Raw genomic sequence first — 144,179 nt, 5'->3', positions numbered from 1 at the left:
ATAGTTATTTAATATTTTAGCAACAGTAATTAATTAGTCACTGGACTGCATGGCTGCCACCGTACCATGAAGAGGCAGCTGATGAATTAATATTTATAGAAGCCCTATGGAAAAAAAGACCATTTTCTGGAAATCTCTAGAATAGATTAGCAAGATGAAAAAAGTCCCTGCTCAAAAGAATTCTATGCTAGAAGCCTGGATACAGAGAATCCAAATTTAGTTAAGATCACACATACACACACACACATACACACCATGGATACAGGAAACAGCCACTCATGGAATCATATAGAAAGGAAAGGTTTATGATTTATGACTTATTTTCTTTGGAATTGTCCTCTCCACTCTTCTGTTTGGGAATGGGTGCTTGGGATAGGAAAAGGAGCAGGAGAAGGTGTTGTCTGGACAACCCTCTTTTGGAAGCAAAGAAGCATGAGCAAGAAGGAAGAAAAGCCATGAATAGATTGGACTTCAGTTTCCCCTGGGAGGCATCTCCCCAAGAGAGAGCAAGCTTGTTGGTAGAGACTGTCTCTGCGCTGCCCCAGCTGCTGACGTGGTGTTCACTGGCCTTGGCTCGAGCTGGGGCCCCTCTGGGATTTTGCAATAGCTCTCCCTTTTCTGGCTTTCCTGCACCAGCTGACTGTCTAAAATTGAGTCTGTAATCCTTACCGGGCCCACAAAAATGCAACTGTAAGGTGGAGATAAGTGGTCCTTGATAAGCCTTAATAGAGCTTGAAATAGCTTTAAACAAAGCAGCCATGTTAATTTTTAAGGCCTTTCAAAACACCAAGGGAAAAAACACATGCCTACATCTGCTACATAAATACATGCACACACATCGACAGAATCTGTGGGGGAGATTGATTATTTCCATCTCACTAATCACAGTCTCAAAGAGGAAACACACACACCTACTCAAAATCTTTTTTCCAAACGATATGGTTGGCCGTGTTTTCTTTTTTTTGTAATTTATTCTGAAGAAAATTCCTTCAGCTCATAGGAGGGTCTATGAGGCATCGGAGAAAAGAATTTGAAAGAAAAAGATATTTGAAAATGCAGAGGGAGAAATTCTCCTTAGAGCTCCCTTGATTATGGTTACCAAGGGAAGAGCCTCCACGCTGATGAAAAGCATCAAGAAGTGCAATTGTCTTTGGAGGAATCCGGCACCTTGGAGTTCCAAAAGATGCCATGTCCTCTCTTGCCCCCTTGTGGATACCAGAGGCCTTATTCAATAGGGAGGGGATATGTGTAAACGTATAGCTGATTCACGTTGTTATACAGCAGAAACCAACACAACATTGTAAAACAATTATCCTCCAATTTTAAAAATCTAGTCCCCACAAAGGAAAAGTGGGCAAAAGGCACAATCCTAGAGTCTGCACAAGAAAAAAAGCAAACAGTCTTATCTTTTCATTCATTCAGTATTCCGAGTGCTGGCAAATTGTTAGGTTTGGCACTCCTCCCCTCTAGAAGAAAAGCAGCTTTCCTTGCTCCAACTTAGAATGGGAAAATTACTTGAAACAAGTAATTCCAAAGGGGATGAAAAGACCAGGGACCTGATCTGAGAAATGAGGAAGGTTCCCCTAAAGGGTTTTTTTGTCTAGGGTGTTTTTGCTCAAGTTTTTTTTTTTGTTGTTGTTGTCGTTTTTGAGATATAATTGACATAAGTTTGAGCTTCTTTGCTGACTCAGATGGTAAAGAATCTGCCTGCAATGCGGGAGACCTTGGTTTGATCCTTGGGTTGGAAAGATCCCCTGGAGGAGGACATGGCAACCCATTCCAATATTCTTGCCTGGAAAATCCCATGGATGGAGGAGCCTGGTGGGCTACAGTTCATGGGGCCACAAAGTCGGACACAACTGAGCAACTAAGCACAGCACACAGCTGTGTAAGTTTAAGGTGTACAGCATAATGATTTGACTTACATCATGAAGTGATTTTCACAACCAATTTATTGAACATCCATTCATCCCATATACAAACAAAAGAAAAAATTTTTTCCTTGTGAAGAGAACTCTTAAGATTTACTCTCCTTAGGCCAGTGCCAATCTTGATTGAAGAGTTACCCTGGCTTCTTCCTGGTTCTTTAGCCCTTGTACAGTTGTTCCTGCTCTGGGTCTTTGCACATGGTAGTCCCTGGCCTAGACTGTACTTCCCACCTGTTTCACTTGACAAACTCCTATTCATCCTTCAGGTCTCAGCTACCTCAAAGAGAAATTCCTTGGCTCCCTCAAACATGACAAGTCCTCTTGTTTCTCAATCTTTTTGCACAGTATACTTTCTCAATAGTACCTATTTTGTGCTAAGCCACGTCAGTCATGTCCAACTCTTTGTGACCCCATAGACTGTAGCCCACCAGGCTCCCCTGTCCATGGGATTCTCCAGGCAGGAATACTGGAGTAGGTTGCCATTTCGTCCTTCAGGGGATCTTCCTGACCTAGGGACTGAACCTGAGTCTCTTACGAATCCTGTTTTGGCAGGCAGGTCCTTTACCACTAGCGCCACCTGGGAAGCTCACCTATTTTAACTGCAATTAATTATTAATAAAAATTTAGATGCCCTTGTTAGACTGTATACCTTAAATACATTAAAAAATATGTTAAATATTTATATATTTAATATATATTTATATATTTATCTAATATATATAATCAAATACCTATATATTAATACATATACAAATATATATGAAATGTGCTGTGTTGTACTATGCTAGTCACTCAGTCGTGTCCAACTCTGAAACCTCATGGACTGTAGCCCACCAGGCTCCAGGCTCCTCTGTCCATGAGGATTCTCCAGGCAAGAATACTGTAGTGGTTTGCCATGCCCTCCTCCAGAGGATCTTCCCAACCCAGGGATCAAACTCAGATCTCCTGCATTGCAGGTGGATTCTTTACTGTCTGAGCCACCAGGGAAGCCCAATATATTAAATATATTAAATTCTTAGTGCCACTGAACTGTATATTTAGAGTGTTTAAAATGGTATGTTTTGTTATATATAATTTACCACAATAAAATAATTCTAGTACTTCCCTGGTGGTACAGTGGATAAGAACTCGCCTGCCAATGCAGGGGACAAGGGTTCAATTCCTGTTTCTGGGAAGATCCCACATGCCACAGCTACTAAGCCCGCATGCTGCAGCTACTGAAGACTGAGCACCCTAGAGTCCATGCTCCACAACAAGAGAAGTCACCACACAACTAGAGAAAGCCTGCGTGCAGCAACAAAGACCCAGCGCAACCAAAGAATAATAAATAATTTAAAATACAATTTAAAAAAAAAGCATATACTTTAACTGCTTGGCACATAGTCAGGACAACAGCTTTTATTAGGCTCACATTGATTACCTGAAAGGTAAATAAATAGCAGCAAAGTTAGGATTCAAATCCAAGTCCATTGGATCTCCAAACCTACAACTTGAACCTCTATACCATTTTCAGTTGACCTGTATTCAATGAACAGTTTTTGAGTGAAGTAGTCCATATCTTCTTTGCCCAAGAAATTCCAATTTTATACTTGTACAATCTATGGGAAATTCAGAACACAGTTGCCTTTCCTTACTTTGATACTGTTTTTATTTTGAATTACATACATGGAGCATAGCACTGGGGTGTGTTTAACACTTAGGGCTGCTAAAGGTGGTAATCAGGCCCTGGACTAGAGTAGGAATCCTCCCCAAAGCCAGAGCTTGGTGCTTGATGCAGGCTACATAATAGCCCCAAAGAGTGTCCTGTCTTAATCCCTCAATCTCATGCATATTACTTTATATGGCAAAGGGTACTTGGCAGATGTGATTAAGTGTTTTGCTTGCAGGATCTTAGTTCCCTGACCAGGGATCAAACCTGCCATCCCTGCAGTGGAAGCAGAGTCCTAACCACTGGACTGCTGGGGAAGACCCAGATGTGATTAAGTTAAAGATCTTGAGGGACATCTCTGGTGGTCCGGTGGTTAAGAATCCACCTTTCCATGTAGGGGATGCGGGTTAGATCCCTGGTGGGGGAACTAAGATCCCACATGCCTCAGGGGGTAACTAAGCCCACGAGCCACAAGCAGAAGCCTACACTGGAAAGATCCCATGTGCTGCAACTAAGACATGATGCAACCAAATAAATAAATGTTTTTTTTTTTAAGAAAGATCTCAAGATGGGGAAGGCAGTATAACACAAAAATATATTTGGTCTTTGTCCTGGGTCCCTGGCACAGAGATCCTAAAGCCCATGCAATTTCCTGAGAGATGGGAGCATCTTTTGTTATTTGTAAGGAGCTCTTTTTGATCACTCTTGTGATGCCATGGATTAGGGCCTGCCAGCCTCCTCTGTCCATGGAATTTTCCTGGCCAGAATACTGCAGTGGGTAGCCATTTCCTTCTCCAGGGGATCTCCCCACCCCAGGGATTGACCCCAGGTCTCCCACGTTGCAGGTGGATTCTTTATGGTCTAAGCCACCAGGGAAGCCCCTTTTTAACCACACCCAAGTTAATGAGTTGACTTAGGGTCAGACTCCAGCCTCAGGATAGGGATGGTCACCAGAAAGACCAAGGGACTAGAAGGCTGTAACTTTCAGCCCAACCCAGACTTAAGGAAAGGCAGGGAAATGGTGGTAGTGCTAGTGCTCAAGCTCTATATAAAACTCTTGAATAAGATTTGATGAGCTTCTTGATGAACACATCAAGAGGTGCTGGAAATAGTATACCCAGAGAGGGTACAGTGCTCCCAGCACCCCCCTTACTTACTTTGCTCTATTTATGGATGCCATTTGGCTTTCCTGGGTTGTACCTTTCATTGCAAACTGGTGAATGGAAGTGAAGTGTTCCTCTGAGTTCTGAGAGCCGTCATAGCAAACTATCAAAGCTGAGGATGGATTTGTAAGAATCCTCTGTTTGTAACTCAGAAGTGTGGGTGACCCAGGGACCCAGTACTTGTGACTGGCATCTGACATGAAGGGCAGTCTTGTGGGACTGAGCCTTCAATCTTTGGGTCCATGCTAATTCCAAGTAGTTCAGTATCAGAACAGGACTGTAGGACATTCAGCTGGTATCTGTGGAGAACTGGAGAATTGCTTGGTGTGGGAAAATCCACACATTTTGGTGTCAGAAGTATTGTGAGTGGAGAAACTATCTTCACAAGGAGATACCCTGGATTTTCCAAGTAGGATGTACTCACACTGGTCTTTTATAAGAGATCGACATCAGAGGAAGGTGATGTGACACAAGAACCTGGGCTGGAGCACCTGGGAGGAAGGGACCCCAAGTCATGGGAGATGGATGGACACTCACTACCATAGGCTTGACACCAGCCCACCGAAACTGGTTTTGGACTTCTGACCTCCAGAACTCTAAGAGAAGGTACTTAAGTCACAGCCTTTGTGGTAACTTATTACAGCAGCAACAGAAAACCTAAACAAGAGGTGTCTGGATCTCAGACACAGGGTTCCCAGCCTTGTTCTCTATAAGCAGTCCTGACCTAAGCATTGCACAGATGCACCAGAGCTACAGGAAGCAGATGGACGGAAAGGGAGGACATCTCAGAGACAGGAATGCTGGGGACTTTGCTGATGGTCCAGTGGTTAAGACTCCAAGCTTCCACTGCAAGGGGCATGGGTTCGTTTCCTTGTCAAGGAACCAAAATCCCACATGCTGTGCAGCGTGGCAAAAAATGTATTAAAAAAAACCAAAAACAAAATATCAAAGAATCTGGAACCTTGCAAAGGAGCCAGTAGAGTGGTACCAAGTATGATTTGGGAATCCTTGGTGTCCCTGAGATTTTAAAATGAATCTGAAGTGAAAGCCATTTGCCATGTTGCTACTAAGATGCTGTCTTCATGTTAATTCTCTGCTGAGATTTGCAAAACCATGAAACAATGCCATTTTTGTTTTGGAAATTATTTTTCACAAAAATATTGCATTAACATGGAATAGTTTGCCATTTAAATACAAATATTTTAATAATTATTTGGTCTTATTGTCAACAGACGTAACTCACATGAACAAAAAACTCGTCGCTAGCAATTTAAGACCATAAAGAGCTCTGGAGACCAAAAAGGAAAATGTACCTGAAAATTTCTTGTGCCCATTTTTATAATCACATTATATATAAATAAAATCAAAATGAGATAACATTTTCTCCATGATTTTTGCACATTTGTGATTCTTTCAAGATTCTATGTTGCTCTCTTGAATATTCTGCCCATCTTTCATAAGGAGCACATGAATGTATTAAAACATTTAATAAATCTTAATTGATGAACAGATTTCCCTGGTAATGCAGTGGGTAAGACTTTTCGATCCCAAGGCAGGGGGCCCAGGTTCAGTCCCTGGTTCGGGAACTAGACCTGGTGCAGCAGAACAAAAAACACACACCACCCTATCATCAAAAAAATTCCAAAAATCTAAAAAATCTTGTCATTTTTCACCTATTGCTAAAAACTGAAGTCTGATGACTTCATTTAATGAGTCTGGAAGGTAATGGGCACTCACAAGTTGGTGCAGCCTTCATGGAGGGTAGTGTACTTTGGCACCATTTACCAGAACGGCCTAAGGCTTCCCAGCTGGCTCAGTGATCTGCCTGCAATGTGGGAGACATTCGATCCCTGGATCAGGAAACGGCAACCCACTCCAGTAGTCTTGCCTAGAAAATCCCATGGACAGAGGAGCTTGGCAGGCGATGGTGCATGGGTGAGACAGACACCACCACAATGGCTTAGTAAGTTCTCTGACTAAGCGAACTTTTCCTGGTACTTGCTCATCTGTATGCACATTTCAGATTTTAACGCAGGCACCCACTGCTGAGTCTACTTTAACCAAGAAAAGGAAAAGGGGGGAAAGACAGCTGTCATGCAGAGCCATTATACAGGCAGTGTGTCTAGGCTGTGGGAATGGCATTGCCAAGCTCCTTTCCTGGGACTGCATTTAGCATTTCAGGTAAAGAACCATTGCACTGAACTGTGAACATCTGTGATTTATATTATTTTATACCTGTTAGCAAGATTTGTCATAAGGTAATTCCACTTTATGCCATTTTAGCTTACAAAAGGTTTCAGAGGAATACTCTACTTTTAGATAGCAGTGGAAACTTGTATAATTAAAATGCTAGAAACCCAAATATCCACAAAACACCAAGGTTACACTATGCAGCAGTAAAGATGAGCACTTCCTACGGAATAATCAAAATACACTTACCTGTGTAATGGCATGTACCGTACACGAGGGAGAAGGGTATCTAATAACACTGACTTGTTACATGATTTAAGAAACTAAGCACACAAGCAACTGAAAGAGGGGAAAGTCTGCAAGCTGAAGAGCCCAGCTCTTGTCCAGGCAGTTAGCACTGACTCATCCAGTGATGACTAGGGAAATACCACTATTTTGTATTGGTACATGCCTGGTGAAAAAGCTGAAAAGACACCAAGGAAGCTAAGAATGCTTATCCGGAGAGGAGACTCCTCTGCAGTTTACAGCCCCCAGTCCCACTCCTTTCAGTAGAGGCTATTGTCCCATTAAGTTGGCTATAAGTCACACCACACCGAGAAGCAGATTGAAAGAAAAAAAAGACACAAAGGAAATGGACAAGTTATTTAATTAGGTTCTTTGCAAGAAGTTCAGAATACTACTTTGTGAGGATAAATTCCATTTGTGAGAGCAAACACAGAGCGGAGGTAGCCCTGGAGCTGAGGGACAGCTTTGATTCTTCGCAGAATTTGTGAGTCCACAGCTTTCTGATCAACCTTGCGCTGCTCTGTGATCTCATATTTCTAAAGAAAAAGAAAAATTACTTTATTAACTAAAAAATCCTCTTTCACAAGTACTCAGTCCTGGGGATATTCAGAAGGCAATTCTGATAATACTCTTTGGACAGCTGTGAAATATAACCTATTTGTAATATATAACAACAAGTTTTACCCTTTTGCCTACTTTAACATAAAAGGATAAATGAGCGATAATTCCCAGGAAAACAGTAGTTCAGAGTTTCACCAAAACCTCAGGCTTCTAAGTTGAACTCCTAGCTGCCAACTAGGAATTCAGCACATTACTATTCATTATTATTTAATATTATTTCCCAGATATTCCTCACTTGTTATTTATAGCCTTTCTTTTTAACAGTTCTTAACCTTATTTATTTTTACTCTCATGTAGAGGAGCCAGAGTTACCAAAGGCAAAGACAGAAATAGAAGCTTACCTCTCTCTCTGTGTCGAAGATCTCACCCTCCTGGTGTCTGGGTTTACGAAGCTTCTTCTTCTTAAAATAAGTGTCAGTGAGATGTTCTGGGATTTTCACACCACTGATATCGATTTTGGTGGAGGTGGCAATGACAAACTTCTGGTGTGTTCTACGCAGAGGAACCCGATTGAGAGATAGAGGCCCTGGGGGTGGGGGAGGATCAATTCAGTGAGGGAAAGGAGGAGCAAATGGTGAAGACCTGACTGGGTTTGAAAAAAAAATATCTGCTGACAGAGATTCTATCTTCTTTCTGGGTCTGAAGAAATTCCAAACTGCTTTCCACTGCCAGCATCAAGGCTTTTTTCCAGATGTGAGGCTTCCCCTATCCCTCACACCTTAAAAGTTACCCAGACCACCCTTCCCATCTTAAAGTGACGCAGACCAGGAGAGAGCAGTTACTCATACAGTTGGTTAAAAAAAAGTCACCAGTGCCTCATGAATAATTCAAACTGAGCACTGTTTTCTAGAGTAAACAGCTCACTTCCCCCTATCCAGGAACTCCATCCTGGGGCCAAGTGGCACACCAATCACAGGCCTTGCACAGTATGCATTCCTTGGAATTAGTAGACAAACACTCTGCATTATAGGTGGCAATTACTTTATGATACGCAGCAGCATATCATATGATATGCTGACATGATATGCGGCAAGTTAAATACCTGCTCCCTTAGAATGCACGTGTACACAAGGCATTGAAATAGGCTGAAGAATTTCATGGCACTGAAACCTCTACTTGGGTGGGAGCAAAATGTATACTTAAACACAATTCAAGACAGTAGTTTCTAAGAGTTTTCATCACAAAGAAAAAACTTTTTAACTTGCCTACCGCAGTAATTATTTCACTATATATATATATAAATAAACCATCATACTGTACACCTTCAACTCATAAAAGTGATGCATGTAAGTTATTTCTAAACAAAACTGAAAATGGGGAGAGCTGCAAATTTCAGAGACTATTAAATCCAAGGACTTTCTTACCGGTCACAAGTAGCAAGCCACTGCCCAGCTGCTTCAAGAAAACGACCCTCTGTAAATTAAAAAGAAATGCTACATGGCTCCACAAATAAAAACTGACTTCTAAATTAATCACATCACAGACTAATTTGTTAAAGGAAATTTCCACCTATGTATAGATTCAACAGTTCTGGAAGGAATTATACCAAACTACCAACTCTAGCGTGACTCTAGGATATAAGCAATTCGGTGTGTGTGTGTGTTTTTTTTTTTTAAAGAGCAGCCACCACCTTTAACAATAAAAATAAATATCCTTCAACTCTAATTCTATCCCTGCAATTCCATTCTAAGGAACTAACTCAAACATATTTTTTGAGTACAGGGACACCTGAATCATCTGTAACTAGTATTACCAAAAACAGGAAAAGGTAATCAGTTATCTGTTATAGACTAGACACATTATGCTAGGGACTGGATTGTTGGTTCTGTTATGCAGCATCCCATCTCTTCCATGGGACCTCCTGCTGCTAGATGCAGTTAACACAAGTAAACCACTCCTATCCAAAGTGCAAACGTATGCACTAACTCCAGGCAGCTGAACTCACCTTGCCTCTGTGGCGCCCAGTGAGGATGATCAGAATGGTCCCAGGAGTGATGCTGGCACGCAGCTTCCTCACATGCTTACTGAAGGGTTTTTTGCCGTGACTCAACAGTTTCCGAGGCACATCTTCAGTAGGGTAATACCTAGGCTAGAGAAAGCCCATAGGTCCAACTTATTAAAGTAAGCTAATCAAGTCAGTATAGCTGGTTCTGGAGTAGGTAAAAACTTTTGCTACAGTCTTTCAGTTACTTTAAACACTTGATTTACACTATTACATTTCACTTCTAAGATTTTAAAAGTAGAAAAGGTCAGTGCTGTTTTATTAGCTTTTCATGTGAAAACACAGGGTAAAAACTGAAAGAGCTGTGTGTTCAAGCAGAGGGAAAGATCCAGCAAGTAAATTTGGTATCAAACCAAACTTTATTGTATTACATGGCTTATGCATTGTCGTGCAGCAGTGATTCTCAAGCTTTTCTAAGATTTCTGACTCTGTTGTAAACTACATTTCAGAAAACAAAGGCCTGACACATTCTGTATGGTATGAAAAAAGCAAGGCTCGTTTTCCAATTAAACAAAATATGTTCATACACATCACACTAACATGCATGACCCCCACATCATTTACAAAGTAAAACAAACTGTATAGAACCAAAGATACTAGCTTAGATCAAGACTGCCAGTTCATTTATTATAAAAATGAGACCCCACAGACCCTATGACAAGTAACTCACAATAATCTACTTCTAACTATCATTTTAGTGGACACTTTTGCTTTTACCACAAACATGAATGGCCAACAGAAAAATCAGCTCACAAAACCTTTGTTAAGAAGAAATCAAAGTGCCAATTTTGCTCTTGTGCAGTAATATTCAACTGTGCAGAGTGTAATACATTTGGGAATAGTCCCATAATGGAAATCAGAGCAAACCTTTCTTTTTCACAGAGAAAATGTTGGGTCTTGTGCATGGTAAAGAGGGGCTTTCACAGCTTTAGCAGACAAATGTTCTATAGGTCTGGCCGCATTTCTAGGCTCTGTGCCCAGTAAATTTCACAGCCCTGAGAGGCAAAACTTTACCCTAGTTTTCTAAGAAACAAAAGCACAGAAAAGTAACTCTACTAAGGACAGTAAGTAATAAAGCCAAGTCGTAAACCCAAAACTCACTATCTTCCATTAGTAATCCTCTGGTAAATACCAACGTCCAGAACCTTGAGCACACACAAAAATCCTCACAGGATTCAACTCAATACCCAACTTAAGATCTCCTCCAAATCTTACCATTTTGCGAAGTTTGACCACTCGGGTACCACCATTCTTGTCACCACCAACTGGTTTTGTGACAGTAGCAAGAACCCGAACCTTCTTTTTCTTTTCGACCTATGAGGAGTATCACAAAGTCAGAGGCAGACAAACATTTTAAGCTTAAGAGAATGCCCACTGAGTTCCCCTCACCCCTTACCTTGGATTTAGCTGCTGAATACTTTCTCTTGTACAGGGCCTTTCTGGAGTACATGGCTGATCGGGAATACCTGCCAATTCCTCTGACCAGGACAGGATTTCGGCTGCAGTGGGGCTTCCCCTTCTTAACTTTCTTCACTTTTTCCACCTTTTTAGCTTTGTTGCCAGCATCAGCCTTCTTGGCTTCAGGTTTTTTCTTAGTATCTGGCTTCTCAGCCTTTTCACCCGCCATCTACCAACACGTATTTTTTTTTTTTTTAAAAAAAAAAAAAGGCATCTCACCAGTTATCCCATGGCTATACACTGACAGGCCCCCCAAACTACAAGTTCTCATCCTCCAACTAGCTAAAACGTCCTTTTCATTCTTCCCACTATAAGATACAGGCTTTCCTCCTAATCCCCCCACCTTCGCAACAACATCCGTAATGGTTTAATTTCTAGGTTGTCTCCCCCAATACACTATAACCTGTTCGACGAGCCTAAGACACCTCACGCCCGTTAAGCGTTTGCTGCATATTTTGATGTCACAAATCCTTATTACATTATCTCTGTTTTGCAAATTAAACATTCTACGCACAGACCAAAACAATTTCCAAAGCCAGGAAGCAGCGAGACTGCAACTTGAAATCGCTCACTTTCAGTTCTCGCCAGACTACTTCATTCAAGAAATTCGGTTTAGGAGGCGAAGACACACACACTAACTCCAAACTAAGCCCAAAGAGAAAAAACTGCAAAGCCCCGGAGCCGACTTCCGGCCCGCGGAGTGGGCAAGAGGGGAAAGCAGCATTTTGTTCTCAGCCTCAAATCCACAACGTGGCAGAGACAAACTAGGTTGCCTATTCTTGAACCGAGATTCGGGAGTCCGGAGCGCGCGCCGCCGCCCTAGTCTCTGCGGCCCCACTAGTCCGCTACGAATCCCTGGAAGGGCCCTGTTTCCCCAGTCCAGGAGAGTGGCGAGCAACCGGAGCGTCTACAACCTTCCCCCTCACCCTCTTCGTGCCCTACCGTAAACCCAAGAGAGAGAAATGAAGCGTCCGGGAGGCCTCTCAGTAGGCCCCGAGCATGTGTGACCCCTGCAGATGTCGACTTGATACCCTCTCGGCTAGGATGGCGAAGGATTGGGACCTTGAATTCTAGTCCTGAAGAGACATACCGCCATTCTTACCTTGCAAGATGGGAAAGAGAACTAAGGTCCTGGCTTCCGGTCTATAAGGAATCACGGGAAGGATAGAGTCGCACTTCCTTCCGGGTCTGAGGCATTGTGGGAAATGTAGTTCAGCCTCGTTGGTACTGTATACAGAACTAATTTTCTCAGGAGGCAAAAGCGGAGAACACGTTTTCTGAAACTGCTTCATTTTATAGACTAGTAGAGAAGGCAATGGCAAGCCACTCCAGTACTCTTGCCTGGAAAATCCCATGCATGCAGCAGCCTGGTAGGCTGCAGTCCGTAGGGTCGCTAAGGGTCGGACACGACTGAGCGACTTCACTTTCACTTTTCACTTTCACACATTGGAGAAGGAAATGGCAACCCACTCCAGTGTTCTTGCCTGAAGAATCCCAGGGAAGGGGGAGCCTGGTGGGCTTCTGTCTTTGGGGTCGCACAGAGTCGGACACGACTGAAGTGACTCAGCAGCAGCAGCAGCAGAATTCTCAGAGTACTTTTGGGAACCGGTCTAAAGTTGAAACTTTTATTTTGTCTACCAAAGACATTAGAAAGCAGTACCAGGATGTGAGAGATGGACTGTGAAGAAAGCTGATCGCCGAAAAATTGATGTTTTTGAACTGTGGTGCTGGAGAAGACTCTTGAGAGTCCCTTGGACTGCAAGGAGATGCAACCAGTCCATTCTAGAGGAAATCAGTCCTGAATATTCATTGGAAGGACTGATGCTGAAACTGAAACTCCAATCTTTGGCCACCTCATGCGACGAGTTGACTCACTGGAAAAGACTCTGATGCTGGGAGGGATTGGGGGCGGGAGGAGACGGGCACGACATAGAATAAGATGGATGGATGGCATCACCAACTCGATGGGCATGGGTTTGGGTAGACTCCAGGAGTTGGTGATGGACAGGGAGGCCTGGTGTGCTGCGGTTCATGGAGTTGCAAAGAGTCGGACACGACTGAGCGACTGAACTGAGAGATGAATGGGTATATCTTTCCTTTTGTTCTTTGTTTTTTGCTTCTCTTCTTTTCACAGCTATTTGTAAGGCCTCCCCAGACAGCCATTTTGCTTTTTTGCATTTCTTTTTCTTGGGTATGGTCTTAACCCCTGTCTCCTGTACAATGTCACAAACCTCTGTCCACAGTTCATCAAGCACTCCAACATATCTAGCCCCTTAAATCTGTTTCTCACTTCCACTGTATAGTCATAGGGATTTGATTTAGGTCATACCTGAATGGTTAGTGGTTTTCCTCACTTTCTTCAATTTAAGTCTGAATTTGGCAATAAGGAGTTCATGATCTGAGCCACAGTTAGCTCCTGGTCTTGTTTTTGCTGACTGTATAGAGCTTCTCCATCTTTGGCTGCAAAGAATATAATCAATCTGATTTTCAGTGTTGACCATCTGGTGAAGTCAATGTGTAGAGTCTTCTCTTGTGTTGTTAGAAGAGGGTGTCTGCTATGACCAGTGTGTTCTCTTGGCAAAACTCTATTAGCCTTTGCCTGGCTTCATTCCGTGCTCCAAGGCCAAATTTGCCTATTACTCCAGGTGTTTCTTGACTTCCTACTTTTGCATTCCAGTCCCCTATAATGAAAAGGACATCTTTTGGGGGTGTTAGTTCTAAAAGGTCTTGTAGGTCTTCATAGAACTGTTCAACTTCAGCTTCTTCAGCATTACTGGTCAGGGCATAGACTTGGATTACTGTAATACTGAATGGTTTGCCTTGGAAACGAACAGAGATCATTCTGTCGTTTTTGAGATTGCATCCAAGTACTGCATTTCGGACTCTTTTGTTGACTATGATGGCTATTCCATTTCTTCTAAGGGATTCCTGCCCACAGTAGTAGATATAATGGTCATCTGAGTTAAATTCACCCATTCCAGCCCATCTTATTTCACTGATTCCTCGAATGTCGACGTTCACTCTTGCCATCTCCTGTTTGACCACTTCCAGTTTGCCTTGATTCATGGACCTAACATTCCAGGTTCCTATGCACCCAAAAAAGATGTCCTTTTCATTATAGGGGACTGGAATGCAAAAATAGGAAGTCAAGAAACACCTGGAGTAACTGGCAAATTTGGCCTTGGAGCACGGAATGAAGCAGGGCAAAGGCTAATAGAGTTTTGTCAAGAGAATGCACTGGTCATAGCAAACACCCTCTTCCAACAACACAAGAGAAGACTCTACACATGGACATCACCAGATGGTCAACACCGAAATCAGATTGATTATATTCTTTGCAACCAAAGATGGAGAAGCTGTATACAGTTAGCGAAAACAAGACCAGGAGCTGACTGTGGCTCAGATCATGAACTCCTTATTGCCAAATTCAGACTTAAATTGAAGAAAGTAGGGACAACCACTAGACCATTCAGATATGACCTCAATCAAATCCCTTATGATTATACAGTGGAAGTGAGAAATAGATTTAAGGGACTAGATCTGATTGATAGAGTGCCTGATGAACTCTGGACGGAGGTTCGTGACATTGTACAGGAGATAGGGACCAAGACCATCCCCATGGAAAAGAAATGCAAAAGAGCGAAATGGCTGTCTGAGGAGGCCTTACAAATAGCTGTGAAAAGAAGAGAGGCGAAAAGCAAAGGAGAAAAGGAAAGATATAAGCATCTGAATGCAGAGTTCCAAAGAATAGCAAGGAGAGATAAGAAAGCCTTCCTCAGTGATCAGTGCAAAGAAATAGAGGAAAATAACAGAATAGGAAAAACAAGAGATCTCTTCAAGAAGATTAGAGATTCCAAGGGAACATTTCATGCAAAGATGGGCTCGATAAAGGACAGAAATGGTATGGACCTAACAGAAGCAGAAGATATTAAGAAGAGGTGGCAGGAATACACAGAAGAACTGTACAAAAAAGATCTTCACGACCAAGATAGTCACGATAATGTGATCACTGACCTAGAGCCAGACATCTTGGAATGTGAAGTCAAGTGGGCCTTAGAAAGCATCACTGTGAACAAAGCTAGTGGAGGTGATGAAATTCCAGTTGAGCTATTTCAAGTCTTGAAAGATGATGCTGTGGAAGTGCTGCACTCAATATGCCAGCAGATTTGGAAAACTCAGCAGTGGCCACAGGACTGGAAAAGGTCAATCTTCATTCCAATCCCAAAGAAAGGCAATGCCAAAGAATGCTCAAACTACTGCACAATTGCACTCATCTCACACGCTAGTAAAGTCATGCTCAAAATTCTCCAAGCCAGGCTTCAGCAGTATGTAAACCGTGAACTCCCAGATGTTCAAGCAGGTTTTAGAAAAGGCAGAGGCACCAGAGATCAAATTGCCAACATCCGCTGGATCATGGAGAAAGCAAGAGAGTTTCAGAAAAACATCTATTTCTGCTTCATTGACTATGCCAAAGCCTTTGACTGTGTGGATCACAATCAACTGTGGAACATTCTGAAAGAGATGGGAATCCCAGACCACCTGACCTGCCTCTTGAGAAACCTGTATGCAGGTCAGGAAGCAACTGTTAGAACTGGACATGGAACAACAGACTGGTTCCAAATAGGAAAAGGTGTACGTCAAGGTTGTATATTGTCACCTTGCTTATTTAACTTATATGCAGAGTACATCATGAGGAACGCTGGGCTGGAAGAAGCACAAGCTGGAATCAAGATTGCTGGGAGAAATATCAATAACCTCAGATATGAAGATGACACTACCCTTATGGCAGAAAGTGAAGAGGAACTCAAAAGCCTCTTGATGAAAGTGAAAGAGGAGAGTGAAAAAGTTGGCTTGAAGCTCAACATTCAGAAAACAAAGATCATGGCATCTGGTCCCATCACTTCATGGGAAATAGATGGGGAAACAGTGGAAACAGTGTCAGACTTTATTTTTTTGGGCTCCAAAATCACTGCAGATGCTGATTGCAGCCATGAATTAAAAGACGCTTGCTCCTTGGAAGGAAAGTTATGACCAACCTTGATAGTATATTAAAAAGCAGAGACATTACTTTGCCAACCAAGGTCCGTCTAGTCAAGGCAATGGTTTTCCCCGTGGTCATGTATGGATGTGAGAGTTGGACTGTGAAGAAGGCTGATCGCCGAAGAATCGATGCTTTTGAACTGTGGTGTTGGAGAAGACTCTTGAGAGTCCCTTATACTGCAAGGAGATCCAACCAGTCCATTCTAGAGGAGATCAATCTTGGATGTTCATTGGAGGGACTGATGCTAAAGCTGAAACTGCAATACTTTGGCCACCTCATGCGACAAGTTGACTCACTGGAAAAGACTCTGATGCTGGGAAAGGTTGGGGGCGGGAGGAGAAGGGGACGACAGAGAATGAGATGGCTGGATGGCATCACCGACTCTGGACATGAGTTTGAGTGTACTCCGGGAGTTGGTGATGGACAGGGAGGCCTGGCGTGCTGTGATTCATGGGGTCGTGGAGAGTCGGACACGACTGAGCGACTGAACTGAACTGAACTGATTCAATATTGCTCTTTACAGCATCTAACCTTGCTTCTATCAATAGTCCCATCCACAACTGGGTGTTGTTTTTGCTTTGGCTCCATCCCTTCATTCTTTCCGGATTTATTTCTCCACTGATCTCCAGTAGCATATTGGGCACATACTGACCTGGGGAGTTCATCTTTCAGTGTCCTATCTTTTTGCCTTTTCATACTGTTCATGGGGTTTTCAAGGCAAGAATATTGAAATGGTTTGCCATTCCCTTCTCCAGTGGACCACATTCTGTCAGACCTGTCCACCATGACCCATCTGTCTTAGATGGCCCCACATGGCATTGCTTAGTTTCATTGAGTTAGACAAGGCTGTGGTCCATGTGATCAGATTGGCTAGTTATCTGTGATTGTGGTTTCAGTCTGTCTGCCCTCTGAGGCCCTCTCTCAGCGCCTACCGTCTTACTTGGGTTTCTCCTACCTTGGACGTGGGGTATCTCTTCACAACTGCTCCAGCAAAGCGCAACAGCTGCTCCTTACCTTGGATGTGGGGTAGCTCCTCTTGGCCACTCCTGCGCTATTGCAGCTGCCGCTCCTGCGCCCTGGAACACATTTGAAGGACCCATTTGAATGCAGAGTTCCAAAGAATAGCAAGGAGAGATAAGAAGCCTTCCTCAGCGATCAATGCAAAGAAATAGAAGAAATTAATAGAATGGGAAAGACTAGAGGTCTCTTCAAGAATATTAGAGATACCAAGAGAACATTTCGTGCAAAGATGGGCTCAATAAAGGACAGAAATGGTAATGGACCTAACAAAAGCAGAAAATATTAAGGAGAGGTGGCAAGAATACACAGAAGAACTGTACAAAAAAGATCTTCACGACCCAGATGATCACGATGGTGTGATCACTCACCTAGAGCCAGATATCCTGGAATGTGAAGTCAAGTGGGCCTTAGGAATCATCACTACGAACAAAGCTAGTGGAGGTGATGGAATTCCAGTTGAACTCTTTCAAATCCTAAAAGATGATGCTGTGAAAGTGCTGCACTCAATATGCCAGCAAATTTGGAAAACTCGGCAGTGGCCACAGGACTGGAAAAGGTCAGTTTTCATTCCAATCCCAAAGAAAGGCAATGCCAAAGAATGCTCAAACTACCGCACAATTGCACTCATCTCACAGGCTAGTAAAGTCATGCTCAAAATTCTCCAAGTCAGGCTTCAGCAATACGTGAACCGTGAACTTCCAGATGTTCAAGCTGGTTTTAGAAAAGGTAGAGGAACCAGAGAGCAAGTTGCCAATATCCACTGGATCATCGAAAAAGCAAGAGAGTTCCAGAAAACCATCTATTTCTTCTTCATTGACTATGCCAAAGCCTTTGATTGTGTGGATCACAATAAACTGTGGAAAATTCTGAAAAAGATGGGAATCCCAGACCACCTGACCTGCCTCTTGAGAAACCTGTATGCAGATCAGGAAGCAACAGTTAGAATTGGACATGGAACAACAGACTGGTTCCAAATAGGAAAAGGAGTACGTCAAGGCTGTATATTGTCATCCTGCTTATTTAACTTATATGCAGAAACATCATGAGAAACTCTGGGCTGGAAGAAGCACAAGCTGGAATCAAGATTGCCAGGAGAAATATCATTAACCTCAGATATGCCAATGACACCACCCTTATGGCAGGAAGTGAAGAGGAACTAAAGAGCCTCTTGATGAAAGTGAAAGAGGAGAGTGAAAAAGTTGGCTTAAAGCTCAACATTTAGAAAACTAAGATCATGGCATCTGGTCCCATCACTTCATGACAAATATTTGGGGAAACAGTGGAAACAGTGGCTGACTTTTTTGGGGGGAGCTCCAAAATCAGTGCAGATGGTGACTGCAGCCATGAAATTAAAAGACGCTTACTCCTTGGAAGGAAAGTTATGACCAACCTAGACAGCATATTAAAAAGCAGAGACATTACTTTGTCAACAAAGGTCTATCTAGTCAAGGCTATGGTTTTTCCAGTGGTCATGTATGGATGTGAGAGTTGGCCTATAAAGAAAGCTGAGTGCCAAAGAATTGATGCTTTTGAACTGTGGTGTTGGAGAAGACTCTTGAGAGTCCCTTGGACTGCAAGGAGTTCCAACCAGTCCATCCTAAAGGAAATCAGTCCTGAATATTCATCGGAAGGACTGATGCTTAAGCTGAAGCTCCCATACTTTGGCTACATGATGCGAAGAACTGACTCATTTGAAAAGACCCTGATGCTGGGAAAGATTGAGGGCAGGAGGAGAAGGGGATGACAAAGGATGTGATGGTTGGATGGCATCACCGACTCTATGGGCATGGGTTTGGGTAGACTCTGGGAGCTGGTGATGGACAGGGAGGCCTGGTGTGCTGCAGTTCATGGAGTTGCAAAGAGTCAGACAGGACTGTGCGACTGGACTGAACTGGTAGGTGAATGAACTTCCCAGATGGTGCTTGTGGTAAAGAACATGCCTCCCAATGCTGGAGATGCAAGAGACGCAGGTTGGATTTCTGGTTCTGGAAGATTGCCTGGAGGAGGGCTTGACAACCTGCTCCAGTGTTCTTGCCTGGAGAATTTCATGGCCAGAGAAGCCTGGTGGGCTACAGTTCATGGGGTCCCATAGAGTTGGACAGGACTGGAAGGACTTAGCACATAGATGGATGAAGGACTTAATTCCCAAGTAAAGTGAAGCCTGTCCAATGAAAGGCTAGATGGGAACCTTCCAGGGACATTTTCTCCACAATTACCTAATGCCTGCATCGCCTAATCAGACTACAGCCTGTGCTCGATGACAGCAGGTCTAAAAAGCTAGAATTTGTTTTACCATATTTATTGAAATATAGTTGATTTACAATGGTGTGCCAATCTCTGTTGTATGACAAAGTAAGTTAATTTACACATAGAGACATTCTTTTAAGAATATTATTTTTCATTATGGTTTATCCCAGGAGATTGGATATAGTTCCCTGTGTAATACAGTAGTAGAGAAGGCTGGAATTTAAAACCAATGCAGTACATTCCTGCTTTCAAGAACACATATTCAAGGAAAATACAGACAGAGAAATGAATAATTGTAAGTTACTTCTTCTGGGGGATTTAGAAAAGTTTTACAAAAGAGTTTGGTTTTGCATTGGATTTGGGAGACTAGATACAAATTTAGCAGATATAGGTGGTAATTGGAACAATAAATGCAGGGGCATGGAGGCGTCAAAGAGCGTGATTGTTCGTTCCCTTCACATTCCCTCCATGACCACTTTGCTCTCTGTTTCTTCATTTCCAAAATGGAGATAATCATCATATGTGCCTCATAGAATTGGTGGGAAGATTAAATAAGTTAATATATACAAAATCACTAAGTATGGTATTTTATGCATGGAAAGGGCTAAATAAATATCTGTTCTTGTTGTCACCAGCACCGTCATCACCATCTAGGTCACAGCTGTGAATGATGTAATGGAGCAGGACCCTGTGGGGTCTTACCATGTGCCAAGTATTCTGCTAAAAATTATACGCCAGGGGTAGTAAGAGCAATGCTGTATGCTATGTGCCTAGCATTGTTTTATGTGTCTTGCCTTATTTCATTGAATCCTCCCAACAGCCTATAGAGGATACTATTATGGGAAAACTCGGACTCAGAGAGGTGCAGTAACTTGCCCACAGCATGGATCAGATTTCAAAGAGTGCACTCTTAACCAGTAGTCTGTGACGATTAAAGAACTGATTAATGAAGATGAATAAGACAGCTTGCTGTGCATATTAATAGAATTAAAAATAAGAACAGTTATTATCTCTTGCAAAACCAACAGCACGGTATATCTTATACGGTTTTGTGTGTGTGTGTGTTTTAAACTTCACTGCAGCCCCTAAAGTAATATGTACACAATATGACATCTTTCAGCTTGAAGTTTCCATTCTCTTCTGTTTGCTGTTGCTGGTGGCTAGAGCTTTATGCCTTGATGTATACAAACCACCTGCTTCATGGCTGTGTCCCTGAGAAAAATGTAGCATTTTCTGGTTCTGGGTGACTGAGGATACAAATGCAGTGATCAGATGCTTATGAAGGTCTCAGAAATATCAATGGGACACTTCTGACCACAATAGAGGCAGAGTTGCCACATTTGTTGAAACATGGGGCTTCTACACATGTCTGCCTTCCACATGGATTAGGATGAATAAGATCTTAATAGGCTGCATTTTGTGCCAGTAACTGAAAGTGGGGTCTGGCTGCTCACTGCTCAAAAGACATTAAAAAGTCAAGGCTGGCAAAGAGGAAAGTTTGCTTTATTTTGGATGCCAGCAATTCCTGTCCAAAGGCTGACTCTCCCACCCAACAATTGGGAGGGAGCTATGTGTAGAAATAGCACAGTTAGCTCCGATAGTCATCTTGAAATTGGCCTGACCAGCATCATCTTTGATTAAGCACAGTTGATCTTCACGAGCAAGATAGTCACGATAACGTGATCACTGACCTAGAGCCAGACATCTTGGAATGTGAGGTCAAGTGGGCCTTAGAAAGCATAACTACGAACAAAGCTAGTGGTGGTGATGGAATTCCAGTTGAGCTATTTCAAATCTTGAAAGATGATGCTGTGAAAGTGCTGCACTCAATATGCCAGCAGATTTGGAAAACTCAGCAGTGGCCACAGGACTGGAAAAGGTCAGTCTTCATTCCAATCCCAAAGAAAGGCAATGCCAAAGAATGCTCAAACTACCGCACAATTGCACTCATCTCACACACTAGTAAAGTCATGCTCAAAATTCTCCAAGCCAGGCTTCACCAATATGTGAACCGTGAACTCCCAGATGTTCAAGCAGGTTTTAGAAAAGGCAGAGGCACCAGAGATCAAATTGCCAACATCCGCTGGATCATGGAGAAAGCAAGAGAGTTCCAGAAAAACATCTATTTCTGCTTCATTGACTATGCCAAAGCCTTTGTGTGGATCACAATAAACTGTGGAAAATTCTTAAAGAGATGGGAATCCCAGACCACTTGACCTGCCTCTTGAGAAACCTGTATGCAGGTCAGGAAGCAACAGTCAGAACTGTACATGGAACAACCGACTGGTTCCAAATAGGAAAAGGAGTGCGTCAAGGCTGTATATTGTCACCTTGCTTATTTAACTTATATGCAGAGTACATCATGAGGAACGCTGGGCTGGAAGAAGCACAAGCTGGAATCAAGATTGCTGGGAGAAATATCAATAATCTCAGATATGCAGATGACACTACCCTTATGGCAGAAAGTGAAGAGGAACTCAAAAGCCTCTTGATGAAAGTGAAAGAGGAGAGTGAAAAGTTTGGCTTGAAGCTCAACATTCAGAAAACAAAGATCACGGCATCTGGTCCCATCACTTCATGGGAAATAGATGGGGAAACAGTGGAAACAGTGTCAGACTTTATTTTTTTGGGCTCCAAAATCACTGCAGATGCTGATTGCAGCCATGAAATTAAAAGACGCTTGCTCCTTGGAAGGAAAGTTATGACCAACCTTGATAATATATTAAAAAGCAGAGACATTACTTTGCCAACAAAGGTCCGTCTAGTCAAGGCTATGGTCTTTCCCGTGGTCATGTATGGATGTGAGAGTTGGACTGTGAAGAAAGCTGATCGCCGAAGAATTGATGCTTTTGAACTGTGGTGTTGGAGAAGACTCTTGAGAGTCCCTTGTATCGCAAGGAGATCCAACCAGTCCATTCTAAGGGAGATGGATCCTGGGTGTTCATTGGAAGGACTGATGCTAAAGCTGAAACTGCAATACTTTGGCCACCTCATGCAACGAGTTGACTCACTGGAAAAGACTCTGATGCTGGGAAAGGTTGGGGGCGGGAGGAGAAGGGGACGACCGAGAATGAGATGGCTGTGGACATGAGTCTGAGTGAACTCAGGGAGTTGGTGATGGATAGGGAGGCCTGGCGTGCTGTGATTCATGGGGTTGCGGAGAGTCGGACACGACTGAGCGACTGAAATGAACTGAACTGAACTGATCTTCAGTTCCAGGAATGGTTTGTTCCCATTTTCTTGAGGTCAGTTCTCAGAAGTTTGGCAGCTTGTTTTATGGCTTCAGTCTGGTCATCATATAGTTAAGTTCTTTCACCTGGTGGGGGTTTTAGACTCTATAAGACAGCTCACAGGATGTGGCTCAGAATACTACCTACAGCCTTTGAGAAGGAACTAAAGATCCTTGACTTTGCTTACAGACTAACCTATTATTGTTTTGTCCTGTTTGACTGCTTCTCTTTGCTTCTGCATTTTCTCACTTCTGTAATTAAATGTGTTCTTTGGCTAAAGTTTTTCCACAGATGAAAGGAAAGTTGAGGCAAGGACTGTAGTGTCCTATTCTGTTTCATACCCATTCAGGATTATTCACTGTCCAGGCATGTGATTTTCTCCAGGAAGAGCTGACACTGTTCTTTTTTGAGAATGGGGATGTCAGCACATTTATTTGCTCAGCTTCTTAAGCAAAACACCTCTTAGAAATTGCTACTTCAGAAAATGTATCAGGATGAATAAAGTGCAGAATAGCTTACTTGAACCCCTCAAAAATTCTGACAGTCAGACTCTCCTAGTGATGCCTCCAAAACGTTTGTTAAATGACTTGCCATTGAAGGCAATGGCAAGCCACTCCAGTACTCTTGCCTAGAAAATCCCATGGATGGAGGAGCCTGGTAGGCTGCAGTCCGTGGGCTCGCTAAAGGTCGGACACGACTGAGCGACTTCACTTTCACACGTTGGAGAAGGAAATGGCAACCCACTCCAGTGTTCTTGCCTGGAGAATCCCAGGGACGGGGGAGCCTGGTGGGCTTCCGTCTATGGGGTCACACAGAGTCGGACACGACTGAAGTGACTTAGCAGCAGTAGCATTGACATAAAAACATATTGAACCCCCTCTAGTGTTTTGTTGTGGTATTGCAAAATTTAGCGTTCACTGTGCTGTGCTTTACCCACTCCAGTGTTCTTGCCTGGAGAATCCCAGGGATAGGGGAGCCTGCTGGGCTTCCGTCTATGGGGTCACACAGAGTCGGACATGACTGAAGTGACTTAGCAGCAGCAGCAGCAGCAGTGCTGTGCTTTAGTCACTCAGTTTTATCACCTCAGTTGTGTCCGACTCTTTGTGACCCCGTGGACTGTAGCCCACCAGGCTCCTCTGTCCATGGGGATTCTCCAGGCCAGAATACTGAAGTGAGTTGCAATGCCCTCCTCCAGGGGATCTTCCTAACCCAGTGATCGAGCCCAGGTCTCCCGCATTGCAGGAAGATTCTTTACCCTCTGAGCAACCAAGGAAGCCCTTAGTTGGGCAAAATATTAATATCATCATTCTGTTATAGAGTAAACAGTATGATTAAGCACATGGTTTTGCCATCTATAAAGAGGTCATAAATTTGTTCATCGGTTTATTAATTACAATGTAAATATTTTAAGCCTCAACACAGGACTTTAACACGATGTAGGACTTTAACATGAAAGAACTGAGGCTGGATTACAATAAATAGCTTATCCAAGGTCACACATACATTTACATTGAATCCTATCTCTTTGAGCTACTGGAAAACAGAAAACCAGTGGGCAGTTGTTCTACAGAAAGGGTACTACTCTTCTAGCCGGCGACCATTTGTTCTCTGACCTTGTGATAAATCTCTGTACGTGAGCTATCTTATTTTTAAAATGGAGGATGATATAGACAATATTAACTCCCTTAATATTAGTGTTAAGGTTAATAGTGGTTCACTCCTTCACTCAATTTTCTCATAAGGAAGTGTATGCAAGCACCATTAAAACAGAACACCCTGTAAATAAATTGTTACCAACACAGTTCAGTTCAGTTCAGTCACTCTGTCGTATCCGACTCTTTGCGAACCAATGAATCACAGCACGCCAGGCCTCCCTGTTCATCACCAACTCCTGGAGCTCACTCAAACTCATGTGCATCGAGTCGGTGATACCATCCAGCCATCTCACTCTCTGTCATCCCCTTCTCCTCCTGCCCCCAATCCCTCCCAGCATCACAGCAGGAACTGACTAAATACTGAACATCCACACTGTGGAATATTAGGCAGATATGGAAAAGCATGAGTTACATCTCAGTGTGCTGTCCAGTATGGTTCATTTCAGTTCAGTCGCTCAGTCGTGCCCGACTCTTTGCAGCCCAATGGACTGCAGCACGCCAGACATCCCTGTCCATCACCAACTCCCAGAGCTTGCTCAGACTCATGTCCACCGAGTCAGTGATGCCATCCAACCATCTCATCCTCTGTCTTCCCCTTTTCCTTACTTCAATCTTTCCCAGCATCAGGGTCTTTTCCAATGAATCAGTTCTTCACAACAGGTGGCCAAAGTATTGGAGCTTCAGCTTCAGCATCAGTCCTTCCAGTGAATATTTGGGACTGATTTCCTTTAGGAGTGACTGGTTTGATCTCCTTGCCGTCCAAGGGACTCTTGAGAGTCTTCTCCAACACCACAGTTCAAAAGCATCAATTCTTCGGAGCTCAACTTTCTTTATAGTCCAACTCTCACATCCATACATGACTACTGGAAAAGCCATAGCTTTGATTAGATGAACCTTTGTCAGCAAAGTAATGTCTCTGCTTTTTAATATGTTGTCTAGGTTGGTCATAGCTTTTCTTCCAAGGAATAAGTGTCCAGTATGGTTGCATCAGCCAAATGTGGTTATGAAGCACTGGAAATGCAGCCAGTTCACACTGAGATTTCACACATTGTCTGTAAGTGTAAAATACACACTGGACTTCAAAGGTTTAATAAGTAAAATAAAATAATGTAAAATAGTTTTTATATTTATTTTGATATTATTTTGGGTTAAATAAACATATTTTTACAAATTTATTTTACCTGTTCCTTTACCTTTTTAAGTGTGAATCTGAAGTTTTGGGGATTCACTGGTGGCTCAGATGGTAAAGAGTCTGCCGGCAATGCTAGAGACCAGAGTTTGATCCCTGAGTCAGGAAGATCCCCTGGAGAAGGAAATGGCAACCCACTCCAGTACTCTTCCCTGGAAAATCTCATGGACAGAGGAGCCTGGCAGGCTCCAGGCCATGGGGTCGCAGAGTCAGACACGACTGAGTGACTTAACTTTCACTCTCTTTTACTAGAAGTTTTAAAATTACATATATGGTATGCTACTATGTATAAAATAGATAACTAATGAGAACTGACTGTATAGCACAGGGAACCCTATTCAGTGCTCTGTCACCACAGAGCACTTCCCTAAATGGGAAGGAAGTCCAATAAAGAGGGGAATATATGTATATGTAAAGTTGATTCACTTTTCTGTACAGCAGAAACTATCACAACATGATAAAGCAACTATACCCCAAAGAAATAAATAGATAAAATCACATATATATGGATGACATTTTATTTGTATTGGACAATCAGTTCTGGTCTAGAGTTCAGTTCAGTTCAGTCGCTCAGTCATGTCTGACTCTTTGCGACCCCATGAACTGCAGCACGCCAGGCCTCCCTGTCCAACACCAACTCCTGGAGTCTACCCAAACTCATGTCCATTGAGTCGGTGATGCCATCCAGCCAACTCATCCTCTGTTGTCCCCTTCTCCTCCTGCCCTCAATCTTTCCCAGCATCAGGGTCTTTTCAAATGAGTCAGCTCTTTGCATCAGGTGGCCAAAGTATGGAGTTTCAGCTTCAAAATCACTCCTTCCAATGAACACCCAGGACTGATCTCCTTTAGGATGGACTGGTTGGATCTCCTTGCAGTCCAAGGGACTCTCAAGAGTCTTCTCCAACACCACAGTTCAAAAGCATCAATTCTTTGGCCCTCTGCTTTCTTTATAGTCCAACTCTCACATCCATACATAACTACTGGAAAAACCATAGCCTTGACTAGACGGACCTTTGTTGACAAAATAATGTCTCTGCTTTTTAATATGCTGTCTAGGTTGGTCATAACTTTCCTTCAAAGGAGTAAGTGTCTTTTAATTTCATGGATGCAATCATCATCTGCAGTGATTTTGAAGCCCAGAAAAGTAAAGTCAGTCACTCTTTCCACTGTTTCCCCTTCTGTTTGCCATGAGGTGATGGTACCATGTTTTGGGTGGACCCTGGGAGTTGGTGATGGACAGGGAGGACTGGCGTGCTGAGATTCATGGGGTTGCAAAGAGTCGGACACGTCTGAGTGACTGAACTGAACTGAACTGAACTGATGGGACCAGATGCCAAGATCTTAGTTTTCTGAATACAGAGCTTTAAGCCAACTTTTTCACTCTCCTCTTTCACTTTCATCAAGAGGCTCTTTAGTTCCTCTTCACTTTCTGCCATAAAGGTGGTGTCATCTGCATATCGGAGGCTATTGATATTTCTCCTGGCAATCTTGATTCCATCTTGTGCTTCTTCCAGCCCAACGTTCCTCATGATGTACTCTGCATATAAGTTAAATAAGCAAGGTGACAATATACAGCCTTGACGCACTCCTTTTCCTATTTGGAACCAGTCTGTTGTCCCATGTCCAGTTCTAACTGTTGCTTCCTGACCTGCATTCAGGTTTTTCAAGAGGCAGGTCAGGTGGTCTGGTATTCCTGTCTCTTTCAGAATTTTCCACAGTTTATTGTGATCCACACAATCAAAGGCTTTGGCATAGTCAATAAAGCAGAAATAGATGTTTTTCTGGAACTCTCTTGCTTTTTTGACGATCCAGCGAATGTTGGCAATTTGCTCTCTGGTTCCTCTGCCTTTTCTAAAACCAGCTTGAACATCTGGAAGTTCATGATTCATGTATTGCTGAAGCCTGGCTTGGAGAATTTTGAGCATTACTTCAATAGTGTGTGAGATGAGTGCAATTGTGCGGTAGTTTGAGCATTCTTTGGCATCGCCTTTCTTTGGGATTGGAATGAAAACTGACCTTTTCCAGTCCTGTGGCCACTGCCGAGTTTTCCAAATTTGCTGGCATATTGAGTGCAGCACTTTCACAGCATCATCTTTTAGATTTGAAAGAGTTCAACTGGAATTCCATCACCTCCACTAGCTGTGTATTTAGTGATGCTTCCTAAGGTCCACTTGACTTCACATTCCAAGATGTCTGGCTCTAGGTAAGTGATCACACCATCATGATTATCTGGGTTGTGATCTTTTTTGTACAGCTCTTCTGTGTATTCTTGCCACCTCTTCTTAATATCTTCTGCTTCTCTTAGTAATGCCCATTATATTTTAAGAGGAAAAATATCAGAGTTTTATTTTTATATGTATACACATATATATGTACATATATATACAAATGTATGTGTATGTTCAAATACATACCTATTAATGTTGTTGTTCAGTTGCTAAGTCATGTCTGACTTTTTGTGACCCTATGGACTGAAGCATGCCAGTCTTCTCTGTTCTTCACTATCTCCAAGAGGTTGTTCAAATTCATGTCCATTGAGTCACTGATGCTGTCTAATCATCTCATCCTCTGCCACCCTCTTCTCCTTTTGCCTTCAATCTTTCCCATCATCAGTGTCTTTCCAATGAGTCGACTCTTCCCATCAGGTGGCCAAAGTATTGGAGCTTCAGCTTCAGTATCAGTCCTTCCTTCTAATGAATATTCAGGGTTGATTTCCTTTAGAATTGATTGGTTTGATCTCTTTGCTGTGTCCAAGGGACTCTCAAGAGTCTTCTCCAGCACCACAGTTTGAAAGCATCAATTCTTCAGTGCTCAATCTTCTTTATGGTCCAACTCTCACGTGACTACTGGAAAAACCATAGCTTTGACTATATGTACCTTTGTCAGCAAAGTGGTGTCTTTACTTTTTAAGGCACTCTCTAGATTTGTCATAGCTCTCCTTCCAAGGAGCAAGCATCTTTTAATTTCATGGCTGCAGTCACCATCCATGGTGATACATATTATGAACCCTTAAATATATACACACACTAAGACTCTATTTTTAAAAATCCCTGTATATGTTATGTGTGTGAGTGAGTGTGGCTGTGGGATATGTGTGTTTATATAGGTATAGAAAAAAGTATGGAAGGACACACACCAAACCATTAACTCTGGTAGGGGTTTGGGAAGGGAGAGTGTATACATTGCAGAGCAGGGAAAATCACTGTTTTATTCAATCTGTTTCAAGGAATTTGTATTTTTTTTTTGTAGCTGAGGAAGAAATTAAAATAAAGTATATCTAAAGGAATATTTGGTTCCAAATAGGAAAAGGAGTACGTCAAGGCTGTATATTGTCACCCTTCTTATTTAACTTATATGCCAAGTACATCATGAGGAACGCTGGGCTGGAGGAAGCACAAGCTGGAATCAAGATTGCCAGGAGAAATATCAATAACCTCAGATATGCAGATGACACTACCCTTATGGCAGAAAGTGAAGAGGAACTCAAAAGCCTCTTGATGAAAGTGAAAGAAGAGAGTGAAAAAGTTGGCTTGAAGCTCAACATTCAGAAAACTAAGATCATGGCATCTGGTTCCATCACTTCATGGCAAATAGATGGGGAAACAGTGGAAAAATAGTTTCAGACTTTAGTTTTTGGGCTCCAAAATCACTGCAGATACTGATTGCAGCCATGAAATTAAAAGACGCTTAATCCTTGGAAGGAAAGTTATGACCAAGCTAGATAGCATATTAAAAAGTAGAGACATTTCTTTGCCAACAAAGGTCCATCTAGTCAAGGCTATGGTTTTTCCAGTGGTCATGTATGGATGTGAGAGTTAGACTGTGAAGAAAGCTGAGCACGGAAGAATTGATGTTTTTGAACTGTGGTGTTGGAGAAGACTCTTGAGAGTCCCTTGTACTGGAAGGAGATCCAATCAGTCCATCCTAAAGGAGATCAGTCCTGGGTGTTCTTTTGAAGGACTGATGCTGAAGCTGAAACTCCAATCTTTGGCCACCTCATGCGAAGAAGACCCTCATTGGAAAAGACCCTGATGCTGGGAGGGATTGGGGGCAGGAGGAGAAGAGGACGACAGAGGATGAGATGGCTGGATGGTATCACTGACTCAATGCACATGAGTTTGGGTGAACTCCGGGAGTTGGTGATGGACAGGGAGGCCTGGCGTGCTGCGATTCATGGGGTGGCAAAGAGTCAGACATGACTGAGTGACTGAACTGAACTGAACTGAAAGGAATATTTATTAAGCTTGTGTAATACCTGTGCTAGGCTCTGGGCATAAAAAGATGAAGACAATGAGTTTAAGAGCTCCTGATCTAGGGGAAGAGACAGGAAATCAACAAACAATGTGTTAGAGACTGACAGAGGCATGAACAGGCAAATCCCAAAGTTTAGGGAGAGTTTTTTTTTAACTTTTGCTTTCTCTTCACATTAGTTCCCCAACCAGGGATCCAACCTGGGCCCGTGGTTGGATGGGCCCATGGTTAGGCCCTGAGCTCTAACCACTGGGCATGCTCAGTTGATCAGTCATGCCTGACTCCTTTGTAACCACATTGACTATAGCCCACCAGGCTCCTCTGCCCATGGGAGTCTTCAGGCAAGAATACTGGAGTGTGTTGCCATTTCCTACTCCAAAGGATCTTTCCGATCCAGGGATCTAAGCTGCATCTCCTGCGGCTCCAGCATTCGGAAGTGGATTCTTTTCCACACTGAGCCACCTGGGAAGCCCCCCTAACCACTGGACTGCCAGGGAATTTCCAGGGAGAGGTTTCTATTTTATTTTCAGGAAGTAGTTAAGGGATGTGTGCAGTGAATGTTTCCTAGAGGAGCTGATTGAGTTGGAGCTGAATTTTGCATGACGTTCAGTTTCCCAGATGGAGATGAACTTAAAGGGTATTTAATGAATTAATTAAAAAAATGTATTTGACTGTACTGGGTCTTAGTTGCTGCAGGCAGGATCTTTTAATTGTGCTATGTGGGACCTAGTTCCCTGACCAGGGATCGGACCAGGGCCCCTTGCATTGGGAGTGCAGAATCTTAGCCACTGAACCACCAGGGAAGTCCCCTAAAGGATATATTATAAAGAAGGATTAAATTTTGAAAGACAAGGATAGAAGAAACAGCCAGAAGCCTTTGGAAACTACCAGATTATGTGAAGAAGTTGAGGCAAATGAATCTGAACAGGTAGGCATATTTCATGTTTAGAAGGGCCTCAGGCACTAATGGAAGAATTTTCATTCATAGTAAAGGCTTTGAACTTCTTTCATAGAAAGAACATGACTAGATTTGTATTGTAGAAAGATCATTCTAGCTGCTGAGTGTGTAGAACATAGAAGATACTGGGGTAGCAATGGCTTCTTCACTCAAACAGCTTACAGCTTGGGAATCCCCTGGCGGTCCAATGTTGACTTGGCACATTCCTTGCTGTGGCCTGTGTTCAATCCCTGGTCAGGGAATTAAGATCCTGCACGCCATGTAGTGCGTCCAAAAGAAAAAAAATGCTTACAGTTTACTTTGGAAAAAAGACTAATGATAACCAGCATTTATCACATGCTGACTTTGCCAGGCACTGTTCTAAGTACTTTTCACAAACATTAACTCTTTCATTTTTTATAACCGACCCTATGGTAGGTGCTGGACTGGATGAAGCACAATCTGGAATCAAGATTCCCTGGAGAAATATCAATAACCTCAGATATGCAGATGACACCACCCTTATGACAGAAAGTGAAGAACTAAAAAGCTTCTTGATGAGAGTGAGAGAGGAGAGTGAAAAAGTTAGCTTAAAATTCAACATTCAGAAAACTAAGATCATGGCATCTGGTCCCATCACTTCATGGCAAATAGATGGGGGAACAATGGAAACAGTGACAGACTTTATTTTTCTTGGGCTCCAAGATCACTGCAGATGGTGATTGCAGCCATGAAATTAAAAGACCCTTCCTCCTTGGAAGAAAAATTATGACCAACCGAGACAGCATATTAAAAAGCAGAGACTTTGCTGACAAAAGTCCATCTAGTCAAAGCTATGGTTTTTCCAGTAGTCATGTATGGATGTGAGAGTTGGACTATAAAGAAAGCTGAGCGCCAAAGAATTGATGCTTTTGAACTCTAGTGCTGGAGAAGACTCTTGAGAGTCTCTTGGATGGCAAGGAGATCAAACCAGTCAATCCTAAAGGAAGTCGGTCCCAAATAATCATTGGAAGGACTGATGCTGAAGCTGAAGTTCCAATACTTTGGCCAGATGATGTGAAAACTGACTCACTGGAAAAGACCCTGATGCTGGGAAAGACTGAAGGCGAGAGGAGAAAGGGTCGACAGAAGATGAGATGGTTGGATGGCATCACCGACTCAATGGACATGAATTTGAGTAAACTCTGGAAGTTGGTGATGGACAGGGAGGCCTGGCGTGCTGCAGTCCATGGGATTGCAAAGAGTTAGACATGACTGAGTGACTGAACTGAACTGATGGTAGGTAGTATTTTGATCTCTCCATTTTACAGAGAAGTAAACTGAGAAACAGAGGACCCAAGTGACTTGCCCGAGGATACCCAGGCAGGCTAAACTTTGGAGATTAACAATTTAATCCTCATATAATTTTGTCTTAGATTTATAATGGAGTGTGTTCAGTTCTAAGCTACAATAGGTGTCTTAGTATTAATCAGTTAGTCCTGTCTGATGTTTTGTGATCCCATGGACTGTAGCCTGCCAGGCTATTCTGTCCTTGGGATTCTCCAGGCAAGAATACTAGAGTGGTTTGCCATTCCCTTCTCCAGGGGAATCTTCCCAACTTAAGGATAGAACCCAGGTCTCCTGCATTATAGGCAGATTCTTTACCATCTGAGCCACCAGGTGTCTTGGGGACCATCTAAACTGGGTTGGGAGAATGAGGTGATTCTTTCTATTCCAGAGGAGGTGACTTCTAGCCTGAGATCAGAGGCATAGACTAGAGTTCATGGGGAGGTCAGAATCCTCCAAGGAGAGGAAGTAGATTGTTTAAAGGCCCTGAGCTGGAAGAGAACATGGCTATTGAGAAGAACTGAAAGTCATTCAGCATGGCTGGATCATAGAGTGGTGGGGGAAAAAGGGGCTGGTAAAGTGAGCAGGGACCAGACCAGGTAGTTGTCAAATGCTTTTAAAAACTCAGGCTGCATACTGCGCATTTTATGTATGTTTTCATTTTTTGGCCACGCTGCATCATGAGGGATCTTAGTTTCCCAACCAGGAATTAAACTGTGTCTCCTTCATTGGAAGAATGGAGTCTTCACTACTGGACCACTAGGAAAGTCCAAAAAAATGATTGTATCTTAAAAGCAGTGAGAAAACATTGAAATGTTCAACTGAAGGAGTGACTAGTTTTGCAGTTTAGATTACCGTGGCTAGTATGTGGTGAATGGTTGGAGAGAAGAAGCCTTCAGGCTTAAGATCAGATAGGATGTTGTTTGTCATCTGGGTGGCCAGATTCAGGGGAATGAAAAGAAACAGGCTGTACAACTGCTTGTTCAAAGTATATGACTTAAATTGGCATATATTAAAGACAATTTTTGTAAGAATTTTTGGGTAGCATCAGTGCTGAAGCAGTTCAGTTCAGTTCAGTCGCTCAGTCGTGTCCGACTCTTTGCCACCCCATGAATCACAGCACGCCAGGCCTCCCTGTCCATCACCAACTCCCGGAGTTCACTCAAACTCATGTCCATCCAGTCAGTGATGCCATCCAGCCATCTCATTCTCTGTCGTCCCCGTCTCCTCCCACCCCCAATCCCTCCCAGCATCAGAGTCTTTTCCAGTGAGTCAACTCGTCGCATAAGGTGGCCAAAGTATTGGAGTTTCAGCTTTAGCATCAGTCCTTCCAATGAACACCCAGGATTGAAGCAGTTAGCATGCTGTAAGAGTTCTTTGTATAGGAATGATGTGGGTAACACTGGGAGGGGAAAAAAAGGAGGATTTTGGAGCTCTATAGTTGTGGGTTTGAATTTTGGTTCTGCCATTTACTAGATCTGTGGCCTATCATGAGTCACAGGGGCAGATTTTTCTCAGATAAAAAGCTCTACCTTCTCACTCTGGTCTGAGCTACCTCATCTCCATCATCTCCAGTGTTACAGTATTCTGAACTGGTCTCTGTTTCCAGCCTTGCCCTCTTGATTCAGTTACTCAAAGTACCCAAAGTAATACTTTTAAACCATCTTTTAATGACTCTCCACTTTACTGTTCATTTATCTATTTCTGTTTTTTTTTTTTTACTGGATTAAAAAAAATTTTTTTTGGCCTATGGGGGCTTAGTTCTTCAACCAGGGATGGAACCCAAGCCCCTTGTATTGGAAGCACAGAGAGTTAACCACTGGACTGCCAGGAAGTCCCTACTATTTATTTCAATAGGCTCTTGGACCCTATATCATCACTACCCCTTCCTCATCTCATGTCCTACTACTGTCCCTACATCTCCTATATCACCCCCCACCCCCCACCTCCTACACTGCTCCAACTTCTCTGGTGGTTCAGACTGGTTGAAGAATTTGCCTGAAATGCTCTTCCTTTTTCTTCAAATACAGAAGTCAGCCTCTAGCCTCAGAGCCTTTGCACTGGCCTCCTCCTCTGCTTGAAATGCTCTTTTTCTAAATTATTTCCACTGACAACTCAGGGCTTTCCTGGTGGCTCAGACGGTAAAGTGTCTGCCTGTAATGTGGGAGACCTGGGTTCAATCCCTTGGTTGGGAAGATCCCCTGGAGAAGGAAATGGCAACCCACTCCAGTACTCTTGCCTGGAAAATTCTGTGGATGGAGGAGCCTGGTACGCTACAGTCCACGGGCTCGCAAAAAGTCAGACACAACTAAGCAACTTCACTACCAGACTGCTCCTTGACTCAAATATCATCCTTAGTGAAGCTTTCCCTAAATACCCCATTTAAAGTAATATAAAGGGCAATGGAGAAAAGAAGGGAGATGAGTATGGGGGTATTATCAAAAGTGTTTTGTTTATCTCGATTAATATAGCTCCTCCCACGAGAATATTGGGGATTTTTGTCTTTTCAGTTCACTCTTTTATCTCTATAATGGAAAACCAGTGCCTAGGAGACAGAAAATGCTCAAGTTTCCTTCTAATGATAATAGAGCTAATAATTACACACACAAAAAGTGAAAAAGTGAAGGTGTTAGTTGCTCAGTTGTGTCCAACTCTTTGTGACTCCATAGACCATAGCCTGACAGGCTTCTCTGTCTATGGAATTCTACTGGCAAGAATACTGGATTGGGTAGCTATTCCCTTTTCCAAGGGATATTCCCGACCTAGGGATTGAACGGGGATTTCCTGCATTGCAGGCAGATTCTTCACCATTTGAGCCACCAGGGAAGCCCCAATAACTTCAGGAGAGAGTGAGTAAAAGTCGCTCAGTCGCGTCCGACTCTTTGCGACCCCATGGACCACACAGTCCTTGGCATTCTCCAGGCCAGAATACTGGAGTTCCCTTCTCCAGGGGATCTTCCCGACCCAGGAATGGAACCAGGGTCTCCTGCACTGCAGGCGGATTCTTTACCAACTGAGAACTTATTAAACAGAACAGACCTAGTTCTAAACATTTTACATATTTAATCGTCCTCATAGTCCTAAGAATAAAATACAATTACTGTTCTCTTTTTACAGAAATCAAGGATTGGAGCAAACTGAGGCTCAGAGGAATCAAGCAACTTTCCTAAGGTTCAGTCCAGTTCAGTCGCTCAGTCGTGTCCGACTCTCCGCGACCCCAACCTCTTTCCTAAGGTTCAGTCCAGTCCAGTCCAGTCGCTCAGTCGTGTCCGACTCTCCGCGACCCCAACCTCTTTCCTAAGGTTCAGTCCAGTCCAGTCCAGTCGCTCAGTCGTGTCCGACTCTCCGCGACCCCAACCTCTTTCCTAAGGTTCAGTTCAGTCCAGTCCAGTCGCTCAGTCGTGTCCGACTCTCCGCGACCCCAACCTCTTTCCTAAGGCTCAGTCCAGTCCAGTCGCTCAGTCGTGTCCGACTCTCCGCGACCCCAACCTCTTTCCTAAGGTTCAGTCCAGTCCAGTCGCTCAGTCGTGTCCGACTCTCCGCGACCCCATACACAGCAGTAAGTGGAACAGCTCTTTGAGGAATGAAATGAATGAAATTCGACTTCACAGCGCAGGGATGGAAATTGACGCTGTGGGAGCAGACAGGGTCCATTCACGCGACTGCGTGTAATTTTGAGCTCACAACGCACGGTCTAACGCCAAGATCTAAAGGAGAACGAGAAGGTCCTTTGGGAAGAGCGCGGCGGAGGATCCACAGAGCCACTGAACTGCCATGACCAGCGCAGGCTGGAAGCAGGAAGTAGTGGCGGGCGTCGCGTGGGAGTGACGTCACGGAGGAGCCGGCGGGGAAGGGCGGGGGAGGAGGAGGAGGAGGAGCGAAACGGGCTTGGGGGGCGGCTGCACAGTCTCTGGGCTCCTCAGGCCTTGAGGGGGGTCTGCGCGCGGCCGGCTGGCTCTGCCCCCGCGTCCGGTCCGGAGCGGGCCTCCCTCGGGCCAGCCCGATGTGACCGGGCCCAGCGGAGCCTGAGTAAGGAGCCGGTTCGTCGCGGAGCCGGAGGGCGGGAGGAACATGACATCGCGGAGGTGAGGAGCCCCGAGGGCCTGGCCCGGGCCTCGGCCCGGCCCCCACCGCTTTCAGTCAGCTCCGCCCGGGAGGGGGCGGCCCGGCTGGGCTTCGGACTGCCGCCCGGGGTCGCGGGGCAGGCTCCGTCCCAGCCCCCTAAGCCCTCCAGGGCCCCGGGGCCCGGCCCTAGCGCGCCCCCAACCCCTCGGGTCCTCATTCATTTCCTGCCTCCGCGGAGTTCCGGCTCCCGCAGCCCTGGGGATGCCCGTCAGGACGAGGGCAGGTAGAGCCGCCCGGGGAACCGCGGACGCTAGCGGCCCGGCTCGGCGCGCCGCATTCCTGACCCATTGCCTCATGAGAATTGCCTCATGGTGATTCCGAAATAACCCGGCTCACTTAGGGGAGGCTCCTCGGCCCGGGACGCGGGAGGGGAGAGGAGAGAGTTGCGCGAGGCCAGGCCGATAGTCGAGCCTCTCTGGGTCACTCTGCGTCTTGCGCGCATCTGGGGGCTTTACTCAGGGTCCTTGACCATTTTGTAAGTCTCTTTGCATCTTCTCCCCCCCCACCCCCCCACCCCTCACGTGCCAGAAATGGAAAAACTGACTGTATCTGCAGCTATTAGAAGTATTTCCTTCCTCTGCGATCTTCGCTTTGGGAGGTGGGAGGAAAGGGATCTGTATCTCTAGTTATTTTAATCCTTCACCACAACCTTAAAAGTCAGGTAACATTAATCACCTCCGTTTTACGGATGTGGAAACTGAGGCTCAGAAGAAACATACTGGTAAATGATAGGGTTTGAACCTAAGAGTCAGAAGGAAGATAAGTGAGTTAATGAGATCCTTGGAAAGTTCAGAGTAACCATACTACTAATTGCTAACATTTAGCTCTTACCGTATGCCAAACACATTTATTTAATCCTTATTATAACCTTATCAGGTAGGTACTGTTATCCCGCTCTAAAAAGAGTAAATGAATTTCAGAAGTTAAGCAATTTGCCTAGTAGTCGCTCAGTCCTGTCCGACTCTTGCCTAAGGTCACTCAATCAATAAGTGGTGGAGACAGAACCCCACTGTTCATTACTAGTCTGCTGTTATTTATAACAATCATTTGTAAGCCTTAATTTTGTTGTTAAATATTAGTTTGATCGATTGTTTTCAGATAATGATCCTGCTGTTTTGTATTGTCATTCTTTATAGGATTCACCCTTGAGACCCATTTTTTAGATCATAACAGTGTCCTGTTATGGTCACTGCCTTAGATATTTGGAAAACTGTTTCAAGCTGTTGGGGTTATTGACTGAGAGACTTTTCAAAACATTAGGAATGTCTTCCCAGAAATACACCTGCACATTATTCATTCATGGGATGAAAAGAGAGAAAGGAGAAAACTGAAAACTTAAGCAGTGAGTGATTTGGACAGGTCTTCTGGCAAGTGCTTACAGATCCGGGTAATATATAATTGCATTTCAGCAGAACAGTGTATAGCCTCAAATGTTCTAATTCTTTAGGGAGCATTTAAATAAAACAGTTGTCTATTCTTTAATCTGTCAAATAGTCATTGAGCCTTTTGTTCCTTGTGTCTTCTTTTCCAGACAAGTAAGGATCTGCTTCTTTTAGGAGACAAAAAGTTTGGGGACTGGGGGTGGGGTAGGGGCTGGGTAGTAATAGACCCTACATTGTCCAGCTAGTTAATTTAGAAGCCAGGAAGTGTGAGAAGAGCCAAAGCTGCAAGTGGTAAAGATGACAGTTTGAAATGAAGTAATTGCTCCTCTCCTCCTCCAGCCCTCCCATACTTGTTAACGGAAGAGAAATATGTGCCCCCTAAAAAGTCAGATTATGATTGTAATGCACGACTTCCTAGGTGGCTCAGTGGTTAAGAATTCACCTGCCAATGCAGGAGACTCGGGTTGGATCCCTGGGTGGGGAAGATTCCTTGGAGAAGGAAATAGCAAGCCTCTCCAGTATTCTTGCCTGGGAAATCCTATGGACAAAGGAGCCTGGCTGTCTGCAGTCCATGGGGTTGCAAAAGAGTTGGAGATGATTTAGCAACTAAACAGTAACAACAACAACAATGCCTATAACTGGGGATTATTTATTATTAGTTTTCAGATCATAGATCTTTTATTATTTTTAAACCAGCTTTATTGAGGTATAAGTGACATGCCACAAATTGCATATATTTAAGCGTTATAATTTGATAAGTTTCCACACATGTATACACTCAAGAAACCAGCAACACAATCAAGATAATGAATATATCCATCACCCCTGTGATGGCTCCTGGAACCCTTTATAATCCCTTCCTTGTTGCCAGGCAAACACTCTTCTGCTTTCTGTCACTATACGTTAGTTTGCATTTCCCAGGATTTTATACAAGTGGACTTTTGTGTGTGGCTTCTTATGCTCAGCGAAATTATATTGAGGTTCATCTATGTTGTTGTGTATGGCAAGTAGTTCCTTTTTATTGATCAGTGATATTCCACTGTATGGCTGTACCACCATTCATTTTTCCATCCAGTTATTGGTGGACATTTGGGTTGCTTCAGAGTGTGGCTTCACAAATAGAACTGCTCTGAATGTCTGTGTTCATGTTTTATATGGATGTATACTTTCATTTCTCTTTGGTAAATCCTTATCAGTGGTATGGCTGGATCACATAGCAGATGTGTATATATATATTTAGGATATATAATTTTTAAAATTTTTTATTGGAGTATAGTTGATTTACAGTTTTTTTACTTTAAAAATTTTTATTTTTTAGTTGAAGGATAATTGCTTTACAGAATTTTGTTGTTTTCTGTCAAACCTCAACATGAATCAGCCACAGGTATACATATATCCCCTCCCTTTTGAACCTTGCTCCCATCTCCCTCCCTATCCCACCCCTCTAGGTTGATACAGAGCCCCTGTTTGAGCAGGTGTATATTTAATTTTCTCAGAAACTACCAAACTTTTAAAAAAATGTTCCCACTGGCAGTGTATTAAGAATTACAGCTTCTCCACATCTAGGCCAACACTTGGTATGGTCAGTTTTTAAATTTCAGTCATATAAAGGTGTGTCACTGTAGTTTTTTCCTATATCAGTACTTTTTAATTTAATTTACTTATTTAATATTTTAATGGAGGTATAATTGACGTGTAATATTATATTAGTTTCAGGTGTACAGCATACTGATTTGATTTTATTTATTGTAATTTTAATTTGTATTTTCCCTGGTGACTAATAATGTTGATCATTTTTTCATGTGTATGTTTGCCATCTGTATCTCTTCTTTGGTGGCACATCTATTGATTAAATATTTTCCCTTTTAAAATTTATGTGTAAAAAATAAAATTTACTTGTTTGTTTTCTTATTGAAATTTGAGAGCTTTTTTATTCTGGATACAAGTCTTTGATCAGAATTTCAAGCATTTTCTTTTAGTCTGTAGCTTGTCTTTTCATTTTTTTAAACAGTGTCTTAAACAGAGGGTTTTAATTTTGATGAAGTCAAATTTATCAGTTAAAAAAAGTGGATCATGCTTTTGGTCTTATTCCTAAGAAATCTTTGCTTAAGCTAAGTCTCAAATGTTTTCTCCAAGTTTTATAGTTTTAGGTTTGTGATCCACTTTGAGTTAACTTTTGTATGTGGTATGGGCTGTGGGCATATCTTCTCTTCTTTGCATATGGGTGTTGAGTTGTTCTAGCACCACTTATTGAAAAGACTGTCCATCTTTACTGAACTTGCACCTTTTTTGAAGATCAGTTGTCCATTTATACATGGATCTATTTATTGATCTATTTGTCTTTATGCCAATATCGCACGATCTTGATCATTGTAGCTTTATAACAAGTCTTGAAATCAGATAGTGTCTTCAGTCTTCAAACTGTTCTTTTTTAAATGACGTTTAACCTCAGGATTAATACATTCACCAAGTAGTTATTGAACCAGGCAGGATGAGGCAATAGTAGGCAAAGACTGCTATTCTCATGACTGAGAGAGAACGTGAACAAACCCATGAATAAATAAGACTATTTCAGGCAGTAATAACTTCTGGGAGGCTGAAAAAAGTAAATGTGGAGAATGTGGTTAGTTTTGATAATGGGTTTAGGAAAAGTCTCTGAGGAGGTATAGGAGCTGACTCCTCAGTGACTAATATTCTGAATTTTGTGTAGCTTAATTATCAAACTAATCTTTTTTGGCTCATGGGTTTAGATTCTCTATGTGTTCAGTAATTAAAATGTCATATTCAGTATGCTGATGCCTCTCAGCATCCCAGGTAGGGAAAGGAAGGCATGAGCAATTAAATGACAAGCCCCACCCACCCCCCTGCCCTGGGATTCCCTGGTGGCTAGGCAGTAAAGTATCCGCCTGGCAATGTAGGAGACGCAGATTGGATCCCTGGGTTGGGAAGATCCCCTGGAGAAGGAAATGGCAACCCACTGCAGTATGCTTGCCTGGGAAATCCTATGGACAGAGGAGCCTGGCAGTCCACGGGGTCGCAAAGAGTCAGACATGGCTTAGCCACTAAACAACAACCACCCCAGGTAATAGAGTGATGGCAGTTCTGTGTTTAGATTTTGAGATTTCTTGGTTGCTTTATTCTGCCTCGCCTGGCTGACTAAACAGGTTATATCCTTCAGCATCTGGTACATCTTTGGCGTTTGCTTTTGTTCCTCTGGGAGAGACTGTCCGATGACTTGTACTGAGAGGGGCAGAAAATTTAGCTTGTTCTCTCACTCTAGGCTTTTGGTTTATCTGTTGAAGGCAAGTACATTTTGTCCCAGGCTCTCCCTGGTGGCCATGTTTGTTTATCTCCTGTGGGAGTCAAAAAACTTGCCTTACTGAAAAATAACAGCTCTGTGTCTTTCCAGTTGAAACTGGTTGTCTTTGTTAACGTCCTGTCAGAACTCGGGTTTTTGTCCAGAGCTGCTCAAATGCAAGGCCCACTGCTAAGATCACTTACCCTTCTTGCACGTGGTCAATGTGGTGACTGTTAGAGAGTCACACGCGATCAGGAAAAGCAGAGCCAACCCTTGTTTGTAATTGTTACTAGTGGGCCTTGGTGTACTTTGTAAGGCAGCAGCAGAACAATAGAAGACACTGTGCTTATTCCTTTTTCCCTTTGGGAAACAGACAGCACTTGCCCTCCAATGCTGCCCTTTTTAAGGAAGGGGAAGACAAATACTGATGTTTGGTAGGTTCTGTGGCAGTTGTGGACTGTAGCCAAGGGTTTGAGACGCCCCCCCCGGAATGGATTCAAACACCCTAAAAGTGCAGCCCAGTTCACTACTGAGTTTTGGAGGGTGATGTGCATTTAGCAAACTCTTGGCAGTGCTGAAATATGAAAGACACAGTTCATGTTTTCAAGTAGCATTGACTTTAGAGGGAGACAGACTTGTAGGCCACCATCGAATGAATTTGATGAAAGTAGTACCAAACTGAAACTGAAATCTGTCAGTATAGAGCGTACTGTTTGGCATACACACATACTTGTGTACTGGTGTGCACCTTCACACACACTGTATATGTCTGTTTATATACACATACCTATACCCACATACAATGTTTATTTTAAAAATAGTAGACTATAGAGCCAAGCCTTTGTCATTCCACTGACCCACTCTAGTGGAACCTTGACTTATTCATTCATGAATGAGGGATTTAACTTAGTTATCAGGGAATTACTACGTATGGGGAGCACTGTACTAGGCATTGGGTGTCCAGGTTTTAAGGAAACGGCGAGTGTGAAAGTGCTGAGGTGGGGAGTTCTCAGAGTGCTTGAAGGACAGACAGGAGTACGTGGTGGAGCTGACACTGGGCTATAGGTGGGGACTAGACCACGCAGGGATTATTAAGGTCCTCAGCATCATGTGGACCACAGAGAAGAGTTTGGATTGTATTTTAAGAGCACCTCAAACCAATAGAAGGATGTGATCGGGGAGTGGCATGAGCTGATCTATTTAAAAATATCCCTCTAGCTGCTCTGAAGGGAGGGTTGTAAGAGGCTCGAGTAGACCCTGGGAGAGCAGACAAATGAGAGAGAGACTTCGAACAGGGTAGAAGTCATGTGTGGAAAGATTTTTGGAGTCAGTTTCCAATGCCTTGTCATCAGAGCAGAGATGCTGACCAATGAAACTCCATGAAAAGATAACGATTGATTAAGCCATAGCTCTTTACTACCGTTGAAAAGCTGCCTTAACTTTTTTTCTAGCCTTTGTTACCTAGAATCCTTTTCCCTATAGACTACCCCTCCCTCATGACTCATCCTTTTCCCCATAGAAAATTCACATTTAATTGGAAAAGAGGAATATTCTTGTAATCTGCAGAAAGTACCAGACTCTGAGCTTTCTCCCGAAGGACAAAGATAATCATTTTTCTGGAGCAGCGGGTAAGAAAGCCATACCCAGTATCACTTTATATTTAGGCAAGAAACTGAAATTAGACTTTGGATCCCTAGTTTAAACTCCCTTCTTAGCATAGCAGCCTTGAGAATAAGTTCCTGAAATTAACAGCCTGCTCGACTGTTTCCCCACATCACTGGGGGGAAGGGGACGTGTGGATAAAATAATCAGCATCATTGTATTTTCTTTTTGGCTCATCAGCATTTTCTTTTTTAAACTCACTTGACATAAAGAAGAGCCTGGTCTCAGTGAGCTACGGCTTTGTAGAATCCGTGTTCAGTAATGAGAGATTTACATTTTTGGTATGATTTCTCGGCAAGTCGTTTGGGTTAGTAAATTCTCCTGGAGGTGGGGGATTCTGTCTTTCCTTTCTTCAGGCTCACTCAGCACAGGGCTGATTTGTTTCACACATTGATTGGAGTCTCTTTTTTCACAAGCGTTGGAGTTGTATGAGTGTGTATGTGTTTTCAGCTCTTTCTGCGAGATGGGTGGTACCCACCTGGGCCATGTTATGACCTGAGAGTCTTAATAAATAACAGTGCCACAGACTAAGAGAGCAAACTTATCAGGGGGAAGGATGGGGAAAGGGATAGCTAGGGTGTTTGAGACTGACATGTACACACCGTTATATTTAAAGTGGATAACCAACAAGGACCTACTGTATAGCACAGGGAACTCTGCACAATGTTATGTGGCAGCCTAGATGGGAGGGGAGTTTGGGGCAGAATGGATGCATGTATATGTGTGGCTTAGTCCCTTTGCTGTCCACCTGAAACTATCACAACATTGTTAATCGGCTATACCCAATATAAAATAAAATAAAAAAAAGTTTTTTAAAAAAATAGGCAGTGCCAGAGGATGACTGATTAGAAGGGGTTGTCAAGCCCCTGCAGGTTTGTGAGAGTTCCAGTGTACAAGAGGAGAACGCTTATATTCCCTGGTGGCCCAGTGGTTATGACTCTGTACTTCCACTGCAGGGGGCATCAGTTTGATCCCTGGTCAGGGAACTAAGATCCAGCATGCCTTGTAGCAGGGCATTGAGCAAAAAATAAAGAAGAGAACTCTCTTCCCCTCTTCTCCATGTGATTTTTTTCCCCTGTGCCCTTCCTCTCTGGCTTTTCTCCTCCCTGGTTTTTCTTCATTCCCCAAAATTAACTCAGGCATCCATCCTTCACCAAGTGCCTATGGTAGACATTAGGCAGACTGAAATTTATCTGTTTCTTCTCATCTTTTATGGACCTACCTTGTTGATAAACCCAAATGCCCTTTTCCCCTCCCTTGAGGTAACATAGATACATTGACATGGTTTGGGGAGACTAACCTCTGCTGTTTGAATTCACATAAAGCAGAAGATAGGGGCAGGATTTAGAGATGTGTGGCCTCAGTACCTAATGTTACAAGTATTTCTGTCATCCTTGAGGTCAGCTCTATAATCTAATATTAAACCTATTAACTTCACGATTCTTTGGCTTCCCTCGTGGCTCAGTGGTAAAGAACCGCCTACCAGTGCAAGAGATGTAAGGGACATATAGGTTCAATCCCTGGGTTGGGAAGATCCCCTGGAGAAAGACATGGCAACCCACTCTAGTATTGCCTGGAGAATCCCCATGGACAGAGGAGCCTGGTGGGCTACAGTCCATAGGGTCGCACAGAGTCAGACACAACTGAAGTGACTTAGCATACGCATATCCTTTACCCTCCCTCACTAAGATCTCAGGGATTGAATGAACTCTTAACTGCTCTGTGTTCAGTTCAATTCAGTTCAGTCGCTCAGTCGTGTCCGACTCTCCACGACCCCATGAATCACAGCATGCCAGGCCTCCCTGTCCATCACCAACTCCCGGAGTTCACTCAGACTAATGTCCACAGAGTCGGTGAAGAGGTGAGCATTTTGTGAATCACAGAACTGCTAGTCGTTGAACTGCAAATATTAAATATGCAATTGGGAAAAAGTTTCTGGTAAATACAAAGAACTTTTTGAAAAGCGTAGCTCATGAAGGAGAGTTTACAATATATCAAAACTCAAGTGGGTGGATTATGTTGTAGAACTTTCAATTTCTAATTATACACCATTCGAAATAACGTGGGGACAGCCCCTGAGCTGTGAAGTTCAGTTTTTGCAAGGACGGTGTAACATAAATGATTCATATGTCAAAATAGGCCATGTGAAACTAAAATAATTATGCAAGAGAAGAATCTATCTGCATATATTCCACCAATAATAATAATGATAACAACAGCAATAACCAATGTTTGTTAAGCCTTTACTCGGTCTAGCCTTTGTGCTAAATGCTGGTTACTAAGTTTCCCCTGTAAACATTACTCTCCTCTGTTTCCTCTTAATAACATAATAGGCATAATTAGAACTTGGCAGTGAAGCAATAACAGTTTGTTTAATAAAGGGGTAAAGAGACCACTTGCCTTTTCTCCTGTGCCAGTCTGCCTGATCAGTGTCCGTGGTGGTTACCTAGCCCCCACCTTCAGCAGCGAAAGTCACTTTTATAATGTCTCTCAGCCTCAGCAGGATACTCTTCGTAAATGTTGTGTTTTTAAATATACAAAGGTTATGAATGAAGACCATCTAGACTCAGAGTCCTGCTCTAGAAATTTTTAGAAATAAATAACAGTGTAAAGGCTAAAAATTTGATTTCTGGAGTCTGCATTGTATGCTGGCCCCATGGAAAATAGTCAGTAAATGTGGCCACAGTTTTTCAGAAATATGTATTATTTATTTTTATATTTGGCTGCTGGGTCTTTGTTGCTGCGTGTGGGCTTTCTCTAGTGGCGGAGAGGTGGGGCCACTCTCTAGATGCGGTGCGCGGGCTTCTCTTTGTGGTAGCTTCTCTTGTTTCGGAGCACGGGCCCTAGGATGCCGGGCTTAGTCGCCTCCGTGGCATGTGGGACCTTCCTGGATCAGAGATTGAACCCATGTCCCCTGCATTGCAAGGCAGATTCTTAACCACTGGACCACCAGGGAAGCCCTGTGGCTGCAGTTTTAACCAGCCATAATAAATAATAGCCAGTAAATTATTTTTTTCCTTGCTGTCAGAGCTAGTTCATAATTGAGGAGAAAAAAAATGTATGTAATAATATGAGCATGGAGAAGTCTTTTCTGTTTTATAATTTGCAACTTTTTATTTAAATCTGAAATATTTGTAAGGGAGAGAGACTCAAAAGGGAGGGAAGAGAAATAGAAAATCTGAACAAACCCATCACAAGCACGGAAATTGAAACTGTAATCAAAAATCTCCCAGCAAACAAAAGCCCAGGTCCAGACGGCTTCACAGCTGAATTCTACCAAAAATTTAGAGAAGAGCTAACACCTATTCTACTCAAACTCTTCCAGAAAATAGCTGAGGAAGGGAAACTTCCAAACTCATTCTATGAGGCCACCATCACCCTAATCCCAAAACCTGGTAAAGACCCCACAAAAAAAGAAAACTATAGGCCAATATCACTGATGAACATAGATGCAAAAATCCTTAACAAAATTCTAGCAATCAGAATCCAACAACACATTAAGAAGATCATACATCATGACCAAGTGGGCTTTATCCCAGGAATGCAAGGATTCTTCAATATACGCAAATCAATCAACGTAATACACCACATTAACAAACTGAAAAATAAAAATCATATGATTATCTCAATAGATGCAGAGAAAGCCTTCGACAAAATTCAACATCCATTTTTGATAAAAACTCTCCAGAAAGTGGGAATAGAAGGGACATACCTCAACATAATAAAAGCTATATATGACAAACCCACAGCAAACATTATCCTCAATGGTGAAAAACTGAAAGCATTTCCCCTAAAGTCAGGAACAAGACAAGGGTGCCCACTCTCACCACTACTATTCAACATAGTTCTGGAAGTTTTGGCCACAGCAATCAGAGCAGAAAAAGACATAAAAGGAATACAAATTGGAAAAGAAGAAGTAAAGCTTTCACTGTTCACTGATGACATGATCCTCTACACAGAAAACCCTAAAGACTCTACCAGAAAACTACTAGAGCTAATCAATGATTACAGCAAAGTTGCAGGATATAAAATCAACACACAGAAATCCCTTGCATTCCTATACACTCATAATGAGAAAATAGAAAGAGAAATTAAGGAAACTATTCCATTCACTGTTGTAATGAAAACAATTAAATACTTAGGAATATATCTACCTAAGGAAACAAAAGATTTGTACATATAAAACTATAAAACACTAGTGAAAGTAATCAAAGAGGACATGAATAGATGGAGAAATATACCGTGTTCGTGGATTGGAAGAATAAATATTGTAAAAATGAGTATACTACCCAAAGTAATTTATACATTCAATGCAATCCCTATCAAGCTACCAACAATATTTTTCACAGAACTAGAACAAATAATCTCACAATTTGTATGGAAATACAAAAAACCTCGAATAGCCAAAGCAATCTTGAGGAAGAAGAATGGAACTGGGGGAATTAACCTGCCGGACTTCAGGCTCTATTACAAAGCCACAGTCATCAAGACAGTATGGTACTGGCATAAAGACAGAAATATAGATCAATGGAACAAAATAGAAAGCCCAGAGATAAACCCACGCTCCTATGGACACCTTATCTTCGACAAAGGAGGCAAGAATATAAAATGGAGAAAAGACAGTCTCTTTAACAAGTGGTGCTGGGAAAACTGGTCAGCCACTTGTAAAAGAATGAAACTAGAACACTTCCTAACACCATACACCAAAATAAACTCAAAATGGATTAAAGATCTAAATGTAAGACCAGAAACTATAAAACTCCTAGAGGAGAACGTAGGCAAAACACTCTCCGACATAAATCACAGCAGGATCCTCCAAGACCCACCTCCCAGAATATTGGAAATAAAAGCAAAAATAAACAAATGGGACCTAATTAAAATCAAAAGCTTCTGCATAGCAAAGGAAACTCTAAGCAAGGTGAGAAGACAACCTTCAGAATGGGAGACAATAATAGCAAATGAAGCAACTGATAAAGGATTAATCTCCAAATTATACAAGCAGCTCCTGCAGCTTAATTCCAGAAAACTAAGTGACCCAATCAAAAAATGGGCCAAAGAACTAAACAGACATTTCTCCAAAGAAGACATAAAGATGGCTAATAAACACATGAAAAAATGCTCAACATCCCTCATCATCAGAGAAATGCAAATCAAAACCACAATGAGATACCATTTCACACCAGTCAGAATGGCTGCTATCCAAAAGTCTACATGCAATAAGTGCTGGAGAGGGTGTGGAGAGAAGGGAACCCTCTTACACTGTTGGTGGGAATGCAAACTAGTACAGCCACTATGGAGAACAGTGTGGAGATTCCTCAGAAAACTGGAAATAGAACTGCCATATGATCCAGCGATCGCACTCCTGGGCATACACACCGAGGAAACCAGAACTGAAAGAGACACATGTACTCCAATGTTCATTGCAGCACTGTTTATAATAGCCAGGACATGGAAGCAACCTAGATGTCCATCTGCAGATGAATGGATAAGAAAGCTTTGGTACATATACACAATGGAGTATTTCTCAGCCATCAAAAAGAATGCATTTGAATCAGTTTTAATGAGGTGGATGAAATTGGAGCCAATTATACAGAGTGAAGTAAGCCAGAAAGAAGAACATCAATACCGTATATTAACGCATATATATGGAATTTAGAAAAATGGTAACCTAAACCCTGTATAAGAGACTGCAAAAGAGACATAGGCATTTAGAACAGTCTTTGGGACTCTGTGGGAGAGGGTGAAGGTGGAATGATTGGAGAGAATGGAATTGTAGCATGTATATTATCATAAGTGACCAGTCCAGGTTCGACGCATAAATTTTCCTCTGTTCAAAAAAAAAAAAAAAAAAAACAAAAGGGAGGGAAGATGGCCTCCCTGGTGACTCAGACGGTAAAGAATCCACCTGCAATGCAGGAGACCCAGGTTCGATCCCTGGGTCAGGAATATCCTCTGGAGAAGGAAATGGCAACCCACTCCAGTATTCTTGCCTCGGAAATCTCATGGACAGAGGAGCCTGGTGGGCTACAGTCCATGAGGTTGCGAAGAGCTGGATATGACTGAGTGACTAACACTTTTCATGACCTGATTTGTGTTATTATACCTCAGAAAAAAAGCACAACACTATAAAGCAGTTTTCCACCAATTAAAATATATTATTAGTGGTAAAAATATAATTATGCCTTCTCTGTCTCCATACTCTTTCCTGATGTGAATTCTCATCTCTGTCTTACTTACTTTCTTCTTCCAGTCACCCCGTCTTTTTAGTACCTATTGGGACGGGTCATGTTAAAATCTGTGCCTTTATTGTAAATATTTTATTCTGACCTAAAACAAAATTCCTAGTTCCCAAGGTGAAAGTCCTTAGAGTTTTTTATGTGCTAAGCATTTTATGTGTTATTAATTTACTTCAAGCTCACAACAACTTGCTGTGAGTTAAGTTTTTCTAAACATAGCAAGAAACCCAGAAGCCATAAAGGAACAAGCTGATAAATTTAACCATGCCAAGATGAATTTCTTTGGGGGCAAAAAAATTAACCACAAGTGAGTAAAAAAGGAAAAATGGTAAGACGAATGTTGTCACACATATAATAAAGGATCATTTTTCTGGTTCTATCAAGAGCCCCTTTAAATGAGTAAGAAAAAAAAATCCAATAGAAAATGAACAATGGCAAGCTGACAACTCACAGAAAAGGGGAAAAAATGGTCTAAAAACATGAAAAATTGCTCAGTCTCACACAGAAATGCAAAGTAGAAGGGTACCATTTTCCATGACTCAGATGAAAAAGTTTGGTAATATATGTAGTATTGGTAAAACTGGGAGAAAACAGGGACTTTCACACTCATTTCATGGGAGTTGAAACTGTTACCTTCTTTTGAGTGCAGTTTGGCAGATTTGTCAGAGTTAAAAAAACACTCTTGTCGAAGCAGTTTTGTTTCTAAAATTTTAATTTACAAAGATACTTGTAAACATGTGCAAAGATAATTATAAAGGATATGATATGCTGCATTATTTGTATTAATAAAAATATACGACTAATATAAATGTCCTTTAATAGGGATTAAATTATGAATAGTACATTCTTATAATGGAATAATGTATAGCCATTAAAAATAATAGAAAGATCTTTGTGTTGTAGTAAGTGAAGAAATCAGGGTGTAGATCAGGATTCCATTTGTGTGTGTGTTTCACATAGCCTGGCATGGAGTATGCACCTGTGCACATGTAGGTATGCGTGTGTGTGTGTGTGTGTGTATATATATGCATGAGACGTTTCTCAGTGATACAGGAAGCTTGCTAACTGTAGTTACTTTTGACGAATACAGCTGGGAGTCTATGGAACCTTGGACTTTTTCTCTCAATTTCATGCCTATTTGTGCTGTTTTAATAAATAAATTTTAAAAGGTTTTAGAAAATTTTAAGTGTGTGTGCTTAAAACATAAGTGTGTGTTCTTAAAGCAGGATCCTAGAGGGCATCGACTCTATATAAAATTAGAGCCACCTATGGACATGAGTTTGAGTGAACTCCGGGAGTTGGTGATGGACAGGGAGGCCTGGCGTGCTGTGATTCATGGGGTCGCAAAGAGTCGAACACGACTGAGTGACTGAACTGAACTGAAAGTAGCTGGCTGAGATAAGGAAAGATGAAACAGGAATGAAAAATAGCATAACCAAATAAAAAGATCTTGCTAGAAGCAGTAAACAATGGTCTTGAGGCAGCCCTCCCTGTGGTGAGGTTGAGGGCAAACCTGAGAAATTCTTCTAAGAACCTGTTTTTGAAAAACAAAGAGGAGATAACAGTGGTGACAATAGGGAATAGATCCTCTGTAGGTGGTGGGGGTCCAGGCTGGGTGACCAGTGTAAATAAAGCAACCGCTTAGCTTGCAGTGTGCTTCCGTAGAGGGGAGACAAAGTGGTTTTTCCCTTCATTCACTTCAGTAACCTGAGAATTGTAGGTTTAAGGAATTTTCAAATACTGTGATATAACCGTGATATAACTGTGATATAATGTGATATAATTTAAAAATAATTAGAATCTTCTTTGAATCAGGAACAAGGTATCTGCCTTCCATATCACTGAAGTAGCTGTCTTTATCTGGTATAGATATCAGTGTTCTATTTGCTTCTTAAAAGGAAGTGGTGCATTTTCTTTTCCTTTTGCTTCTCTGGAATAATTTATAGAGCATTGGAATGGTATGGTCTTTGAAAGTTTGATAGAATTCCATTTTGAAACCAAAAAAAAATAAAAAGCCTGGTGCTTTTCTATGGGGTAGTTTTAAAGTTGCTCTGTTTTTATATAGAAATTGGTTTGCCTGCATTTTCTCTCGAATGGACCCAATTTTGGCAGCCTGTATTTCCTTAGAAAATTAGTCACTTCATCTGGATTTTGTAATTTATTTGCACACCAGTTTGCAAAGTAGTTTCTTAAAAAATTCTTCTGTTTCAGTGGTTATGGTTATTTCCCCCTTGTCGTTTCTTATTTTGTGTATTTATGATTTTTTTTCTTGTTTTTGTACTCTTGAATAAGTTAACTAGTGGTTTGTCTATTTTGCTAATTTTAAGAAGCAGGATTTTTATTAATTACATCTGCTACCTTTTTGTTTTCTTTGATTTTTGTTTTTATCTTTATAAAATATGTTTCCTTCCTTGTGGTATACTTCGGCCTTTTCTGGGGGAGTGGGACTTTATTTTTTTATTTATTATTGTTAGTGTTTGTGTAGTGAATTTTCCACTGATCACTCCATTAGCTGTATGCTATAAATATTGATACATAGTGTTTTTGTGGCCATTATTTCTTGCAAATTGTGTACTTTGAGCTTATATTCCCCCCTTTACCTAACAGTTGTTTAATGGAAGGTTTTAAAATTTCCAGGTAGAAGGGCCTTTCAGTTTTTTGCTTTTGTTAGTAGAATTCAGTTTTATTGCTTTATGATACTGCATTTGGTAATGCTTTCTTCTCAGTATAATATGTATTACTAACTATAGTTGACTTACAGTGCTTCAGGTGCTCAGCAAGGTGATACATTTATATATATACATGTATATTATTTTTCAGATTCTTTTCCATTATAGGTTATTATAAGATATTGACTATAGTTCCCTTTGCTATACCGTAAACTTTTGTTGTTTGTTGCATATTTATTTTTTTAGTAGAAACCTAGCATTCTATTCATACTACATCAGACAAGTAGAATCAAAATGTCATAAATTTTTTAGCTAGGCAAAAATTTGTAAGTTTTCTAAAATATGTATTATATTTTCTAAATTTTCTAAAATACATATTATAAAATATTATACATGTATATATAGACATGTAATATGTGTCTAATACATATATGGCTATATATGAAAAAATGGAAAACATAGACTAAATAAAATGGGAGCACTGAATATGAAATAGATAAAGTGGAACAAACTAGATAAAAGTAAAAGATCATTGTATAGTCCAGTTGCTTTGAAACATGGCTGCTCATTAGAAACAGATCTGGAGAAAAAAAGTAATACCTGGGCACTTGTATTTTTCAAAAAATTCTAAGATAATTCTGATGTGTATTTAGATTTTAAAAAGTGATCACAGGTTTTTCTATTAAATGGTAATTTTGGTGATATAGAATTCTATTACTTTTCTGTTGACCAATCATGATACAATGGCATTAAGTTGTAATACTTCTACTTTATAGGAGTTACTGTTTTCTTTTCTTTGTGACCTAATATATCTGATGAGTTTTTATGAAAATTCTCTGGGCACTAGGGAAGAGTATGTGACTGTTATCAAGGTGTGGAGTTCAACATATGCACAATGTATCTACCATATTGTTTATGTTGTTTAGATTTTCTATCTATTACCTATTTTCTTAGTCTATTTTATTTTTTATTGGATGTGGACTATTAAAATCTCCTATTATCAGTGTGTTTCCTTGCATCTCCTGTAGTTTTTGCTCCATAAAGGTGATTGTACATAAATATTCATAGATTTGTTGTTTGCTAATTTTTTTGTATAGCCACCTCATTTACATTTATTGTTATGATTGATAGGTTTGGTATCAATTCTATCATAATATTTTATACTTACAGTTGACCCTTGAACAACACAAGTTTGAACTGCACAGGTCTACTTAAACACAGATTTTCCTCAATAAGTATGTACTACGGTACAACACAATCTGCAGCTGGTTGAAATCATGTGGTTAGAAGCAGAACAGTGGATGTGGAGGACTGTCTATATTTAAACATGGATTTTCAACTGTGTAAGGATCAGTGCCTCTAACCCCCAAGTTTTTCAGGGTTCTGCTGTATTTATTTCCTTGCATTGTTTCTCTCAAGATGCGCGCGTGTGTGTGTGTGTTTGTGTGTGTATGATTTTTTTCTAAGATGTGTATTTAAAAGTTTTTTGTTGAAAATAGTTTTTTGGAAGGTTTGTGTCTTTTTTCTTAATTCTAGTACTTATACCCCTCTGTTTGGTTATTTAACTTTCATTATCAGGCTTATCAGATTTTTTCATTATCTTTAAATACCCATCTGTTGCCTATATAGCAATGGGGCTTCCCTAGTAGCTCACCTGGTAAAAAATCCGCCTGCCATGCAGGAGACCTTGGTTTGATTCCTGGATTGGGAAGGTCTGCAGGAGAAGGAATAGGCTACTCACTCCAGGATTCTTGCCTGGAGAATTCCATGGACAGAAGAGCCTGGAAGGCTACAGTCCCTGGGGTCATAAAAGAGTTGGACTTGACTGAGTGACTCTCACTTTCACTATACAGCAATGAGGTTTTTATTTTGGCGGTGTTGGGTCTCAGTTGTGGCACTGGGGAGTCTTTCCTGGCAACACACAGACTCTTTAGCTATGGAGATGAAGAGGGCTCGTGTGGGATTCTGATTCCCCAACAGGGAGGTTTTTGTTGTTTTCCCTTTCCCGTTTTTAGTTGCAGTGTTTCTGCTGTGTGACAGTACGTAACTAGTGTACGTGAGTCTCCTTCCCTCATTCCCATCTTTGTCTTAGTCGTCCATGTACGCTTGCAGATTATTAAATGCCCACTGTCAGCTATTTTGTCAGTGTTGCTTGTTACCATTTGCTTAGATGAAGTTTATCCTCTAGGAGATTCCTCAGGAAAGACTGATACGTGCAGCATTCCCTTAGTTCTTGTATGTTGAAACTTGTTTTTTCCTATAGCTTTGATATTTGAAGGATAACTTGGCTGGATATAAAATTCTTGGTTTACACTTTTCTTTCATTGAGTTTTTAAACAATTTTTGTTCATTTGTCAACTTGCTGTATATGTTGACTTTGAAAAGTCGGATGCCAGTCTCATTTGTTTCCTGTAGCAAGTTATTTGATTTACCTGCAGGCATTGAAGATTTTTTCCCCCGTTTGTCTTTAAAGTGTAATAGTTTCATTAGAACAAGTGTCAGAGTGATTGTTCTGGGCTAACTTTCCTAAGTACCTGGTGAAACTTTTCAGTGTATATATTCACATCTTATTTATTGTCTCAATTTATTTTTTTTTAAATTTAATGTATTTATTTAGTTATTTATTTTTGGCTGTGCTGGGTCTTTGTTGCTTTGCAGGCTTTTCTCTAGTTGCAGTGAGCTGGGGCTATTCTCCAGTTGTGGTTCCTGGACTTCTCATTGTGATGGCTTCTCTTGTTATAGAACATGTACTCTAGCACACACGGACTTCAGTAGTTGTGACATGTGGGCTCAGTAGCTGTGGCTTTAGAGCTCAGGCTCAATAGTTGTGATACATGGTCCTAGCTGCTCTGCAGCATGTGGGATGTTCCTAGATCAGGGATCAAACCCATGTCTCCTGCATTGGCAGGAAGATTCTTTACCACTAGGCCACCATGGAAGGCCCTCAAATTAGTTTTAAATATTAGTTCTGTTCTATTGCATTTTTTTTTTCTTGGTTATATGTGTGTTCCCCCACTCAGCTTCAGACTACCACATCAACTAATACGTTGTTTTGTAGCCAAAAGCAAAAGAGATTTGACATTCTAACTGGCTTATATAGGTAGACAAATTGAATGTTAATGTAAGATTTTCACTGTACTTTTTGAAAAGTTATAAGTAACTGGAAACCCTCTGTTATTGCTTTTTGATTTCCTAGAGCTGTGGGGACTCAGGTGGGAACCACAGATCAAAGAAATCGTGAGCAAGGTTAAAAAGAAAAAAAAGAGTTTAGTAATCATGCTGTATGCTAAAGTATGGGATGTTGGGATGATAGGTATATATAACTTGAGGTTGAGTTTTCCTGGGGCAGAATTCCATCTTGATCTTTTGACAGGCTCTCAGAGGGAGTAAAAAGCCAGTATATACGTATTTTTTTCACCTGAGCCCTGTGATTTTTCTCTGGGACAATCAGAATGATGTTTAGACTTCCCCCAAATGCTCAGAAGATACAATAGGAAAAATTAAAAAGAAAATAAATTTCAGTTAATGTAAATAACAGGAATGTTCGTAGGCTATGTTTGAATTCTTGCCTTTTCTGATTATTCCTTGTGAGAACAGTTTCATATTTATTATTATGATTGTCAGTAATAATATCTAACCTTTAGTGCATAATATTTACCAGACTCTCAGATGACTAAGCATCTCGTATTTAGCACATGCCAAATCCAACACCCGAGTTTCCTCTCCTCACCCTTTTCCCCTGTCTCGTGCACAGTCCCTCCAACCTTCTACTAACCCAGACCTGAAACCCAGACATCTTTCTTACTCTTTTCTTTTTTTCCCATCTCATTTGTTAATAAAGAAATCCTACTGGCTGTTTAAAGTATTCCCAGTTGGACTGTTTATCACTGCTCCTGCTGCCAGCTTGGTCCTTGGTACCATCATCTCTTGCGTGGATTATCACAGTAGCTTATTTAACTGATCTGTGTGCTTCTGTCCTTGCATGATAGCTTGAAGGATGGTTTAAAAATATAAGTCAGGGACTTCCCTGGTGGTCCAGTGGCCAAGACTCTGCTCCCAATGCAGGGGACCTGGGTTCAATCCCTGGTCAGGGAACTAGATCCCACATGCTGCAACTAAAAGTTCTGTGTGCCACAACTAAAGATTCTGCATGTCACAATGAATGTTGAAGATTCCTCATGCTGCAACTAAGACCCTGCACAGCCAAATAAATAAATTAAAAAAAAAAACCCTGTAGTCCTTTCCCATTTCACAAAAAAATAAAAGCTGAAGTTTTTACAGTGTCCTCCAAGGCCCTACCTCATCTGGCTTTTCATTACCTCACTGGCCTCATCTCTTTCCCCTCTGACCTTTGTCTGTTCTGTCCCAAGCACATTGGCCTCTTGAGCGCTTGAACAGATCAAAAACGGTCTGCCCCGTGCCCGTTTCTTGTTCCTCCCTTTGCCTGCTGTGCTCCTGTCTTATATGGCTGCATGTTACTGCCTTGCTTCTTGCAGATCTGATCAGATATTCCCTTATAGCTGAGGCCGTCCCCAACCACCCTGTATAAATAGCATCCATTTCAGCCCCAAGTCCACTAACCATGCCCCCAGCCCCACCTACTGTGCCAGCGGGATGCCAGGTCCCTACCGTAGGGAAGACAAGGAGGAGGCGGTGATGAAAGAGAGTTGGGCAAAGGGGTTGTGTTGATATTTTTATTTGCTACTCTTCTCATAGGCATTTTAGCTGCAGTGGTGTGGAAAGCAGTGCTTTGTTTTTCATTACTCTTTTTCTCTCTCTCTCAAGATGGTTTCACCCAAATATCACTGGCGTGGAGGCAGAAAACCTACTGTTGACAAGAGGAGTTGACGGCAGTTTCTTGGCAAGGCCCAGTAAAAGCAACCCTGGAGACTTCACACTTTCCGTTAGGTAAGTTGAAAGAACAAGAGCACATCCTGAGAGTGCCTGCCAGGTGGGAAATGTTAAGACCACATTTGGACAACCTGCTACCCTGATTTAGAGTGTGAAGACCTGTCTGCAGCCCTGTGAGTGAGGCCTTGCCAGTGCCCTGGTGCCCAGATCAGGGGTGATTCAGGCTGGCTTGTGGGGTTTCAGGACATGGCCTCCTGAGAGTGAGAGGATTAGGGAGTCAGCAGAAGGGGCCTGAAAGATGGGCTTTTCTTCTCTCTTGAGGGACCACATAAGGATGAGTTGGAGCAGAGCATAAGAAGTTCTTAAATTGAGCCTAATTCGATTTCAGTGTAATCCCAAATGAGGCACAGTTCTGGTTCCACTCATCCTGAATCTGTTGCCTGCATTTTTCCTTTCTCTTCTGGTGATTACTGAATGGGAAAAAAAAAAATACTCTTGAAGTATTTCTTCAAATAGACTCACAGTCATAGAAAACAAACTTAAGGTTACCAAAGGGGAAAGTGGTGGTGGTGGGGGTCTGGGATTAACAGATACACACTATATTATATATAAAGTAGGTAACAAAGACCTACTGTATAGCCCAGGGAACTGTACTCAGTATCTTGTAATGTTCTATAAGGGAAAAGAATCTGAAAAAATAAATGTGTACATAGCTGAACCGCTTTGCTGTACACCTGAAACTAACACAACATTGTGAATCAGCAGTACTTCAAGGAAAAAGAAAAAGAAAGAGAAGAGTTTCTTGAGATCACTTTTCTTTTTCAAGAAATAAAGCATCGCTGAGGAAGTTGTGGTGCCGTTTGTTCCCCTGCCCAGTCCCATTCCCCTCGCTCTTTCCTCAGAGGAAACCACCATCAAGGGGCTGGCATATCTCCTTCCTGAACATGTTTTTATCCTCGTACTACATTTGTCCTGTGTGTGAATGATATGAAGTTGGTTTGTGTGTTTTTAGAATTCATATCCCTGACTTTATAACATATGTATTCTGCGACTTCCTTGAAATTTTTTTTTTTTTTTAATTCTGTGCTGGGACATATAGATCTAATTATCAATTTTAATGGCTGTATAATACTTGAATGGTGTGAATATACCACAATTTATCCCATCCCCTATTGTCGGACACTAAGTTATCTTTACTATGTTTAAAATTGTTTTGAACAGTATGGCTGACCCATCCTGTTGCATGTCTCTTTGAGCCCACATGGGAGAGTTTTTTCTTGAAATTGACTTTCTCTTATATACTCACTTTCCTTGCTTTAGCTCATTCCAGGAGCCAGATCTGAATTGCTCTATGAATTTTCTTTTGTTGTTACTATTTTTAAATTAAAAAGTAAGGAAAATGTGCTCTGAGGATTTATCTAGGACCCTTTTGGGACTTGAGAAGTCCGTTTTCGATGGGTATTAGTTTCTCAAGGAGCCCATGTCGTCATTAGCTTTTACTTCTGTTTTGCTACCAGGAGTGGGCAGAAGCCTTCGTGAGTTTTTGGGCCTTGTCCTAGCACAGACCTCTAACCTACAGTTGAGTGACATTTGACTTACAAGAGTTTGGATGGAGATTAAATAATAGTAACAAGTAGGAGGAAGAGGACTGTGATAGCAGACATAACTGAGGACTTGACACATTCCAGGCCATCTTGCTAAACACTCACCGTGTTTCATTTTATTTAATCTCTCCAGTAACCTAAGAATAAATACCACTTTTTTAAGTCCTAAGTCCTAAGAATAAATACCAGTATCTCCAGCTTTGAGGTGAGCAAGCTGAAAGTGAAAGTGAAGTTGCTCAGTCGTGTCCGACTCTTTGCGACTCCATGGACTGTAGGCCACCAGGCTCCTCTGTCCATGGGATTTCCCAGACAAGAATACTGGAGTGGGTTGCCATTCCTTCTCCAAGAGTAAGCTGCAGCTCAAAGGTCAAGTTAGAAAGCTGGTCTCATACCTAGTAAGCAGCAGAGTCAGGACTACAGAGCTGGTGAGGTTTTTTTTTTTTAGTTTATTTTTCCTCAGCTTTTTATTCTAAGCAATTTCAGGTCTATGGGAAAGTCAAAAGATGAATGCAGTGAAGACCCACATTCTCTTTACCTGTTATTGTAACATTTCACTGTGTTTGCTCTTTCTTTTTATGAGTGTGTGTTTGTGTGTACTCCTTCTGCCAAACCTTTTGAAAATAAGTTGCAAATGTTAGGATGCTTATTTTTAACCTCTCAATATTGTTAGTTCAGTGTGCATGTCCTATGAACAAGGACATCCTGTATAATTACAATATCATTAATATTTAGTATTATATATGAGAAATTTTAACACTGATTCAATATTATCTAACGTACAGTCCCTGTTCAAATTTCTCTCATCATTTCAATCGTGGCTTTTGAAGCCATCCCATTATGTCACATCAGAAAGCACAGAATATCTGTTTGTCTTACCTTTTGGTGTTTGTACTCCTGGAGTGTTACTGCTTCTAGGCCCTTGTAGTAGACAGAGCTGGGGAGTAAATATATATTTGAAAGCAAATTTTAAATATATCAATAAATACATGAATATATATCAAACCAAGTTTGATAGTTCCAGTTCAACCCCAGCTTCTTCACCTCTTCTCGTGCCATATTTGCATTTCCGTTCACTTATAGAGAGAACCCTGTTTTATAGCCGCATCAGTATATGACCTCATTTGCCCAATCCTTTAATAGGAAAATAGCTTCAGAATGACTGTGCCACTATCATTTCTAATTACGAACATTTCTAATTAAGTAAAGTTCATGATTTCCCTGGAGTCTTTTTTGTTCTTAGAATATATCCCAATAAGGGTGTCCTGTTAGTACTGTTTTCAAAAGCTACAGGAATTAATTTTCTGTGTAGTTATGAACTTACTACAAAGTCAGATTAATTTCTTTCTGTATTCATTTTTGGTTATGCACTCATCTTTTAATGTATATGATATATATGGTTTTTTGTGTATATGATATAATAGACACTGAGATATGTGTATATGCATGTACATGACATGTTTATTGTTCTAGTTTTCTGCAGGTGATCTAAACTTTTTGTTATGCGCCCATGCTAGTTAGTCAAGGAAGAGCCCCTGTTTTAATTTTGAGGGAAAAAAAATGCAGAAAAATACATAAATTTATGTACAATTATCCATGTTGTGTTTATTGCCGGTCATTTTTTTCTTCAAAGTAAAATATAAACTAAAGCAAAGTTTCCTCTTTTTCACCACACTTTCTGCTGTTATTTTCTTTGCCAGAAATAACTACTTTCTGAGTTTGGTATATTTCTTTCTAGTTCATTTTAAAAAGGGTACATATAATAAATAATGGAACATAAAAGTAATAAAATGTAAAGATTATTATATGTATGTCTGTGGTCTGTGTCATGAATAATATATGCTATGACTTGTGTACATTCTGAAATTTTCATAAATGGTACATGCTAAGCATGTCATTCTTCATTGTGCTTCTTTCATGCTCTATCATGTATATTTATGTATATATACTTTTTTGGCTGTACAGCGTGCCTTGCCAGATCTTGGTTCCCTGACCAGGTATCGAACCTGGGCCCCAGGAGTTAAAGCACCAAGTCCTGACCACTATCAGTTCAGTTCAGTTCAATCACTCAGTCGTGTCCGACTCTGTGACCCCATGAATCACAGCACGCCAGGCCTCCCTGTCCATCATTAGGGAATTCCTAATATCGTGTTTATGAGATCCACCTATGTTGCTTTATATTGATCTAGTCCATAACTGAAATATCTGTTAAGTTCTTAAGGTTAGAGATAGAAAGCTCATGTGCTAAAATAGAATCAGGTGTAGCTGGAGGAGAGACTTACTTGAAGTACCTTTTTTACATGGAAAAGATTATCACCACAAATTAGAAGTAGATATTGTTATTAACATTGTAGGGTACTTTTTCGTACTTTTTTCCCATTTTCCTTTATCTTTGGATAAAGATAGTAGTGTTTATATTTAACAGAGGCCTCATCGATAATGCTGTAGGGTCAGACTAAAAAATAAATATAGGTTAGTGGCTATCATTTTGGGATTGCCAGACTTCTTGGGTCCACAAAAATTATGAGTAATGAAGTATATTTCAGTTCAGTTCAGTCGCTCAGTCATGTCCGACTCTGCGACCCCCTGAATCGCAGCACGCCAGGGTTCGGAAAACCAAACGGAAAATCATCAGACTGCCTAGGCTAACTAAAATACCAAGTTTTAGAAACTTTTGGCCAGTGTCTTACATCAGTTCAGTGGGTTGACATATTATCTATCTCATTTTGAAAACTCTGTCAGTTATATGTCTTTAAAATGATTTTTAAAGATACAGTTATGTATAATATCTTAAAGTGTATAGTGAGACAAGTTTTGACAAGTGTACTTATTAATGCAACCAAAACACCACAATCAAAATCTTGAATATTTCTTTCACCCTCGAAAGTCCCTTTGTGCTCCTTTCTAATCTTCCTCCCGCTAAGAGGTCAGCAATATTAATATTCTCTTTTCTATCCCCATTGACTAGCTTATTTGACAGCAATATATAAATGAAGTCATACAGTATATTTTCTTTTATGTCTGTCTTCTCCCTCTCTTTTTTTTTTAAATTATGAAATGCTTCACGAATTTGCATGTCATCTTTGTGCAGAGGCCATGCTAATCTTCTCTGTACTATTCCAGTTTTAGTGTATGTGCTGCCAAAGTGAGCACTGGCTTCTTTGTCATAACCCAATGTTTTAGAGATTCACCTATGTTGTTTGTGTATATCAATGGTTCTGTGTCTTTGTAAATTCCTATATGATATTCCATTGTGTGAGTATTTGTATACATTTTGGCAATAAATATTTGATTTTTCATTTTTCTTCTACTACAAAGAGGCCACAGTGAATATTCTTGAACCAATCTTTTGGTAGCCATGAAGTTTCATTTTTGGAGGGCAAAATACTTAAGAGCGGGTTTACTGAATTATAAGGTAAATGTATATTTAATTCTAATGATATTCATCTTGATTAATTAGTGATGAGAAAAATGATTACCCCTTAATATACACAGAACCCTTTGTGTTGAAATGGTTGACTGTGTGGTTATTTTGCACTCAATGCATTTGTTTAAAAAAAGCATAAACTTGTACCTTCTTTGGGTTTGTTTCAGTTAGGTGAAATCTGATAATGAATGTGAGATCCATATTTACTAGTATAGCTCTTTATTTGTCTTCCCCCCCACCTTTCTAATGGACTATTTTAGAAGAAATGGAGCTGTCACCCACATCAAGATTCAGAACACTGGTGATTACTATGACCTGTACGGAGGAGAGAAATTTGCCACTTTGGCTGAATTGGTCCAGTATTACATGGAACATCATGGGCAACTAAAAGAAAAGAACGGAGATGTTATTGAGCTCAAATATCCTCTGAATTGTGCCGATCCTACCTCTGAAAGGTCAGTTCTGTTTTCGTAACTGTGGAGCCTGTGTCTGTCCCGTGTCATAGGTGTGATGTGAATGCATCATGGGGGTTTGGCTTCTATCTGTTTATTAATCTTAAAATCTTAAAAACCTCATAATCTTAGAAGTTTTACTAAAGTAACAGTGATAGGCTTAGTTTACTCTCAGAGTGGCCTTTTATTGCAAAAGCTTTAGTCACTATTACTTTGAACTGACAGAAGTCTCAGACAGTTCCTGTATAGATTATACTTGGTGCATGCAGTAATTTTAAGATTATTGAATTTGAATGTTACTGAACTTGGAGAGTTAGGAGAGGAAAACAAACACTAATGGAGACCCCAAAACGGTAGTGGTTCCCTGTAGTAGCTCCTGACCAGCTATTCAGCAATGCCACCAACAGATGTCAGTTTAAGCTCAGAAGTGGGAAAGCAGAAAACTCAGAGGGTTCAGATTGTTCATAAGTTCTTTGATGTTATATCCACAAATGTGTGGGAGCGACCTTGCTTAGAGGGAATTGTATTATTTCTGAGATCTTTCCCTTGTTTTGGAACTAAGCTGATGAAAGCTGGGGCTTGACTTACTTGTACTGATTTTATTGGTTTTCTTCTGCATTCTCGGTCTCCTTTCTGACTCAGTACCAAATCAGGTTCTCTTAATTGGGTTTGTATATTTTCTGTCTTCAGATAGGTTTCTTCTCTTTATACCTTCATGTCATTGTTATTTTTTTATGCTGATCATTTGTTTGCCAGCCAGATTATTGAGCAAAAGACTGTCAGCCAACTCTCTGCAGTTTATTTCTTAATTTTGCTGTCTTTGGCTGAGAGTGGATGAAAAATATCTTGATATATATACTTTCAGTGATGAGCGGTTAGCACTACGTGCGGATCATGCTTGTTTCCTCACCAAGATTCTGAGGGAAAAAGCCACATTATTAATAAGAATATGTTACGATATTTTCTGTAGTAACTTAGAGTAGTATTTTCTCAAAGTCTGACCTCAGACCGCCTACATTAAGACTCTAATGTGCTAGTTAAAAATGCAAATTGCTGGGCCCCATTCTGACTTAGTGTATTGGTATCTCTGATTGTAAGTTATGAGAGTTCACATTGTTAGCCCAATTCGTTGCCTCAGCTCCAGGTCTCAGGTGCATTAAAATTTGAAATGATAACCCAGTGGATAGTCCAAATATGTGGACAGCAAACTTGGAGGCTCTTGAAGTATAAGTTGAAAATCTGGAAAAGCTTGGGATGTTTGAATTCATTTCTAACGGAGATCCTTTTTTTATGGAGTGTTTGCATGCCAAAGCAAGGACAAATACTCAAATATATGTGTCACTACCATAACTCTCTATTATAATTTCTTTAAATGACTGTGATTAAATAGTTGGTCATTTTAGGGTTGGGCAGTGGAGAAATGGCAGACTTTTTAAAAGATGAGGGATTTAAAAGAAAATAAGAAAGACTGAGGATATTTGTGTTCAAATGACTGTGGGCTCATTTAAGGAATTTAATGGTTACTCATAACATCTTTATCATTTTTCCTGCATGCTGGGGATGCAGGTTCAGTCTTGAATGGGATGGATCAGTCTCTTGGATGAATGTGTCTGTTTTAAATTGTTTTGAGGGATGACTATGAATGGTAGTTTTATAAAAGGATGTTGTGAACTCATTGCAGAACTCAATTGATTATCATTTAAAAAAAAATTAGGTGGTTTCATGGACACCTCTCTGGGAAAGAAGCAGAAAAATTATTAACTGAAAAAGGAAAGCATGGTAGCTTTCTTGTGCGCGAGAGCCAGAGCCACCCTGGAGATTTTGTTCTCTCTGTCCGAACTGGAGATGACAAAGGGGAGAGCAATGATGCCAAGTCTAAAGTGACCCACGTCATGATCCGCTGTCAGGTAAAGCCCCAGCTGAACTGTGAGTCTTCTGAAATGTCATCTTTGGGTGGTTTTTCTACTGGGAGAAGACCAACACCATTTCTTCCAAAGTCAGGTTTTCTTTGTTCATTTAGGCGAGGGCTTCTACACTTTGAGTACCTTGTTAATTATAACTGTTTCATCATTTCAGGGCTTTATTATATTACTTATTTCCTGTGTGTCTCTAGCAAGTCATCTTCTGCCCTGTGGTATCTTTTTTTATTTTTTATTTTTGGATGCACCACATGGCTTGCAGAATCTTGAACCCTGGTCCTTGGCAGTGAAAGTGTGGAGTCCTAAGCACTGGAATTTCAGGGAATTCCCAGCCGCACAGTATCTCAATCTACTTGTACATGGTTGCAGCTGGAATCTGCCTCTGTCTGAATTTCTAAAGCAATGGCCTCAGCTGCTCCCTTGGGTTGGCACAATATAGCCTGTGACTACATGTGATTTCATATCAGTTAAGGCTGGGAGAATTGAACTCACCATTACTTGTTTTTAATGTGGTGGCTAGACCAAGGAGGTTGGGTTTTTGGTCAGCTACATCAAACTTTGTTTTGACATAGTTTCTTTTTTAATTTTAATTGGAGGCTTATTACTTTACAGTATTGTGGTGGTTTTTGCCATACATTCACATGAATCAGCCATGGGTGCACATGTGTTCCCCATCCTGAACCTTCCTCCCACCTCCCTCCCCATCCCATCCCTCAGGGTCATCCCAATGCACCAGCCCTGAGCACCCTGTCTCATGCAGCTAACCTGGACTGGCGATCTATTTCACATATGATAATATACACTGACATAGTTTCTTAAATAGTAACTGTATATTCGCTTATTGCTTCAGTTTCTTAATAAGATTAAAAAAAACAGCTTTATTGAGATATAATTCACACACCATGAAATTCACTGATTTTAGGGTGGACAGTTTGGTGGGTTTTTTTTTTTTTTTTACTATATTCACAAATTATGCAACCAGTAACGCTAATTCCAGAATATTCTCATCACCCTGCAAAGAAACCCTGTGTTGTTTACCAGTCAGTCCCTATCTTTCCCCCTCCCCCCAGCTCTTGGCAACCACTAATCTCTTCATTTCAATGGATTTGCCTGTTTGGGGTATTTTATATAGATGGACTCACGTAATGTGTGGCCTTTTGTGACAGACTTCTTTTACTTAGCATGTTTCTCAAGACGTACCCATATTGTAGCATTTGTCAGTAAACTCTTTCTATTGTCAAACTTTCTGTTGTATGGATATATACCACATTTTGTTTATCCATTAAACAATTGATCGGCATTTTGGCTATCGTGAATAATGCATTTATGTACAAGTTTTCATGATATTCTCTATTTGATGAGACATGATGTTCATATTTTCTTGTAATTTGTATAGTTTCCTTTATTATACTAGCTGGTTTAAAGTTTTGTCTATACTTTCTCAAGGACAGTTTCTACTGAATGCTTTCCTCCCATTCCCAAAATATGGTCCATACTTTCCTGTTTCTTTGCATGGCTCATGAGTTTTTGTTGGAAACTAGACATTTTATTTTTTAAAACTTTTTATTTTGTATTGGAGTACAACCATTTAACAATGTTGTGATAGTTTCAGGTGGACAGCAAAGTATTTTACTTATTAAAAAAATTTCCCCCACGCCATATGGCTTGTGGGATCTAAGTTCCCCAACCAAGGATTGAATCTGGGCCCTCTGCAGTGGAACCTTGGAGTCCTGACCACTGGACTACCAGGAAATTCCTGGAAACTAGACAGTTAAAGCAATATAATGTGGCAGCTCTGGAAATCTGATGTCCTCCTTTCCCAGGGTTTGTTGTTGCTGCTTTTTATCATTCCTATAGTTGTTGCTGTTTGTATGTTTGTTGACTTTCCTGTATTCTTTGTCATGTGTGGCCACTGATGTCTCTGCTTGCGTAGCATAGTGCTCACCTGATGGCTGGACAGAGATTTCCTTAAACGCTTTGAAACATTAAATCTCCCACTTGGCCAGCATGACTCTGTGTGTGTGTGTGTGTGTTGCAGCATGTCTGCCTTTAGTGTTCTGGTACCTTAAAACTCAGCCTTAGCCTTCACTTCTTGCTTGCATACAACCTCAGAATCAGCCAGAGGTAAAGATTAGGGCCTTTTTGGATCTTTCCCGAGCTTCACATAGCCCTGCGCATGCACATGTCCTTCTAGATTCTCAAGGATATGTTGGAGGTTTTCAGAGCCCTCTATGGATGTTGCCTGGATTTTCCTTTTAAGTTTTTGCTCAGTCTCTTATAAAGCACTGACTGGTATTGCTGAGTATGTTGGAGGTTTTCAGAGCCCTCTATGGACGTTGCCTGGATTTTCCTTTTAAGTTTTTGCTCAGTCTCTTATAAAGCACTGACTGGTATTGCTGCCTTAGGCAGCTGTGATATTAAACAGTTGCTGCTGATTGTTTTGGGGAGATCCCCTGAAGGCAGGGCTAAATAAGCTCTAAGGTTCAAAGACAAGCTCTGAAAACAGGGAGCTGCTAAACTGAACAGATAGTACTAATTCTCTGGGGATTGGTCTGGACAGCATTCCAGTTTCATCTTGTCTACTCCAGTTGTGCTAAGCTGCTTTGTTTTTGCAGCTGCTGCGGTTATGAAGCTATTGGTTTTCAAGGCAACCAGGAATTCGGGGGGAGTTAGTCTCTGTACTTGAGTTGGGAAAAGCAGTCATTTAACATAAAGGTCATGAGCGTAATTTTTTTTTTTTTTTGTCATGAAAGGAACTGAAATATGATGTTGGTGGAGGAGAACGGTTTGACTCTTTGACAGACCTCGTGGAACATTACAAGAAGAATCCTATGGTAGAAACATTGGGCACAGTATTACAACTCAAGCAGGTAAGCATATTGGAAAGCTAAACTCCACCTCCTTATACAATTAAAGAAGTCCTAACATAAAATATTCCAGATGGAAGTAGAATAGTATCATAAACCTCCATGTACCCATCACCCAGCTTCAATTATATCAACTCATCAAGTCTTGTTTCATTTATTAATCCACTCACTACCTTCTTCCTTAGTATTTGTAAATGAATTCTAGACATTACATCATTTTCATGACTGTCTCCATATATAATTCAAAAGGCCTTATGGAGTTTTAAAGCAAAGATTTGATAAAGTTTTCATTGTAAATCCAGCTTTGGTTATCTTTAGGTGATCATTGCTTTTCACTTGGGAGTTATTGCTGTTTTAAAACTCACTCATTACTTAGTGGCAGATGACATCATCTATAACATGTGGTCTATTTATAAAGAAAAATAGGTTCGAATTTATATCAGCAGAGTAAAGTATGTGGAGATTGAAGAAAGAGGTATTTCCTGACCGAACAGAAAGGAAAGTGAAACTTTATTTGAAAACTTTTATTGTGAATACTGTGAACTTCCTGTCCTTGCTTTTATGAATGCCAACATAGAAGTCTTTTTTTTTTTGCATTGACAACTTTTTTCTGTAATGCATTCTTATTTTGCACCGACTGCTGAATTTGATTAGCCCCTCAACACAACTCGTATCAATGCTGCTGAAATAGAAAGTCGGGTTCGAGAACTAAGCAAATTAGCTGAGACCACAGATAAAGTCAAACAAGGCTTTTGGGAAGAATTTGAGGTAAGTTATGAAAAAAAATTTTTTACATGATTTATTAAATCCTATTCTTAATGGAAGGGAAGTTAGTCTTGTGTTTGGGATTGGATCTCAAAGACTCACTTGGATCTGCAGGTCTTCTTAATTTGGTCGTTGATTGACATGGAGCAAGTTGCTGAGGGGGCTTTTTCAAAAGAGTTGGCATTATGTTCTAGGAGAAAGGAGTTGGCAGTTAATATTAAATGAATGAGCCATTTGGCTCATGGATTTGGCTCTTTTGGTTTGGACCACTGGCAAAATTCCAGAAGCACAAAAGTACCTAATTCTTCGGAAGATTTCCAGCATTGTCTGGGGTCTTTAGGAAGAATATATAGCTTTACTGCAGCAAATAAGTAAAAGACAGTTAGCTCAAGGTGGCTTTAATCTGGGAGCTTATACCTTTTATAAGGTATAATCTGGAAGTTTATACCTTTTCAGAGATTAACTGATTTCTTTCCTGAAACCAGCTTGGGTAGGAGAATGTCCACAGTGTGAGTGGGCTGTGTTCCTGTTGCAGTGAAATGGGTCACCATTGTAACCTTGTTCTCTCCCTTGTCATCCCTTTGACAGAAAATGTCCTTAAAAACAATTCTGTGTGTGTGCGTGCTGTATCTATCTTCATAGTTACCTTTAAGGAGCATGCCTAGTAACCAGCAGAAGCTCCATAAATGTTTGTTGAATGAGTATTTACATTTAGCTAATATTTATGTTATAATATTATTGCTATTCTGTTTATGGGAATGATCATTCCATACTTTTTGTAGGACTTTCAGTTCAGTTCAGTTCAGGCGCTCAGTCATGTCTGACTCTTTGTGACCCCATGAATCACAGCACGCCAGGCCTCCCTGTCCATCACCAACTCCCGGAATTCACTCAAACTCATGTCCATCAAGTTGCTGATGCCATCCAGGCATCTCATTCTCTGTCGTCCCTTTCTCCTCCTGCCCCCAATCCTTCCCAGCATCAGAGTCTTTTCCAGTGAGTCAACTTGTCGCATGAGGTGGCCAAAGTATTGGAGTTTCAGCTTTAGCATCAGTCCTTCCAATGAACACCCAGGATTGATCTCCTCTAGAATGGACTGGTTGGATCTCCTTGCAGTCCAAGGGACTGTCAAGAGTCTTCTCCAGCACTTTAGGATTCATAAATATTTGTGGAATGAATGAACGAGTAAATGGCCATATAGAGTCCTTTTAACCACCATATGTCAGATCACCTTGGCAATATTTCCATTTTACCGATGAGGGAGGAGCCTTCAGGCTCAGACAGGCTAAGTAAATTGTCCAACTTTCTGTACCACAAATATTGATTGAATTGCAATGCTGAGGGTGGGTATAGAATAGAACAGTCATGCTCTTTGCTCAGTGTTCCTGACCAGGGACTTGACCTCATGTTTATTTCTTTATACCAGCAGTAGGTTAGTCACCAAGGACACCCTGGTGAACAAGATGGACAGGGTTTTGTCTTTAAGGAGCTTTGAGTGGAGAGATGGATAAGTACAGAAATTTCAGAAATCTTACATCAGTTTGAATGAAAAATGTATTTAAAAAAAAACTTTTTATTATGTAAAATTTCAAATATATACAAATGCAGAGAGAATCATCTGATTGTAGCAGTGTATACTGGTCACCCAGCATTAACAGTTGTTATTACCTGGCCAGTCTTTTTACACTCAACTCCACTTATAGTGAAGATTCATCAAATAGTAGTCATTGTTCTCATTATACTAGTTGTCTCTTGTTGTTGGATCATTTTTCAAATAAGTTCCCCCTGGATCTCTGTTTTAAAATCCTAAGCCTCTAGATGTTCTCATGTGGGAGGCTCTAAGAACAGGCTAGCACCCCCACCCCCACTTCTTTCTTTCTTGGCTGCGCTGCATGGCATGTGGGGTCTTTGTTCCCCAACCAGGGATCCAGCCCATGCATCCTGCATTGGGAGCATGGATTCTTAACCACTGGACCACCAGGGAAGTCCCCTGTATTTTTTGTAGGTTGGTCTATCTAAAAGCTTTGTCAGATCCAGTTTTTCTTCAGCAGGACTGCATATATGTTGGTGTGTCAGGAGATGCTTGTCAAAGACAAGATAAATATTTGATTCTCTTCCTTTTTACTAAGTAGTTTTCAAAATAGCATTCTCAAAAAAAATTTTTTTTATCAATATGTGCTCATGGATTTTTAGAAACATTTTGTACTTCTTTATTTTTACTTTATTTTTGCATTGGTACCTTATATTTTATTATTTATTTATTATGGCTGTGCTGGGGTCTTCCATTGCTGTGCATGGTCTTTCTCTAGTTGTGACAAGCGGAGGCTTCTCTCTAATTGTGGTGCAGAGGCTTCTCAGTGTAGTGGAGCACGGGCTCTAGGCCTGGACGTCAGTAGTTGTGGCTCACAGGCTGGGGGCTTAGTAGTTGTGGGCATATGGGCCCAAATGCTCCGCAGCATGTGAGATCCTCCCAGACCAGGGATCAAACTGGTGTCCACTGCATCGCAAAGCAGATTCTTAACCACTGGACTACCAGAGGAACCCTACTCATGAATTTTTAACACATTCAGTGTGTGTCTGTGTACAGCATTCGTTATCGTTTCTGTTGCTCAAATTATTTTAGCTTTGGCCACTGGGAGCTTCTGCAAGTGGCTTCTACTCCTTCCTATACAACTCTAGTAGTTTTTGCTGGATTCCTTACTTTCTGGTTTAATAAGTTGTTACAGGGTAATACATTTCCCATTTCAGAACTGGAATCAGTCATTTCTCTAAGGAGTGAGTTAGCTTCTCTCCTTCCTCCCTTTTTCCCCTTCCTTCTCTTCCTTCCTTTCTTGGGAAGTGGTATTTAGAGACTATAGTCCAGGAGCCAGAGGTGCTTCTTGCTATAAGGTTTGTTATTGCCTTCTCAATGGGCGGAGCTAGAAAAAGTTATTTTCTTGAAATAACTTGAGTCCAGATGAAACTTCCAATTCAAATGCAGGGCTCAGAATTATAAGACTTCCACTACCTGTAATAATATGATTACTGAAAACAGTTTGTTTTCCTAGTTTTTATTTTTTAATCCTTAGGGTAGTTCCTTCAGAGAAATAGAGTCAAATTACTGTTCTTTCAATTCATTTGTAATAGTTCTTCTCTATATGGTTATTTTCTAACTGGATATACAGTTAGGTTGTTTCACTTTATATTTGAATTTCAGAAATTTCTTTCTGTAAAATTTTATTTGTAATTATATAAAATATTACCTTTGATTCTAAAGTCAGATATAAAAAAATACATTCAAAGAAATCTACCTTCTATTTCCATCTTTTCCTCCTTATAGTTATAGCCCTTTAAAAAAATTGTAGCTTATCATTGCCTTTCAAAAAGCATAAGCAAATATGTATCTGTAATTTCATAACCCATCCTTTCCTGGATAAATAGTAGCATCATTTTATACCCTTTTTTTCCAGCATTGTGGAGATCCACCCCACAATAGTGTCTGCAGATAATCTTCATTCATTTTTACTGAATAATACTCTGTTGTGGGGATGTACCATAGTTTATTCAGCTTATTGATAAGCGTTTGGATGGTTTGCAAATGAAAGAAGATACAATGGATAGCCTTATGCATGCTTGTTTCTCTGTTTTCGCGGATTATTGTTAATATTCACTTTTTTTTTTTGGTATTCTGTGTTTTTAAAAAAACTGATGGCTGTTACTCATCTTTATTCTTTTTTGGCCGTGCCACATGGCTTTCAAGATCTCAGTTCCCTGATCAGGGATTGAACTGGGCCACAGCAGTGAAAGCGCTGAAACCTAAGCACTAGATTCCCAGGAAACTCCCTACTCATCTTTAGTCTTTATCATCTATTGTGCATGATTTTGGTAAATTTTAAAATATCAAACCTTTTTGGTAAATATAAGAAATAATTAAAAGAAGCAAATGGTGAGTTATTTTGTAATTTAGACCCATTTTTATATTACACTTTAAAATAATTGGGGCAATCATTTGCATCAACCACTTTTCCTATAAAATGTGACCATGTGTGCATGTTTAGTCTCTCAGTCGTGTCTGACTCTTTGCGAGCCCATGGACTGTACCCGCCAGGCTCCTCTGTCCATGGGATTTTCCAGGTAAGAATACTGGAGTGGGTTGCCATTTCCTTCTCCAGGGGATCTTCCTGAGACTCAGGGGTCAAACCTGTGTCTCTTGTGTCTCCTACACTGGCAGGTGGATTCTTACCACGGAGCCATCAGGGAAACTGTAAAGTGACTATGAACTTTTTAAAAATTACAGCAGCCAATTGGGTATCTGGTGCAGTGGTGGATTTGTGAAGTTTACTTCAGTTCAGTTCAGTTCAGTCGCTCAGTCGTGTCCGACTCTCCGCGACCCCATGAATCACAGCACTCCAGGCCTCCCTGTCCATCACCAACTCCCGGAGTTCACTCAAACTCATGTCCACAGAGTCAGTGATGCCATCCAGGCATCTCATTCTCTGTTGTCCCCTTCTCCTCCCGCCCCCAACCTTTCCCAGCATCAGAGTGTTTTCCAGTGAGTCAACTCGTTGCATGAGGTGGCCAAAGTATTGGAGTTTCAGCTTTATCATCAGTCCTTCCAATGAACACCCAGGATTGATCTCCTTTAGAATGGACTGGTTGGATCTCCTTGCAGTCCAAGGGACTCTCAAGAGTCTTCTCCAGCACCACAGTTCAAAAGCATCAATTCTTTGGCGATCAGCTTTCTTCACAGTCCAACTCTGGCAATGCTTAAAGAAACTAAGTCCTTCCTGCCACTTGTGGCAGTAGGGAGTTTTTCATGATCCCATTGGTAGGGTCAGGATAAGAACTTAGAAGGAAAGTGCCTAACCTGACTTTTCTGGCCGTGAAAAGAAGATTGACTCTAAATGCTCACCTGATGGTTTCACTCCGTGACATCTCAAATTCAGTTCATCTTTTATACATTATTAACAACAAAATGAGGGAGAACTGAGTTGGCTTTCAGGGGAAATGGGAGAGAAACAAGATCATGTCTGAACTCTCCTATATCCTCTTCAGAGGTCAGGCTGGGGTGATGAATTGTCAGGCACTCAGTCAGGGCATTATCGTTTCATTTCAACTAAAGCTAGATCCAGACAGCTGGTGGCCTGCTTTCTTGATCTCTTATGTACCTGCTTCTTAAATCCAGTCAATTAAAAAAAAAAAAATGCCCTTTAAAGTTGAGGCCAGGGGAATAAGGCTGGGAACAGAGCAGACCATTATAGAACAACTTTGGTCTGTGGAAGCAGAGACTCATTAAAATCTAAGTCCTCTGAAGGTAAAGCTTGATCCAAGAGCAAGGCGTTATTATTTTAGTGGTTGTACCTTAGTTTTTTCCCAGAAGGTGATAAATTTGGGATCAGTACCTTCTTACTGTGTGTTCTGTGGTCTTTAAAGTCAACCAGAGCTCTAAATTGCAATGCCATTGAGAATTTAGCTCTGATAGGTACATTTTGTTTGTCTGTATGCCAGGTTTCTGGTTTTCTGTAAAATTCTGCGTGTTCTTTCAGCTATTTCTCCCCAGAAGACACTTACAAATTACTTCCGATTTTGACGCATCTTAAAATATACAAAGTCTCTTCTGAAACTCTTTGATTCTTTCCTCCTTTGCTCCTGAAATAAATTCAGATTGATGGTTTTCTTCTAGGTCATGTGGTGTGATCAAAATGTTGCAAACCCAAGCTTTGATTTTTTTCCCCTGTAGATTCTCCATCATTTTTTCTTTCTCCCCCACCTTTTTTTTTTTTTTAACCACATTTACTGTGGTAAAATGAGATTGCCCTTTTCTGTAAACATCTTGTGTCTCTAGCATATCTCTGTTCATGACTGCAAAGAGGTGGACAATATTTCTAGATTTGGTGAAATGAACTAAAGTTCTGTTAAAATGAGACTGACACTAAATAAATGAACAGGTAGGTTATGATCCTGCTGTTGTGTCCCTGTGATGTGCAAGTGACCTGAAACCTGAATTCACCCCTTGTGCATCATGCGTGAGAGCATGCGTGCTAAGTTGCTTCAGTCGTGTCCAACTCTTTGTGACCCCATGGACTGTAGCCCACCAGGCTCCTCTGTCCATGGGATTCTCCAGGCAAGAATACTGGAGTGGGTTGCCATTTCCTCCTCCAGGGGATGTTCCTGACCCAGGGATCAAACCTGCTTCTCTTACATCTCCTTCATTAGTTCAGTTCAGATTAGTTGCTCAGTTGTGTCCGACTCTTTGTGATCCAGTGGATTGCAGCACACCAGGCTTCCCTGTCCCATCACCAGCTCCCAGAACTTGTTCAAACTCATTTCCATCGAGTCAGTGGTGCCCTCCAACCATCTTATCCTCTGTTGCCTCCCTTCTTGTCCTGCCTTCAGTCTTTCCCAGCATCAGGGTCTTTTCCAGTGAGTCAGTTCTTCACATGGTGGCCAAAGTATTGGAGTTTCAGCTTCAGCATCAGTCCTTCCAATGAACATTCAGGACTGATTTCCTTTTGGATTGACTGGTTTGATCTCCTTGCAGTCCGGGAGACTCTCAAGGGTCTTCTCCAGCACAACAGCTCAAAAGCATGAATCCTGTATTGGTAGGTGGGTTCTTTACCACTAGCACCACCTGGGAAGCCCATTATGCTTTATTCATTTCATTTTGTTCAAATGAAACTGTTGGTGAACAAATAGATGCACTTCAACCCTGCTGTTTTATGTCTGCTGTATGCATATTATCTAAGAAAATAGTCCAGGTGAGTCTGTGGCCCTGCAAAGACAGGTAGTCCTTTTTGTTTTTTGTTCACTGTAGCCCCAGAATCCAGCAAAGTGCTGGCACACAGTAGGCACAACGTATGTTTTTGTGTTGTGTCAAGTGTGAGCTGTTTTCAGTAGCAAGAGAGACTTGTATTGGCTTTGGACCCTTTGCTTATATTCAATAGGGAACAGCTCCCTGATGCTTAAAAAGTATGGAGGAATGTTCCAGGCTTTGCTTTGACATGTCCCTCTTTATTCTCATGCACTTTTCATGTGGAGTCCCTGTTGGAGGCTTGGCGAATGCACATTTTAGTCCCTGCAACATCTCTACAAACTTGATTAAAACGATGTCATTCAGGATCGCAGTAATGAATTTCAGAAAGATTTCAGTTATGAACTTTCTGACTTAAACATGCACACAGATAAACCTGACACACCTTCTTCACTGGGGTTCTGTTTTCCAAAGCACTTTAAAGCTTGTTCTCCTCAGTATTTTGGTTTTTCTTCAAAGCCCATCCTCCTTCCATTATACGCAAGCCTCTCTTCCCTGTCGTGGTCTGAAGCTGTTCTCCGTTTGCATGGGCATTGCAGGCAGTTCGCTGACAGCCACACAGATGTCCTGGATTCTGCCAGCAACTCAGCCAGCCAGCATGTCTCCAGAAGGAGCTCGTGCCTATCTTAAAACCCACAGTCTGGTTTGATTTCTTTAAAGTGATTACATCCGCTCAGGGGAGCTATAAATTCTCCTTGGAGGTGGTTAGGTTTTTATGGAGACAAGACTTTTAACTGCAGCCCAAAGCTGTGCCTCGAATAATGATTCTTGCTGGTGATCTCTAGCGGAAATCTTCCGCTGGGTGACTAAGCAAATGCACGTTGAACAACAGCCCCCAACCAGGGCTCCAGCCTCGTGCTTAAAAATGCCCTAGGATGGCAGCCTTGAAGCTGTCATCAGGGTTTTCCATCCAGGCCCGAGCTCCCAGCTGCTACCTTCCTGCAGGCAGAGCCTCACAGTGGCTAAGGGGGTCTATTCAACAAGCTTCATTCTGGAGAAATTCCTTTGTTTCCTTTGAACTCTTTCTCTTTCAACCTCCCTCCCCTCCTGCTTTTGTTCTGCACCTCTCCAGTGTCGGGTTTTTCTCTTCAGGAGTGTTTTCATTTGCTGGAGCTGCCTGATGTCTTTACAGAGAATTGAAGAACCTAAGGTACTTCCAGGTACTCTCACATCTGCTTAACCTTCCCCTTTGCTTTTGGACACCCTTGGCGCTTTCTACACCTGTGGCTGTCCTTCTGTCTTCTCCATCCAGTGGGCCTGTGTTGTGGCCTCCATTTCTTCTTAGCCCCTTTCTTCCTTAACCTTGGAATGTGACAGTCCCCGGAATATTGAAATAACACTTTCCGAAGACACCAGTGGCTTGCTTCCTTTTTTGGGGGGCTGTGCTTGGTCTTCACTGTGGCACACGGGCTCAGTAGTTGCGGTGCATAGGCTCTCCAGTTACAGCACGCAGGCTTGGTTGCCTTGTAGCACATGGGATCTTGGTTTCCCAGCCAGGGATTGAACCTGTGTCCCCTGCATTGGAAGGCAGATTCTTAACCACTGGACCACCAGGGAGGTCCCACCAAAGGTTTTCTTAATTGTGATTAAAAAAATAGTCTCTTCTCTGGCCTTTTTCTCCTGTGAGCTGGTCTTGGGACATCTGTCCAGCCTCTTTCCCACCATCTTCTCATTTCTCTGATAGCAGCATGTACCTGGTTTATTCCTTCCTCCCATCCCGTGTGCCCTTCTTGCTGTTCACTGCTCTCTCTTCTCCTGACCAGTTAACTCTGCTGGTTCTCCAAGACATGGCCTGGGCCCTCTGCTCTTCTGGCTTTAAAACTGCTCTTCACTGAGAGCCACCCCAAGTGGCTTCCAGGCTTTGGTTTTACCTTTTGATTTGTGCCTTCCACATTTGGGTTTCATGTCTCTTCAGATTCAAGCATTCACAACCAGACCTGTTATTTTATTTTTGCCTTCAAACCAGCTATCCGTTTTTACGTCTCCGTCTCTGGTGGTTGTCCTGTATATTCTCTGACCCTGTGCGCTGGAATCCTCGGAGCACCCCTTAATCGTCTTTCTCCTCTTTCTCTCATTGTTGTGCACCAGGTCTGGTTGATTTTCCTTTCCTAGTTGTCTTTCTGTTTGTTTTTAGAGGAAGGAAGGAAGCAAACCAGCATTTACCGTCTGTTTGGTGCTGCGCTGTGAGCTAACGAAGTCATCTCATTGTGTCCCCAGATGTTTTGAGGGAGGTAGATCTTGTGTCCCTGGATGCTCTGGAATTAGGGCAACTCCCCAGGGCCACCCAGGCGGGCAGCGGCCGAGACAGGAGTCTCACCTGATGCCAGGGCTGTGGGTGGCTCATCGGCCCCCAGGACACCAGCTGCTCTTTTACCCTTAACCTCTGCCCTTCCATTCGCCCTTTGTGCTCATCTGCTCCCAGCATTTCTCCCATCACTCTTCTGCTTACAAACCTGCAGTGGCTCCCGATGTCCCACCAGAGGTATAGCATTTTCATTCTGAAGACGAAGCACCCGGAAGAAAGGGAGAAAGCTGTCCCTAAGGATGTGGCAGGCAAATAGTTGGCTGTGGTTTGAACTTCCAGATCTTCTGACTCCAAGACTGCTGCGCTGTGCTGCTCAGCTGTTGAAGATCTCCTGCCCAGTTCCCAAAGCCCCCCAGCTCTCCACCTGACCTCATCCCCCACCACTGACAGCACAACTTCCAGACTCTGACCAGTTTCCTTCCCCCCAACTCTGAGGTCACTAGCTCTGGCCTCTTAGCCACCTTTGCTCGCATCCCTACCTTGCTGGGATGTCTTCTCTTCTTCCTTGCACTCCTCTGCCTCTGCCCCACCCCTCACCTACCTCAAGCCTCAGCTCCTCCCAGAAACCACCTTCCCTTCATTTTCATGAATCTCACTCCCAAAGTTCCGCATCACCTAATTCATTGCACACTGAATGACAGATTATTAATGATGGATTTGTCCTGTGCTGTGGGCTGCTATTTCCTGGGTCAGATCCTGTTCTCATCTGGGGACTGTGTCTTCTAAATGTGTTTTTCCACTTAGTCTTCACCTTGTTGGAGGAAGGTGATGACTTGACTTACAACATGCACCTGGAAAGGATCCAGATCTTAGATTGGTTTTGTCTATTCATGGTGCTTTGTAAGTGCTTGTCCATCATTGTGGACCTTCTCTGACCATGAGAGACTCCATCAGCCCCTTCATTTCTCGAGGTTGCCATGGGCTCATTCGGGTGTGACCACTCAAACTGCGCCGTGAGGAAGTGGTAAAAGGCTGGGCCACGTAGCATCTGGAAGTGGGGGCTTTCACCCGCTTTTGCTGCCTGGTAACATCGCAGAGTTTGCAGTAAAGAGGGCAGAGTGAGGATTCCAGTGTTCCTCTTTGCAGAGGGCAGACGCCAAAGAGAGACAGTTCATTCAGACAGGGAAGAGGGCCTGCCTACGTGGAGCCTGCCCACATGGTTACCACTGTCTTATTATTCATGGCCCCAAATCAGATAGGCCAGCAGCCCAGCAGCCCTTCTCAGCCTTCTCTCTCTCCTTCAGGAGGCCAGCCATGCATAGGTAGCGGGAGAGTTAATAGCAACTTTTACGTTTCTGTTTTTCTTTTTTACAATTTATAGAAATGTTCTTTTATTATTGATGTTTTCGCACACCCTGAAGTTGAGAAAATAGGATGACGAACCTTTTTTTTCCTAACACTCAACTGTAACGCTTAGCAATACCTCGTTATTCTTGTTTCCTCCCCTTGTAGCTTTGTTTTTAAAAATAATGTAACTGCTGGGACTTGGCTGGTGGTCCAGTGGTTAAGAATCCACCTTCCAATGCAGGGGACGCAGGTTTGATCCCTACTCAGGGAACTGAGATGCCGCAGCCCACATGCTGCACAGCAACTAAGCCCATGCACTGCAGCTAGAGAAGTCTGCGTGCCACAACTAGAGACCTCGCGCGTCAGGACTACTGACCCCGTGTGCTCTAGAGCCCGCACTCCACAACTGGAGAAAGCCTGCATGCCGCAGCAAAGACTCAGCACAGCCAAAAAATAATAATAATAATAAATAATTAGAATTTAAAAAATAAGGTAACTGTACAGCTTGGTCCGCCCCTAATGGTTAATGGCATTATTTTTTTCCCCCTTAGCAATTAGTCCCGATTGCTCAGAGCAGTGAGGACAGATGATTCTCAGGCCATGTCCTGGCGCGTGGGGCTGCCTGGCTCTGCCCATGTGTGTCTGTCTGTCTTTGATCCTGTTTTTCCACTTGCGTTCATGACATTCTGTTCAAGAGCCAGTTCCAGTGGTCTTTAATCAGAGGGCTTTGGAAGTCTGTGAGGGGGTGTTTCGGGGGGTCTCTTTTGGTCAGCACAGAGACTGAGAATGCTGCTACTGGCTTTTGGACTGGAGACTGGCAGGGGTCCAGGTGTGGGGAGCAGGGGTCCAAGTGTGAGGAGCATGGATGTTCAACAGCCATACATGTAAGGGATGGTTCTGCACTGTGAACACCTGTTCTGTCCACACTGGTTGTGCTGCGGGGCACTCCTAATGTATAGTGTGGATCAGGGGATTATCTTTCTCTTCATGGCTTTTATAAAGGCTTAACCGTTTGATATAATCCCTTTGTTGATCAGCTTTGGCTCATGTAATCAGGTGACTGTAGCTAGCCTCTGGTCCTTTTGGAGGGTTCATTCTTGGGTGCAAATCTTTGGTTGTATTGCTTGGGAAAATGGGATACCTTGCCACCTGTGCCCCAGTTTTATACTGTTGTTTTTTGTTGTTGTTGGTTGCACATGGCTTCTCTCTAGTTTTGTGCTATCCTTTTAGCTGCCTGTCCCATGCCTTATCACTGACATCCTGCCTGGCCCAGTGGATAATGGGGACAGAAACAGTGACAGTCAGCTGCAGGTCATTCACAGCTTTTGGTGACCTGGGGGCGGCTGAGAGGGAGTTCATGGAAGATCAGCTTGGAAGGGATTGTAACCTTCTGGGGGCAGGGCTTGGTTACAATGCCTGCTCCACCAGCCTGGTGCCAGGGAGGAAGCACCCCTTAGCAGGTGGTAGCTGATAATCTCGGGTGCAGTCGGGGAGCCTCTGCTGGCAGAGCACAAAAACTCACAACTTCTGAGTTCTTTTTATTTTCAGCCTCACTCTAGAGGGATGGCAGCCGTCCACTGTGAGAAATGAATTGTGTTCAGGCAAGTGGGCCCCAGGCATAGTTGAGAATGGGCTGATGGGGTCTGAGGAGGGAGCAGGGCTGGAGTGGGAGACACATGGTTACTCAGTTCTAATCCATGACAGCTGCCAGCCGCCGGCAGTCAGCACTTGGCAAAGCCAGGGACACAGGGCCCCTGGGCCTGTCCTTTCTGGAAGACTCCAGGGCCCAAACTGTCTCAGCTTGTGTTCTGTTTAAATCTCACATCTGCATGGAAGAGATGGTTAGTAACTTAATGCAGGATGAGGGAAGCCAGAGGCTGAGCCGAGTAGATGGTCCAGCCAGCATGTACTGGGTATTGGTGAGGCTTTCCTCAGCCTGGAAGTCTGGATTATAAGTGTTCTTGGTGTGTGAGGTGATTTTCGGCAGCCCCGTTACAGTAAGATTGAACTAGTGAATGAAGAAGGTTTTCTTTTTTTTTTTCTGTTTAACCCTTATCCATTTCTTTTTTCATGGCTTAGGAGAAGGTCTGAGTACAGTTTCAATATGCCTCTTACATCTACTTCTGGGCTTCCCTGGTGGCTCAGTGGTAAAGAATCCACCAGCCAATGCAGAAGATGCAGGTTCGATCTCTGGGTCAGGAAGATCCCCTGTAGAAAGAAGTGGCTCCAATATCCTTGCCTGGGAAATCCCATGAACAGAGGAGCCTGGCAGGCTCCAAGTCCATGGATTTACAAAAGAGTCAGACATGACTTAGTGACTGAACAGCAGCAACATCTATATTTCTTAACACTTGCCAGTATACCTTTTTTTTTAAAATAAAGCCTCAGGCATACCAGGGCTTCCCTGGTAGCTCAGCTGGTAAAGAATCGGCCTGCAATGCAGGAGACTCTGGTTCGATTCCTGGGTCGGAAAGATCTGCTAGAGAAGGGATAGGCTACCCACTCCGGTATTCTGGCCTGGAGAATTCCATAGACAGTAGAGTCGGACACAACTGAGCAACTTTCACTTTCAGGCATTCTATAATATCTAGATAGGATTTGACAGTATTTCATTTTTATTATATTCCTTCTGCTGGTGACCTTCTATATATGGCAAGTGATACTGATTTTCTTATGTGCTAGTAATATGCAGTTTTCTTTTGAAATACATCTTCCAAAGGGGAAAAAGTGGAGGTTAGTTTAAGAAAACAACTAATATAATAGGCAGTGTGCCGAGATGAGACAGCATCTTGAAGATGCTTTCCTTTCTTTGTTTTCATTTATCTTTTTGTTTTTGGCTGTGCTGTGCAGCTTGTGGGATATTAGTTCTTTGACCAGGGATTGAATCAGCACCCTCGGCAATGAAAGCTTGGAGTCCTAACTACTGGACCATCAGGGAATTCCCTTAAATGTGCTTTTCAGATGACTAAAGATTGGGAAATGCTGATCTCATATTTTGCCTCCAGTGGCTTTCCTTTATATTGAAGGCCAGGTCAACAGTGTCAGCATGGGATGCTGAGTGTGGGGCCTGCCGTTCATGGCCATCACCAGTGATGGTCTGTGGTTTGTCTGTCTCCGCTGCAGCCCCTTCCTGTATTTATTTGTCCATCTAGCAGATACATTTTGAGGGCCTGCTTTGTGCTGGATGCTGAGCTGGTTACAGGCAAACAGGGGTGGTCCATGTTCTCTAATAGAAGAGACAGGTTGTAAAGACGTAGCTGGTATTCAGTGTGACAGGAGCACTCACAGAGGGCAGTGCTGCAGACTGTATGCGGGTATCGTGAGACACAGGGAGGTCGTGCTGAGTGGGTCAGGAGAGCTTCCCAGAGGAGGCGGCATTTGGGGTGGGTCCTAATGAATAACCAAAAAGTAACATTCAGAGGTACTCAAGGCAGAGGAAAGGAATTCTAGGCAGAGGCCATGAACAAGAACATGAAGCCCTAAAGAAATACGGTGGGTTCAAGACAGTTGGTGTGGCTGGAGTGTAGACAGTGCGCCTTAATTCTTATACCAACTCTGTATAAGGTAGGTAATTAGGGTTCACCCTGCTTTATACTGGAGGACTCTGAAGGGCAGTCAGGATAGTGACCGGACAATCAGAAGCTGAGGTTAGAGGCAGGCCTCCATCCACTCAGAGAAGAGAAGGTCTCCTGAGTTGTTCTGAGAAGCTTGCACTCGTCTTGAAGGCAGGGGAAGAAATTGAAGGTGATTAAACAGGGAGGGGTGGATGAGATTTGCCTTTTCTAGAGCTTGCTCTGACAGTGTGCCCTCCACAAGTGAAGCGTCACTTGAAGTTTGTTCCATAAGTGAGCACTTGAATGCTTTGCTGTCAGGTTTGTTTTGAATCAAGCCCCTAGTTATTTCCTAGCGTGTAGCTTTTGTTGATGTTGTTTCTCTTCACTTGGTTGATGTTTAAGTGATTGATTCAGTTCATAGGGTTTGAACCTCACCTTACTGTCTAAAAATCCAGATCGAACTTTCTTCCTAACAGCAGTTTCAGAGGATATGCCAGCTCCGAGAATGCAGATGGCTCTAATTACTGTATGTGAACTCACTGAAGAATTTTGAGTGACCATTTGATTGTCAGAGTTCCGTGTATGTTGTATTTTATTTCTGTCCAGGTTTCAGCTGGCTAAACATTTTGGTTTTGAGCTGTGTGTCAAGGCCGAATTATTGCATTTTGAAACCTAGAGTCAAATAGCAATTTAAACTCCTGACTTTCATACCTGTTTGAAATGCAGATAAATGAAATGGAATATATAATAGGGCCACTATGTTACAAAATACTGGCTCTGCCTTCCCTCGTAGAGAAATCTCTTAAGGGATCATCATTTTGGCATATATAAATATATTTTTAGTATGTAACACTTTTTTTTTTTCTTTTTAGTTTGCCTTTCACTTTCTTGATTCCCCCATTTGTGATTTCCTATTCAAACGAGACTTGTCTGATACCATTGGTTCCTTGAAGAGGCACTTTTGGTGATTCTGAAAATGAAGCCTACATCCTTGAAAATGCTTCATTCAGCCTGGCTGGTCCACCTTCCTGTTTGTTTCTACAGCTGGTCTTCCTCTCCACTTCCTTATGTCGTTCCTTCTTCCCTGCGGCCAGCCCCGCTGTGGCTGCCTGCTTTGTTTAGGCTCTTCTTTCCCTGGTTCCGTTCCCCACCTCCTTTCCCTGCAGAGGTGTCCTTCCTGACCCCTCACTTCAGGAGCCTGAGCGTTCTCCTCCTCCATCTCTATCTGGGGAGATGGAGGGGCGCCCCCTCCCCTCAGCGCAGGGGAGCGGGCATCTGTGCAGATGCAGGCTTGGCTGCCCAGGGCACTGATGTAGGTTTGGGGCACAGGAGGACACTAAAGCTTTGCTAATAAAGATTGCACGCCCACAGTAAACCACTTTTACCGTCCGCGAGAATCCAGATTTGAGAACTGACTTTCAGCTTGCTCTGAATTTATCAATGGTTAAAGTAGGCAGATTACAAAGTCCTCAAGAACATGGATCACATCTCCTATTTGGGTACTGTATACCAACGTTCACTGGCTTTCATTCTTAATAACTGATTTTTAAAGGTCTCTCTCTTTTTAGGGTGGGGGCACACTGGGCGACTTTGGGGATCATATCTTAGCTCCCCAACCAGAGAATGAACCCAGGCCCTCAGCAGTGAGAGCGAGGAGTCCTAACCACTGGACTGACAGGAAATTCCCAAAGTTTCTCTTCTTATAAACATTTATTGTGGAAAATTTAGGCAAAAAATGAGCAAAACAAAACATAATCTTACTGCTGAAAATAGAAAAGCCCCATACTTTTTTGGTGTACAGACTGCTGTTTCTTACATACATGGGTGCGCACAGACATAGGGGCTTATGGAAGGCACTGTTTGGAAAATTTGACCTTCTTTTTAGTTAACACTCACTCTGGTCATCTTTCCAAGGCGTTAGCTATTCTCCTAGGATCTCTCTTAAATGTAGAACATCCTTTGTTTGAATGAATGAAAGTGTTTATTTCGGCAGCTCTTTCAGTGTCTCTGCCCCTCTTGATGTAGCATTAAGGTGAGCATTCTTACAGCTGCCGCCCATGACTCTTGAACATTTCCTGGGATAAATCCCCTAAAGCAGAACTGCTCCATCAGGCTTTTTTTGGGAAGCTTTTGACGCATAATAATATTTACTTTTGTTTCTCTCCAGACACTGCAACAACAGGAGTGTAAACTTCTCTATAGCCGAAAAGAGGGTCAGAGGCAAGAAAATAAAAACAAAAATAGATATAAGAACATCCTGCCCTGTAAGTACCAATCTCTGTAATAGTCACTCTTGGAGTGTCTCTGTCACTTCTCTGGGGAGGTGGGGCATGTGCTTTTTCAGCAGATCCAAGGCCTTAGCTTCTTTTAATTGTGAGTAGTTTCCAAAGTAGTCAGCTGTGGTGGAGACGGATGGCCTCGTTCATCGAGTTCCTGTGAGGCTACTTCTTACAGAGTGAAATTACCACTAGGAAGCTTAGAGTGTGGTTGTTTCCTTCTGTTAATTTAGACTGCCCAGGAGAGATCATGTCAAGGCTTGCTCTCTCCCACAGTCTCACCATCAGTCTCAGGGGTCCCAGACTTGTGCCCTTGCTCTGCAGTCCCTGGCTCTTGGGTCTGTGTGGGAAAACTGGTACTGGAACCCCCAGAGTCACTACTCTTAGCTCCAGGCTCTAATGCAGGGTCTCCAGAGTGGGCCAGGAAGAAACATTTAGAACTTCTCTTGATTTATATTCTTTATCCAAAAAAAGAAAAAGAAAAAAATTAAATCTGATGTGCAGCTTGATAGCAGAGTGTGTATAATGTATTTAAAATAAGCCTTGTTTGTATCTATAATTGCATTGGATTGGCCAGAAAGTTTGTTTGGGTTTCCCACATTGTGAGCATACAGAAGAACCCAAATGAATTTTTTGACCCACCCAATATGTATACATTTCAATGTCCAAAAACTTTATTATTAAAGTTTATTGGGGAGCACAATTAGATTGGAGAGCCTTGCTCTAATGTCTCATCGGGTCAGAGCTACTTTGTTATATATTGTAAACCCATCCTGTGTGTGTGTGTGTACCATAGTCTTCCTCTTTTTGTGTTCATATGGGCACATACATGGTGTATATGAATATCACATCCATATAGATGTGTGTAAGTGAGGATGGGAGACAGTGGAGGCTCTTCTAATAATGAAGAGAAAAAAAGAGGAATTTGCAGGGAATCATTCTGAGCCACAGCATGGTCCTAATGACCTTGGGGAAGCATTATCCTCTTTACGTCTTAAGGTTTCATTTATGCTCAGGAGGTCTGAATGGTGCTCATTAGTAAGATGTGGGCATGTAGGGAAAGATGACAGCAACAGTGGAATGCAGTACTAAACAGAATATTACTGTCCTTTCCTCCCATAAAAATCCCAATCAGATGTTTCTTCTGATTAGCATCATATTCTTTAAAGATGGGCAATCTGAAACAAAAGAACAGTATTAAGACATACGACTTTATTACTAATTCCCAGTGTAAAATGTGTCACTTAGGAAGCACACTCAGATTTTTATATCAGTAATGTACTTTTATACAGAATTTGGTCAGTAGATACTGTTGTCAGAATCTTGATGTCTGTATACTGTATTTAATTCTACTTCACTTTTTAAAAATCCTTTTTATTACAGAAAGTTTAAAGTATATTTGAAAGTAGACAAAATAATATACACAACCCACACATTCTAAGGGAGATCGATTCTGGGTGTTCATTGGAAGGACTGATGCTAAAGCTGAAACTGCAATACTTTGGCCACCTCATGCGACGAGTTGACTCACTGGAAAAGACTCTGATGCTGGGAAAGGTTGGGGGCGGGAGGAGAAGGGGACAACCGAGGATGAGGTGGCTGGATGGCATCACCGACTCTATGGACATGAGTTTGAGTGAACTCCGGGAGTTGGTGTTGGACAGGGAGGCCTGGCGTGCTGTGATTCCTGGGGTTGCGGAGAGTCGGACACGACTGAGCGACTGAACTGAACTGAACACATGTCTAGTACCCAGCTCCACCAATTGTCAGCTTGTGCCCAATCTTGATTCATTTCTATTCTTTTTTTTTTTAATGTTTATTTTTATTTATTTTGGCCATGATGGGTCTTAGTTGCAGCACATGGGATCTTTAGTTGTGGCATACAACCTCTGAGTTGTGGCATGTGGGATCTAGCTCCCTGACCAGGGATTGAACCTGGGCTTCCTGCATTGGGAGCATGGAGTCTTAGCCACTGGACCACCAGGGAAGTCCCAATTTATCTGTATTCTGGTACACATCTCTTCTTTCCCTGAATTATTGTGAAGCAAATCTCAGACATATATCATTTACCTATACTTTTCCTTAAAAAAAAAAAACAAGAACGCAAAAAACCTTTTGTTTTGAAATAATTTTAGACTCACAAGAAGTTACAAAAATCCATGTACCGTTGTTTTCCCCAGCTTCTCCCGATGATAATATCCTCTATATCAACAATACACTATTAAAACCAGGGAATTAACATTGCTACCTATACTCCTTAAGGAAAGCATTTTGGGGCGTCATATTCAGATTATTGTGCTCACACTGGATTTAGTTTTTAATGACATTTTATCATGAAATGAATAAAACTGGGACTCCCTGAGGATGAGCTGATTTGACTTGATTTGTCCTGAAGGGGTCTCAGTACCACTGTGACCATGGTCTCTTCTTCTTCCAGTCGATCACACCAGGGTCGTCCTCCACGACGGTGATCCCAATGAGCCCGTTTCGGATTACATCAACGCAAACATTATCATGGTAAAGTGCTTTCACGATGTTTTCTGACTATATATTGCTAGCCAGTTTTTGTAGTTTAAATCCTTCCACATGGCCTGAAAGCAATTTTTAAACATTTGAAGTTGTTTTCTTCCTCAATCTCTAGCCTGAATTTGAAACCAAATGCAACAACTCAAAGCCCAAAAAGAGTTACATTGCCACACAAGGCTGCCTGCAGAACACGGTGAATGACTTTTGGAGGATGGTGTTTCAGGAGAACTCCCGAGTGATTGTCATGACAACGAAAGAAGTGGAGAGAGGAAAGGTACACTGCATACTCTACTTTCTTGAAGTATTGGACGTGTTGGCTTGATCATGTTAAGAACTGAATAAAGATGTGAAGCTTATTCTAACTGACCCTCTGGAAAAAGGGGAGTGGCAGAAATCTGGTATAGTTTTCTACACTGCGTTACGGTATAGTGTTCTGCACCTAGTTTCCTGGGCGGGGATCAAAACCCGGCCCTCCTCAGTGAAAGCATGGAGTCTAACCACCAAGGGGTTCCCTTATAAGATTTTCGTTGTTGTACTGCAAGTTGTTAACACATCTGAATACCTTTGGGGCCAGGTCTGGCCATGGTGAAACAGAGGCTTCCTCCAGCAACCGCCCACAGTAGCATTAGATGTTCTTGAAGTAATGGACAAGTTAAAACATTTTTATAATTTCTGCTTCAGGGGAGGATCACCTGCTCTGAGTGTCGAAAGGAAAACTGAACCCTCCGTCCTGCCAGTTGCCTGGTTGTGGTTATAGGAGGCAGCCCATTCTCATTCTCTGGTTGCAGTTGTAGGAGGCTGACCTGGGGGCTGGGAAGAGAGGGTTCTTGGGTTACTTCAGAGGGATCAGGATTGGTCCCTCTCAGAAGAGCTGCCGGAAGCTCCTAGAACAGACAGACGTTGGGACCAGTCACCCTGCCCCACTCCTTAGCTCCTTCTCCTGGCCTGCGCCTGTGTTCCCATTCTCCCTCTTCACTCTGCAGCTGGAGCGGAGGGCGTGATGTGCTCTCGGTCTCCCCACAGGTCTTTCCAATAACTTGTGTTTGCTTGGTATCTCCCCGCCATCCGCCCCAGTGCATAGAAGAAAAACCAGACTCTGGATTCCTGGGCTTTTAATTTAAAAGCTAAAGTATCAGTGCTCACATTTTAGAATTTGTTTGCCAAAGTTTACGTCAGAGTTTGGGAAACTGGGAGGAGGGCGCAGTCGTTTGCAGACGTGTAGAGTCAGCTACAGTGTTAGGAGTTGTGATTTGTGTTCTCTTGGGTGACCAGCAGTCCTCAGAATTGATTGACCAGTGAGAGTACTGCATACATTTAATAGTCAAAGTGTTCATTTGGGGATAATAAAAATTGTATCAAATCTGTCAAGAAGTACTTGGATCTACAAAATACTGGAGGGAAAGCCAAATTCAGAATAATAAAAGGCCACATAAAGCATGTCAAGCAAAAAAGTAGTGTTATCCATTAATTGTTCTGTTGATCTTTCCTCCTACCATATTTTGTTTCCTTTTGATTAATCATTGGGGGGGGTGTCTGCAGCTGTTCTCTGATTTCTTATTTTTTAAGAGTGAATTGCTGTATCTTCCTAATGTACAAGGTAGATTTCTCTTGCTGGTATTTGTGTCTTGGGGGCTGTGGAAAGTGAGTGGTGTGGGTGACTGCTCCTGGGGAAAAAAGCAAGACACAAAAACATTCTCTGCCCAGGACGCATCACCAGATCTCTGCGGACTCATGTCTCATTGAACAAAGTATCTTCCTCTTTGGCAGCAAGACTGATTCCCTAGTGCCATATTTTCCAATCCGAAGCCAGCAGCTATTGCAGGCTGGGCGTTCCCAGGCGCCCGGTTAAGCGAGGGTGACGTGTGCAGCAGGTATCAAGTGGATCTGGATATAGAAAAAGCAGCTGGTTCAAAACTCCATCAGCTGCCTTTCCGTGCTGGAGTTGTTCACACTTGGGTTAGATAAGGCGCAGAGGCCTCCTACACGGGCACAGAAATGAACCAGACAGTCTGGCTCATTGGGCAGCCCATCCACCTCCAAAGCCCCTGCCTGTCTTCCCTGCAGAGTGACTGGCAGATCTCTGGAATTCAGCACTCAGCGGTTGCTAGACAGCAGTCTGCACACCCTGTAGTCCCCCACTCTCTGCTCTTTAGTTCTTTTTTGAAAAGATAAGTTCAAGTTCTTTCTTAAAAAAATAAATTTATTTTTTTGGCTCTGCTGGGTCTTGGTTGCGGCATGCAGGATCTTTGGTTGAGGCATGCAAATGGTCAGTTGCGGCATGTGGGATCCAGTTCCCTGACCAGGGATCGAACCTGGGCCCCCTGCATTGGGAGCACAGAGTCTTAGCCACTGGATCGTCAGGGAAATCCCTCCTTGGTTCTTTAGAGAGAAATAAAGAAGCACTGACTCTCCTCAGACCCATGACTTAGATGAACCACTCTGCTACACTGGCTTTCTCTTCCCACTTCTCCCTGGTTTTCCTGCATCTGCTTCTTTAGTTTGAACTCTTCTTTCCTTTTCTTTGAAAATCCAACAGTTAGACACCAGGCAGGCCCTTTTCCATGTTAGTAGTCAACACTTGAGTGTTGCTCTTCTGGTGGTTGAGGCTTTCATGTCAGAGTTCACAGAGATTAACTATCTTTTCTTGGACCCCTTCCAGAGTAAATGTGTCAAATACTGGCCTGACGAGTATGCACTAAAAGAATACGGAGTCATGCGCGTTAGGAACGTCAAGGAAAGTGCTGCTCACGACTATACCTTGAGAGAACTTAAACTCTCAAAGGTTGGACAAGTAAGTATACTGTCGTACTTTAGAGACTCTGGTAGCGCACAGGGGTGCGCTGATCCAGGGTCGTGCGGTCACTCCTGTCTGTATGCCGCTGTTCACTCACTGAGTAACATCCGTTTACGGACACCCTCTGTGTGCCAGGCGCCACCGAGGGGCTTGTTTTGTTGTCACTGTGCTAGTCCCTCAGTCGTGTCTGACTCTTTGTGACTGTAGCCCGCCAGGCTCCTCCGCCCTTGGAACTCACCAGGCAAGAATACTGGGGCAGGTTGCCTTTCCCTTCTCCAGGAGATCTTTCTGACCCAGGGATCGAACCCAGGTGTCCTGCATTGCAGGTAGATTCTTTACCATCTGAGCCACCTGGGAAGCCACAAGGTACTTGGCTGATACACGGCAAACCAGACCTGCATGGTCCCTTCCCCCAGCCCTAGGGAGGTGGGAGCTTAAGGAGTAAATAACCAGCCAAGCTTTCCAATTGTGCTGGGGCTGTGAAAGCCACAGTGTGGTGTGTTAGAGAATGAAATGGAGTAAGCAGGGAGGACCTTTTTGAGGGGGTGCCAGGCAAGCTGATACCTGAAGGTGGAGCAGCATCTGAGGCTCGGGAGAGGAGAGTTCCAAGCAAACGGAGCAGCAAGTGGAAAGGCCCTGAAGCCTATTTTAGTGCTCATATCCCACGTGTCAGCTTCTCATTGTGCATAGTTCAGGTTTGTCCCTGGGATGACTATGTTTGTTTCTTTTTTTTTTTTAACTTTTTATGTTATGTTGAAGTATAGATGATCAGCAATGCTGTGATAGTTTCAGGTGGACAGCAAAGGGAGTCACCCGTACGTATACATCTGGGGTGACTAACTTTGCATCCAGCGTGATTTGGATTCATCATGATTTCATGGTGAGAGGGGCTTACTTATTCAAGGGCCTCTGGGGACACAGAGGTGAACGAAACAGCCTTTGTCCTCAAGGAACTGCAGTCATGTAGCTACAAGAAGCCACGATACAAGTCCTTATGCCATCGAGCAGACACCCACTGTCAGACCCACCTAAGGTGCTGGGGTTCCTCAGCAGTGGGTGAAGAGAGGGTGGGGGGAGTGCAGTCTGTGATGGAGAGAGTGCACGGCGTTCTTGCTGGGCAGCCAGGGCAGAAGGAGGCGGGTGGAGGACGGAGGAGGGACTGTCCTCTGGTGAGTTCCATGAGGTGGTCTGGGGACCCGAGAGAGCCGGGGTCCTCAGCGGCTGTGGTCCAGGGTAAGATGTTGGAACTTCTGATGTGCAGTTCTGTTGCTGGCAGAGAGAGGGTGGAGGTTCAATCGATTGCGAGACTGTGCGGGGAAGCTGGAAGAATGTTGCTGTCGAGCAGAAGTGAGAGAGAGAGGTTTAGAGGACGTCGGACAGATCTTAGATCGGTTTCTCTTCAGCTGCAGTGACAAACTCCCTGTCTTCTCGCCATTAGGTGTCTCTCAGCAGCACGTGGATTTTTCTTCAGGTTTTTTTTTTTTTTTATAAACCATCCATCTTCTTGTTAGCAGAGATTTGGGAGTATCAGGTACAGGAAATGTTGGGGTTTGGGTTTGTGTTTTACACTTTTGGATGCAGGTGCTGACACGAGACCGATCATTTCTCCAGAATTGCTGGTCACGGATTATCTGCTTTTTGTATAGCATGTTCCATTTTTATTTTTAAAGTGCTATCACATGATCTCGTTTAAGCCTCCTAATCGCCTGGGAAGGAGGAGTGGGATCAGAGACCTCAGTGGCCATTTATATAGGAGGAGGGACAAGGGTGCTCAGGGCAGCTGGGTCTCTCTCATTCCCTGTCCTTTCTGTGACCCTGGGAACCCCCTGAGTTTTAGCTCACTGGTAACCTCCAGAAAAATCCTTTTTCATGACTCAGCAAACTAAATGCACATAATTCAAGAAAAGATCTTGACTGTGGTTCAGATTCCTTGGATGTTCTGAAGGTCACAGGTGGTGGATACTGGTCTGGTTATTCTCTTTCTTTTTTTCAAAATCCCCTTTAAAAATGTTACTTAGCTTATGTAGTCTCCAGATAATATAGGAAGAAGACGCAGTGACAAATAGTGACCTAATTGGGTGGACCCAGAACACGATGCTTTTTTGGTTTTTTGTAGTCTCAGTATCCTTGTTGACCTTTATTAATGTCAGTCCTCAGAAGAGCGCCAGTATGCTGAGTCTCTTCCTGTCTGCTTCGCAGTGGCTCTGTGTTTAACTGGTCTTGTTTAGTCCTCACAATGATAACTGTGGTAGAGAGTCTTATGCCCATCAGCATATGAGGGGTTTGAGGTTTGGAGATGCCCAGGGGCCACAGTGAGTGTGAATGCAGGGGTTGGGGCCTGAATCCACCCACCTGATTGCAAAGCCTGTCTTACCCGCTCTGCACCAAAATGGAAGTTGAAATAATTATATTAAAAGTGCATGTTGCAGGAGGGGAGGAGGGCCAGGTACAAAAAGACAGAGATGAGCAGATGTCTGGAGGGAATTCCCGCCTTCTCAGGTGGTGGGAAGAGAGCCCCCGAGTCCCGGAGGACTCAGTTGTCTCCCAGGTGGAGCTGCGCTTGAAGGAGGAGGAACAGGGACCTCATCTGCCTCTGGTTGACAGTGCAGACACCGATGCCGGTTGTCGTTTCCTCAAGAAGAAACTGCCGTACGAGACATCTTGCTTCTTTGGACAGAGGCAAGGGATTCCAGCCTCCAGGATTGCTCAGCCAGACCCAGGAGGAGGAGAGATCTGGGGAACTCGTGGAGGGGACCTGTGAATAGAGCATGAGAAGGCGGTGCCGGCCTGGTCCTCCCGGCTCACGAAAGATCTGGGAAAGATGGGACCTGGATGATGCCTCAGTCCCTTGATTTATTTAATTCTTTTCTGGTTTTTCTTGGCTCTACTCCAGGGGAATACGGAGAGAACGGTCTGGCAATACCACTTTCGGACCTGGCCGGACCATGGCGTGCCCAGTGACCCAGGGGGCGTGCTGGACTTCCTGGAGGAGGTTCACCACAAGCAGGAGAGCATTGTGGACGCGGGGCCCGTGGTGGTTCACTGCAGGTGACCGGCCCCTCCGCCTCTAGGATGTCACCTGTCCCATCATCTCTTGATGCCCAGGGTGCTTGTTTGTACTTGCCCAGCCCCAGCCACAGTTCTTTAACTGTGGGAAGAATTTAACGCCTGTTTGTGGCATTAAGGGACACTTTGACCCCAAAGTACATTTCTTCTAGATCCTGTGGGACCACCAGGTACTGGGGTGGTGGGGCAGGAGGTGGTGAACACAGTCCTTATTCTTAAGGCACCCTTAGTCTGGTAATGTTTGATTGGTTTTCTCTGTTCATGCAGTTGTTTTAGGATTCATCTCTTTGATTGTGATCCTGTTCTTGTTTTCCATGGAAATATGATGTATTTTTTTCCCCGTGACAACATACCTGTTTGTTTCAGAATATTTGGACCGCTCCCCATTCAGGCTTCTAGAAGCCAGGCCCATGGCCTCCGCACCAGAGTTTATAGGCGCCTGTTCCCAAGTTTAGGCTTCATGATTATACTGGGGAAAGTTGGATTTGCTAAATCTTTCATATGTTGGGCAAGTAGATGCGCGTGAAACACTATTTATTCAGTTCTATAAAAGCTCCCTTTTATTGAGCCCTTGCTGCATACCAGCATCTGCATTCATTGTTTTTCACCCATTACTGATATTTGATACTCACAATAACCCATTTCACAGATGAAGAAACTGAGGGTCAGAGAGGTTAAGGGATTTGCCTCAGGCACACTGTGCTGGAGAAGCTGGACTCTTAAGTGCAGGATGGACTGAGTCCAAAGCCCTGGGCTCTTTGCTAATATGTTTGCAAATACAAATAGATAATCTTATAAATACTCCCAAGAGCAGACATTGTTTCTGTTAATATTAATAGCTTGGTTTTGAGTATAAAACCCTCATGAATGACTCCATTGTCCTCGCTCTTCGTCCTTCTGCCCACAGTGCTGGAATTGGCCGGACAGGGACGTTCATTGTGATTGATATTCTTATTGACATCATCAGAGAGAAAGGTAGGTCATTCGGAGGGCAAGAAGCTACGATTCCTGTTTTCAGTTTATGGAAGGAAAGTGCTAGTGAAAATAGCCTGCGGAAGAAAATTGAATGTTAAAGTATTTTCACAAAAATCTAGGCCAGAGATTTCAACTTTCAATATGTTTGCCCAAGAACAGAAGTGATGCTGTTTGAGCTTTTGGCATAAAACACAGCCTCGGAGCAGTGGTGGTCTCTGGCCATCTGCTCACTCCTTGCTGATGGTACAGGGCGGTGTTGTAACCTGCGGGGCTCCTCACCGCCGACCCCCGACCCTATAATCTTCTAGGATCGTTGGTGTTAGTCAGAAGGCCAGTGCCATAGCCCTTGGAACAGGTTCGGTTAAAACATGAACGAGTAAATTTGCTTTATCTCTGCTCAAAGTTGTGCTTTAAACCGCTTCATCTTGTCTCTGCAGTTTCTCCTAATGCTCCATGGTGCTTTGCTTTGTAGGTGTCGACTGTGACATCGACGTTCCCAAAACCATTCAGATGGTGCGGTCACAGAGGTCAGGGATGGTCCAGACAGAAGCACAGTACCGATTCATCTATATGGCTGTCCAGCATTATATTGAAACACTACAGCGCAGGATTGAAGAAGAGCAGGTACCAAGCCTACACGGTTGACATGTAGATTTTTGGTGTTTTTTTTCTGGGCAGCTTGGCTTGGATATGCTCTCCTTCTGAGCGAGAATACTGGCTTTGCTAGGTAACTGTTTATCTGAAAAGGAGAAACAAGTTCTCAACCAGGAAGGACCTCTCTGGAAATGAATTATTCCCTACTGCACAACTCTGATTTTTCACTATGGAATAGCTCAGGGAGGGACACCAGGCCTGACAGATGGGTTTGGGATTTTCCCAGGCTCACCTGGCAGGCTTAGAACTCCAAACCTCGAAGTTTCCAGACTGTTCCAGTTTTGATCCAGGCCTTATTTATCCTGATTCCATCTCTTAAAGGAATGCCTCACTCTTTATAGCACATGAGGGTTGGAACCACCAATGTGGTCAAGTTGGAAACAGAAGCATTTCCATTTTTAATAAGCCATACATAACGAAGAGCATGGCAATGGAGCCTTTCCATTGGAAGCTCTTTATAACAGACACAAGCTGAGTTCATGAGGACTGAGGAGACTGCTCTTTTGGGAGCTGTCCTTAGCTCACTCCCCATCCCCAACCCCAGCCCCATCACCGTGCTGCTCACTGGATAGACGTGATGTCTAAACATCAGTGGTATTTGCCTTCTTTACCCTGTTTATCACCTTCTGGAAAACTCAGTTTCTCAAAAATGGGACCTGCAACCTGATTGAAAGGTTTCTAGCCTAGCAGCGCAGCGGCCTCCGTATCAAAGCATGGGTAGCCCAAGTTAGTTTGGTAGGTTCTCAGTCCATGTAGAAATACTCACTAGGTTGTTTCTTGCACAAAAACATCTTCAGAAACAGTATGGATGTAGGAAGGCATGGTCAAATAATTAACAAGCTCTGCGCTAGTTTGAACTTTACCGCTTTAAGTCGTTGTCTTAATGTAAGTACTATGAACTTAGAATAGAACTTAGAAGTAGAAGTGTTAATCTCTCAGTCACGTCTGACTCTTTGCAACACCATGGACTGTAGTTCCCCAGGCTCCTCTGCCCGTGGAATTCTCAGGCAAGAATACTGGAATGGGTAGCCATCTCTTCTCCAGGGGATCTTCCCGACCTAAAGATCAAACCCAGGTCTTACGCATTGCAAGCAGATTCTTTACCGTCTGAGCCACCAGGAAGCTTTAAGATAGTTACTGTAGGCTATTTCATATTCACCTTCCAGTTACATTGATTTGGGCCAGGAGTACTTACTTAAAGCATGAAGTTGCCTCAGAAGAAGGACTTCTAATAAGTAGAGTGCAGTACCACTGGTACAAATGGGAAATTACTCGGGAATATCTTGAAGACCATGAGGTGGTCTTGCTCAGAAAAGCTGGGGGAAAAGCTCTCTATTTCATTCAGAAGCTTTGGTTTTTCTTCTGGTTTTGGAGAATTTAGGGACTTTCCCTCCCAGCTTATCTGGCACTTCACATCTTCCTATATGGTCCCTCTGACCCTAAATCTGAAGTTGTAATTTGGATTTAGGAACTAGTTAAAACCAAATTGCCTTTATTGCTGCCCTTTTATTGGGGATGAGGGGTAGGGGAGGTAGAATCACTTAAATATTACAGAATGTAGACTATAGCAATTGGATGTCCCCAGTAATCCCATCCCAAGAGTACCGAATGAGTGTGTGTATTCGTCCACTCAGCCAGTACTTTTTGGTGCCATTATGTGTCAGCACATTAGCTATTTGGTATATAAACCTTTGGATTTAAAAGAAAAATATTTAGGCTTAGATTGTATTTGTTTTTTAAAATTAGATTTTGTGGGGACTTCCCTGGTGATCCCAGTTGTTAAGACTCCATGCTCCCAACACAAGGGTTACAGCCTTGATTCTCTGGTCAGGGAACTAAGATCCCACATGCCACAGAGTGGGGCAAAAATAAATTTTTAAAAAATCCATTAATAAAAAGAAATAAAGTAGATTTTGTGGTATGTTGTTTCCTTCATTATACTGTTTGATTCAATGTAGGAACTTGCTACTTGATTTGGGACTAGAGTAAGAAGTACTTTAATTTAGTAGGTTTCAGTGGCAGACTTAAAAATATTTCACCCACCTGATTTTTAGATTAAGCAAATGAACAAAACTCATTCAGCATAATTAATTATTCTGAAATCCAGGCATTTCCAAAATTATTAATATGAAGCATTAAGGACTTTTGGGAGTAAAAGACTGTGCTACAGAGGAATAAACGGAGAAAAAGAAAATGACAGTCATGGGTGGAAAGCAGGGGAGGGGAAGAAGGGAAACCAAGGCAGCATTGGAAAGAGGAAAAGCAAAACAGAGGTGGGAATCTAGGGGAATGCAAATGAGCAAGACTGGGAAAATTCTCCAGTCTTTATATACCGATCTCACACTCTGCTGTTTAATTGGAAGTTTATTTCTTTTGTTAACTTCCATTCACAGTATTAAAAAGACATTTTTGAAAAATACGCAGAAACAGCGTAATGGAATTCCCTTAGAATGTTCAGCAAGGTGATATCATACTATTGTACTGTTTCATTATTTTGCAGTTTGTATTTTTGCACCTAACATTGTGTATGAAATCTGTCTTGGTGTGCACACATACATACGTACATTTCATCTTATTTTGTGATACGAATACATCACATTTGTTTGTTCTCTTGGTGAACATTGTTGGAAATAGCACGTCACTGGACATCCTTGTCAGCTCTTCTAGGCTTGTGTGCATGAACTTCTGAAGAAGAAAATATTTAAAGTTGTAGTGCATACATGCCTTTTCATCATTACCAGATACTAACTAGTGTTAGTACTATCCCTTCTGATGAATCGTGCACCAAAGTGATGGCATAGTTTACCCTTCCACCAGCAGTGAACGAAAGTCACTGCTGTATGTCAGTATTTGATATGGATATCCTTTCTAATATTTGCTGTGTCTTGAATAATCCTGAAATGAAAGCAGCATTGTATAATGATGAGAACTTGATGGATTTGAGTTTTGGAATTGGTTGTTTCTGGGTGAATTTAGGAGGAAAGAGTGATAAATCATCTAACCAGGAGTCCTACCGAATGCAGTTCATTCTGTATCTGAGATGAGATTGCATTCTACTGATTTTCTTTGCCTGTTTTTCCTCCAGAGTTTATCATTAGGCTGAAAATAAAGTATTAAATGTGCTCGGGTTTTTTTCTGGTGTAGGGATGGGATGGGGATGATGTGATAAAATGTATGATCCTGATAAGAGTGCTGACATCTTTTGTACTCATGGGCCGTTTCTACTTGGAGTGCATTTATTTCTGCAACTCTTTTCCCACCTGTTTACTTGAAAATCACTAAATGTGTTGCAAGTGAACTATGAAATGATTAGATGCTAATGTGGCAAAGAAAGTGTGAATTCTCTCTTAGCTCAGAAGCAGGTACATTTCATTTAATCCAGTAAGTTGTTAATGTATGGTTCTCTCTGCTTTTGAATTGTGTGGTTCAAAAGTCCCTTTCACCCGTAGGATGAATTTACATGGAAGAGGTGAATTCCCTGGCATTTGGCCAACATACCAGTATTCAGGGTTCAACTTATCTATCTGTCCAGCTCTGTCTCTCCTTTTTTCTTTCTTGTGAAATGCCTTTTTAACTTCTTCATTCCTTCACAAAAGTCATAGGACTTCATATATGCAACCTTTGCTTTTCAGAAAAGCAAGAGGAAAGGACACGAATACACAAATATTAAGTATTCCCTGACGGACCAGGCAAGTGGAGATCAGAGTCCCCTGCCACCTTGTACCCCAACACCATCCTGTGCAGAGTAAGTAGAAATGAAGGAAATTCTTTTTACCTGAACATAATCCTTTAGAAAAGCTTAAAAAATGACACATCTTTGCAGCGCATGCCTTTCCTTGGTGCACATTATTATTGCCTAACTGGTTTGTGAGTGTGGCTAGCTAAGCTAAATTGTAATTCACCTAAACTGAAGGCTGCTTGCTACACTGGCTAGGAACCTGGGGGATTATGAATAGATCAAGTGCTGTTTCTCCAAGAAGAATTTTATTTTTATTTCAGTGGGGTGGGGGATTGTTGCAGAGGTAGGTAACACCCCTTTTGATGAGTCAAGATTCTTTGCTACATAAAATAATGGTCTAATGGCCCCTGGTGGCTCAGGTGGTAAAGAATCTGCTACAGTGCAGGAGACCCAGGGTTGATCCCTAGGTCGAGAAGATCCTGTGGAGAAGGGAATGGCAGCTCACTCCAGTATTCTTGCCTGAAGAATCCCATGGACAGAGGAGCCTGGAGGGCTACAGTCCGTCAGGTCACAGAGAGTTGGACTTGACTGAGCGACTAAGCACACAATGGTCCACATAGTCATGGTCTAATTTTCCACAGTCAGCAGAAATCCACTGTGGTTATTTAAACCAGGGGTTAGCGAGCTACAGCCCCCAGGCCAAATCTGGGCCACAGCCTGTTTTTGTACAGCTCATGGATGGTTTTTAAAGGGTTATTAAAAAAAACACACACAAAGAATAATACATGACAGAGACCGCATATGGCCCACAGAGATTACATAATTTTCGGTCTGGTTCTGTACAGAAAAACTTTGCCAACTCCTTTTTTAAACTAAAACATGTGATAGGAAAATATTTGTTAAATCATTGATGTGAATAGTAATTATAAGTTATGATTTTTCTTTATATCCTGAAGTCACTCTCTGGTATAACATTTACTTTTTATTTTCCCCTGCGAGTCTTATGTCTGTTTGCTTCTGATGTGGATTTTTAAACCCCTGCTGGCTTTAATACTCTATATAAACGTTTTGGATAACGTATATGAGGTTTGTATTTACATTTGCTTTCTATTTAACATTGAGATGAAATGATGCAGCAAAAGTACGCTTTCTGCCAAGTTCCCTCTTGCTTCTGGTTGCTTTTTTCTTTCCCAGTGGGCCGATGGGGAAAGTTGATACTTTGAATTGTGATCTGCAGTGATCTGCAGTGGAACCAGCATGTCAGGGCTTCGATTTCTTGCCAGAAAGCTTTCCCCATGTGTTGGCTCAACAGAATTAGCTCTGATGACTCCTCTGTTACCAGTGGCCTCCTTGTGACCGACAGGTTCTCTGCCTTTCCCATCATCCCCCTCATAGGGTGCAGACCCAGGAGACCCCAGCCCCTGCTGCTTGTTTCAACTTGTTCCTCTCCGGCCAGCCCACTGCTGCTGGTTTCCTTGTCCTCCTGGGCTGTTCTGGGCACCATAGAGTCTGGACTCTGACGCTTCTCTGCCCACCAGGGGCCCTAAACCACCAGTCAGCTTCACGTTCACCTTCACGTGACCAGATTGGGGACTGAATGGATCTAGAGTCACTGCCTGACCATTCCTACATTTTGCCTTCATGGAGCTCTGGCCATCAGATCCCTCTCCTCGCAGTGAATACCATTCTTTTCTCTGTGTGCCCGCCCCAGCTTCCTTCACGGTCTAACCCAGGACCTCGTTATACAGGCCTCCCTTACTCCACCCTCCTGGGAAGCAACTCTTCTTGTACCAAACCCTTGAGCACAGGGACTCAAGGCTCTTCACAGTGATTTTGATACGTGTTTCTGTCTCAAATCCCCTCCTAGAATGTCAGCTCCTGAGGGCAAGAGCTATATCTGTGCCATACTCAGTCCCAGAGAATGAAGTCAGTGGGTTATTACTGTCACCTCAGGTTGAACGGTATGCCTGTGTTTTTGTTAGTGTCTTCTTTCTCTTCTTTTCAGAATGAGAGAAGATAATGCTCGAGTCTATGAAAACGTGGGCCTGATGCAGCAGCAGAAAAGTTTCAGATGAGAAGACCCGCCAAGACGTCAAGCACAGAAATAGGTATTTCAATGGAAGTGGTCTCGGGTTCATCGTTCATATCAATTCAGTTCAGTCGCTCACTCGTGTCCAACTCTTTGTGACCCCATGGACTGCAGCACGCCAGGCTTCCCTGTCCATCACCAACTCCCAGAGCTTACTCAAACCCATGTCCATCAAGTCGGTGATGCCATCCAACCATCTCATCCTCTGTCGTCCCCTTCTCCTCCCACCTTCAATCTTTCCCAGCATCAGGGTCTGGTGAATTTGTGGCGTTTCGGAGCTGGCAGATCATCTGTGACTGTTATAACAAAGCGAACCTCCTCCTTTTTAGAAATCAGCCTTCTTTTTCTTTTGCCTGTATTTCTTTTTCCAAGCTGGATTCATTTAAATATTGAAATCAAATGCGAAATTAATTCTGTTAAGGGCAGGGTTAGCACTTACTGAGAAATGGTTGAAACTGGTGATGAAGAGCAGATATCATCATTCGTGCAATTTTTAATAAAATAGATTAACCCAGGCTGTGCTGGGAGAGGATCTCTAGGGATCTGAGAAGTGTGGGGACACAGTCCTGGATGATTGGAGTCAGGATGCCTGAGTTTTCACCTTAGTGGGCCTCTACCTGCCTGCCTGTGTGACACAGGGCACTGGACCTCCTGGGCCTCTCTCTGACTGGCTCGACTCCACAGCTTCCAGCTCTGATGCTGGGAATTATCTCCCTTGTACGTCTCCTCCCTGTCAATTACCTTTTTAGAGAGTGACCCAAGTGTGTGATGGATGTAACCCAAGAGAATTTAGAAGCTCACAGTTTTTAGTATTTCATGTTGAAGTTCTCATTTCTAACGAGTAGTATATTTAAAAGCTTTAACTCTGCTTTTAAAATGGTTTACTGCCTTGACAGACTTTTCAATGTATGCTCCTTAATTCTAATTTCTTTCTTTGCTAGATGTGAACTTTCACCCTTTCCCTGAAAAGATCAAGAACAGATGCAAGAAAGGTTACATGAAGAATGAACTTGAATTTGGAAGACTTGCATTGTGGTTGGCTACCTTTTGATAAGCAAAATTTGAAACCATTTAAAGACCACTGTATTTTAACTCAATGATACCTGATTTCCAGTTACTCGTGTCCTCAGATAAGAAAAAATCATCTCTGTGATGTGGACAGTGTTATATTTTATGGAATTTTAAATTGAGGAAGCAGTTAAATTGTGTTGTATATTTTACAGATGATGGTGACTCAAATTCTAGTTATTGGCATTTTCTTTTTCTTTTGATAACCTCAACAGATTGAGTTTCCCCTCCCCTCTTTGTGGGGGATGCTAGGGCACTTGTAAGAGGAAAAATGATTTGGGAAAATTAAGTAACAACATCCTATAGAAGAGAAAACAGTTTTATTTATCATCACTTATCCAGTAGTGGATAATTCATTTTGATGGCCTCTTATTTTGGCTCGAGAATAATTAAGCCAGTGCCCCAGACTGTCTACCTTTGCATTGACATTAAAAAATCATGGAGGGGAAAGATCATGGGAACTTAGGATAAAAGGCATGCTTTCTTCTTAGCAGTTGACCAGTTACCATTCAGCCTGTTGACTGAAAACGTGGTGGGAAAACATTTGCCATCTTTTCTTTTCATTTGAGTAATTGTCTTGTGTTTGGGGAAAAAAAATTGCATCTTCGGATAACCAGTTTTTGGTTATCATTTATTGCTGACAAACCACCTCAAAACTGAGTGGCTTAAAACAACAGCTTGCTTTTCCTCACCTTCTTCAAACTGGGCTCGGCTCAGCTGGGTGGTTCCTCTCCTTGTCTTGCTGGTGTCACTCATGTGGTGGGCTGGATGGCTTGGCTTCTCTGTCTGCGTGTGGTCCTCGGGTCTCTCATTCTCCAGCAGGGTAGCTGGACCACATTCATGGCAGCTCTGAGGCCCCAAGGGTATAAAGTAGTAGCGGCCGCGCACACTGAAGACTTCAACCCAGAACTGTCAACGCATCATTTCTACTGCCCCGTGTTGGTTAAAGCCAGTCCCAGGCCCAGGCCCAGCTCCAATTTGGGAAGAGAGGACTGCATGAGGGCATGAACTGGAGGTGAGGTTCCTTGGAGGCCCCCAGCCTAACAGTCAGGACCAGTGCCATGGAAAAACAGCTAAAAAAAAAAAAGTAGCAAAAGGAAGAGCTGCTAGCGACCTTGTAAAACTGAAGCTAGTTATGATGGCTGGTGTAAGTTGGGAGTCAGGTAGAAACAGGGCCTTCAGCAAGCTTCTTGAACCACTTCTGCTGGCTTTTAGCATATTTTCTGCACCATCACTTTGGGCACCGGACCTCTTAAGGATGGATGTATTTGTGAGGGCAGAGGGTTTGAAAGCAGAACCAGCTCACTGCCCTAGCCCCTACAGAGAGAGGTGTATGGGGTGCTTTCTTCACGCCCTGGTTTTAGTCATATCACACACCCATGCTTGCCGTTGGCTGAGTGAGGAGGAGCAGTCCTCCTGAGGCCACTAATCTGACTGAATTAGCAGTAGCTCATTTTTGTTTTAACTGAGCAGTAAGATTTGCTAACGTCCTACCTGAAGTGCCTTCTCCAGAGACATCCCTCTTTGCCCTGTGTGTTGAATCATCATTCAGTGAGTGTATTTCAATTAAAGCGTCATTGGTGGATATGGTAAAGATAATAAAATGCCGTGGCAACTTTGCTGTTAGGTCATGGGCTCCTTCATCGAATTCTTCTTGCTTTGTCTTCTGAAAAGGAAGGACTAGATCCAGCTCTGGTAGTAGTTCCTTCCTGAGGGCTTTACCTCCTTTAAAATCCTGAGGAGATTTGTTTGAGGAGAGCCTGGCTGCCATTTTCAGAAGACAAAAATGTACATTGGAAAAAAAAAAGTACATTGATTTCCCCCTACCCCACCTCCCATTCCGCCTAGCCACTGAACTTCAGCATTGAAGCAGTGCCTTCAGTGCTTCAGAACACAGGTCTGATCTGAAGGTAATTACCTTATAAGAGGAATGTAAATGACTACTGTCTTCTTGTCAAACCTGTAAGGAAAGAGATTCTAGTTAAGTATTTGCAACAAGGATCTTGCATCCTGTTATTTTTTATTACATTGTCACATTGAACGGTTCTCATTTTTGCGGTAAATTTTTGACTGTGGACTTTGGGGGCAAGGTCTTTCACCAGCAAACAAGGGTTTGATTGTACAATATATCTGCTACAGTAACGTCTCTGCCTGTAGCTTAAGATCAGTTGGTTTTGCACTTGGAAACCACCTGATCTTGGCCAGCTTTGTAATGGGACATTGATTTCATTTAGATTTCCCTCCATAAAGTCAGCAAACTATCATGTGCTATAAACTGATGCCAAGACAAGATTGTGATAGTCCCTAGGGTGCTAAGGTCTGCCATGTGTTTGGTAAAGGTGATTGTAGGTTCTTGGGTAAGGTTACATGGGATGGATTCAGGGGGGGACTGTGAAGATGCGGGGGGTGGGGGCTCAAGGTGCAGGTAGAAAAAAATACAGTGGAAATGGAAGTTCCAAAGAGGTGTTTCTGAGGAAGTCAGAGGGCCTGGGGCCAGAGCAGTCAGTAATAGTTGAATCAGGTTACCTGGGAAATAGGTGTGATAGCTACACGTCTACACTCTGCTTCCGGGTTGCTGGTAGACATTAAATTTGCACAATATCCCATAGCTGGCTAAGTATTTTAAAATTATAAGCATAGGATTTTATATTTGGGGTTAAAAAATTACCTGGCACGTGGTATTGGGGTTTTTTAAAAAGAAGCCAAATTTCAGAGTCTTAATAACTTTTTTAAAAAGGGAAAAAAAAGCAAAAAGAAACCTTGTTTTCAGTGTGTGGCCCTCCTGAAAATTCTGGTCATCTCTCCCTTTGAAATCAGTGACTCAGTGACTTTTTAAATGTGGCTAAACAGGGATGAGAAAGTACATGTATGATTTTCTTGGTGTTTGTGCATCCTTTACAAAGTCCAGTTGCTTTGGAACAGCCAAGAAAGTTATCAAGATTATTTTTAGGTGTTATTAAGGGGTTATTAAGGGTTTCCTGGGGTTTTTAAGAACTAATATAATGTCCTGGGTTCTTTCTAGTGCAGAGGAATGTGGAAAAAGGTATGCAATTGTGAAGTGCTTTGTTGTAGCTTATTAATCCACAAGGGAAACTTAGGCTGTAGACGTAAGTACACACCCAGTGCAGTGTTTGTTTTCTGTATGTTGTTGGGGGAGTAAAGTTTTATATAGCAAGCACATGGCCTCCCTGATTTCAATATGCCTTTATTAGGATCTGTATTAGCCCTTAATTTCTTTACAATCTTTTTTCCTCTTCCTCTTGAAAAGTAAGTTCCAAAATATAGTTTATTGTATCTTCCATCCTTAAAAAGTTTGTTCCTTTTTCATTAGGGCAGTTCACACAAGGCAAAAATATTAAACAGTTGGTTTCAGTGTGTTGTATAACTTTACTGTATATCAAACTAATTTTTACAAGTTTTCATCCTAAACCTCAAATCATGTAATTAATAATTTGCCTGTTTATTTATGACCTAATTGTGATTCTTTTATTAATAAAAGCTAATGGAAAAGGATCCTTTATTAAGTTGATGACTAGACCTACAGTTAATTTTCCTGCAGTATATGAAGTATTGTACCAGAGTATTAAAAGATATGTAATATTTTATTGATAAATCTATCCTTTAAAAGGAATACATTTTAGGATGTCATCATTTTGATGTGAATCATGTAAATGTTGATAATATGCACTGTTTATTATACATTTAGTGTTTCAAGAGATTCAGTTAATTGCCTTTTGCCCACGTATATTACGTAGTCTATTTGCAATTGTTTTTAAAAAATGACATTAAAAGAATAGTTTATGTAGAGGAACGTTAGTGGCTGTTAATTGTCTCCCCACCTGTATTTATGGGTGTTAGTTTTAACTGCTTTGCTAGTTGCAAAGCTGCATTATCAGAGTAAAAGTGTATTTGTAAACTGTATGGGAACTAAAAATTAGGAATAAAACCATTTTCTTATATTCCAGTATTTGTCATTTACTTCATCAAAAATGTCCAGAAACAACATTGCAAAGCAACTATACTCCAAAAAATTAAAAAAAAAAAAAAAAAAAAGTCCAGGAAAAACTGAGTTTATATGTCCCTGAACCTCTATACTGGCTGGATGGCTGACATTTAGCAACTCTTTCCTAGAAGGGAACTTGGAATACAGAATGAATGAATCAGTTCCTCAAGCACTTACTCAGTACCTACTTACTGAGTAGCTCTGGGAGACACAAAGGCAATTTTATTCGAAAGAACTTATCAGTAGCAAATAAAAAATATGTCTGTGTAATATATACAGGAAACATATAGAACTGAATGTAAATAGTATTGAGTAGGGCTCTGAAGTAAAGATATGATAAAGGAGGCTTGCAGGAGGAGTAAATCAACGTGGCATAGGATGTCAGCTCTCCCCTTATGAGTAGCTTTAGGTCTCATACCTCATACCAACAGGGCCACTTGCTGCTTCTGACATCGCTACCCAGAAAGAAATCCTTTTTTATAAGTAACAAAACAGGTATTCCTTCTGTATTACAAATCCAAGGAATGATCTGTGTTATTTACTTACTTACACTTTTGTAAAATACTGTTGCCCACCTCTTGGTCTCAGTTGCCTGTATGTAGATGCAGGTGGTTTGGTCATGTATCCATTCAAGAAATACAGAGCCCCTGCGAAATGCTGAGTGCTGCGTCTGTCTGTATTAGGTCACTGGGACTGAGCAGTGAGCAGAACAGATGTGGTGGCCATCGTCACAGTGGTGGTGCACTAACATGGGAGCTAGGCCTGGTACAAGTCAGAAGGTAGTTAACTGGGGATTCCCTGGTGGGCCAGTGCTCTCAATGCCAAGGGCCCGGGTTCGATCCCTGGTCCTGATCCTGGTCGAGGAACTAAAATCCCACAAGGGACTTTCCTGGGAGTCCAGTGGTTAAGACTCCACCTTCCAATGCAAGGGGCTTGAGTTCGACCCCTGGTTAGGGAACTAGGGTCCCACAGGCTGTGGGGTGTGGTCAAAAAAAAAAAAATCCCATGAGCCGCATGGTGCAGCAAAAATAATAAAAGGAAAGCAGTTAGCTGTACTTGGGATAAGCACTACTGAAGGTGCAGGACAGTAAGACAAGCAGGAAAAATGGGATTAGACAATGAACTTCAAATGGTATGAGAACTGTGAAGACGAACTGAGGGTATCTATCAAGGGAATTTTCACGAGAGGAGGGCCCCTTCTGGGTTTTCATACCATGGTACTTTGGTGTGTAGCGACTGAACAACAACAACTTTGGCGTGTACCCTCTGGGGTTTCAGAAAAGGGATGCGCTGCTGGCCTGGAAACTCGTTCCCCTTTAGCCTGCCTGAGATCCTGAGTTGTACATTAGGTATTAGTCGCTCATTCGTGTCTGACTGTTTGCAACCCCTTGGATTGTAGCCTGCCAGGCTCCTCTGTCCATAGAATTTTCCAGGCAAGAATACTGGAGTGGATTGCCATTTTCTTCTCCAAAGGATCTTTCGGACCCAGGGATCAAACCCAGGTTTCCTGTATTGCAGGTGGATTCTTTACCGTCTGAGCCACCAAGGAATTTCTGTACATTAGACGGCAATGGCAATATCTTTGACTTGTCATGAAAGAACTTTCTAGTTCTATAGTTCTACACATAAGAAAAACCCCTAAGAAAATGCGTAGATTAAAGGGCAAAGCAGGAATCCCCATAACAAATTAATTGTGAATGGAGCGCTAAGGGTTTATTTAGCTTGTTGTTGTTGTGTTAGTTACTTGGTTGTGTCCGACTGTTTTCGACCCAATGGGCTGGGCTGTAGCCTGCCAGGCTTAATCATCTTGTAAATGAAAAGCTTTTGAAGAAAGCACCTAGTAATTGGATCATGTGCATGCTTTTGTGTCCACCCATTTGCTTTGACTGATTCTTCACCAGCTGAGCTACCAGGGAAGCCCATACAAGAAGCAGTTGGAAAAAAAAAAAAGGGATGGTGACCTGGAGTAAATGGTTTTATTGCAGGTGCTGTTATTTTCCCCCTAGGAACTAAGTGAACTTCTGAACACTGAATTTGAGCCAAAAAGAGTGATTTGCTGTTTTATCAATAGCCACAGTTACTAGTGAGCTGATAGTCTTGTCACTAGAGGTTAGATGATTTAAATCTCCAAATAGCATCCTGATATAAAACATAGCTACTCAAACAAGAGTTTATAAGAAATAATCTTATAAACATTTTTATGGAAAAAAAAATTCATGTGTTACTCAGACTTGTCTACCTGATAAGACAGTAGAGTGTTTTGGGTACAAACTCTCTTCCATTCAGCGAAGATTAAATCCTTGCTAGAGACTTGACACTGGGGACCAGATGATAAAAGTTCCTGTCGTGACATGTTCAGTGGAGTCAAGGAGACAGATCTGTGTACAGGTCGTAACTTGATTGGAGCAGACAATAAGGGTATTAACTGAATGGTTACATAGAGGAGTAAATTATAGTGGAGTTAGAATTCAACGTTGGGGGTCCCTTAAGCTTATTCTTGACCATGGGGGAGCCTCTCTGTATGTTTGTGTGTATATGTACAGAGAAAGAGGGGAAGTGTGTGTGTGTGTGTGTAGAGAAATAGGAAAACTGTCCTTTCATTTTCTTGTGGGTTCAGTTAAGGTCATTCCTTTGCTTCTCTTTCTAGAAATGAACATGCAAGGCAAATAGCTATTTCCCTTCTTCTTCTCTTTCAACTCTTCTTCTCTATTCATCTTTGAACAAAGGAGAATAATTCTGTTTGTCATGATCTGTCCCAATGGCAGTTCTACGACTTTTCTGGACACATCTTACAGCAAAACATAGTACATATTTTATCAGTGTCTTTATCCTCTGTCCATACATCTATTCATTTTTAACCATCCCGTTCTTGGTGAAATATAAAGTCACTATTTCGATAATCTAGGCTAGTTTTGTTAGGACTTCCTAGTATAATTTAGAGTATAACTATGGTTTGGAATGAGCCATTTCATTCTGAATGTAATCACTTTTGAGACCACATTTTTCAAGGGAAAAATCAAGTTCATGTCCTAAGGCAAAGGATTTTTTTTTCCTACATTGTAAATGTTTTCATATAATTTCACAGAGTTACATTGCAATTTAGTTTTACAATTAATAAATGTTCCTTTATTTATTAATTCAGGACTACCCTAGAGAACATATGTAATCTAGGCCTCTGAGTTTTAACAGCTTGGCAGACTATATCTTCCAAGTGCTGGTATTTTTTTTTTTTGGCTCTGCAGCTTCTGGGATCTAGTTCCCCAGCTGGAGATCCAACCTGGGCCCTTGGCAGTGAAAGCTCAGAATCCTAGCCACTGCTTGTCATTCAGTCACTCAGTTGTGTCTGACTCTTTGTGACCCCATGGACTGCAGCACACCAGGCTTCCCCGTCCTTCACTGTCTCCTGGAATTTGCTCAAACTCATGTCCATTGGTCCACTGAGTTGATGATGCCATCAACCATCTGGTCACCAGGGAATTCCCAAGTAATGGAATTTGAATGTGATCTCATGATTCATGAGTTTTGTGTGTTTGTCTTTAGTTTGTTTAAAAAAATTTTTAATTGTAAAATATGAATAACACAGAGTTGAACGTTTATACCACTTTTAAGTGTATGATATGGGGAATTCACATTATTGTGCAACATTAACCATGATATTTCCAGAACTGTATCATCACCACTGAAATTCTGGACCCATTAACCAATATGTCTGTTTTTTAATTTCCCTCCTATAGGCTTAAAAAATTGTGTTTGTTTTTGAATACATAATAAATTCACTTAGAACAAAGTGTAAAATATTCAAAAGACCATTTTTTGTTGTTCAGTTGCTGTCGTGTCTTGACTCTTTGCGACCCCATAGACTGCAGCATGCCAGGCTTCCCTGCCCTTCACTGTCTCCCAGAGTTTGCTCAAACTCATGTCCACTGAGTCGATGATGCCATCCAACCATCTCATCCTCTTCACCTTCTTCTCCTCCTGCCCTCAATCTTTCCCAGCATTAGGGGCTTTTCCAATGAGTCGGCTCTTTGCATCAGATGGCCAAAGTATTGGGACTTCAGCTTTAGCATTGGTCAAAAGAGCATACAGTGGGAAATCTCTTCACACCTGTCTCCTGTGAACAGTGTTTCTCATTATTCCCAAGGACTGAGAGCAACTTTGAACATATGTCCCACTGTAAGTGCCAGTTCCAAGAGTTTACATTTGTTCCTTCAATATGGTGTTGGAAAAGACTCTTGAGAGTCCCTTGGACTGTGAGGAGATCAAACCAGTCAATCCTAAAGGAAATCAGTCCTGACTATTCATCAGAAGGACTGATGCTGAAGCTGAAGCTCCAATACTTTGGCCACACGCTGCGAAGAGCTGACTCATTGGAAAAGACCCTGATTCTGGGAAAGATTGAGGGCAGGAGGAGAAGGGGATGACAGAGGGTGAGATGGTTGGATGGCATCACTGACTCAATGGACATGAGTTTGAGCAAGAACTGGGAAATGGTGAAGGACAGGGAAGCCTGGTGTGCTGCAGTCCATGGGTGTGCAAAGAGTTGGACACTACTGAGAGACTCAACAACAACAAAGTGCTGGTTCCAAGAGTTTGCATTTGTTTCTTGGATGGAGAATGCTGAAATGTGCCCCCGTGTGACTGACACTAGTTATAGCCCGACCAGTCTCTTTCCCCTCATATCTTGACCTTGTGGTCAAACCTGAGCCCTCATCCCTCTGATAGATGAACAGTGATGGTTCAATGTCACTAAATCTGCTTCTCTCAAGCATCTTTTCAAATGCTTTGTATATCCCTTTCTGTGAATTCTTTATGTCACTTGCCTTTTTTTTTTTTTCCTTTTCAGGTCTGGATCTGTCCTGTTTTGAGTTTAGGACTAAAGATACTCAATTCTCTCTGACTGGCTGACTTGTCTGGAATTACTAAGTCACCAATCAATTTCTGTAAACGCTCTTTAGGTGCATATGGAATATACCTGTCTGTGCATGGTGGTTTGGGCCTTGCTGTGATTGTCATTCTCATTTTTTTCCTTCCTCAGGATGAAGGAAAGCATTCTTGGCATCGCCAGGATGCTGAAGCGCTCTACCAGCTACCATGTGAGACCAATCTTAATTATCCTGGCTAATGAGTTTAGAATTTCTTCAGGTTTTCTTTCAGATACAAAAGCACCAAGCAGTATGCATTCATGCATCCATTCAACTCTTTTTAATGAGTATGGTGAGCCGTAAGCTAGGTACTGTGAGGGATACAAAACAAATATCCATCTTGACCCCTGTCTTAAAAGACTTGATGCCCTATTTAGGGAACGGAGACACACACAGGCTAAATAAAAGATGGAAAATAAAGCAGCTATGGAAAGACTATCAGAGATGACTTCAAAAACTGAAAGGTACCCTCCCCTGGCAAAGCAGGTGCTCTCCCCTGTCTGTTTTGCTCACCACCATGTAACTGTGCCTCGCATAGTGCCTGGGTGGCTCAGTAGTTATGGATGAATGGTTCATCTCCATTTTACAGATGAGTAAACTAAGGTTCTGTCTTCCCCAGTGGCTCAGCGGTAAAGAATCCGCCTACCGTGCAGGAGAAGCAGGAGACTTGGGTTTGATCCCTGGGTCAGGAAGATCCCCTGGAGGAGGAAATGGCAACCCACTCCAGTATTCTTGCCTGGGAAATTCCATGGACAGAGGAGCCTGGTGGGCTCCAGTCTATGGGGTTGCACAGAGTTGGATATGACTGAAGCAACTTAGCATGCATGCAAACTGAGATTCAGGGACACAAACTGAGTCTGAAGTTCCACTCACTCAGTAAGTGGGGAATTAGGGTCTCTTGAGCACAGGATAAGCAGGACTCAGGTGGAGGCAGCCTCACTCTGACTCCCTGGGGCAGCTGTGAACTCTGAACAGTCCCGCCCAGCCCCTGCGGAAGCCCCTTTAAGCTCTGGGCCAGCACTCAGCATCTACTCCAGTGGTATAGGCCCCAGCGTTACCACCACTCTGTTGTTTCAACCAGATATGGTGGGATCATCTGTGACCGCTCCAATGCCTGTCCATCCCTCCGGCCAGTTCTATTCACTCTCCTGAAGTATATCTAGCCCTGGTCTGTCGTGTCTACTACTGCCATCCTAGTCAACCTCTGCTATTTCCAAAGGTCAAGGAGATATAGGTCAGTGGTGTTCCTGGAAGTTAAGAAAATGTAGTGTCTCAGGCCCTCCTTCAGCCTTACTGAGTCAGAAAAGTGCCAGTGTTAATCGCTTAGTTGTGTGTGACTCTTCGACTGTAGCCCACCATGCTCCTCTGCCCATGGGATTTCCCAGGTAAGAATACTGGAGTGGGTAGCCATTTCCTTCTCCAGGGGATCTTCCCGACCCAGGAATTGAACCTGAGTCTCTTGCATTGCAGGCGGATTCTTTACTGCCTGAGCCACCAGGGATTGAATCACAAACTGTATTTTTTTTTTTTTTAAACAAGATTACCAGGGGCTGTGTGGGTTCATTTGAAATGAGCTGCACTGGAGAGAAAGGTCGTTGGAAATTAGACCCTGTGCTTGGTTCAGTTCACATCTGCAGATGGGGATTTGGGAATCACTTGACATCACAAGAGTACCCACGAAGAATAAGAAAAATCCAAAGACTGAATCTCAAAGAACAAGACAAACGTCATCCCATAAGGCCTCAAAAACAGCTTTAGATATTCTTAGACATCGCACCTACCAAAACCGAGTTTGTGAAATCCCAAGCATATGTTAAATCCATCTAACTATGGGAAGAGAAGGGGAAAAAAATGTAGAGGAAGCAAACTCTAAAATTAAAGTCTGTTTGGGAGGTGACAGATGTCTGGGTCCTGATAGATTTCTCGGCTTGTACGAAGTAGTTTTTTTCATCTTCATTCATACATGTTTGACGATTGCTTCCCCTTTTACCGTTATTTTTTTTTTCTCATACGAAAATCTATTTCCTTCTTTCTAAAGGGTGGATTCTCTCAAGTGTTACCTTGTATGAAGGCTTTAGAAAATGTCTAACAAAGGTTTGAGTTATGGACAGGAAAGATTCCTAAGCTTCCGTCATACAAATAAGCTTCTAGCAGTGCCCCACTGTGAATTGATTTATTGTGTTCAATATGTTCTCCACCTTTGAAAAATGCACTAAGATCCTTGTTTGTGTGTGTATGCTTAGTCGTGTCTGACTCTTTGTGACCCCATGAACGTAGCCCACCAGGTTCCCTTGTCCGTGCAATTTTCCAGGCAAGAATGCTGGAATGGGTTGCCATTCCCTTCTCCAGGGGATCTTTCCAACTCAGGGATCGAACCCACATCTCTTACATCACCTGCTTGTCAGGCAGATTTTTTACCTCTAGTGCCACCTGGGAAGCCCCAAGATCTTTGTTGGGGACACATAAGTCCTCTCTTTATTTTTTATTTTTTTGAACACACTGTGAGGCATGCAGGATCAAACCAGGGATCCCCAACCAGGGATCAAACTCGTGCCCTCTGCAGTGGAGGTGTAGAGTCTTAACCACTGGACCAACAGGTAAGTCCTAATTCCTCTCACGAGATGTAGGAATAAACCATCAAGTTTCTGCTAAGGGGAAGTTAAAATATATGTTTTGGTACAAGGTGTTAATTATGTTGGAGTTTTAGGCTCCAGGAGGAGATGGAACATTCTGTGCTAGGCGTGTTAATTTAGTGGGAAAAATCAGGGCTTTGAAATCCTACAATCTTGATCTTGTTTCCTGGTTTTGTCACCTACTGGCTGTAAGATCTTAGACAAGTCAGTTCAGGCCTTTGACCCACAGATTCCTCTTTGGGAAATCTACCTCGTTGTGAGGATTGTTGAGAAGTTTAATGGTGGTGGATGACTCGGCACATAGTAGGTGCTCAGTAAACATCTATGTTCTTCCTACAGGACTTGGAAATATTTTGCAGACCCTTGACATAGCTTGTTCCTGTGTTATATGAATTTACTAGCTAATGGCACATACCTGGGAGGATATGAATGAAATTCATGGGTTGCTTTAGAGTTTACATAGCCCTTCCAAAAGGTAATGGTTGAGCAAATACCTTTTACTTTATTACAGTCAACAAGTGGGAAATTGCTTCAATTTGGGAAGCGTGATCTGAAAGAGTTGAGAATGGGGATGAGCTGACGGTAAAGGCTGGGTCATAAATTTTGCTCATGTGACTCTGGGAAGTAATTTAAGCTTTCAGAACCTCTTGGAGAATGGGCTGATGATCATACTGCCTGTGCAGATAAAATGAGCTAACAGAATACACAAGAATGATTATTTGTAGGAGAAAAGCAATAAGAGATCCCCCAAATGTCCCTCTGCAGAAGAATGGATGGGATCAGTTGTGGTGGTGTCCATACACTGGCTGATGTGTGATACAGCAAAGGGAAGGAGTGGATCCTGTCAATATGAATGAATCCTTTACACAAAGGGACAAGGAAATCTTGGGAGAAGATGAACACAGTGAGGTCATTTATTCTGCATGCCCAGCCACATGCAAACACAAATAATCATGTTTAGAGAAGAAAATTGTTCATAGTCAAACTCTAAAGGAAAATACAGGAACGATAACCCCCACTTTCTGGTAGTTGTTTCCACATTAGGAAGAGATGAGACTGGATAAGAGAGAGGGACCAGTGGGCTTCCAATGGCTTCCATGATGCATATTGGAGCTGTTTTTTCATGTTACTAGTTTTTATGTCTTATCATCTATTTGTATTATAAGAACATAAGTTCCATATAATTTTAGATTTTGTGACATTTTATAATTATTTACATTATAAGATGATATGTTTCATGTTTTTATGGATTTTATAACATTTTATAATATGTTCATATTATAAGATTATATGTTCTGTATATTCTTTTGAACATTTGAATATTTCAGGATGAAACATTAAAAAGGTGATGCTAATAATTGTGACAAGCACCCTGTGAATAGTGCACTGCTCAAGTCAGCTTGTGTGACAGCCAGTAGTTGTTGTTTGTTGAGTGATTTCCAGGTGAAGGCACTGTGCCAAGGGCTTGACCTGCATTCTCTGACTACCTCCACACAACCACCACACCCTGTAGCTGCAATGTTTTTTCTTCACCGCACCACAACTGCCTTCTCAGATGATAACTTGTGGCAGAGATTATCTGTATAATGGTGATTTCTTTCTTTTCCTTTTTAAAAAAAACTTCAGCTGCACCACAGAACATGTGGAATCTCAGTTCCCCAACCAGGGATCAAATCCACGCCCCTGCAGTGGAAATGCGGAGTCTTAACCAATGAACTGCTAGGGAAGTCTCTGTAGTTGCAGTTAACTTCACTTGTCAGATGAGTAAATTGAGACAGTTGACCAAATCACATTGTCTGAGAATTTATTAAGGGCCAGGTCCTTCTGTTACACTTGCCTTGTCTTACTTTATCTTCTGGTGACCCTAGGAAATCAACTGAAAATACAACTTTTGACCAGAGGTTGGCGAATTTTTTTTTATAAAGGGTCAGAGAGTGAATATTTTATACTTTGTGAGCCAGACTGTCACTATCATGACTCTGCTGTTGGGACACAATGGAGATAATGTATACCTGAATTGGCTGTGTGCCAATAAAACTTTATTGATGGACATTGAGGTTTGAATTTCATTTAATTTCCATATGTCACAATTGATTTTTTCCAACCATTTTAGAACGTAAAGTTTTTCTTCACTCACGAGTTACTGAAAAGCAGGTGGGGGCTGGATGTGGCCCGAGGGCTGCAGTTTGCAAAAAGGGGCTGTAGACTATCAGTTCTATGAGGGCAGGAAACTTCTTGACTTTGTTCAGCATTGTATACTCGGCACACCATTACGTGCCCAGTATACATCTGATGAATGTGAGTGTTACATGCTGATACTTCGGAAGTCAGATGGTGGTGATATTTTTTCTCCACTTTGGGCAGCCATCTTGGTTTTCCGGGGGCACTGTTAATAATGCTCTCTGTCTTGGTCAAACCAGGATGCCTGGTAATATCGCCAGTCAGGGAGGTGACTCTTCACCACAGTGACAGCAGGACACTGGCTGTGTGCTGTATATGTGAGTGTTGAAAGAAGTTACTGATTTTCCCCCACAATTTATAACTTGGGAGATTTCAAGAATGCAAAAGAAATGCAAAAATAATGGATTAGTGAATGAACACTTACATAATTGTTACCTTGACAGAGCCATTTTTGACAGGTGCCACATTTATGCCATCTCTACCTACCTACCTACCTGTCTCTACCTACCTATTTTATCTATCTACTCATCTATCTGTCTTGTCTACCCACTTAACCCACCTATCTTTATCTGTCTACCTATCTTACCTATCTATCTACATTCTTTTCCTGCCTATCTATCTTCTTCTTCTTGTTGTTCAGTTGCTAAATTGTGTCTGACTTCTTGTGACCCCATGGACTGCAGCACACCAGCCTTCCCTGTCCTTCACTATCTCCCAGAGTTTGTTCAAACTCATATCCTTTGAATCGGTGATGCCATCCAACCATCTCATCCTCTGTCACCCCCTTCTCCTGCCCTCAATTTTTCCTAGCATCAGGGTCTTTGTCTGCGAGTCAGCTCTTTGGTCAAACTATTGGAGCTTCAGCTTCAGCATCAGTCCAACCTACCCTACCTATCTTTCTACCTACCTATCTTATCTATCCACCTACTTATCTATTTTCCCTACCTACCTACATACTTTCTTTGTCTATCAATATCATTATTTTTCCTTAGACTCAAGTAAAGACAGCATGAAACTTCATCCTTTAATATTGCTGGGTGCAAATCCTAAAAACATTCTCATCCTTCTTCTTAATTATGATACCATGTTCACACTCGAGACATTTAACATTGACATAATATCATTGTCTAATATATAGTCAATATTTTGATTTCCCCATTGTCCCCCAAATGTCTTTCTTTTTTGGGAACCAGGATCCAATCAGAGATCACACATGTCATTTAGTAGTCCTTTTGATTCAGTCTCCTGGAATTTAGAGCAGTTCCCTTCTCTCTCTTTTACGACATTGGTATTCGAGAAGCACAGGCCGTTTGTCTTGTACAAAGTCCATCGATCTGAATTTGTTTGATTGTTTCTTATGATTAGATTGGGGTTAAACATTTTTTGGCAAAAACACAGTGTGGGCATCGTTGTGTCCTTCTCGGTGTGTCCCATCAGTAAGCACAAGGTGTCATTTGTCCTGTTATTGATGATGTTAACCTTGATCACGTGGCCAAGGTGATATTGTCTAATTTCTCCCCTGTGAAGGAATCATTCCCCTTCATGATGAACATCTGCCATTTTTTAATTCAAGGGAAAATTATTCAGGAGAAATCACTCAAGTGTAAACAGGAAAAGACAAACAGGTACAAAGGGTCCTGTCTGGCAGACAGTTTGCCCAGCTTCCAGGTTCTTGCAAGCCTTAGGGGTGACTGAATGTAACTGGTGCATAGCTCCTGGTCCCTTGCTTCGTGCCGATATATATGCAGAGCAGCGCTCTTGCCCAGCAACTGTGGATTTATTGATTGTGTTAGCTCTCCACGATTCGGTGGTTCGAGCGGGCTGCTGGGGGCGGCAAATCTTGCCTTGGTTGTTGCATTAGTTTTCATTTCATGTAGCTACTAAGATAGAGCACGTGGCCGGCCTCTTCTCCTCTCTGTGGCCTTTCCAAGGGCAGCTGTTTGGACACATGCCATTGTGTTCCAGACCATCTTCTCTCCCCTCATGATTACAATAGTCCCTGAATTGTCCCTCCAAAATCTGCCTTCCCAGTCCATTCTCCTTCAAACAACCCCAGTGAATTTCTCAACATTCAAATCAGACTATTAACCCTCTCCTTCTTAAAACTTTGCCTATTGTCTTTACTTATTATTATTTTGCCTATTGACTTTAGAATAAATATCTAAATACATACTCTGGCCTACCCTCAATGGTCTGACCCTTACCTTTCTCTCAGGACTTATTTTCTTCCACTCTTGCCTGTCCCTGGTCTCTGCACCCCAGCCACAATGATTTTCTTTCTGTTTCACAAAAATAAATATTTCCTTTCTGTTTCTGCCTCAGGGCGTTTGCATATGCCTCAGTGTTCTACCTGAGATATTCTGCTTTCATTCTCCCACTAAGGTAACTACTTGTGTTGCATGCTTACTAGAGACTGCTCCGATTTCTGACTGATCCAGCCATACTTGGATCTAGAGGCTTTAGTAAAGTTACTAGGGATTTATCTCTTGATTAAGTGTTGGCTTTATTTAGGCTGTTTCTTTCCTCATGGTGGCAAGGTGGCTGCCAATAATCCAGACCTACGTCACACTCCCTCAACAAATCCTATGTAAAGAGATTACCTCTTTATTAATAGTTCTGATAAAAACTGTGGGGTTGGTAATTGGATCACCACAGCTCACATGCCCATCCCTGAGTGAATCCTTATAGCCAGAGGGATGGAATACACACATGCATTGTAAGGCCTGGGTCATTGGAAGGGAGTGTGCGTTGGCATTTCCCAAGCCTCATGGATTAAGAGTGGGGGATGGTCCTCAAAAGAAAACAGGGTGCCATTACCAGAAGAAGGGGTATGGGTGCTGGGGAGCAAATAATAGTGCTTATTACTGACTTCTGGAAAGATTTAAACCCGTTTTTTTCTGGGAATATAATAAGCATTGTATAAATAAAAGCAAAAATAAATAATAAAAGGAGAGGTAGCAAGATTTGGCATGCTATGTGGATGGATATGATGGAGATAAGGTGCTTTGAGGCCTCAAGTCTGGAGTCCTGGTTCCTAGGAGGTTGGCCAACCTTCAACTAAGTATAATGTGGGGAAGAGCTGAGTGGGTGGGTGGAGGAGCAGCTGGTTTTCTCTGTTAGAGCTCCTGTGTGTGTGTGTGTGTAAGAGATGTAAGTGGCAGTCAATAGAGACCATTAGCTGTTTTTTAATTGAAGTATACTTGATTTACAATGTTGCGCTAATTTCTGCTGTACAGCAAAGTCATTCAGTTATACACACATATACATTCTTGTTTTATATTCTTTTCCATTATGGTTTATCCCAGGAAATTGGATATACCAATAGTTCCCTGTGGTATACAGTAGGACTTTGTTGTTTATCCATTTTAAACTTAGCAGTTTGCATTTATTAACCCGAAACTCTCAGTCTATTCCCCTCCCTCTCCTCCTTCCCCCTTGGCAACCGCAAATATGTTCTCTATGTAGAGACCATCAACTACCTATTTTTTAAGGTGAAGCACCCAGGCCCTGAACGAGGTAAAATAATTGGTCCATCTCCCACAGTGACAAACTCTATCTTCTGGTTTCATCCCCTCAAACCTGACATTTTTATTTTTTATTTTATTCCTTACTTTCCTTTTGTCTTGAGGGATGTTCATTTGCATTTATTTTGAAAACCAAAGAAGAATATCACAGGCATTTTCAGTGGCCAAAAAAATTGCATTTCCTGAGGCTAACTGCAACACTGATTGCAATCTACCTGTGTGTTCAAAAGCCCTGAGAGGGCTGCTAAAATCTTCACTTTTATAGCTGTCTTTTTCATAAAGGCAGTTTGGAGAAGATGAAAATATTCAAAGCTTCTGTAAGTCATTTTGTGTCACGGCCATTGACTGCTTCTCAAGTTTTTATGGAATTTTATTAAAGCTTTCTTTTACATTTCAGGTCTTTCCAGGTCTGGTGCCTGAAAATATAAACCCACTGAACAGAGCTGAACTGGGGCTCTTGGTTATCCTTGTCTAGAAGAGATTTTAGGAATTCTGATGTCCAAAGAACTTCCATCTTGGCTGAGAATGACATCTGTATTAAATTGCCTGTGCCCTTGGGCAGGCCAACGTTGGGACCTCTGTTTGCCCCTGTCCTGGAGGGTAAAACCAGAGTGGACTATAGTATATGATACAAATTTTAGTTGATACATGGATGGAGCTTTAAATATCACTGGATCATCTGGTTGAAGTGTTTTTTGTTCAATTCTCTCTTTTTTAAGGCTGCATCAGAGGCTTGTGGGATCTTAGTTCCCCAACCAGGAGTCAAATCCAGGGCCTCTGCAGTGGAAGCTCTGAATCCTAAGCACTGGACTGCTGGAGAATTCCTTTCCTTGATCAATTCCATTTGTCTTTTCCATGAAGAAAAATGCAGCTTGTTGCTAATGATATTTTAATACCTGCACTGGCTAATCTCTCTTTCTAACAAAGAAAATTTAATAACATTGCCTTTTTAAAAATTTTATCTTTTTAAGTTGAGGGACAGTTGACTTACAATATTATATAAACTTCAGGTGTACAACGTAGTGATTCACAATTTTTAAAGTCTATACTCCATTTATAATTATTATAAAGCAAATGGCTATATTCCCTGTTAGTGAGTTAGTAAAGTCGCTCAGTCGTGTCTGACTCTTTGAGACCCCATGGACTGTAGCCTATCAGGCTCCTCCATTCATGGAATTTTCCAGGCAAAAGTACTGGAGTGGGTTGTTATTTCCTCCTCCAGGGGATCTTCCTGACCCAGAGATTGAACCCAGATCTCCCGCATTGCAGACAGATGCTTTACCGTCTGAGCCACCAGGGAGGCATATTCCCTGTACTGTATAATATATTCCCGTAGCTTATTTATTTTATACATAGTATTTTGTACTCTTAAGAAATCCTCTACCCCTATATTGCTGCTCCTCTTCCCTCTTCTCACCGATGATCACTAGTTTGGTCTCGATATCTCTGAGTTTGTTTCTTTTCTATCACTAGTTTCTTGTATTTTTTAGATTCCACATGTAAATGATATCAGACAGTATCTGTCTTTCTTTATCTGATTTGTTTTACTGAGCCCAATACCATTCAAGTCTGTTCCTGGCAAAATTTCATTCTTTTTTTACCACATCTTCTTTATCCATTCATCTGTTGATGGGCACTTGGATTGCTTCCAAATCTTGGCTCCGGCAAATAATGCTGTTATGAACATTGGGATACATGTATTTTTTTGAATGAGTATTTTTTTTTCTTCAGATATATATCCATAAAAAGCATTGTTTTTATTTTCTATTTGTGTTTTTCCTTTCCCTTCTCTCTGTGTAGCCAGTGAAAACTAGTTTTCCATTTATTTATAATCCAGCAACCACCACTACCAGCACCAACAGTGCTTACTAATTCCAGGAACTTTTCTCAAGATTTTACATGCATAACTGATTCCCTTCTCTTATAAGATAGGATACTGTTATTATCCCCACTTTAGAAATGAGAAAATAAAATCACAGAGAGATTGATGCACTTGTCCAAGGTCACACAGCTAGTACATACAAGAAGGGGGATTTGAACCCAGGAATTCTGCCTTCAGAGCCTGTGCCCTTAACCATTCTACTTTGCTGATGCATGACATAATGTTTCCTTTTTGAAATTGATTTACCAAAAAACAAGAGCAAAAAGAGGAGGTAAGAGTTAATTTAAAGAAAAATATTAAACAGATAATAAAGCATGCATGACAACTGTACAGCAAAATTGTGACCATGGCTTTGAATCACTGAAACTTAGGAAACGCTGAACACTCTAGAAACCTAGAATTCCACAAACAAGGAAAATGCCTGCATCAGGGAAGACGCCAGATGGGGGCTCCTGAGTATATTCTAAGTCATAGCTCTGTTAGCTCACAAAATTGCTTGTCTAAAATGAGAAATGTGTTCCTTTCATAGCCATAGAGCCTGATGACTTCCACTAAGGGCATCAGGCATGCTGGACTCCTTCAATCTGATCTTGCTGGAGGCTGAGGTTAGTGTCCTTTCGTGGAGGTGCTGGCTGCCCCCAGAAGGACCACCATGTGACAGGTGTTTTAATGTACTGTCTGTGGGGTGTGTCAACTGACCTTCAGCCAAAGTAATTAATGGGCTTTTTGCACAGTACAGTCATCTCACGGCCCCTCGGGCAGCAGAGATGGGATGGAGGAGCCTGCACACAGCACCAGAGAAAGCTGTGGGCGGCTCTGCCTGCCTTGATGACATCCCATCTCCCTCTACTTTGCAGACAAACCGTAGCACTAACCCTAATCCCAGTTCTAACCCTAACTCTTACCTTACTCTAACTCTTAACTAACCTCAACCCCAGTCCTCTGCTTCTCCCCTTTATCCACCTCATTCATCCATTCATTCCCCCTCCAGATTTACTGAGGTATAATTGGCATTATACCTCCACTGTGAAGCCTCCTATGTGTCTCCACTGTGAAGCCTCCTATGTGTCTGTTAGTCTCTCAGTTGTGTCTGACTCTTTTTGACCCTGTGGACTGCAGCCCACCAGGGTCCTCTGTCCATGGAATTTTCCAGGTAAGAATACTGGAGCAGGTAGCCATTCCCTTCTCCAGGGGAATCTCCCGCCCCAGGTATCGAATCTGGGTCTCCTGCACTGCAGGCAGATTCTTTACCGTCTGAGTTACTAGGAAGCTACTAGGGAATAGACATATATATTATGAAATGATGACCACAATCAAGTTAATTGACACGTTCATCACCTCACACAGTTACTATTTTCACCCACTCAGTTATTCAAATACTTGTTCATTTATTTATTTTTTAAAATGACTATGAATTAAATTTTTTTTTTTTGTTTTTTTGGTTTTTTTAAAATTCATTTATTTTTAATTGGAGGCAAATTATTTTACAATATTATGTTGGTTGGTTTTGCCATACATTGACATGAATTCGCCCCGGGTGTACATGAGTTCCCCCTCCTGAACTCCCCTCCCACCTCCCTCCTCCCTTTATCCTCCCTCTGGGTCATCCCTGCACGCCAGCCTTGAGCATCCTGTAACATGCATCGACCCTGAACTGGTGATTCGTTTCACATATGACAACATACATGTTTCAATGTCATTCTCCCAAATCATCCCACCCTCACCCTCTCCCACAGAGTCCCAAAGACTGTTCTATACATCTGTGTCTCTTTTGCTGTCTCGTATACGGGGTTATCATTTGCATCTTTCTAAATTCCATATATATGTGTTAGTATACTGTATTGGTGTTTTTCTTTCTGGCTTACTTCACTCTGAGCACCTATTGTATCAGCTAGGGTTCCAGCGGGAAAGAGAAGGCACACTTCAACTGGATAATTGAGGAGAGTCTGGTTAAAAAGACTATAGCTGTATAGTTATATAGTTATGTAACTGTAACCCAGTATAACGATGTGGTTGTGATCTAGGGGACTACAGGGCACACTGAGGTGTTAGGGCTGGCAGAGAGAGAATCATTACCACCTGCAGGGCAAAGGGAAGGACCGGTGGCGTGCAGGAGGGGTCAGAAGGTAGGTGGTCAGAGCAGGGAGGGGCCAGAAGGAAGCCCCCTCCCTCCTCCTTCCTTCTTGCACATCCCAGATCACTTTCTAGTGCCTCTGAAAGTGCAGCTGGAGTGTCACTCATTGCTGTGTGTCAGGACATGCGTGTTGTTACAGTAAAGAGGAAACCAGAACATTTCTTTTACTTAATGCCCCTTGAGGAGGGAGGACAAAGGGTAGATGGAGAGGGCTTTTCCTCAGAAGCAGATGAAGAAGGAATGTTTTCTTTTGCGGAAATAGTGCTCTTGGCAAAGCTTTAATGTGCAAAGGATATGTGACTGGGACAAAAGAATACTGAGACATCATTAGGAAACAAACCTATCTGATTTTGCTCTGTGTTCTATCTGGCTTCTGTTAAGGCAGAATTCACTGTGCTCACTGTAACTCACTCACCTCGAAGCTCAGAGAGGGCGAGTGGCTTGCTGAAGGACGCACAGCACGTTTGTCAACGCAGTTTTGTTGCTGAACTTCAGGCCCCCTGCTTCCTCATTGTGTCCTTGTTCCATTTTGTCATCATCTGTGAAACTGTCTTCAGTTGCTGCCTCTCTCTGGGGAGAGCCCCAAGTCCTCACACTTTCTAGAAGAAAGTGCAGTGTTGTTATTTAATCTCCTCGGCTGCATTTCATCTTTTCCAAGTGTTAATGGCATTTCCCGTCATGCAATGCTCCAGGCAAATGCTGGGTTATCTTCCTGGCCCTTTGCCAACTCAGAGAGATCAAAAAATGGTGATTTTTCGTATCTATCCCTGAATGCAAATTTTCCTTCTAGCAACCTCTGCCACAGGCCACTTGGTCAGATCAGAACCTGCCACCTCTCCTCCCTGCGCTGGCTCCACATCCCAACTTTCCCATTTGTCAGGGATGCCATCATATACTCAGGGTCCCAGGCTGTCAAACCACAGATTGGTCTTTCAGTCTTTTCTGTTTTATCCCTTTATCCAAGTCATTATGAACTGCTTCGCTTTTTACTAACCAGTGTAGACTAGCAGTTAACAAAAGAAGTACATGCTGGTGGGGAAAATGTTGGCATCAGACAGATCGGGTTCAAATCTTGGCTCTGCTGTTTGTCTGTGTTTTTCTTATGAGACATTCAGCAAGTTGCAAAAACTCATCAAGTCTCAGTTCCATGTGCCACTCAGATCCCCTTTTAGTGGAGGGCTTGTCAGGGGGATGCTGAGAGCAGATGGCCCTCAGCTGTTAATCCCTTCAAGGTTCCCTCAGCTGCAGAGCCACCTTGACCTTTTCCCTTCCCGGGTCAGCCCACAGCTCAAGGTGGAGTATGAAGTCCTAGCCATCGAGACCCAACTTTTGAACATCATCAAATTAGCACCAGGCCTCCCCATGGGGCAGGCTGAGGATGTGGTTGAACCTGCATCACAAGCTCAATTTCCCCCTCTATCCACTCTACTTCCTTCCCCACCCTTCCACAGGGATCCATCCCAAGGGCCCTCCTTAATAAACAGCCCATATGCTAAGCTCTGTCTCCAGGTGGGTTTCCTGTGGATTCCAGCTTGGGACACTGGATGATAATCACACTTACTCCTAGGTGGATGGGAGGACGTGTAGCCTTCCCGTCATCAGTGAATGGGAAGCTGCTAAGAGGCTTTAAGCAGGGGAACAGCACCATCCAATTTCCTTTAAAAAAAAAAAAAGAGAAAGAAAGGAAGAGAGAAGAAAGAAAAAGAAGAAAGAAAGAAAAAGGAAGGAAGAAAAAAAACAAACTCTCTGGCAAAGGAAGGGGGTTCTTAGCAGTATCAGCATCCATGGTAATAATAATGGGGATTGGTCTCTGTGTAGCAAACATTCTGTCCTTTCCCTGTTTATCCTGAAAGCTAACTTTTTTTTCAGGTTGTCTCATCTTTACTAGACACCCTGCTGGGAGAGAATTCCATTCTTCTGTCGCTACAAGTATTCTTGATGTATAGCCACATTATCCGAGGGGTTCATTTCTTGCGATTTGCGGGAATCACAGGAAATGAATCAGATTTTTGCATATTTTTAGGGTAGAGTGATGCACAAACAAATCTAACATACAAAGACCCATCCTGCCGTGGACAATTGCAGGCTTTAGTACCCTCCAGATGCTCTTCTAGGATCCTGCTTATCTTGCTTCTTCCCTCCCTCTACTCCATGGAGTGGTCTGCCCCTGCTCCCTCCCCCCTCCCCGGGCAAGTTCATCCAGTTGAGAGGGTGATATTTTGCATGATTTGAATAATAATTTTGCATAATAGAGGCTCTCATTTAAATGATGTAAATTTCCTCCTGTCCTCTCTTTAGATTATTATTCATCCATTCAGTGAGATCATTTTTTAGGGGATGCGATAGAAATATTTACAAAAGACAGAGCATCAAGTGTGAAGGCTTTAATGATTTCTAGCAAAAATTAAAATGATTTTTAATGATTTTGCTTTTTTTTTTTGTTCAATACATATAAGCGTGGAGGTTGCAGCTGAAGGCACAATCTTTTTTATGAGATTCAGTGAATTTTAAGGCTCTATTTGCCCTGAGTCAGTTGAGGTGGGGGGAATTGGGGACGGAGGATCCAACGCAGTCTCTGGATGCCTCTTGTCAGATGTACCTGAGGTTCCATCCTACCCTCCCCTTCCTCCCCCTCTGTATCTTGTATGTCTTCTGGGGATGCAGACCTGATGTGCATTTACCTCCTTTTCTAATGGAAGGAACAATGAATTTGGGGTCGGGAATACCTGGCAGATTCTTAGGTTGGAAGCAATAGACACCGATTTCGGCTCAGTTAAATCAAAGACATTAGTCAGAAGGTTCAGGAGTTAGATTGTGGGAGAGGGGACATGCAACCAGCCCAGCATGGGTTCCAGGCTCACTTCTTGGCTTGGGGTAATGGGGGCACCTCTAACATTTGAAGGCCCCAAGGCAAGAGTGCAGAGGGAGGCCAGGATATCTTTTGTTTGTTTATTTGAAAATTATACATCAAGCAAATAAACAAAATGTGACTTATCTTCCTATCTTGACACACTTATAGGTTTGAATTTAGAATGTTGGATTCCTCAGTCATGGTTCAGAATGTGATGACTCAGGAGACCTCATGGCCCACCCTTCTTTCTCTTCTAACTCTTGGGTCTGTCCTGTACCCCTCCTTGAGCTATTTGTTTCAATCTGGATAAGCCTCAGTTTCTTCATCTGTTAAATGGCAAAGATATACCAGTCCCACCTACCCCGAAGTGTTGTTCCCTCTTTCACTGATCTGCTCATTCAATGATGATGTGATGCTCATTCTATGTGATGGTCACTGAGATAGGTGCTGGGACAGAGCAACAAATAAGGCAGATATGAGGTTTATTTTCAGCTGGAGGAGAAAATAGTAAATAAGAAAATAGATATATAATCACAATTTCATACAATAATAGAAGAAATAAGACAAATAAAATAGGATAAAGGAGCAAAGAATAATAGAGATGGGGGCAGTGGGATGCTGTTTTAAATATAGAGATCAGAAAAACATGTCTGAGTGACATGTGAAATGACAGAGAATGTTTATTGATTGACATAATGACATTATGCTCATTTCTGGCTTGATTATAGCAGAAGTGGATAAGCTGATTGTTGGTAATCAGTGCGAATTACATAAGAGTTCTTCCATAAACATTGTAAGGTTTTCTGGCTTCCTTTTTCTGTGTTGAATTTTACTGTTTTTAAAAGAGGTAACCCAAAGGGCAGATTCATCCATCCTTTTAGAACTGCACGGACATTTCTCTGAATTAGCTGATATTCCTCCTGGAGGGCTCTTAGGCAACAGAGAGACCCTGACAGCCAGGTCCACGCTCTGTCAGTGACCTGCCCTCTGTGCTCAGCTGCTGGAAGCCTCAGCAGTCTCATTAATGTTGGAAAAGCACTTTGGGTTCCCAGCTGAAAGATACCAAGGAAGGCGAGGTTTAATTATTTTGTTTTTCCCACATCTTTAGTGTGCAGAAAGGTCGTCAGAGGCGGCCAGAACTCGCCATCGAGAACAAGAGGCTGCAGTTAATGGAGAGATGAGACGAGACCGGCAGAGCAGAGAGAGGCGGAGGGCGGAAGAAGGTTTCCTGGCTTCTAGCTGAGGACAGGTCATGTGGTGGTGGTCAGTCTCCTCCTGTGCCCATGACCCATCCTGTTTCTGTGTGGCCGGCGACATCAGCTTCTTAGGGTCTACTCCAGTCAGATTCATTTCCCTTTTCCATATCAGAACATGACTCTGTGATAACCCCCCAGCCCCAGGGTGCTCTGTCTTTCTAAGGTGGTCAGTAGAGCCCTGAGGAGGTGGACATTGGCTGGAGGAGATAATAATAATATCTTTGAGTTACTGTGCACCAGCTTTGTCACTGACTCCCCACCACAACTGCCAATGGAACGATTATCCCCATTTTACAGATGACGAAACTGAGGCTCAGAGAGGAAAAGTGACACATCTGAGAAAATGGATGAACTGGAATTTGAACTCAGCTCTAACTGGATTCAGCACAATCTTTTGGCTCTACTTTCAAAATATGCACCTGCCCACTTTTCCCCAACCCCACTGCTATCACCTGGTCCAGCCACTCTCACATCTCAGTAGCCTCTTCCCTGATCTCCCTGATTACGTCCTCTCTCCCCACCTCTTTGTTAATCATACCAGGCATGCTCCTACCTCAGGGACTTTGCACAGGCCCTGCCTAGAATACTCTCCCCCAAATAGTTGCATAAACTTGTTTCAAGTGTGTGCTCAAATGTTACCTCACTGACTCTTCTCTGACAACTCTTTTAAAAATTGTAAAATTTCCCCGCTACCCCCAATTTCTCCCTCTTTCCTTATTTTTCTCCCTGGCACTTCTCATTATCGAACACACTCTATCACTTACTTATTTTTGTTTGTTGTTCACTCTTCCCCTCAAAAAGATCAGCTCCATGAAAGCAAGGTGCTTTGTCATGCCCTCTGCTGCTTCCCCAGCATCAAGAGCAGAGCCTGGCAAACAGTAGGTGCTCAATATATATTTGTTGAGTGAATAACTCCAAAGCCATCCTTCTGTCCACCGCAGGCACAGGGCCTCCCTTGACTGGCTTCCTGTCTATAAGAATTCCTCATCCTTGACAACACTTGTTATAGTCAGACACTTCAATTTTCTCTAGTGCTTGGGTGTAAAATAGTGGTTTTCTCACGCATTTCTTGATATGCTTGGGAACTCAGATGTCAACATTTCAGCGGGACAGTGGAGCTGTGTCCCCCCAGATTCCCCCCCCAATTTTGTTCAAGTCCAGAGCTCCGAAGTAGATCATCTCTAGGGATTTCTTGATATGGGTCTTTGTTTCGGGTTATAATAAGACAAGTGACTTACATAAAACAAAAGTTAGCATCTGCTCTGCACACCGGCTTTAATATTTAGGGATAATTTAAACCCAAGGAAAAGGCAAAGTTATTAATAAACAGTTGAGGGGAAGTGTGAAGAGAGAGTATGAAAATCTTCCATTGAAAAAGCTACTGTAGTTAGCATCCAAAATAAGACCTTGCTTAGCATGCTGGTTCTGCTCATTTGCAAATTAAGAGATGTATTGTTTTAAAAATAATTAACTCTAATTTTGCATGTTTGGGAGATGGCTCTCCACTAGCTTAAAAATCTTTATTTATTTGCAACGTTCTGAATACAGATTACTCTCCATCGCTAAACTAAGCTTTTGCAGTTTGATGTGCTCTCAACTGGGGCTTCCCAGGTGGTGCTAGTGGTAAAGAACCCACCTGCCATTGCAGAAGATATAAGAGACATGGGTTCGATTCCTAGGTCAGGAAGATTCCCTGGAAGATGGAGTGGCAATCCACCCCAGTGTTCTTGCCTGGAGAATCCCACGGAGAGTAGCCTGGCGGGCTACAGTCTAAAGGGTCACACAGAGTTGGACGTGACTTAGCATGCATGAGAGAACACGTGCTCTCAAAGGCTCACGGAGGCAAAGGTGGTATTGCTAGAGGAATAATGTCTGGGTCCTTGAAAGTTATATTTTGGGGTTCTCTGTAGACCCCAGAATTCCTATCACTTAGAGTAGGGATCTTAGCAACCACTGAGTTCAGTTTTCTTCATTTTACAGGTAAAGAAATGGGAACCCAGAGAGGTAAAGGGACTTGTCCAAAGTCACACATCAAATTGGTGGCATAACTGGGATTAGAATGAGGCCCCTTCCAGCCTCAGTAGTTCTATTTTCCATGAAATTTTTGTGTTCCCATAGTTCAGACACACTCGTAAGATATTCACGTGCCCCCGGTACTATTGTGCATGTAAGTTTTTCCTTTTAAATCGATTCCCTTTAAAAAACATAAAGGTGTTTATTTAAAAGGAAATAACTGCCCAAGTGTAAATGGATAATCTTATTACTCACAAAAATAGAAAATAAGTGATAATTATACCAGGCAAGTAAAACCATGAAGCTCTAGTAAGGCAACTGTGATTGTTAAGACAATGACTCATGTACAGCAAAAGTTAGCATCTGCTCTGCCCATCAGGTTGAGTATTTAGGGATACTTAGGGCTACTTAGAACTCTGGGCTGGGACTTCCCTGGTGGTCCAGTGGCTAAGACTTGGAGCTCTCAATGCAGAAATCCGGGGTCAATCCCTGGTCAGGAAACCAGATCCCGCATGCCACTACTAAGACCCAGAGCAGCTGAATAAATTTAAAAAATATTAAAAAAGAACTCTGGGCTGAGACTTCCTCTCTGTTAAAAGGAGGCAATAGCAAGTGTGAGAGCAGCACTGGGGACCTGTGGTTACCAACTTGAGACCTTCTCCTTGTCCTGCTCAGGATTGGAAGGGCATGAAAAAAGGGAGGAATTTCTCCCAAGGTAAAGATTATGTGTTAGTTGCTCCTGTCAGGCTCCTCTATCCATGGAATTCTCCAGGAAAGAATGGAGTGGGTTGCCATTCCCTTTTCCAGGTGGTCTTCCTGACCCAGGGATCGAACCCCAGTCTCCTGCATTGCAGGCAAATTCTTTACAGTCTGAGCCACCAGGGAAGCCCAATGTACCATTTAGGCTAGGATCTTCTCAAATGGCAACCCACTCCAGTGTTCTTGCCTGGAGAATCCCAGGGACGGGGGAGCCTGGTGGGTTTCCGTCTATGGGGTCACACAGAGTCGGACACGACTGAAGTGACTTAGCAGCAGCAGCAAGCACCGCAGTCCTGGGGGGTGGGGGTGGGGGGCATGTTACCGCGAGACCGTTGCCGCGAAACCGTTGGAACGAGATCCAGGGTGTGCACAGGCTGGAGGTCTCGCTCCTCCTGCGGTCAGCCTGGCAGCGGGTGGCCCTCTCAGAGGTGAGTGTGCCCACACGTGGAGCTCAGCCTTCTCCCTGGGGCCCTCCAGCTCAGGGCTGGCAGGTGAACCAGCGGCCCAGGGACAGGCTGAGGACTGTGTCTCGCCCGCAGAGCTCCAGAGCCCTCGTCCTGGCCTTCAGGCGGAGGCGAAGCTTTCCCAGATCCCCGCCTCCTCCACCTAATGGCGGCCGTCTCCGAACGTCCTGATGTCCGCAGAGGCCGGAGTACGTGGATGCTGCCCTTAAGGAAATAGTTTCCGTCAGCTTCAGTCTCTCTGTTCAAGTTTCACAACTTGGTCCAGTTTAGATCAGAAGAGGAACTAAAAAGCCTCTTGATGAAAGTGAAAGAGGAGAGTGAAAAAGATGGCTTGAAGCTCAACATTCAGAAAACAAAGATCATGGCATCTGGTCCCATCACTTCATGGGAAATAGATGGGGAAACAGTGGAAATAGTGTCAGACTTTATTTTTTTGGGCTCCAAAATCACTGCGGATGCTGACTGCAGCCATGAAATTAAAAGAAGCTTACTCCTTGGAGGGAAAGTTATGACCAACCTAGACAGCATATTAAAAAGCAGAGACGTTACTTTGCCAACCAAGGTCCGTCTGGTCAAGGCTATGGTTTTTCCAGTGGTCATGTATGGATGTGAGGGTTGGACTGTGAAGAAAGCTGATCGCCGAAGAATTGATGCTTTTGAACTGTGGTGCTGGAGAAGACTCTTGAGAGTCCCTTGGACTGCAAGGAGATCCAACCAGTCCATTCTAAAGGAGATCAGTCCTGGGTGTTCGTTGGAAGGACTGATGCTGAAGCTGAAACTCCAATACTTTGGCCACCTCATGCGAAGAGTTGACTCACTGGAAAAGACTCTGATGCTGGGAGGGGTTGGGGGTGGGAGGAGAAGGGGATGACAGAGAATGAGATGGCTGGATGGTATCACCGAGTCGATGGACATGAGTTTGAGTGAACTCCGGGAGTTGGTGATGGACAGGGAGGCCTGGCGTGCTGTGATTCATGGGGTTGCAAAGAGTCTGACATGACTGAGCGACTGAACTGAACTGAACTGGGGAGGTAACCAGAGGCCAGGGTTAAGTTGCAAGGACATTGCACATTATTACCTCAAGTCCACCTCTGTGGTTGTGTTGGAGGGAAGCAGACCCCTTCCAGGGCCCGGAGGCTGGGCTCTGGTCTAACACTCGGAAAGGAATTGTTCGAGGAGACACACCTGCTGCGGAAGCAAGAGACTGTTATTGGGGAGGGGTGCCCTGGGCGGAGAGCAGCAGGGTAAGGGAACCTAGGAGGACTGCTCTGCCCTGCTGCTCGCAGTCTCGGGTTTTATGGTGATGGGATTAGTTTCCAGGTTGTTTCTGACCAATTATTCCGACTTAGGGCCTTTCCTGGTGGCGCGTGCGTTGCTCAGCCAAGATGGAGTCTGGTGAGAAGGACTCTGGGAAGGTGGCAGAATATATGGACTGGCGTCTCACCTCTTTCCTTTTGATTTTTTTTTTTCATTCTGGTCGGTAGTAGCTTGTCAGTTCCATGTTCCTTACCAGACCTCCTGTTTGATAACTCAGGCAAGTGGTTACTATCATGCCTGGCGAGGGTGGGCAGTTTTGGTCAGTGATTTCCATAACAGTTGGGGCTGTTCTCAAAGAAGGGCAATTGTGGTGAGCTGGGAATTAACCTGATACTTGCTATGACATGTATTCTATTGATCCTATACAACTATTCTCTCCTGTCTAAATGAAAAGCCTGAGAGTGGCAGGGTCCTGGGTGCCTGGCTTCCTCAGTGATGATGATTGGGCGGGGTTTGGGGACTTGGTCCCGAGGGCACCACCAGCTGAGAGCTGCCTCATCAGCAGGATCTGGGCACAGGCAGAAGGACCCTGGGCAGAGTAACTGGCTGGCATAGGGGCCCTAGAGGGCAAAAATTAAGCCTTGGGACCTTGCTCTTTATTATCAGAACAGAGACTAACATTTATTTTGGTGGAAGTTTATAGGTTTGTAGGTTTATAGGTTTACATATCATAAGCTGATCATGTCCTGACCTCAAGAACAAAGGATCTGACACCTAGATGTTTGCAACAACTAACCATGCCCCTCGCTCACCTTTCCTATAAAAGCGCTTTACCAAAAGCTTTCAGAAAGTTAAGGTTTTTTAAGGCATGAGTCATCCGTTTCTTTGGATAGCCCTGCAATAAGGCTTTCTCTGCTCCAAACTCCAACGTTGTGATATTGTTTGGCCTCACTGTGTATCAGCACATGGACTTGTGTTTGGTAACGATAGATGAGGTATAAAGCAAAGTGTCAGGGAGCAGTTTTTAGGAACCTTCTTTAAAAAGACATTTATTTGGATCATTGCTTTTATTTCTTCATCACTTCCTCTTCCCTGTTGGTTGGAATTTGGATGTGATGGTTAGAATTAGGCAGCCATGGTGGACAAAGAAGGGTCCTTGAATATGGAGTCTGCTGCTGCTGCTACTGCTGCTGCTGCTAAGTCACTTCAGTCGTGTCCGACTCTGTGTGACCCCATAGACGGAAGCCCACCAGGCTCCCCTGTCCCTGGGATTCTCCAGGCAAGAACACTGGAGTGGGTTGCCATTTCCTTCTCCAATGTGTGAAAGTGAAAAGTGAAAGTGAAGTCGCTCAGTCATGTCTGACCCTCAGCGACCCCACGGACTGCAGCCTACCAGGCTCCTCCATCCATGGGATTTTCTAGGCAAGAGTACTGGAGTGGCTTGCCATTGCCTTCTCCGATATGGAGTCTAGTGGAGCAATAAGGGGACCCTGGCCCCCTGAGCCTCTGGATTTAATTGCTTAATGAATTGATTACATTTATAAAACATAAATGAGCTTCTTTTTTAAAAAGTTTGTTATGTTGGATCTTTGCTGTTCATACCGAAAGTTCATTCTAATGTAAAAGGAGAACGAGTGAACTCTAGATTACTGATTAGACCACCTGGATTCTAGTCCCACTCCTCCAATTCATCTTCCATTCAAATTTGGGGGTGAGAAAAATAGTCCCTGCTTCACAATCCTCAGCCTTCAATTAAGCTTCCATTTGGGTTCACCCCTTCGGAACTCTCAGTTCTGCTCAGGGTGCTGGGTATTTCTATTCTGAGGCAGTGATGTGGGCAGGGTGCCCAAGGAAGGAGCAAGATGGGAACTGGCTCCTGCTGGAGTTTATCTCAGGCGTTACCCTGTTGAGTAGGCGATCAAGGTAAAGCTGGGACCCAGAACTGTGAGAGCATCCTGTGTTAGAGGGAGAGCAGACCTTGATAGCTGTTAAATAGCATCACACAGGGAGCACGTCTGTCCTTAAACTGCCTTATATTTTTCCTTCTGAACCACACCAAGCAGGGATCCATAAAGGAACAAACAGTCCATTCCTCTCTTTTTCTCACAACATCCTCAGCAGCTGCACAGTTGTTATGTATTTTAAATAAAGCATTTAAAGCCTCTCAGAATTTAGCAACAATCACCATGGATACTCATCACTGAAATCCTTTGTTACCATGGCAACATTCCACCCTTCAACCCCCCCACCCCCCACTCCATCTTGCCTGTTTACCCTGAAACTGACACATTGGTTATGGTGAATGAAAAAAATTTGAGAGGAACTTCCAAGGGCATAGAAGCATGAAATATCTTGCCAGAAAATAGGTATTTTTCCATTACTGTAATAAGTATGTTTCATTCTGCTATTTTATCACAGAAAAATGACTACTATTGGGGGGAGAGGAAGATCAATGATGATTTAAAGCTAAAATGATCCCTTTGTCATATCTTGTAGGTGATTTTTAATAGTTATTCTTGCTGTATTGAAAATGTGGTCAAAAGCCATTCTGGAGTATTAAACCGTTGGTACTATTTGACCCACTTCTTGCAGTTTTTGAAAACACTTCAAGACAAAACTTTAAAAGGAACAAACAGTTTTTCCAAAGCTCTCACAGCAACCTTTGTGGGATAGTAAGACAGGGGAAACAACCCCATGAGCGAGTAGTTCTGCAAAGCGATCAGAGTATGAAGCAGCAAGATCTTTTGTAGCATTTACGAATGACACGTAGGACAGGGCTATACATTTCCTGGTTCAGAGAAATAATGTTGAGCAAATTGAGCAAAATACAGTTGATCCCATAATTATTGGCAAGTGTTCTGGGATTGTGTGTATGCTCCCTGAGCAGCACTGGGGAGAATCTGGAGATTTCGAACTCCCTTTGGGTCAGCAACCTTTTTAAGAATCTGAGAATGCCTTGGACCATCTCCCCAGAAAAATCCCTAGACATACAACATTTTAGATATAATTCTACGAGATTTGGTGGTCCCTCGATATCCATCAAGGGTCACCCCTCTCCACAGATGTTCCTCAACTCCAGGTCTAGGAGATAATGTTCGTTTAATTCAATCCTGGCCATTGTTATTTAATTCCATTAAAAAGCCAAAAGCCAAAACCATACTAAAACATGTTCAGAGATTTCAGATATATTATTTGCTGTCCTTCACTAGAAGCTAAGATACATGAAGGCAAGGGTTTTTCAAGATCTTGTTTACTGTCTACATCTCTGGTACCTAGGACAATGTTTATTCTAGGAATTGTGTATGTGTGTATTGTGCTCAGTTGCTCAGTCTTGACCCCAGGGACTGTGGCCCACCAGGCTCCTCTGTACATGGAATTTACTAGGCAAGAATAGATCCCGGGGATCTTCCCCGCCCAGCGATTAAACCCCCATCTCTTGCATTGGCAGGTGGATTCTTTACCCCTGAGTCCTAGAACCAGGGAAACCCATTCTAGCAATTACTTCTCAGTATTTCTTGAAATTATTTAACAGTATGTCCAACTGTAAAGTATTATTATTAGAATTATAACTGTATGGGAATCATCCATGTTATTGCATGTGCTTGGGGCTTCCCTGGTGGCTCAGAGGTTAACGCGTCTGCCTCCAATGCGGGAGACCCGGGTTCGATCCCTGGGTCGGGAAGATCCCCTGGAGAAGGAAATGGTAACCCACTCCAGTGTTCTTGCCTGGAGAATCCCATGGATGGAGAAGCCTGGTAGGCTACAGTCCACGGGGACGCAAAGAGTTGGACGCGACTGAACAGAACAGAACAGTTATTGCATGTGCTTGTAAACTATTCACATTGCTGTACAGTGTATAATAATACTCCATTGTGTAAATATACCCCAGTTTGTTCATTCATAGTACTATTGGTCAGCACTTGTGTTGTTTCCAGTTTCTTTGTTTTGATTTTTTTGCTCTTATGAATAGCATGACCTTGAACTCTCTAGCACATGTCTTTTAGTGAACAAATGAATGCATTTCTGTTTGGAAGATACCTAGGAATGGAATTGCTAGATTACAGTGTTTATGTCTGTTTAATTCTAATAGATATCGCCAGTTTTCCAAAGTGGTTGTACCAGTTTGCACTCCTCTTCGGGTAACTCTGCATGTCTTTCTGTCTGTAAGTCTATTGCATCATTCCGTGTCCCTGTAGTCCCTGTAAAGACACTTGTGGATAATAATCACCCCCTTTTCTAACCCCCCCTGCCCAGTACACTTTCTTGGCTGTGAACAGTTTCATCTCTGCTCATATGATTTAGCTCCTTGAGAAAGTTCCTCTCTCTACCAGTTCCCTTGAAAACACTCGATGCTAATGTTTGTTGAATATGTGAATGATTGATTCAGATCTTCTGGAGCAATCCCAAATGTTTGCTCTTCCATGTTTTATTTTGGACCATGTGTTAAGAGGAAAACTCTGAGCCATTTGAAAATACTGAACTAAAAGCACATCACCAGCTGAAAATGACCACATTGTTCTAACCCTCAGCTTATAATTGATGCCAATCAAAAAAAAAAAAAAAGATCTGCCCCTGGTGTATCAGGACCAAAGGTAATTTCTGGAGTTTGCTTCCAGAATTGGGTTGGGATGTCACCTGTGTTAGTCATTCAGTCATATCTGACTTTTTGTGATCCCGTGGATGGGCCTGCCAGGCTCCTCTGTCCGTGAAATTCTCCAGACAAGAATATTGGACTGGGTTGCCATTCCCTTCTGCAGGGGGTCTTCCTGACCCTGATTGAACCTGGGTCTCCTGCATTGCAGGCAGATTCTTTACTATCTGAGTCACCAGGGATATCACATGGAATTTCAATAAACCTGCCAAGGTGGGCTGGGAAGTTTGTTTCTATTGTCTGTTATTTCCCAGAGATTAAATGTTTCACTCTTTGTGGGCCCCAGCAGGCTTTGATATTGTCTCCAAAGAACATGAGAGTGGAAGGTAAAACACAGAACCTTACTGAGAGCCTAGCACAGGGAAGGCCCCAGGCTAGGTGCAGTCTCCTTAATTTAATCGAATTCCACAATAATACCAATATTTTCTTCTCTAGTTCCTTCTCAGAGAATAGCATCTTCATTCACCTAGCTGACAAAGCCACAAATTTAGGCGCTATCCTTGATGCCCCACTCTCTCTCAGGCCCACATCTCATCCATCGTCAAGCCCTGCAGTTCCTACTTTGAATGTATCTCAAACCTTCCCACTCTCTCCACCCCCATCTGCCATACTGGTCCAAACTACGGCCATCTTCTGCCTGAGTTACTGCCAGCAGGATCCACGCTACACTTGTGTTTCCACTGATGTCACCTACAGCCTGTTATCCTCCCAAAGACCAGAGTGAGCTTTGAAAATCACTCTGCTTAAAATCCTTCAGTGACACCTTATAACAGATGTTCTGGGTGCCCTGCTCATATACTCTTGGCACACTCCATTTCTGGGCACACAGACCTGAAAACTTTCAGCAGCCAGTTGCACCGAATATTCATAGGCAAGGTTTTTGTTTTTAATAAATAGGAGTTTAGTAGTAAATCTAGTGTTAGTATTACATATATATTTATTTATTTACTTATTTGGCTGTGCTGGGTCTTAGTTGTGGCACGTGGAATATTCTACCTTCATTTCGTCGTACAGAATCTTTAGTTGCAGTATGCGGGATCTAGTTCCCTGAGCAGGGTTTGAACCCTGGCCCCCTGCATTGGGAAAGTGGAGTCTTAGCCACGGGACCACCACAGAGGTCCCTTTCTGTGGACCTTTTGAGTTCTGCCTAAGGCCTGATGCTGAGTTTTCTCCAGTTTCCCGGAGAAGTAATTTTCACTATTCCCAATTTACAAGTAAGGAAACTGAGGATCTTCAAAGGTCTAATGAATTATCCAAGGTCACACAGCTAATAAACAGCAAAACTGAAATTAAAATCCAATCTTTATATCCCAAATGTCTGAGGGGTAAGGGAAAGTATAAAGGGGAAAAATTACTTTACACCAAACCACCTTTTTGAACAGAGCATTTTTATTAATAGCATCTTTTGAATGCCAATTTGTTAGGACTGTTTAACAAGAATTTAAATTTTTAGCTTCATCCAAATTGGCAGTGCCCGCTCCCCTCTTCACTCTACTTCCTTTTTTTTTTTTTCCTCTCTCATTTAAGCACTTCAGAAAATTTCTCAAGTTTTAACTAATATCGAAAATGTTTCTTATTTCATCTGCTCCTAGTTACTGGCAACCGTAGGTGTTCTTTCCTTTCCATTTCTTCTTCTTCTTTTTTTTTTTTGGTTTCTTTATTTATATTTTACTCTGTAGTTTATAAATTTGCAAAATCAAAGTCTTTCCTGTTAAGTTTTCAATTAGAGTCGTGCAGTCTTCTAGCTCTGGAGAAGGAAATGGAAACCCACTCCAGTGTTCTTGCCTGGAGAATCCCAGGGACGGCAGAGCCTGGTGGGCTGCCATCTATGGGGTCGCACAGAGTCGGACACGACTGAAGCGACTTAGCAGCAGCAGCAGCAGCAGCAGTCTTCTAGCTCAATAAACACATATAAGAAAAAGATGTGTGTGTTTTCCTGGTGGTCCAGTGGTTAAGACTCTGAGCCCCCAGTGCAGGGGGCAGTTTTGATCCCTGGTGGGGGAATTAAGATCCCGCATGCCGCGCTGTGTTGCCAAAAAAAGAAAACGAAAAAAAGTGTGCTGTGCACATGCGCGCTTGTCTATATGCATTCCCACTTCTAATAAGCTTTTGCTGCCTCTCCAGGTATCTTTGCCCCCAGATGTATCTCCAGGTCCTAAACTCAGATGCCAAAGTCACTAAGAGTTATTTTTAATAAGCATAATTCTACCTTTCACACGAAAGTTTAAGAAGAGTTTGATTCATAAACTACCTGCTTCTGGGTTGGAGTTTCATTTGTAGCAGAGCAGCTCCCTTGCTTCGACCTATTGAAAGTCAGCCCTTGACACAAGGGTTTGAAAAAAAAGAAAAAATGATTTAAAAATAACAACAGTAAAAACCAATTTAAAATTTAAAAAATAGAAAGTTAAATAAAAAAGCAAATTAGAAAAAGTTTGGTTGCAACCATTGGCTCTAAAAAAAATGACCTTGGATTTATTGTCAGTTTTGTTTACATGTTGATGACTAATTCAGAAGAATCATGAATACTGTGTAGACAACCCCCTTGCCCACAAAAAAAGAGACTCATATCCAGGCCTGACTCAGCTAGTTTGTGACTTCTGTTCTTGACTTTTAGGGCACTCCTTAAGGTGTGTCTACCCCTATGAGGTCATTGGGGAAAGCACTCTCCTTGAACCCCTGGACCTGTGTCCTCTCTGTGTTGACAGTGTGGTCTGTCACTCATTCCATTCTGTCCAGTTACTCTGAGTGTGGGATGGGTGGGCCGATGGAGGAAGAGGGGAGGGCTTCAGAGATGACAGATTGGAAGAGAGGGAGGAGTAAGGGGTCCTCACTGTAGTCCATCTTCAGCATCAAGCATCTTTCAGGTGTAACTCAAACTGTGGTCCCCAGACCAGCAGCTTTAGCATCAGCTGGGAGCTTGTTAGAAAGGCAGATTCCTGGGCTCTGCTTTAGAGCTACTGAGTCAAACACCCGGGGTGAGTCTCCCAGGGAATCTCTGGTTCAACGTCTTCCAGGTGATTCTCATTAATGCTAAAGTTTGAGGTTAACGTCCTCTGTGTGCTTTATGCTATAGGGATTTATGCTTTTAATCTTTCTGCACCTCAGGTTATACTACCAAAGGCTTCCTTCTCAGTCGTCCTGGCCGGACCCCAGAGAAAAACGGAGACTAGGAACCCCTCCCATCACACTGAGAATCTTGAATAACTTCACCCCTTGCCTTTGAAGAGGCCAATAAATACATGAAAAGGTGTTCAGCAGTATTAATCATTAGAGAAATACAAATTAACACCTCAATGAGACAACCACTACACATCTACCAGATTGGCTCACACTAATAAGACTGATAATATTAAGTGTTTGTGAGGGTATGGAGCAACTGGAACATTCAGGAGTTGCTAATGGGAACACAAAGTGGTACAATTACTTTGTGAAAATAGTTTGGCAATTTCTTATAAAGTTCAGCATACACTTTATCATATGACCCTGGGCATTTGCCCAAGAGAAATGAAAGCATTGCTTATACAAAGATTTGCACACAACAGTGCAATTTATAATAGCTCCAAAATGCACGTGACCCAAACACCCATCAATGGGTACAGAGATGAACAAATTCTGATATATCCATATAATGGAATATTTGTTAGTGATGAAAAGGGAGTGAGCTACTGATACAGTCAACAATGTGCACAAATATAAAAAACATTCTGCTAAGCAAAAAAAAGCCAGATAGAAAAACGTGCAGATTGTATGATTTTATTTATGTGAAATTCTAGCACTCTTTCACATGTCAATGGACGTCTAGGATTGAGGGAGTGGTGATTAAGGGCAAAGGAATATGAGGAAAATTTCTGGGGTGATGGAAAGGTTCTGTATCTTTACTGGAGCGGTGGTTATGCAGATGCCCAGGGATTGAACCCATGTCTCCTACATTGCAGCTATCTCCTGTGCTGTAGGAGTATTCTTTACTGCTGAGCCCCCAGGGTAGCCCCAAAATGCACCAAACTGTCCACTTAATGGGTGCATTGTTGTACAGAAATCATACCTCCATAAAGTTGTTTCTTTTTTTAGTGTTATGGCATGTCAATGACAGTTTGATAAGGATGATTATTTTTAAGTGCCCGTCTTGGCCCAGCTGTGCCCAGGAGGGAATGGCTAATACCAAAATAGACAGGCATCTCTGGTTGGCATCTGGTCCATCTCAGCATGGAGCCAGTGCTCTCTCACAGTTCCCACAGCAGCTTAGAGGAAGTTCAGCAGTGCAGACACTTTTCCCACATCAAATAACTTCAGATGCCCGGTAATTGGGAAGCAAGCTCCCCAGCTCAATGCAATTACCAAGCACTCCTCACTCTGCCCTTTGAACCAGCCTAACAACCCTGGGATAGAGATTTTGTAAAGAGTGCAGAAGCCATCCTTCCAGGGCTGTCTGGGGACTCTCACCAGCTACCTGCAGGCACCCATGATCCAGCCTCTAACACTGCTTTTCTAATTGGAGTCAGGATTGTCAGAGCCACATCCCTGAGTCTTTTGGGGGAGAGGAGAAAGATACAAACTTGGGGAGGCAGTGGCATTCCAGCCAGTTGGATCTGTTTCTGACCCTCAAGGTGGAGCTGCCGTGTCTCACAACTCTAGGGGACGCCACTCGTTTAGAATAAATACTGTGTAAATGGTGCCCCTGGAACTGGGCAGTGTGGCAGCCCCACAGGAGACATGGAACTAGGCACCAGCAGCAAAGTCTCTGGCATTAGCTAGAATAATCCCTATGAGGGATTTTCCAGAAAAATTCCCATTTTTATGTTCACAGCCCTTTTTTTTAAATTCATCTTGCATAAAATTAACCTTTTTAAGAAGTTCAAGTCAGTGACATTCACAATGTTGTGCAGCCATCACCACTATCTAGTTCTAAAACCTTTTTATCACACAAAAAGGAAATGTGTACCCATAACAGTCACTGTCCACTCCCTTTTCTCCTCTTACCCTCTGGCAACCACTCATCTTTCTGTCTTGATGGATTTACCTATTTTGGACATTTCGTAAAAATGGGATCTTACAATATGTGTTTTTTTTGTGACTGGCTTCTTTCAGTGAGCATAATATTTTCAAGAGTCATCCGTGTTGCACCATGAATCAGTGCTTCCTTCCTTTTTATGGTTGAATAATATTCCACTTTATGGATAGATAACACTGTCTCTTGATCCAGGTCTTTTTACAGCCATTATCTTAGTTCCTGGAGGTGAATAGGACTGTGATTTTCTGGAGGACAAATCCATGCCTTCTGAATGCTTCAGCTCTCTCAGTTCAGTCCAGTTCAGTTCAGTTGCTCAGTCGTGTCCGACTCTTTGCGACCCCATGAATCACAGCACGCCAGGCCTCCCTGTCCATCACCAACTCCCGGGGTTCACTCAGACTCATGTTCACAGAGTTGGTGATGCCATCCAGCCATCTCATTCTCTGTCATTCTCTTCTCCTCCTGCCCCCAATCTCTCCCAGCATCAGAGTCTTTTCCAGTGAGTCAACTCGTCTCATGAGGTGGCCAAAGTATTGGAGTTTCAGCTTTAGCATCAGTCCTTCCAATGAACACCCAGGACTGATCTCCTTTAGAATGGACTGGTTGGATCTCCTTGCAGTCCAAGGGACTCTCAAGAGTCTTCTCCAGCACCACAGTTCATCAGTTCTTCGGTGCTCAGCTTTCTTCACAGTCCATAGCCTTGACTAGACGGACCTTTGTTGACAAAGTAATGTCTCTGCTTTTTAATATGCTATCTAGGTTGGTCATAACTTTCCTCCCAAGGAGTAAGCGTCTTTGGATTTCATGGCTGCAGTCAGCATCCGCAGTGATTTTGGAGCCCCCAAAAATAAAGTCTGACACTGTTTCCACTGTTTCTCCATCTATTTCCCATGAAGTGATGGGACCTAGGCTGCTTAAATAACATTTATTTCTCATAGTTCTGGAGGCTGGAAGTCTGAGATCAAGGTGCCAGAATGGTGGAATTCTCTTTTTTTGGCTGTGCTGTGGGGGCATGTAGGATCTTCGTTCCCCAACCAGGGATTGAACTCACACTCCCTGCAGTGAAAGCTTGGAGTTTTAACCACTGGACCGCCTGGGAAGTCCTAGCATGGTGGAGTTCTTCTTGAGGGCTCGGTCCCAGCTTCTGTCCTCTCGTGGTCTTTCCTGGGTGTGTGCTGAGAGAGAGAAGGAAAGAGAGAGATCTCCTATCTCTCCGTCTCCTTGTAAGGACACTAATCCTGTCATGATGGCCCCACTAACATAATCACCTCCCAAATGCCCACATCCCCACCTCCAAATATCATCACATCTTGGATTAAGATTTCAATATATGAATTTTGGGAGGATGCAGCCTTCAGTCCAAAGTACTTGCTCTGACTCATCCTGCCACCCTACTCAAGCCTCCAGTCAGTTCCATAGGATGTGAATATACTCTCTAATATTGAAGGAAAGAAAGGTGGAGGGAAGGGAGGGCAGTCATGGGACAAATAGTAAAAATATCATAAGGCTGCTATTATTCAGTCAACAAATATTTAGTGGGTACTTACTACCTGGCAGGCAAGGTCAGTGCTGGAGATACACCAGTGAGCAAATCTTCCTGTCGTAATAGTCCTTACCTTTTCCCTCTCCAACTTTTAACGTTTTAATTTCACAACTCCACTCTGTTTTCCCACCTGCCAAGTTGACCTGGTTTCTTCTCTCCCATCTCATACTTTGCTTCTACCCTGTTCCATGATTGGGTCATTATCTTCCCATCTTTATTTTATTTTGTGAAATAAAAAAGATATTTCACAAAAGAAGATATACAAATGGCCAATAAGCCCATGAAAAGATGTTCAGTGTTATTAATTATTGTGCCGTGTGCTCAGTCGTGTCTGACTCTTTGCGACCCCCCAAGACTGTAGCCCACCAGGTTCCCCTGTCCATGGAATTTTCCAGGCAAGAAAACCAGAGCGGGTTGCCATTTCCTTCTCCAGGGGATCTTCCCAATCCAGGGATCAAACCTGCATCTCCTGCATTGGCAGGCGGATTCTTTACCACTAGCACCACATGGGAGGCCTGTATTACTCATTAGGGAAATGCACAATTAAAGTCACAATGAGATACATCAACACTCCCAGTAGAATGGTTAAAATTAATAAAGCTGACAACATCAAGTATTGACAAAATTATGGAGCATCTAGAACTTTCATATGTTGCTGGTGGCAATGCAAAATGGCACAGCAACTTTGGAAAATAGTTTGCCGTCTCTATAAAGTTAAAGAGACACCATATGACTCAGCAGACATTTTCCTGAGCCAGGTTTAAATCCAGACCTTCACTTTCCAAATGTGTTAACTTGAACAAATGATTCAATCACTCTGAACATCAACTTACTCTTCTGTGAAACGGGTATAGTAATAATCACACTTTGTTCATTTGTTTAATAAATATGTATTGAGCACCTCTGTGAAGTGGGCTTTGGGTTTACAATGGTAAATAAGACAGACATGGTTATCCTCAAAGAGGCTCACAATTTGGGAAGGGAGGTAGGCATTAAATAAGCAGACAAATATGTTATTCCAAGTGGTGACACAGGCTCGAAGGAAAATAACTGGGAGCAGGCAGAGGGGTGCTGAATTGAGGATGAGGTGTGAGAGAAAGCTCTTCTGGGGAAATGGCCCACAAGTGAAAAGGAGAGAGGGCCTGTAGAAAAGCCTTGAGGCCACCTAATCTCAGCGTGTTTGAGGAGGTGAAAGCCTGACTCACTGAAATATTGGAGTAGGCCGCAATAGGGACCAGGTCCTACCTGCAATGTAGACCAGATAGGGCATTTGGATAGTATGTTAAGTGCAGAGTGGAGCGTCCTAATTTGTGTTCCTCCAGCAGCAGATGTTGGTTCACACACAGAGCAGGGAGAGACCAAAGAAAGGGACAGCCACACCAGGCTGGTAGATGGCAGTTTCAGTAAGTAAGGGAACTTACTTCCGAGGCTTGTCTTGGGCCGACACAAGACAGGGATATATCTCCACACCAGCCTGCCAGTCTGAAAAGTTTACAGAGACGCCATAACTGGGCTCAATATCATCCAGATGGTCTCAACCGCACCTTACTCTCCCAAGGCTGTCCTGGAAAATGCTTCTCACTGCAGGAACAGTGGGCAGAATGTACCTTCCTAGATCAGAAGAGGGGAGGTGAAGAGCCTCTGATTGCCCAGGGCCACCTCAAGGGCCAAACAGTAGTCGCATCCTCTTGACGACCTCTTTCAACAGCTGCAGTGAAGTGAAGTCGCTCAGTTGTGTCTGACTCTGCGACCCCATGGAATGTAGCCTACCAGGCACTTCTGTCCATGGGATTTTTCAGGCAAGAGTACTGGAGTGGGTTTCCATTTCCTTCTTCACCTTCAACAGCTGACCTCGAGACAAAGATGTGAGTGCAAATCAATTATTTGGGGAGGTGAACTCAGGAAGCATCAGTGGAGGAGAGGGGAAAGCAAAGGAAGGAAGCAAATACAGCTGCATCTTGAGCAGACTGCCACTGGGGCGACAGAGCCCAAATCCATATTCAGTGTATCCTCCACCAAGGAGTGAGGGATCTGGGATCTGGTGCTAATCCTCTACCCCCACCTTTGGCCAGTCATCGGTTGAGACACGCTCCCAGAGAAGGGAGGGGAGCTAACTCCTGACACTAGCCTAGCTCTAGCTTGCCCTGTAAATAGCCAGAATAAGCCCAATGAAGATCCTGCAAGTCGCAGTGAATATTTGATGAAGCCAAATAAATTGATAAATATAAAGGTTCAGAGGGGCCAGGAAGACCTTGTAAATGAGGGAAGTGGAAACTGACTAATCAGAAGAAACACCCGTGACTTCCCTGGCAGTCCAGTGGTTAAGATGCCGTGCTTCATGCAGGGGGCGCAGGTTTGATTCTTGGTTGGGAAACTAGGATCCCACATGCCACGTGGTGTGACCAAAAAAAATATTAAGAAATGCTGGAAAAAACACTTGTTTAAAGGACCCCACTGCTCTTGAACTTCCTGCCTTCGGTAAAGTGGGGTTAGATGGCCCAAACTTTCAAAGAAGTACTGAAAATCCCTGTATTTATGTGCCCTCTCTGTTTTTTAGTCTCTCAGTCGTGTCTGACTCTTTGCAATGCCA

General features: G+C 42.6%; 2 protein-coding genes and 1 non-coding gene across 7 annotated transcripts; 1 reads left to right on the top strand and 2 right to left on the bottom strand.

Annotated features, from left to right (window-relative positions):
- Positions 1-7,557: 7,557 nt before the first annotated feature.
- Positions 7,558-12,418, bottom strand: RPL6 (ribosomal protein L6). 2 transcript variants are annotated; one of them, XM_055405348.2, is made up of 7 exons: positions 12,398-12,418; positions 11,234-11,464; positions 11,053-11,151; positions 9,781-9,924; positions 9,200-9,248; positions 8,177-8,361; positions 7,558-7,750 (listed from the first exon to the last, which is right to left on the bottom strand). In XM_055405348.2, the coding sequence occupies exons 2-7, from the start codon at positions 11,462-11,464 to the stop codon at positions 7,598-7,600; spliced, it is 861 nt and encodes a 286-aa protein (XP_055261323.1). In that variant the 5' UTR covers positions 12,398-12,418; the 3' UTR covers positions 7,558-7,597. The 2 variants fall into 2 exon arrangements, with proteins under 2 accessions (XP_055261323.1, XP_055261322.1); XM_055405347.2 differs by lacking the exon at positions 12,398-12,418 and adding an exon at positions 12,238-12,357.
- A 23,647-nt stretch (positions 12,419-36,065) lies between these two features.
- Positions 36,066-104,467, top strand: PTPN11 (protein tyrosine phosphatase non-receptor type 11). Of its 4 annotated transcripts, none has more exons than XM_055404371.2 (16): positions 36,066-36,276; positions 56,349-56,471; positions 61,706-61,897; positions 63,609-63,801; positions 66,567-66,683; positions 67,335-67,448; positions 83,549-83,645; positions 86,095-86,174; positions 86,299-86,457; positions 88,843-88,974; positions 91,871-92,025; positions 92,951-93,018; positions 93,491-93,642; positions 97,305-97,417; positions 99,357-99,459; positions 100,382-104,467. In XM_055404371.2, exons 1-15 carry the CDS (start codon positions 36,263-36,265, stop codon positions 99,424-99,426), a joined length of 1,779 nt encoding a protein of 592 aa, XP_055260346.1. In that variant the 5' UTR covers positions 36,066-36,262; the 3' UTR covers positions 99,427-99,459; positions 100,382-104,467. The 4 variants fall into 4 exon arrangements, with proteins under 4 accessions (XP_055260346.1, XP_055260343.1, XP_055260344.1 ...); XM_055404368.2 differs by having other exon boundaries at positions 88,843-88,975; positions 91,860-92,025; XM_055404369.2 differs by having other exon boundaries at positions 61,703-61,897.
- LOC129542937 (U6 spliceosomal RNA) lies at positions 61,062-61,168 on the bottom strand. Its single transcript, XR_008683191.2, has one exon. It is a non-coding gene; the product is annotated as a U6 spliceosomal RNA (small nuclear RNA).
- Positions 104,468-144,179: the final 39,712 nt, after the last annotated feature.

Source organism: Moschus berezovskii, chromosome 19, assembly GCF_049115385.1.
Source record: "Moschus berezovskii isolate FMDL1 chromosome 19, NW_MosBer_1.0, whole genome shotgun sequence".
Lineage (NCBI taxonomy): Eukaryota > Metazoa > Chordata > Mammalia > Artiodactyla > Moschidae > Moschus > Moschus berezovskii.
This window is presented reverse-complemented; position numbering and strand designations above follow the sequence as displayed.

Coding starts and splice junctions, on each gene's coding strand:
- PTPN11 (XM_055404367.2), top strand. Junction 56,472..61,702: donor GACTTCACACTTTCCGTTAG/GTAAGTTGAAAG, acceptor GGACTATTTTAG/AAGAAATGGAGCTGTCACCC. Junction 83,646..86,094: donor ATATAAGAACATCCTGCCCT/GTAAGTACCAAT, acceptor TTCTTCTTCCAG/TCGATCACACCAGGGTCGTC.
- RPL6 (XM_055405348.2), bottom strand. CDS start 11,464: ATGGCGGGTGAAAAGGCTGAGAAGCCAGATACTAAGAAAAAACCTGAA. Junction 11,152..11,233: donor ATTCAGCAGCTAAATCCAAG/GTAAGGGGTGAG, acceptor TACTCCTCATAG/GTCGAAAAGAAAAAGAAGGT. Junction 8,362..9,199: donor TGGCTTGCTACTTGTGACCG/GTAAGAAAGTCC, acceptor CCCCACCCCCAG/GGCCTCTATCTCTCAATCGG.